Below are 106,095 nucleotides of genomic sequence, written 5' to 3' on the forward strand. Positions count from 1 at the left end.
ATTTTCCCAGGTTAAGATGTCAACCTTCTAATATATTTTGTGAAATACTGGATCCAAGCAGAGCGCTGGTCCTGAATTTGTAGGATTAAAATCCAGGTTATGACAAGTTTAAGGAGTAAATTACTTGAGTTGTGCAAATGCCTCTTCTCTGCCAATAGCAAAGCTAAGTTTTTTCCCTTTGGTGGGTGTAACAGGTTCTTTGTAGTAAGCATAGGAGGGGTAGACTGACTTTAATTAGGGTTCTACTTGTTTACTTCATTGTTACTTTAACTGGATGCCTGTATATCCCCCTGCATAGATTGAAGTTCTAGTTACTCATGTTCTTGAGTCACCCTGCTTCTGAAATCTAAATCAGCTAAGCTCTTGGCTTCTAAATTACATTGTTTCTCTACAAGTGAATCCTTATGAGGCCATGAAACAATTATAGTTTTAAAAGTGCCATAATGCTTTATGGTTTAATGAGCTCATTAATGTAGAGAATTAATTTTAGTCCTTTAAGATGGGATTTAGAAAAAAATATTTTGAGTATGAAGAGAATTATCTATTACATCAGTTTGGGAGGAAACTAAATGAAGACTTAATCTTTAGATGTGCAGAAGTTGAAAGTGACTTTCTTCAGAAAAACCATAACAGTAATCAAAATGGAAGAACACCCTTGTAGCTGTTATGTTTACTTTGCAGTCATTCAACAGTAATTTTTTTTTTAAAGCAAAATGTCTCCAAATTAAAAAAAAAAAAAAAAAAAAGGAATAATAAGGTTTTGGTGTGGAAAACATTTTGCTGGAGGCTCTTAAGCAACTCTTACAAGATGCATCTTTCACTGCCTGTGCTGTTCCAGATGGTGATGTTAACCCCGCTACCTTTTCAGCCATGGCAGGATTTTGTTAGGGAGTGAACTTCTCAGATAAGAACCTTTGCTTGAATAAAAACGTAATTTTCTGAGTCTCTAGATCAAATACATAAAAGGGAAAGGCTCTTGATTGTTACGTTGTTATTAATGACCTAAACCAGACTCTGGTTGCTTGGATCTTTATGTAGAGCTGCATGGAATACCTAAACTGAATATTTAGTACCAAAAGCAGAACTTGTCTGTTATTCAGTCTTTTTAATTAAAAAATTATAGAGGCGGTTTAATTCCAAAAGCACACTTTTGCTGGAATTTAGTTTTCCCTTCAAGGAGCATCTTGTTCTGCTACAACCTTCATAACAACAAATTACTTTCTGATCCACTCAGATTGTGTAGAGAAGATAATGTAAGCACAAATAATTAAGAAAGCCAACCGTCTGAACTAATGCTTTGGGACACCACATGGCTCTGGTTTCACAAACATATCAGATTCTGCAGTCAAGTGTAACTGTAGTTTATAAACAGCCATTCCGTGTAATGGGAGTTGCAGAAATGCAGGTGAGGGCAGAATCTGATCTAGTGTGCTTGCTTTTCTCTGGAAAAGTGAAATGAAGCAAGCACTGACTTGCACGCGTACATCAATGCCTCTTGAAATTCAAATGCTTAAAAAAAGCTCAAGGAAGTTAATTTTCTCAAATGAAGCGCTTTACAAGTGGTAGTATGAATGTGTCACAAAGCTTCAAAATCAGGCACGTCTCCATAAATCTGAAGTACAGGGCACCTAATTCTGCTTTAAACTGGCTCCCCCCGAAAATATTAGTAGTATTAGCACCTTAGTTTTGCCAAATACAGCAGTGCATCTAAGAGCACGGTGCTGACACTGTTTAGAAATGACCTGATGCTAAAGATTTGACTTGTTGTAAGTTGATACGTAGCACTGCTGCCCTCTGAAATAGCTACGTAATCACTTTGGTTTGCGTTCTGGTGTTCATAGGCGCAGACTAAGTTTCTGGAGGGGTTATACTGAAACGATGCTAATAGTTACATGTGAGAGGTCAGCAAGGGAAGCAATTTAATTTTCTGCACTGCCTTTGTTTGCAGACATTCTATGTGACAGAATCAACATTGCTAGTTGTAACTTTTTATCTGAGGAATAAGATCTCCCTGATATTTAATTATAATTGTTTTGCTGAAATTTTCTGCAGATGAAATGTTCCAAGTCCAGAAGGTGGCAGACTTGGGATCAATGCCTGTAGGTAATGCTGCTTAATGTGCCATTGCAAGATGCTATATGCATTGCTTGTTATGTTGTCTTAATAATTCTTGTTTGGCAGATTTTTATTTTTTTTTTAGGCCAAGTATCTTTCAAAGAGTGAGTTGCTGAATTTTTCCTAAACACAGTTTCATTCAGTTCTAAGAATTTTGTGAATATGGGTTAAGCTTTTTTCTTTCTATTTTTGAGTTGTCTTAATTAAGACACTCTGGTTCCTTTCTTTCAGAACAAAAGCTGAAATAGCAATGTGCATTACTAAAAGAAAACAGTTGTATCTGTGCACAAGAAAGCTGAATTTGATTGTACAAGCTGCCTTTGAAAGTGTTTGATTTTTCAGTATGAATATTCACTAATGAAATTGTTGGTACTTGTTTGTATGTAACACTCAGGATAGCTTTGATGCGTGTTAAAAATATCATCCTTGTCTCAGACCTGCCAGATGCTTCAAAGCAAAAAAAAAAATCTTTCAGAATATGTCACAAAGGTGGTTGCAACCAAAAGGTGCTAGGAATAGTTTTGCATGAATATTCACAAGAGTGTGCAGTAAGGTACTGAAGTTCTTGAGAGAAGGAAACACGCAGTTGTAAATCTCTGGCACTCAGTTTACCAGACTGACAGCATTCCAAAAACCAGGGACTTTCCTTTTAGAGAGGGAATGGAATAACAGTGTTAGAATTGAGTTAATTGAGGGAATAAGAGCACTGAAAAAATCATGGATGGAGATTGCTACTGAGGCTTGGACCAGATCAACTCTGTGTATTGTTTACTGGATTGTTACAGTCTGTGTGTCTAGAGGACCGAGCAGTCTGACTTGCACGCACGGGCCCACGTTACCAGCTACAGTTTTTGTCTGGCGCTACTTTGCCCATTTCCCTCTGTGAAAGAGCCCAGCCAAGTTTCTGGTCTGACACCAGCCTTTTGACTGTCCTGCAGTCTGGGATAGGCAGGAAAAGCCTGAGCCAGGGACAGCAAATTCACATGGTCACAGTGCTAACAGGAATGTTGGGCATGGGTTGTGGAGGGTAATATATGCATAGGCAGGGGCCCAGTAATTAGTCAGCATCTGAACAGACTTAACATGCATTTCGGCTGCAGAGTGAACTTGAACGTGGAGCTCAAGTTTAAATGACTGTATTGATCATGTGTGTCTTAAATGGTAGGATGAAGGTGGAGATGAATGTTACTTGCTGTGGTTGGTTAATAGAAACGGTTTTACATTGATAATAAATCACTAAGTACTATCAAATTTCAATCTCTCTTTTCTAGAGGAATCAAGTAATTATCCATGAAGGACTTAGTATATTGACTGTGCTTTGGAGATTAGTAAGTGAAAATGTTCAAAATTTTCAGAGGGTCTGAAAGATTTAAGTTACTGTGCCCGTAGGCAGAGAAGTAGGAAAAAAAAATCCATTTTATTAAAGATCAGTCACTGACTGCAGAGAAAAATCTATTAAATCCAAAACAAATGCAGAAGTCTAAGTTCTTGATATTTCCAGCCAAACCCAGAACTGAATTTATCTCGCTTAGGTGTGGAGGTCAGTAAGGAAAGTGATACAGATTTTTATTATCTGTGTGATAATCTCACTGTGACTTGATTCACAAATACTCAACAGCTGTCAGCTGACAATATCCTTTGGTAATAATTGTTTGTTCCTGTTGTAATGGGCTGGTTTTGAACAAAGCAAGTGTTATATTAGCCTTTGATATATTTAAGAGATTGGGGTTACTGAATTAATACTGAAATCTGTGTATGTTATAAACATGAATTGCTACACACAGGTTTATTTTCCTGGGAAAAGCATGTGCCCCAGAATAATACTGGAGTGTCAGTAGGCGACTATAATTAGCAGCTGTTTAGGTCTGTTAGGATGTTTTGACCGATATCTTGCAGTGCTGTTTTGCTGGGCTGAGAAATTGCCAGTGAAATTGGCAGGATCTGATCTGAATGATTTCAAAATTAGCAAAAACCTGTCAAAATCTCTCTAAGTCACCTTTTAGCTGAACAGAAGTACAACACAACTATTAAGAGAATGTTGTCATATTTAAAATATTTTTAGCACTGTTTCCTCTGTGTTTGCATTTGTGCTCTGTCCTATTTTACCCCCTCCTCCAAAACAACTTAAATCTTCTGGCCAACTTCAGTAACAAGAAAGATCTGCAGATAGCTGAATTAATACCAGTTGCATGAACATTAGTGGCTTGGTGGAGACAATAAATCCAAAGACTTCCTCTGCTTTAGGTAAGGATTGCCAAGTAAGTTTGGCTAGTTCCTAGGCGAGACAGGCCAAACAAAAATCTGCCGGTCTGCACACATGGAACCTGGCATAGCACTTGCTTCCTTTCACTCAAGCAGTAGTTCGAGGACATAAATAGGAGCTAAGCCTGCTGTGTGTGAAAAGGGACCCTCGGGAGGTTGCTGGATCACTGGGCTCAGTGGGAGGAGTGAGGTGGGGAAGGTAGGAAGAGAAGATGTAAGTCTGCAAGGAATCAGGATTTATTAGTTCCTCTGTATATGGCTTTGTAGAGTTGGGTCTATATGCCTGCCTTGAGTTTATAGCCAGTGATGGAAGACTTGAAATTCCTGTTTAAAAAAAGAAAGAAAGAAGGAGAAAAAAAAAAAAGTCAAAGCCAAAACTTTTCCTTGCATGTAGAAGACATATATAACTAAAGAAGTACTGTGCAAGGGAATGAGCCAAATTAGCTGAACAGAAAATTCTGTCATACGGAGGAATTAAGTGCTTTTGAAAAAAAGCAGTATTCTTTCAACTGTTGTCATGTTAGCTGATGTTAGTAATAAGCTATATCTTGGCTGTAAGTAAAACAAATTCAGAAGGATAATTAGAAAACAAACTTGTTTAACATGTGCAATTCCCCACCAGAAGTGCAGGGACCGATCGGTTTGGTTACGTAACAACAAACACAGTATTAAAACAGTTGAGGTCAGTTGTTTTCGCTGGCCCATTTCATCCATGGAAAGAAAGAATGTAGCGAGTGTACTTCATCTTTTTTTTTAAGCCTGCTAAGGGACCTTTAAAACTTTGCTTATAAAACATGGTTTATACAATTTTTTCATCCTCCCCTTCAGCTTCCCACCTCCTCAAAAAGTAAAAATCAGCTCTTCCCCTCCAAAGGCCTGCTGTACCCTACACACTCCATCTCTTGCTGTAAAAATACTGGATATCACAGGGGCAGCATGACCATGCCCACTCAGTCAGAGGGAACTAGTGTTTTCTGACGTTCTGCTCTAGGCCTGTGTGTTTTTATGGTATTATTGGAAGACTACCTTTTTTTCTTGGTTCAGGGCTCTTTTTTCTTCTGTTCCCTGAATAAATGTAGTGCCATGAATAAAATAAACACTGCTGTCAGTCTCTGCATATTTTTCAGTGTGCTTCATTATACAGGATTCTTTCAAAAGAAATATAACCCACAGTCTTGGCTGGTTCCCAGCACCATTAAAGGTCTACTGGCACATTTTTAAGAATATGAGGTTTTGCTTCTATTTTTTAGTGAAATTAATTTCACCTCCCTGCTATGTAGAATGGTTGCTGCCCTTCAGCCCAGTTGTGCTACTCTCTGGCACTTGCAGATTGTCCTTAAAAGTTTTTGGAGGTCAAAGGAGTCAGTGACTAACTTCATCAGTGATGAAGGCAGGGGAAGAAAAAAAAAAAGGACCAGTATACAATACCAAAGATGTCAATCTCTAATCCTGGAGTAAAAACAAAAGTTGCTCTGTGAATGTCTCCTTGTTACTAGAGCTGTACTTTTTTAACCTGACGAAAAGCCAAGAGAGCCACTTGCTGTGCTGTGTCAGTATGTACCTAAAGTGCCCTGAGCAAACCATCAGGTGTGAGGCACCGGCACTGCGCTGTCAGCCTGTGAAACTTTTCTGGATATTCAGTGGGAGAAGTTTTTATAGGTTGCCCTTCAAATTAGTTTCCTTCTGTTCTCCTCTCTGCTTCTCTTGATACTTTTCTCAGTAGATATGACCGTGTTTTGACTCCTAGCTGAGGAATTCAGTTCTCGTTATTGGTCCTGAGGTGCCTTTATGCTGAGTGGTCTTACCCTGGGAGGTTGCGCAGTGCTCCTTCAGCTGTGGTTGGACATGGTAAGTAGGAATTACCGTACAGCTCAGCAGCAGTTATTCTCGACCAGTTTGAGATAACTGACTGCATGACTCCTCACTGTTCTGCCCAGTTTTCCTTATGCTTAAAGTCCATGTCAGAACTTGCAGCTTATTCCTGTTGTATTAATTCCTAACTCTGACTCAGCAAAATTATTTGCCTGCTTCCCATGCTGCTCATGGCTACAGAATCAAAGTGTGCATGCCATGCTCCCACACTGTGAAAACGGACAATTTACTGGACTAAGGCAGTTAAAACTACCAGATGTTTTCCTAAAGCAAGTTCTTTATTAGCTTTTTAGGGTGGGGTGGGGTTTGGTGGTTTTTTTCCCCAACTGAAAAGTTGAGAAAAAGCTTCAGCATTTTTTACATTGAGAAATTCAAGGGGAAAAAAGCTTCCTCTCTGATGCCAGAGTTAAACTCTAATCACTGCTCAGCTCTCTTGGAATTTGGCAGCATACCAGTGCTCCTTCCCTTTGGTAGGTCATGTGGAAATACCGGAGCATTTTCTTAAAGAACCTCTCAGCTCTTTTCAGGTACATGTACAGATGTAACTTTCCTGTTTGGATTCTAATTCCTTTCACACTCTTAACTATGCTTAAGCACCGTTCGTCATAAGCCCCATTCAGATCTACAAAATTTTATGTATAAACATTAAAATACTTTAAAGTGTGTTAAAACTACATAAAAGCAGCTTTAAAAATCTGTTTTTAAGTTGGTATTCCTATTCAGTTGCAGTAGAATCACATGCTTGAATCTTGAAAATAGAACTGAAATGTGCTTAATGAAATACAGTCTTTAATAAACTTCTGATGGGTTTATGAATAGCTGAGATGAATATTGAGAGGTGAGGGTTATTTTGTTCAGTTTGACCAGTGATAATATTATTTAAGATTCTCTTTCCACTGCTTTTTACACCTAAATCACCAGTTGGTTTTAATTCATCACTGTTGTCTTGGAGATTCTTTCTGATGGGGAATTTTTAATTCTGTCAAAGCTGGATTTACCTGTTCTGTAAGAATACAGATCTTTGATTATTGAATTACAGTGTCCATGAATAGCATACTTGGATTTCTTCTCCTCTGTGCTGTTTCTTCCTTGTTTTCACTATTCAGTCATATTTTAGCCGGATATGAATTCCTCGCTGATGAATTCTGTGATCTGGTTAGGTTGATGCCATGGTGGTGTCTTGAGTGCTGATCATTGACCTGGTTCCCCACTTTCCTAGTCTTGGTATGCAGCCACACAATGAAAGGGCAGGCTGTGCTTGAGAAGCTTGCAAAAACAAAGTTACCTGAAAGCAATGTGATCTGCCTTGGATGAATGCAATGACCTTTTTACAGGATCAGAACTTTTATTTACATATTAAATGTAGACTTTTTTTCCTTCAAGTGCTACAGAGCGGGCTGAAAAGGTGCCGTATCAGGCAAGAATGTGTGTAAAGGATTCCTTTGTTAAATGTTGGCAGCAACCTCAGAAACCCTTGCCAAGTCTGTCCAGCCCACCCACCCGTCCAGGAGGACGCCAGAAAATCCCCCAGTATGGCTTGGTGTTGGCTCTGTGCCATTTACAGCAAGGGGGTCTCTGGCTGCACAGGCCATGGTGCCAAAGGGGACACCCTGGCTCTGGCCGGCGATGCCGGTGTCCCGCTGCCCGCGGAGCTGCGTGGAACGGCTGTGAAACCGCCGTCAGTGACACTGTCAACACGCTCACTGAAAACATGCCTCAAATTGTTCAAATAACACTTGGGATAGAGCAGAGAGAACACTTACTGTGCTTTTGCTACCCAGGCAACTTGCTCACTAAAGGACAGAAGGTTGTCGGCGTGTCTATACTTTGGGGCATTCTAAAAACGCTCTACTGATTTTAAATACATTTAAACTTTGCGTCCTCCCCTTTACAGCAAAAACTAAGCTATTTAGTTTGCTGAAGGCTGCACAGGAGGCATTGGCTGTGCCAAAATCCAGAATCAAGATCTCTTTATCACCTAGCCTTTTTCTTAAGTCACTCAACCATCTCTCCTTTTGTCCTTCATTTGCCTTCTGCAGTACCACCTTCTGGTTCTCCTTCAACATACGGATGTATTTTGGTTAGAACTGTAACAGATTCATCAAAAAAAATGTTCACTGGGTGCTTCAGTAATGTTTTAATAATTTTGCTCAGCATAGTTTTCTGGAAGTGCCACAGCAGTTCCTCAAAGCAAATGTTAAATGTCTCTGTAGGTAAATGTGGAAATCCTGTGTTCCTGTAACAGCTGTGGAGCCTTAAGTTAAAATGAATCCAGAGAAGGTCTCGGAAGTGGCAACCACCTACCCATGATATTTCCTGCAAGAAAAGGAGCTTTGTGAGACTTATGATTTCCCTGGAGTTATACCAGAACTGAAATAAGAGACCGTAAAAACTCATTAGTCCATCATGGCCAGGCCTATGCCAATGCAGGATTTTCCTCTTACATTTATGATTTCATATCATTAGTCTCATTTCATGTGATCCAAGCAACAGTTTACATTTTTTTCCATGCCTTGCTCATGGTTGGTTTTTTTTAAATTTCTTTTCCTGCCATTTGTTCTTCACCAAAGGGCAATGTTTTTGTTTTCTTAAGCATGTCTCCTAACTCTTCATACTGCTTGAGAATATCAGCCTCTTCCAGCACCAGGGTGTACTAGAGAAGCTATGAAAAGACTTCTATTTGCTGCATGCTGTCAATAATGTCTCCAATTAACTAAGCAGTGACTGTCAATGGTAGACAAAAACCCGACCCTTTTTGATCCAGGGTTCCTGGCGTGCTCTCTGAATCTGTCTTTTTGGCCCTAATTCTTAGGATCTATTTATACAGAGGCCAAAGAAAAGAATAAAAAATCTCTTGAAATTAAAAATCGCGTGGTACTGGGCAGAACCCTTTAAAAGAAGAAGGATTAAAGGGGCTTCAAGCGAACTGAAAGGAAGAGATTAAGCAAAACACAAAGATAACTGGAAAGGAAATCATAAGGTTCACGGAAAACAAAAGCTGTAGCAGTAAGAAAGACTCCTGGAGGCCAGAGGAAGATGCTGGAAGAAATAATACACGTGAAAGTCCTGTACTAGTAATGTGAAGAGAAAATAGTGTAGATCGGTGATGACAAGAACAAGAGTAGGTGTCTGGCTGATAAAGATGGCAGATCAGAGGATGTGACGCTGAACACCTCGAAGGTCAGCTTGGTCTGTAGTCCACAGCAGTTGGTCTGTCTCTCTCCATGTTTAAAAAAAAAAAAAAAAAAAAAGTTGCGTTTGCCAGATCACGTTGCAATTTCTCCTTATTTATGGTGACACAACAAGAGAAGAAGTGTCTCCAAAAAGTGATTTAGAGCCTGTCAAAACTAACCGTTTACTTGGAAAACTTCATTATTGAAAATTACACTTCAAAACGTTTCTAAAGCTCGCAGAATACACTGAAGATTGCCTGTATTGGGACTGCTGCGGGAACAGTGTCTTCACAGCTTGGAAGGGTAATTCCGGGCACTGTGAAGTGTTTGATCTGCCTCGAAGGATTAACTCTGAGTTACGGACACAAGTTAAAATGCCAGGATCGCTGACTTTCTCAGGGTTACCATCACCATCGATGCATTTTAAAAACCCGAAGCCAAACAGCCTTTCACACGACAGACGCTAAAGCCTTCGGAGCTGCCAAACCCGCCGGGACGCGACAACCGGCACCTCCAACCGGCTCCGGCCGAGCGAGCTGGCCCGGCGGCCGCGGCCCCGCCCGCCCCAGGAGAGACGGCGCCGGGCGCGGGCGGGGACGCCCCGGCGGGGCGGGGGCAGGCCCGGGGGCAGGTGCCGGTGTCGCCGGCAGCCCCTGCCCGGCCCGGGGGCAGGTGCCGGCCGCGGGGGCGGAGCGGGCGGGCGCGGGCCGGTGCAGGCACCGCCCGGCCGCGGCGCGCCCTCCGGGGCGGGCTCTCTCCGCCCTTTCCGCTGAGCGCAGGGGGAGGAGCGGCGGCAGCGTCCCCGCTCGGAGCCGAGCTGCCCTGCCGGGACCGGGGGAGGGGAGCCGCGCCGCGCCGAGCAGCCGAGCCGGGCCGCGCCGCCGCGGGGGCTGAGGGCGCCGCCGCCGCCGTCCCCCCCAGGCAGCGCCCCGCGGCCGGACCGGGGCGCCCCCGAGCGGCGGGGCGCTGAGCGCGGGGCGCGGCGCTGAGGCTGCCCCGCGCCGCCCTCCGCCTCCTCCTGCTCGTCCCGCGCGGGGCCGGGGCGGCGGCGGCCGCCGGGCCGGGGCACGGCACCATGCTGCCCTCGCTCGCCCCGCGCCGCTCGGCTTGACGCTGGCGGGGCAGCCATGCAGCCGGCGCTCCGCTAGGTGAGCGCGGCGCGGCTCGGGCCGGGGCTCGGCGGGCAGCGCCCTCCGCAGCGCGGCGGCACCGGCACCACCGGCACCATGAGGAACGGCGATGACCTGGAGGGCTTCGACGGGGAGGCGTCCAGCACCTCCATGATCTCGGGGGCCAGCAGTCCCTACCAGCCCACCACGGAGCCCGTCAGCCAGCGCCGCGGGCTGGGCGGCCTCCGCTGCGACCTGGACTACCTGCGGGGCACCTTCGGCAGGATCAAGCTGGCCGAGGTGGTAGGTACCGCCGGCGGGGAGCGGGGACCGCGGCCGGGGGAGCTTCCCCCGCCCCTGCCCGGCGGGCTCATTCCCCCGCGTCGGTGCGGGCAGCACTCAGGGGAAGGTCCCCCCCCTCCCTCCCTCCCTCCCCGCGGCGGCGGGGCCCGGCGGCGAGGTGCGTACCTGCGGGCGCGGCGCCTGGCGGCGGCCCAGCCGGGGCCTCCATTTCAGGCGGCCGCAGAGCCCGGCGCGGACCGGGAGCCGCCGCGGCCGGGCCGGCACCGCCGTGTCACCCGCCGCTGCCGAGTTGGAACCGTCCCTTCCGCTGGGGGCGAGGGGTCGCGTCAGCCCGGTGAGGGGGGGGGAGATCGGTCCCCGCCGCCTGCCCCTCCGCCTCCCGCCGTTCTGCCCCGCCGCCGGCCGGGTTTCGGGTGGCTCGAGGTTCGGGCGGGCTCGCTCCCCGCAGGTGGTGCGGCTTCCCCTCGCGGCGGGAAGCGGCCCGCTTCGGCCTCCATGGCGGTGGGCTTACAGGGGCGCTCGGCTCCGCCGGTTGGTTTCGGTGGGAGGTTTTATCTCACGTGCCTGCCTGTGCCCTTTGATCGCTGGGGCGTTAAAAAAACTCCACCGCTGCAGGTTTTGTGTAGGTTAAAAAGAAAAAAAGGTGACTTCTCCGTGCCTAAAGACTTCAGGGGACTCTCCGTGGAGCGGTGTGGCCGCGGCAGGAGGCACGGTCCGGCCGCGCAGGTGCCACCGGCCCCGGTGCCCGCCGGGCTCCTGCCCACCCCGAGCCGTGGCCCGGCGGAGCCGCCTGAAATTTCGAGGTGGGGGCTGCAGGCCTGGGTTGGCCCTGAAGGTTCTTGGGTGCCTGCGAAGTGTTCACTTGCGTGCTGGCCTTTCATGGGCTGAAGTTCTCTTAAGTGCACAGGGTAAAAGAAAAGAAATCCTGGAAAAAAAACCCAACCCCAAACCTGTGTTCTTCTATTCTGAAATAAAATGTAAGCTGCGTTTGTTGTACCTTGAACAGCTAAAACTGTGTGGTTTGATGGAGCACATGCAAGTCTTGGAGCACTATGGCAGCTAATAACAACACCTGAGCGTTCGTCGTTTTTTTCTGTTAGTGATGCTGATGTTTGTCTTCATCTGATCCACTTTCAAAGTCACTTTGATATTAATGTTTTTTAAATCAACAAATCTGTTTTTCAGGATATTTTGCAATAGGTGTTTTATGAAAATAGCAGTAAGCTTAAAATAAATTTTAAAGTAGTTTCCTGTAGAGTACTACAAATTGTTTTCCCTTAAAATGGGTGAGTTCTTTGAGGACTGCGATGGCAGAAACACTTTAGTATTTCATATATATAGCTTCAACACTTGAAATCACTGCTGGTTAGTACAAGACAAAGCTTGCACTTACAGGTTTCTTGTAAAATAACATTGAAAGTATCTTAACTTCAACAGTGACACAAGTTTATAGAGGACTGCAGTGATGAATCTATGATAATCCCTTGCGAACACGCAGTAAAATCCGTGATTTGGAAGTGCGATTTGTTTTCTTCTCATCTTCTCAGTGTAGAACAGAATCTGTGGTCTGCAAGCGGTAGCAAGGAGCATGTTACCCGAGCAGCCTAACAACAAGGAATAGCTGTATTTGTGTTATGTGTTCTCGGGACCAAAGCCAAAGAATCTGTCATCATTGTGCAATGTCTACCTGTCTTTGAACTGTTAAAAACTGTCCGTGTGGTAGGAGTCCTGGGGTGGTGCTGTCTAATATGCTGAAATAACCTGCCCTCAGGATTTTTGTTTCTGTTCCTACTGCTGATCCTTTCTGTAGTACACTAATAACTGTGGCAAGTCACATCAAAAAGCTTGTAATTAAAATGAGTGATTACTGATCATGAGTAAGTGAATCCTTGATTACTGAACTGTGATTGGCTTGGAACAAGTTCCAAAGTTACATGGAGTACACCTCTTAATTTTTTAAGTCTTGTAAAGAAAGCTGGGGGAAAAAACACACTGTGCTGGAGTTACAGCTAGGGGAGTTTTCTTGTCTGTTGGACAAAGACGTCACTACTTCCAGTACATCATTTGGAAGATGTATACGTGCAGATTAGTATCTTCAGGGGAACTGAGTAATGTTTTGTGCCTCTTTAATAAGAGTCATCTGAGCTATTGCACGTGGTTCCTACAGAATGTATGAATTCATTGGGTCAGAAGTTGACAAGAAATTCGTTACTATAGGATGGAAGCTTATGTACCATCTAGACACATTCAGATTCTGCACAGTTGTACTCAAAAGAAGCTCTGTCTAATTCATGGTAGCAACTGATAGAGCAGACTGCTGAATTTTGCAAACTGATGGAAAACTGAGCAGTTTGGAAAGAGGAGAGAGCACATTCCACAGTGTGCTTAATTCACTTATTTGCCAAGTAAAATTATTTTAATTATAATGTTTAGTAATATCTTTACAAAAATACTGTAGGAATGAAAATGTATCAAAGTGTACAACTCTAGCTCTTAAAAACAAGGAGGAACTCCCTTTATTGCACCCAAGAAAACCTAAAAAAAATAAAGACAAGTATTGGTTAAGATAAAAATGTCACAAAATATATTCTAGTAAGAAGAATGCTACAGGAAATATTACAATGCATGTGCTTCATTTAGCATCAGGATTTTTCTCAAAATACATTATGATTGGCAGGGAAAACTATCTGCTGAAGACAAACATAGCTGTGTTTTCTAATCTTTGGTTGACAGACTTTCTGCAGATTAGTTCATAGTGCTGTATAGGAAGCATAACTTGGGTGTTGTGACTTAAATGGCTTTTCTTTCAAATGCCCACTTCTTATTGTCAAAAGCAGAAGGAACAGGGAATGGGGGGAAGGAGCACAAGTGATTGAAAATAGGTGTTTGTAGGGCTCTCTTGTTGGAGATTTGTCTTTAGTGATTTAAAACATTGTTACAGTAGTTATTAAAAGATGGAAAGCAGTATGACATTTTAGGCATATGGAGTAATTTATGTGCTGTTAGAGGAGAGTTTTAATTCTTATTTATTAATATTTAAAGAGAATATGCCCTAAAATGTCCTTTAAAGGGGCACTGACATAATGGCTTATAATAATGTTTCATGTATAGTATTGTGCAGCTTCTTTCTGGGTCTTAGTTTGGTTTGCTTTCCCTTGACTCCCAGAAAAGGTTGATTAGCATTATGGTTTTTGTTAATTTTAAATTGGCTATGCAAACTAAGAAAGCTGTATTTTACTATTTAGGGATCTTTATTAATATTTAAGTCTAAATTGAGCAGTTATGTAGTACATACGTCTGCCTGCTAATGGTCAGTAATATTCAGTATGAAGAATAGAGAGGAAGTAATAAAAAGGACCCATGTGGAACAGCTTAGTATTGAACCGATTTTCCTCTTTTTGAAATTTTTATTGTTAGGTAGGTGAGCTTTTCGGAAGGTAGCTCATTGGCCTGTGTCTTACTGTTCTGTTGAAATAGTTGAGTGTGTGTTTATATGGATCTGTGAGGAAACATCTGCTGTAGCTGAGGCTGTAGCTGCAAGCCTCTTTAAAAGAAGCAGCTCGAAGTCAAGTGGTGAGTGTTGGACTGTATCAGGAAAGGAGTTTTCAGGGCTACTGGGGTGGCTGAGACACTTTGATGGGATGTCATCAGGCAGGTGGGAAGTGAATGGGGGGGGAGGAGGGAAGAGGTAAAGTAGTATGAAATGAAGCACTCATGTTTGGGTGTGTGCCTTTTTTTCTTTTTTTTTTTAATGAGGGTTTGAACTTGAAATGGAAGTCAGGGATAAACCAGTACACTTGTGTACTAACCCAATAAATGCTTTTCCTTTGGAGAGGTTGAAATCTGGGTGGAAATTGCCTCAGCTGACTTTCTAGCATTTAGATGGAGCAGTACCTTGCCATATGGCTGATGTGAGAGATTAGATAGCTGTCCCTGGAGACCAAAGTTCTTTAGAGTTTATTTTCATTATTCTCTGGCATGGTTTAACGTTTCTCATGCTTTTGGGGCTTTAATACTTCCCATGGAGATTATTGTACAATAATCAAACAGATATCCTTGGAAAACTTTCCTATGGACAACCTCAAAGAATTTGTTTCATTTCAGTACTTTGTTCCCATTCCCTTGAATTTCCAAAGGAGGTTCTCTCCTTTTTCTGAGTGTGCTTACTATGTGAGGAGTCAGGAGGGGCCCATCGCTGTCATCCAAAAGAGATGGTCTAGTTAGTAGGTACTACCTCTTTGCTGGAAATTGTTTCACTTTAGATGAGATTGTCTGCTCCCCCCCCCCCCTTAATTTTTCTCTTCAGCTGTTCTAAATGCATTATAATTTTACTTGCTATAATTCTGCACCTCCAAGGACATTACTGCCATTAAAATTGGGTGTAGACATATATTTCCCACTGAAATTTCCATGGCATGTCAAGACTCCCCGTTGTCTGCTTCTCAGTTTCTTTGGGAACCATAGCTCTGGGTGGGCTGGTCATCAGGCCACCAGGTGAGTTAGGAGGAAACCAGGCAGGATCCTGTCGGCAGCCTCGTTGGTTCTCACTGGGATCCTGCCAGTTTACTTGATTTAAAGTAACATATTGCCTTTAACAGTTGGGGCAATTGATGTGAAAAATTGGGCCTGGCCAGTTCCTGTGACATTGGCAGTAGTTAGAAATGGTTTAACTGGAGCAGTGAGATCACAGAGCAACCTTGCGACGGAGGTAACAAGTGTCAGAAAACCCTTATCATGTGCTAGTTTAAAAGAGGATGGTATTTGTGGTGGTTAGGGATGGCCTCTGTGTCTTGGACAGCCCTAGCCTCTTCTTTTTTTCATGTGTCTGTTCCAAATGCTACAAAATCCATCAGAGTCCTTTTAAAGAAGATAATACTTCTGCTTGGGAGGTCTCCGAGCTGTAAGTTGCTGATGAGTGTACTGGGAAGTATCACTGCATGCTTGCTCTCGTCTTGTTCTCTATAGCATATGCTGTTGCCCGTCAGTGGAGGCAAGATTTTGAGCTAAATTAAATCTGGTGGGAATAGCAGTTCATATGTTCACAATTTTCAGAATAAAAAGTTCCATCTTCATTGGTGGAGAGTAGCTGAATGTTGGAAAAACTTGTTTCGTGGCTTACTGTCATTATACGTTTCCAGATCCAGAAATTGGTTAAGGCCAGGACTACAGTGAAATTCTTTGCCATCAGAATCTATTGCAATGAAGAAAACAAAGTTCAAAAAACCTGTAATACATGCCTGCGTGGGTAATGAGATTATGGAGAATTCTCACTGTTAATTATATTTTAAAAGTAGAGTAATAACATTTATGTTCCAAGGAGTAAGCTAACTGCTAACTATTACAATCCAGTTGAAAAATATCGTGAGGTGTTCAGTAATCTCATATTTAATTATTGCTGCCTGCTTGTGCCTTCAGCTCAGCATCTCATTCTGATCGCTTCTGGAGGGGAGGATTAGATGGAGTCTCCAACCTCCCACCCCAGTCCGGTGTGTCACATTATACGGCACGTCTAACTCTTCTTCCCTGCCCCTTTCTCCCTGGGTGTCTCTGCAGTGCTCCAGGCATCACACTGCTGTGCAGCTGTACACTTCTGCTTTGTTTATGAGTTGTTAGAGCGGGGAGCTGGGTGCTTTACAGGCAGTTGTCAATCTGTAAATCATAGAAATTACCAGTTGGCTACTGAATGCATTGTGAATAAATTGAGATTTATTTCATGTTATTTATTGTAAAGTTTGATTTTATGTAAATGGAGTGTTAACTAAGCTACAGAAAATTACTCTGTACCTGATAGAGGCCAGCAGATGACATTCTCTGCATGGTAAGGTCATTCCGTGGTGGTCAGGTCATCAGTCTGGAAGTAAAGCACTCAGTGGTCTTGGTGAGAAGCACAGCACTGCTGGAGACATGTGAGCCTTCTGAGGCAGCTTCATTGTCACAGGCAGCCCTGTACCTGATGGTTTTTCCATAAATGATAGTTTCACCTTAAAGTTAGCTCTTGTTCATTTTTTTCTGCACTTTGAAGGTATAGAAACCTTCCTCATTTCTGGTGTGAACTTAATTCTAGCAAGTTTATAGCTGTTTGTTCTTGTGTTAACACTGCCACTTTCCATAACTCCTCCTTACTCCTTCGTGCACACTGAAACAGCTGTCTGCACTCAGCCAGCCTTCATCTTGCTGCACTAGGCAAGACAAAATTCTTTTGGACTCTGCTTGTAAGAGGGGCTCTCTGGTCTCAGCACTGTCTGGCAGCCCCTCCTTGCACCAGCGTCTGACTGAGGTAATGGTTTCTCCATAGACACAGCCTGCGTTGTCAGTAACCTTTCAAGTGTGTCTTACCAGTGTGTATGCTGACATGTCACCTTCCAAGCCTCTGCTGGAGACACCTTTCCTGTTACCTGCTAGGATCGCGTTGGTAATTTATAGTAATTCCATGATTAACTGTGTCTTCCATCTTTTATTCTCTTAAAATTTCCAAACAATAAGTGTGCATTTGTGTGAGAAATCATTGTGATTGTGTTGTGCTTTGATTCTCAATGGTATTTGTAGTTGCTTGTTCAGAAGAAGCTAAGTATGACAGTGGATACCGGTAATTTTTGGCATTTGGTCTTAGAAAAAGGCTGTTACAATATCGTATTAAAAGGATCCAATTGTAATAAATAAATATACTTAGAAATCCTCTTTAGGTAAACAGTGTCTCTTCAGTGTCTCTGGACCTTTTGATTTCTTTTTGGAAAGATTTCTCTTTAAAGGTTGCGGATCTGCATTGCTGTGTGGCAGTATTTTTATACTGACATTTACCATAGAGGGAAGAATGATGAGATAACTCTGTTTAGCTTTGCTTTTTATTGTTTCTGTGTGCAACTAAAGAGAAGGCTGTGGTTGGCTTCCCACATGAAGGCGAACGGGTTTTGGTCTCTTTCATGGTGTTTCTTAACTACCATCTGGCCATGGGCTGGTGTCCTACTGTCAGTAAACTCCAAATGCCCGTTACAAATTTCTCTTTAAGATGGTGGGTAGTTTTAAATTCTGCTTTCAGAAGAAATTTCTATAATCTCTACAGTAAGAAGGCTCTATTTTTTTCCTCCCATTATGAACAAGTGTAATAGTAATAAAAGCACTACACTAATTGTAGATGCTAAGTAAGATGCTAAGTAAGTTCTAATGGTATTATTTTTTGGAAAGCTACCTTTTTTTCTCATAAACTTTCTGGTAATGCCTTTTGTTGATGGATGAGCCTCCTTAGTGATTAATTACCATTCTGAGGTAAGAATACAAGGAGAAGGACTAGAAAATAAAGAGGTGGTGTTTTTCTTGTAACATAACCAGTATAGGAGGAGTTGGTTATTTCTGATGTGAGTTAACGCATCATTTTGGCAAATCAACTTGCACACTTTTTGATAGTTGTCATTCTGCGCTCAGAATTGTGTTTCAAAAATAACCTGCCTTGCTTCTAGACCTCAACAAATAATTTTGTACTGAAGTTTTATATACAAAGAGGACAACAAATTGACTTCTTAACAGTGGGTCAACTTCTGTTTACTCTGTAATGGTAGTAGTTGCTACTTCTAAATTAGAGCTGGATTAAAAAGTATATAAATTTTGATTTTTTTAGAAAAGTCACCTAATTTTCAGATGATTTGTGTAGTCAGTTGCTTCCAAAACATGGCAGTAATTGTTTAGGTTTCTCTGGGACTTCTATAATTAGCTCTTCAGAATATGGGAGAAGGAAAGCAAAAGCTGGATAACACCAATCTGATGTAGAATAGGTGTAAGAACGTACAGCCATGAGTAGAGGAAAGATGGGTCCAAAATATTGCAGGCTTTGAGCAAGGAGGTCTTAGACCTGGCATAGCACTTGCCCAAACTGAGAAGCCTGTGCAGTACGCTGCAGTATGAATCAAGTAATGCAGTCTTTACAGTGACAGGGCTCCAGCACTGTTTTATTTAGTAGATGCCCAGGATTAAATCCATACTCACACCACAGTATGTTACTAGAATGGCATAATGCCTGAGTGTGGTTTCAGGTAAGCAGAGTAGCGTTTAATGTTTTAACCTCACTGTGGGCAAATTAAACTAGGAACTGTAACTCCAGGTATCACATTTCTGACTGTTGTATTTGATTAATTGTAATTAAGACTCTGGTATTTAATGCCTTAGCTTGTGGAAGAACATGATGCATTTTTACCCAAACAAGTGTCTTCAACATTGTCTGCAGTTAAACATTTTTTAGTATGTAACTTGATATTCAGGTGTTGATGCTTGAAAAATGTCTTGTTCAGGACACTTCTTTAATTTCTCTTTAGCTTGTATGGACGTTCACAAAGTGTTCAGCTTGCAAGTGAGAACATTCATGATAGTTCCCTTCATTACATTACAGCTTAAAAGCGCAGCAGCCATGGGCCTGGTATGTGGAAATACGTCCTGTGCTTAGATCAGGAGTTGCATACAGTGATACTTCCACTGTAACTGTCACTTAAGCTAAACATTAATATTCTTAAATGCTATAAATCTGCCAGTGATACAGCACTACTCATAACAGTTCTGGCAATTGTTTGCAAAATTATTTTATGAATCAACTACAAGCATTTCCATATTACTCATTTTCTGTACTTTTGTACATTTTAAACTGAAATACTCATGCAAGAAAGCAACAAGCATGGTTGTGAATATTATGAAATACTTAAGTTCTGGAAATCTTTAATAAGCTTCGGTAACTTTTGTCTTAGGAAATTATTTTCCTGCTGGGAACCGATATTGCTACTTGTGAATAAATTAATTGGTTCTTTGATCATAACTCTTCTAAAATAAGCTAATTGTTGCATTTAATGCTTAAAACTTTTTATCTAGTGTAGATGAAACCTTTTATTAAACATTGGGATCTTTTGATTTTATATGATATTATCACTTAGTAACGTTTTGTATTTTGGAGAAAGTGCTCCTCCAGAGTTACAGGGTTGTGTCCTACGTCTTTGGGATGTACAGTATGTTTAGTTCATGGTGGCAATACAGTGAGAATTGTGACCAAGGCAAAGGCGTTGTTGCCAGAGTCTTCTGGCTTTTGTGTTGTTAACAACATTTTACAGTCCTCTGTTTGCAGTGTGCCAAGTTTGTTTGCAGTCTTTAGTCAGATCAGTTATAAAATCGTGAGTAGGTGGATTTGCAGTTATGCAATGTGAGTTTGTGGGCTTTTTTCTATTTTGGATGAGATACTACTGTATAACTCTTCTAAGACAGTCTAAACAGCAAGACAAGCTTGAAGGTTTCATGCATTCCCCAGTGCAGCTGGCAGTGCTCTTTAATGTTCTGGCCTACATCTATTTTTTTACCGTTCTGTTTTACCAGTGTGTCTAGACTCTCTTTGCCTTTTAAGGCATGGCATCTACGGGGGCCTTCAGATTGCAGTCTTGGGAACGTTGGGATTGTAAGGACATTTTGCACCGTTTCTTTTAAACAAAAACAACCCCCAAAACCTTTAATGGATTCCTTAGGACTACTTTAAGTTCTTGATTGTTTTCTCATTAAAATTCCTTTCTTGTTTTAGTATTTGTGGGATGTTTGATGTTTACTCATAATTGGGATTAAATGGGGTTTTAAAGGATGCAGACTGATTCTGATAGTCTTAAAATAGAACTTTCACTTTTTAAAATAGCCTAACAGGGTAGTTAAACAAGAGGCTGTGCAGATCAAATACTTGACAAATTTTATGAGTACACCTTCTTAAAAGCAATTAATTTATCCTACTGTTTGTTACAGATTTACAGTACTGTGTTCTAATACTGTTTTGACTAGCCAGGTTTCCAGCACAGCTTGGCCAATGAATGTGAACGGGAACACAAAGACAGGTCAAAAGTGTTGATTTTTCTTTTTTTTTTTTTTTTTTAAGAGCTGAGTGGAGAATTCTCTTAAGTGAAGCAATAGCCTTTTTTTTTTTTATTACTTTGTTTACTTTATTTGTTTACAAATGATGCAGACACAAGCTCAGTAACTTGCTGTGTTCCAGCAGAGAGTGTATGTGTGTATGTTCCATACAGAGCATGTGTCTGCAGCCTAAAGACAAAAATAGGGTAACTGTATTTATTAGTTTTGTTTAAATATCGAAGGTATAATAAGTTATGAGTTCTTACAGCTTGACTTAATAGAAATCACTAGGAAATGGACTGGAGAGGATGCTGTACCCTTGCTGGAAGACTAGGGATGGGAAGTGGGCAGTGTACCCCTGAGAGGTACCTCTCCTGGACATGCTTTCTTGAGCATCCTGCACAGTTGTTAACAAACTAATACATGCTGATACAAAACTAGTGACTTTTAGTAACACTATTAAATTAGTCCTTAAAATAAACAAGATCTACCGATGATTTTTAAGGAAGTGAAGTTGTATCTTCCCCTGCCTTCGTGACTGAAGGTGAGGATTGCTATACTTTCTTGAAATCAGATGTTAAGCTACGTTTTTCCCCACTCTTTGTTTCCTGTAGTCAGTTTTTACTCTGTGTTACTATTTTAGTAAAGCCTGCATGAGTAGGACTAGCAGTAAATGGGACTAATGGAAAAATATTTTGTTCTTCCTGCTCCTGCCATGTTCAGCCGGCAGTGGCTGAGGAAGATGCAGAGGACTCAATGTATACAAAGTTATATTTAGTGCAGCACTGAAGAAATGTATGATTTTTTTTCTGACCTATTTTTACCTAGCTTGTCTAAACACTATATATAAATGCTAGTCAAATTGTGATAAAATTGGACTTGAAACTTAGTTGAGTATTTTAAGAATTGTTCAAGCAGTTTAAGAACTGTTTAAGAATTTCCACTTCTCTGTTATGTGTGTGATTTAATAACGGTTTCTACCAGTGCTTCAGAGCACTATTCTGAAGTCTGATGTGGACATATTGCGGTGGTTAGTCTGCAAGAGTTCCCTTTGCTTTGTGGTGTGTCCCTCTCTTCTCCTCTGGCATAGGTACGGGTATGCTGAGGCTTGTTGAGGTGGACACTGAGAGAATTTTACCGTGAGTTGCAGCTGCCTCTGAGGAACCTGCCACGTCTTGCACCAGGCAGTATCATTCAAGAGACTAGCTTGTGGTGTTTGGGAATTAGAGAGAGATGGCTATAAAAAGCTATGCTTGCAGATGTCTGTCAAAACGATTATGAGACAATAAATGGGAAAATTAAACCTCAAATATCAGGATATGGTGAAAAGGGGGGAAAAAATCCCCTGCCTCCTATAATTTAGTGTTTTATGTCCACTCACTGAAGCCACTGGCACAATTCAGTGTACTATAGATACAAAATGAGACTTTCATTTAGGAGTTGTTCATTTCACTGGGTTGCGTAGGAGTTAAGTGATTAATACAGTGTATAAATGGCAAAGCTAGAAATGGGTAACTATGTTGGGATTTTGCTCGTTATTGCAGGACCTGTTGCTTATGAAAATATTTTTAATTATGATACACATGAATTGTAGTTTCTGGAGACTGGAGGCACAGGTTCCTGTGGGAAGAAATTGGTGGGAGAAACTGGTTATGTTTTGCATGTTTTGTTTGTCTTTGTTTAAAGAGTGGATCTCTGTGATCTTCAAATGAATATTCCTATAGGATATGTTTGCCACAAAACTATTGCTGGGCTTTTGTTTATAGGACAGGTGGCATGTTACGTTCCCTTTTTGTCTAGCCTGGAAGGTATGTTAGAATCTCATTTAGATTTCTTTGAGGAAATGTGCCTAAACCGAGTATCTCCTTGCAGTGTGCCTTGGCTTCCGATTCTGTTCAGTGGTTCTTTGGATTGGATAAAACCTGAAATATACCTAAATCAGAGTGATTTTTTTGTTTGTTTGCTTGTCGGTGTGTTTTTTGTTTTGTTAGGAAGATGGTCTTGGGTGTAAGAAAGAAAAACTTGCAGTCAGGTCTGCAACGTAAAGCAATGCTGGGCTAAGCAACCTTTTTACAGGTGCCAAAATAACAGTGGGCAAGATACCGGTGGAGCTGGGGGCCAAGTGTGGGGGTCATGAGGTGGGGTTCTTCCAGTCCCAGTGAGCAGCATGGCATGGGTCTGGTCACTGACAACTCCAGAACGAGCCATGTGGGAGTTGTGCAAACCAGGGCTTCACACCTGTCTGCGTGTTCAGTTATTACTTTGAATGCTAAAATGGATTTACTTTGAGGACGATATAAACGTAAAGTAAAAAAAAAATCTTAAATTATTCAGCAGTAGCAGGAAGAACTGTGTTTGCTTTTTCTTTTAAAAAATCCCAAATCATAAAATATTTCAGTACTGTAAAATACTATTTGTTTAATGATATTTGAGCTGGAATAGGTTTTGCATTTATCTAGCAGATAAGAATGTTTGTTGCATCGGCATGTCCAAGCAATAAGCAAAACACTAATGCATAATTAACAGGTAATAAGACACGACTTCATGTCTGCAGCTTTCTTTCATTTTAGACTCTGTGATTAAGTTCACTTTTAAAATTGATGCATTTCTGTTTAAGCCAGTTGAGAATCTCTTCTGTTTACCTTCAGTCCAGTTAATTATATTTTTTTAGAATAAGCGTTAGTTCTGATGTACTCCGTGTTTCAAAACAACTATCATTCTGTTGTTGAGTGCTGATTACTGTTCTTCTTAAATCTGACCCTTTCTCATAATTCACTATCAAAATGTTTCTGGCCTCCGAAATATGTTCTGTATTTAGAATTGGTCTTTTGCCTAAATTGAGAAAGGAAAGTGAGCAGTAGCTGAATCTTTCAGGGATTATAGAAAACTGCTGGAGGTGGCAAAAGTTTAGCTTATTTAATACAGATTCCACAATACTTAATGCGCTGAAGTCTTGCCACATTATATCCAAAAGTGAACTTAGAAATAATGAAAACCGAAGGAATGCAGCTACATGTAAAACCCTAGAGATGCAATGAAGATTTGAAATTTAAATATTCTCTTATTATTTCTGTTGTCACCACCAGAACCAAATCAGTTGATCTTGGAGGTCAGGTTGAGTTCCCCAGGATTTGTTCAGAGTTGTATTTAGTGCCATTAGAGCACAGTTTAGTTTATCCAGGGTGCTGAATCACTGGTGCTTCTTAAGCTTCCCTCTCTGGTAAGCATCGTTTTCCTAAATTTTCTATCTTGTAAGAAAAGTTTAATACTCTTTTGTGATTTAAGGCTCCTTGCAGTCCAATTACCAGAGTTAATAACGCATTTCTTTTAGTCTTAAGGATGCAGACTAGGAACAGGCGGGAAATCATTCATTCTTCTGCTTAGGGTAAAAGATGGCTTCCTGCTGGAGGAGCAGGACTGTGTTTAAGCCATATGATCCCAAATATTCATATCTGTGCCAGCTGTTTTAGATGTGGGAAATGCATGTGCTTTGCAAGGAATGAGACCCACTTGGTTTCATACATTAAGTTGGGACTGCTGGGCCAAGTAAATGAGAACAATAAATCTAGATTTTAATTCAAGAAAGTTTAATGTCTTCAGATACTTTAAGTGGTGTAAAAGCAATTTATTTCTTCTCTATTTTGTGCATATGTATTCTGCTGTACCATTAATTTAAACAGTCTGGATGCAAAAATGTCTTGGTAGTGTGACATTCTTACTAAAATTCTGTGGGTATTTTTCAGGCAGAAAAAATGCTGACCATTTTGTGGTTTTTTGGAAATCATGCGTAATTATGTCATTTAACCACACAATAAGGCTTTCTGTGGTAACATTTTAGATAAACAGGAAAACTCATTTTTTACTTTGTTTTCATTGCAGAACCGTCTCTTTTATTTTTAGTGCAAAGTTGTTTGATTATTTTCTTCAAAAATAAAACACAACATGTTCTGACAGGAAAAATACACCATTAGCAACCTCCTAAAAGCTCTGTTTCAGCATTGGTGCTTGTCATAGCACATTTTCTCCATTTTGGGGAAATACAGTGTTTTATGTCTGAGGTGCCCGTGTTGCCAAGAAAATGATGTAAATATAAGCCATTTACATAGCCCTAAGGCAGATGATTTCTTCATTAAGGGCCCTTCTCCAGGGGAATTTACAGGAAAGTTGAGATGAACACAATAATGGTAGGAGGCAAATGTGGCTAAATTAAAGGACATTGGATCCCAGTATAGAGGCTCTCTTTCAGGAATTAAATGGCCTTAAATTCTGGTTGCTTCACCCCTTTCCAGTGAGGAGCTGCTTCACTCTGAATGGAGCTTTTATGTGGGGTTCAGTGCTGTTTAATCGAAGTGCAGTAGCCTTACACTGTACATGAGTTATCTTAGCAGTCCTAAACAATAAAATTGGGTAACAGTTTGCCAGTTTGGTCAAGACAAAAAACACAAAAAGTCGTTATTGGGAAATCCATTTTGTACTTAATCCTCTACTTGGAGATGTTTTTTTTCTTCTGCCTTGCATTATATGGTTGTGGGAGATGAGGGATGAAGGGCGGGGGGAGATTTGTTCCATCACAGAGTTAGAGCTGTACTGCAGGCATTGGGCTGCAAGTCTGGGCAGACTCAGTCCTTTTCTTAGCTTACCCTGAAGCTTATTCTTGTTGATGTTGACAAGACTCTTGCATCTCTTCCCCCCCCCCCCCCCCCCCCCAAAAAAAAAAAAAAAAAAAGGTGGTATTGCAGGTAGCCAAGATGCCTCTGCATGGACCTGAGCATTCAGCAGGATAAGCAGATGTTTCCATCCTGATGAAGTTGCATATCAATGCAATATCCACTGTACTTACTTCAAGAACAGGGGAAGTAGAAGGGAAACCAAAAGCAACTGTTATGAAAGAGAAGGAAAGTAATAAAAGAGAGTTACACAAATCTTAGGACATTGGAGGAATTAGGGTGGAATAGAAAACCCTCTGAAGTATTCTGAAGTACTCAGTGCAGAGAAAAACAGATGAAAAGTTTTGTTTCATCCATTGGAGGAAACTTTATTGGCTCTGCCTGAGAAAGCTGTAGCTGTGTCATTTGTGGGAGACAGCAGTAATTCATGTAAAGGGACATCTTCATGTTCAACTTCTCATTTTTCCTCAAGTAAACTAACCTTGAAACTTTTGCTTGTGAAGAAACCTGTTGAAACTCATCACCATCAACTGTGAGAAGAGGTATGGCTCAAAAGTGAGGGTTGCCTCCTGTGTTGGAGAAATGGCAGTTTGCATTTCATTGGCTGATAGGATGCTGCATTTTTCACTTTTTTGGGTTCTTTGGTGTTTTTTTCACAGAATCATCTAGGTCCTTTCCAACCTAGACGATTCTGTGATTCTGTGATCATCCAGTCCAACCATTGACCTAACACTGACAGTTCCCAGCTACACCATATCCCTCAGCGCTAAGTCAACTCTACTCTTAAACACCTCCAGGAATGCGGACTCCACCACCTCCCTGGGCAGCCCATTGCAACATCTAACAACCCCTTCTGTAAACAAATGCTTCCTAATGTCTAGTCTAAATCTTCCCTGGTGCAATTAGAGGCGATTACCTCGTGTCCTTTTTGTCTTGGTTAGTCCTGTAACTGCAGTCATGGGAGGCAGACGCAGGTCTGGATAGATCCTGTCTCCTGGTTTTCCCGAGGTAACATTGGTGTCTTGTGTTACAAAGCAAGAGCAAAGCTTTAGTAGCTGTGGAATAAGGGTTTTTCTTTGCTGCAGTTTTGTGCCTCAGTCACCTGGGGCAGCGCAAGTCTCTGTGCACTCAGATGGTGTCTGGATGGAGCATGGAGGCTTGCCAGGAGGACTCTGGAGGGTCTTTGTCCTCCCTCCTCTTCCCAAAAGAGTGTGTATAGCCAGTATGGTAAGGCAAAACACCAGTTGTATCTTGGATCTGTGGTGTGGCAGAAGGAAGAGTATAGGAAGCTCTGGAGAAGTGACTTTTAAGGTCTTTGACCCTTGGTAAGCTGTGAGCTGCATGTTGATTATCAAATTCAGTAGGCAGTGATGGTGGTAGACAGAGAATGGAGATAAATGTAGGTTAGAAAGAAAATGTTTTCATTATAGTTACAGAGAGCTCTGTGAGAGAACAGGAGAAAATGGTTAGTGCTAGACCTGCACTGAAGTACCCCATAAAATAAGCTGGGTTAGCTGAGACTAAGACTGACTTTTTTGGTCTGTCTGCAGTTTGCAGTGGGACACTGTAGGGGCATGCTTATGATCGTATCACTCCACTTTGTGGCCATGCCAATCAAGTGGTGTTCTAGGTGGCAAAATTGTATTAATTCAGTATGTAATTTCTGTAGCCTGTCTTATTTATTTCATAAATTTAAAAATGCAGAGGAAATGAAGCATTTTTCTTGCAATGTTAACACGTTCTTTTTTTTAAAAATGAATTTGATGACTGGATGAACCATGGCCTTTGGAAATCTGCTTTGGCTTCTGTTGTAGCATTTACACAACACTTAAGTAGTGTAGCTGTCTGAGGAAGTTACGGGTTTGATTTTGTAATGTATATTTCACTTTCATGTGTTCAGAGTAGTTTTCTTTTTTATTAGAAACAAAATTAGATTCAACTCTGAGTGGAACAGCCAGCGAAAGCAGCACTGGTGTGTTTTTAAAGAAGATTCAGGTTACTTGTAGTTAATTGGAAGGATGCTTCTGGCAAGTTTATAAACGTGTAGGAGGACAAGATTACCCTGATGTTTCAAAGAGAAAATATTTCTTATTAAAGACTGAGATTTTTATTGTGTTTACAAAAAGGGAAGTTTCTGTGGGCGGATAGCGTTTTTCTGATGTGGTGATTAATTTGGATTTCATTTTTTGTCGTAGCATTCATTGTGAGACAAATAGTGGGCAGTTAACAGGAAGGTACCATGTGTAGCACTAGCAGGACGGATGATTTTTGAGAAGGGTGAAATATATTTTTAACGCAAGAAAAATAGTAACTTATTTAATGGGAATCTTACTTGAAGTACAAAAGTGTTACAAATAAATTGTATACATGGGAATATTCTCCTTTCCCTGTCCCTTCCACCAAGTGTTCAGGCATCCTGATCCACTTAGTGATGAGAATACTCCTGTTCATAGTTATTGTGCATGTTTCCAAAACACAGTCTCTGCTTTGTGGCCAGAATACCCATCACAAACTGAAACAATTCAGGTTTTCTCCCAGCCTTTCTGATAAACACATCAATAGACTTGGGCTGCCACAACCCAGACGACTGTACACTAATGCTGCTGCGTGTAAAACGATAGCACATCTTTACCATTTGAAATAGTTTGGGTTAAGTCAAACGCAAGTGTGCACAACTAACACTTTTTTCTTATAAGGGTGTGTCACAGGTAAATGCATTTTATAATTTCTTAAGCAATAAAATGAAGTCTTAAGGTAGAATTGCTCTGAAGTTTATTATTTCTGAGCTTGGGAGTATATACGTAACATGTGATGATTAGAGTTCATTGCTCCAAGTGCTTCTTCAGTGCATAATTTATTTCTAATGCTTCTAAAAATTTTACAAGTGTCATAATGTATCAAAAGTAGTGGCAAGAACAATGGAGACTTAACTTTTAGATGTTTCAATATAATAAAAGGTTTGCTAGCTAACATTTAGCATTAATACTTGATACTGATCCTGCTTGAAATAGCAAAGATTTTTTTTTTGAGCTTTACTTTTTAAAATTGTATTCAATGTCATCTTCAGTTATGAGACTTGTGTTCACAGAAAAGGTGGACTTCATTACATGCTAATACTGTAAAATGAAGCTGTGCTCTGGACAGTGGGTTTTTTTGTGTATGTCAGTGCTGAAATCATAGTTCGACTGATTCTGATTTTCTGAACGTGCCATTTTACTGCATATTCTCTTTTTTTTTTTTTTTCCCCAAAGTTATTCAGTGTCAAAGATAAAAATCTGAAGTGTTTAGTCACTGGGTATCCATTCAGAATTTTTGATGTGAATTGGCCCGCTCTGTTAGCTGGCAAAAATTCATATGGCATGTGCTCTCTTAGAGAGTGTGCTAAGTGAACTGAGAGAGAGTTTCTATCCAAGTATGAGTTTTCTTATTAAAACTGATTTGCTTTGTTTTAATCCATTTTTAAACTTAAATTAGCTACTGTATTCTGAAGTACGTGGCAAACGAAGCATGCAGGGTATTGTCCTTTACTTAGAATTACTGCTGGTGTTAGTGACAAAAATGATAACTTATTTCAAAATCCTTTCTCTTAATTTTGTTAGTTTTGTTGTAGGAGACAAAGGCAGATTAGTGGATGAAGCATAAAAGTGCTGGAAGAAGGGATATCTGCAAAACGTCATTGGAATTGACAAAGAAGGATTGAGCAGGAATTTATTGTATTGTGGCTTCTGTCAATCTTTTAAATTTATGTTTTGTTTGTGCAAAACCTTCAAATTATGGAGTATTTAGCTCTGAGGAGGCTATCTCCCGGAGTTCTTCATCCTCAAATTGAAGTGACTTACTATGGTCTCGCTAGAATTTTGCGGCAGAGCAAAGAAGTGAATTCTTTCTGAGAAATGTAAGTGGGTGGGTGTGGGGGGGGTTGTTGTCTTGAAAACCAAAGCAAAACGCTCTTAAGGCCTTCCCTGCTTGCCATGGAAAATTAAAAAAACCAAACCAACAAAACAAAACCATCCATGCAACTGTTTTTCTTTTACCAACTATATTTAAAGAGGAATCACTTTGAAACATAGACTTACATATGTAAGTTGTATACTCTGAGGTAGCTAATCAGTGGTATCTAATGGTATCTAAGTGGTAGCTACAATTGGTGTATGGTTTTTATGTATTTTAGTTTTGTCCACTGGGCAGATTTTTTCTGAAGTATGATGAGTTTCATTGTTTTATCCTAAAGAGTAAGTTAAACTCTAGTCTTGCAGAAGTCTGTGTTAACCCTACTAAGAGACCTTCTGAATTTAGTGTGACTAACCATTATCACAGTTCAATATGTTTGCATCACCAGTTTTTCCATCATCTATTAGCTGCTCATTTATTGTCTTAAAAAGGAATGATAAAACATATTTTTATATAAAATATAGTATATTGATAAAAACCATGAAAAAGGCAGGCTTACCACTAGAAGGGCATGTAGTGATAGGACAAGGGGTTAACGGTTTTAAACTGAAAGAGGGTAGATTCAGATTAGATACAATGAAGAAATTCTTCCCTGTGAGGGTGGTGAGACACTGGCAGAGGTTTCCCAGAGCAGCTGTGGCTGCCCCCTCCCTGGCAGGGTTCAAGGCCAGGCTGGACGGGGCTTTGGGCAACCTGGGCTGGTGGAAGGTGTCCCTGCCCAGGGCAGGGGGGTTGGAACTAGATGGTCTTTAAGGTCCCTTCCAACCCAAACCATTCTGTGATTCTATAATTTTTGGAGGCTGGTAGAGGTTCTGAATCTATTCTATTTTGACCTTGGATCTCAAGTTGGTAGTGAATTTTAAATAATAGCTTTATTGAAATGTGTTTCACAATCACACTATATTAATGCTGTGTAATTGAGCTTGAGATTGGCCCAATAGACAAATGCATTCCATCTTCAAGTTTTGGAATAGCAAATCATGAGTGAAAAATGAAATAAAATGTTTGAGGTGCTATTTGCATATTAAGCCAATGGCCTGAAGGGGTTTCGTGCCTTTCTGGGTTTTTCAGTCGTATTGCTGTTAGACTCCTTGTAATTTTGCTAAAATATACTTTGTTGAACAGGAGATATCCAGAAGGTCTTGCATTAATTTGCTTTTGTTTTTGCTCTTTAGACAGTGCCTTGCTATAAACTAAAATCACACATTCCTGAGTGTAAACTGATCATGTTCCCAATGGAAATTTCAGGAATACTTGTGGCTACTTTCAAAATGTGGAAATCTATTTATATTTTTTCCACTTGTTTTTCTTCCTAGGTTTTGGCACTGATTGCATTCATCTGCATAGAGACCATCATGGAATGCTCCCCTTGCGAAGGCCTTTATTTCTTTGAGTTTGTGAGCTGTAGTGCATTGGTGGTTACTGGAGTTCTGTTGCTTATGTTCAGTCTAAACCTTCACACAAGAATACCGCAGATCAACTGGAATCTTACTGTAAGTTCATAGAAATCCTCCCTCTGTTAAAAATAACTGCAAATCTGTTTTTAAGTTTGGGCTTTTAACTTTACTTTCTACTGTTGCTTGAGATTGTCTATGAGTGTTCTTTATGTTGGGTAATGTATACATTTTACTTACATTTATTTTGAATACTAACTGCAGAATGAGCTTTAAAATGTAGCAAGATTAAACTACATTAAATATAACTAAAATTGTCTTCTGGTAGATTCTCTTTGGAAGGAAGAAATTCCTGCTAATGCCAGCAATTACTGTTTGTGGCTAAAGTGGATAAAAATGCAGCCTGTAGTTATTTAACTTTGACAGATGCTGTATTTATGGTAGCCTGTTGTTCTTTCTTAAGCTGTTTTTTTTATATTAGGACAGTTGTGCTATGTATTTTTTTTCTTACACAGATTAATACAATCATCGGGTAGTAGTGTAAAAATTATGTGCTTTCTGTGAAAATTAGGTGTTTTGAATTGCTTACATAACTATTAAACTTTGACTGGCAATGCTTAATGGGTTCTCAAATATGAGGAGTTTTAGGAAGAGAACTGCTGGCAGTGCACATTCCTTTTGTAAAAGTCTCTATTTCCATGCTGTATTATGAGTTAAACTTTCAGATTGGGTTGCATAAACACAGGTCACAAAATCAACATGTTAAGTCACTCCAGCAAAAGATCTGCCAGCTTCAAGGGCAATATTTATATCAACTTCTTTGGACAGTACTGATACATATGTGCCTATGTTCTGTTTTGTTTTATAACAGTAATTTTGTAAGTGCTGTTGGAGACCAGTCCCAGAGGTTTTTAGACTTCTGTGTGATTTTTAAAATTAGTTTTTAATGGAATTTATAAAAGTTGCAATTTGCACATTTGCAGTAACTGTTCATAAGCCTAAATGATTTGTCTACAATGAGACTGGAATGTGGAATTAGAAGATCCTTTGTACCCTGGGAATGCATGATCTATTGAGGAACTCTTCCTATGAGTACTCGGTAGATGGATTAGATGGACTGAGAACTGTGACTGGTAGATGAGGGAGATACTGGTGGCTTGCAAAACAAAACTGGTGGAACCACTGCAGTGTTTCTGCGTTGTCTTGCCTTTGCTCCATCTGTCTCTCTCCTGCCAGCATTGTCACCACTTACCTTTGTGGCAAGCTGAAAAGCAGCGGCTGCAGAGAGGACGTTCCCGTTTCTATTGCCAGCTTGGTTGTTTAATGAGCATCACAGCAGCCTCACATCTGATAAAAACAATTGAAGACCATCCTTTTATACCATGCAGTTCTGTACATTCTACTAGGATGTACAAGAGCATGATAACAAGTGTGTATAAGTGCATCAGTGTCACACAGAATACATGGTGGTTTTGCTGGCGTGATGCGAGTGGTTTTACAATGAATACTGGATCTAGCTTATGTTCAAAGTAAGTTTGACCAGGACTTTTTGTTAAGAGACTACAGAGTGTGGTATGCACGATGTCTGTGACTGAGCTGGAGTTGTATCTCTGGAAGAGTCAGTTTAATGACTTTGTGGACCCTTGGTTTTGTGTGTCTGTTCTTTTTGTTCTGTTGTTGAGTCCTGTGGCATGCTTTTACTGCCTACCAGAACACTTGGACAGTATGTTGAACATATGTAAATACAGAAACCTAAATGTAGCTCTCTGCCTTTCCCCCCATATAATGTGGTAGATATCAGTGTGTAACTGGTAGGTCCTTTCAGCCACTCTGACACTTCTTACAGTATTTGAGTGACAAGAACTGTTGCTTTGAGTGTAACATTACTTGTCTCTGCTTAGCACTCTGTTAGAGATCTTTAGAGAAGAGAGGACTTAAAAATCCAACCAGTTGTGGTGTGGGTTTTTTGTTTGATTTTGGTTTGGTGTTTTTTTTTCTTTTTAAAAGAGTATTCTCGTTTTTAGGGCAATGGTCACACTCTGAATCTCCCACCTAAACAGCATGGAGCAACATGACATGGTCAGCATTCAACCTGAAGGGCAAATGCAATACACTGCAAAAGCTTTTGCTTTAGTTCATATTGCGAGATCAACAGAACTAGAAGTAAATTGTCATGATCTCACAAATCTCATTTTTTTAGTTATGTACTGGAGATGAAATGCTTCTTCTATCATTATACCAAAGATCTCTAACAGAAGTGAGAGCTGGAAGCTTCTGATTTCCATTAACTGATAAGCCCATACTTCTTCCTGGTATTGCTTTCTGATTTTAACAATCATTAGTCTGATAGACCATTGCTCTGAGAGGAGTGTGGGAGTATCTTTGTTATTCAGATAGCTGTAGTCTGCTGTTGCATGTACAGAGTGCAAGACTGAAGGCTGCTGACAGAACACCTATGGGGAGATCATTTTGGCAAAGTTAAGAAATCTAAGAATGTAGAGTTGTGGCTGAATGTTTTTTTTTTGGCTCATTTATTCTGGCATTTTATTCTTTACAATTTAGTTATCTATTCATAGATTATTTGCCTCTTTCAGTATTTAGTACTCGTATTTTGATGGTTATTTTGATAATTTTGCAGCCTCTGTATATGACACAGGTGTCACAGGAGTTGCTTTATGAACAAGACTTTCACACTGCTGAATGCTTTAGGAGGAAGTCATTCCTGCTTATGTGTAAATTCATTAATAAATAGGTTTTAAAGAAAAAGTATGACTTTATAACGGGTATTGCCCTTGTGAAAAGTCTCAAATTTTGCTTTTAGAAGCTGTGTGAGAAGAAGAGGCTGTTATCAGTGCTTGGAAGAATTTAATAGTCTTAAATGTAGGAAGAAGTCTTTCTTTAAACACAGCACAGACTTCCTAGGAATCATTTGAAACTGTTTTTAAAGGATCCTACATATTAGAAATACCAGGCCATCAGCTGCTATTGTCCAACATAGGATTGTTTCCTTTAGTATTTGATTAAAATTAATCTTCTTTCTAATGTGTTGTGGGTATTGTCTGATGTCCACTATTCCTGCTTGGAATGAAAATGTGGATTAATATATACTAGCATCTAAAAGATATACAAATTTACTAATATTTTTTAAATATATATTTGTAGCCATTTGGGAAAAGAGCACTGTTTTGATCCTAATTAGAGACTTGCCAATTTCACATTTTCCTGAGGTAAACATGAAAGAAGCATGGAAATGGTGAGGCCAGAAAAAAATCTTACTTGGGTGTGTTGGAAAGAGGCAAGTCTGTTACGGTAAGATGAAAGAACAGTCACTTGTCTGTGTTGTGCAGCACTATCAATATTATGCAAAAATGCAAAAGCTGGGGAATCTGTCAGTGGAAATTTCCATTTCCTTTATACTTCACAGCTCAAAGGGAGCCTGTCCTGCAAGGAGACTAGCAAGTGGTGTGGAGGAAAGAAGAGCACACCACAGCAGAGATTCCTGCTTAACTGATGAGCTTCTGCTTTGAAATATTTGTTTTAAGAGTTAACTAATAACTGAATGTTTGCTATAGTTTTGTGTTTGGCTATTTTATTTTTTTTTTAAACTCATTATTTAAATCTCATGGTATCTACAGGCAGAGCTTAAGATCTTGCAGCCAAACTGTGTGCATGACGTGGCCCTCTAGAAGCAGGGAATGGGTGGGAGAGTAACTGAAGTGTTTGCAGTAACTTTGGTGTTCCGGTGAATTTGCATGTGGTTTGCCAGGCTTTCTGACAATTACTGTCACAGCAGAGTGGATCCACTGTAATGCTGCAGTACCTGTTTTCAGGGCTGACAACTGAGCTGTCTTGGGCAGGGGGAGAAGTGATGGCAAACAGCTGAGAATACTGGAATTTGACAGTATTTCTTGGATTAGAGTTTGTATGGTGAGAGAAATACGAGTCATTACAGATGTAAATCATTGCCTAATCAGCCAGTAGAATGGACTGTTTTATGTTTCTGTGTGAGGAAAAAAATCCTGCAATAGATTATGACCATTGCTTTTTTAAAAAAATTTTTTTGAAACATCCACTGGAGCTCTGGTAGTGTATTTGGGGTGTGTGTGTGCAGTTCTGAATGCAGAGTTTTTCAGCCTAGAGCTGCCTCAGAGATGAGGCACAGAACTGAGCACAGCACAAACTTCCACCCGGTTTATAAGCCCGGACTCAGTCCCAGGGAAGCACTGCTTCAGGGAGGAAACGTAAGGAATCAGGTGTGTCTCTTAGAAGACACAGATCAGTAGTTATATTTTGTGCTGCCTGAAAACTTATTTCATCATCTTTGCAGCGTTGGGGTTTTTCAGTTGTTGCAGCGATGAAACTTTGTGTGCAAGCAACTGACACTTGAAGTTGTTGGCAGAAAATCTGAAGCAGTGCCAAAATGACAAACTGTCTTACAGGAGCCTTGGCTCTGAAGAGTGTAATTACAAAGCTGTAGTTCAAGAACCTTCACAGGGCAATCTTGATTGTTTTAATTTAATTTTTTTCCCCCCTTCTGTTTTGAAGAAACATCTTGGTTTTCTGTGGCTTGCTTAGCTGTTGAATGAGAAATTAAGTAAGTTATCCTTCACTTTTATGTTTGCTGCTGTCAAAATAGCAATAACTATTAAGGCTAAAAGTAAATATAAATTAAAAATAGAATTAATTTCCTCTGGGTTAGTGCTCTTTGTGGACAGATCTTGTTTGGTGCAGCGTGGTGTAAACAATGTATTGTTCTGTAACAAATACAAGCACAAGTTCTAAATACAAGAAGTATTACATGGTTTGGTAGTTATGGTAATGTCTGTTGCTTTGTGACAAGTAACTGCTGGTCCTGTCTGTGTGCAGGACTGGTTATTGGAAGAACGTACAGGGAAAGCAGTGAGGAGCAGCTAAGAAAGAACTGAGAGGGAAATAGGCAGGTGATCTTCGAGAAATGAAATGGGGATTGTAGAAGCATTCATTCAGGAACATGTTTTGGCATTTACAGCAGAGTTACTACATCTAACAGAGCTTGTATTCCAACTCAAAAATAGTTAGAAATAAGATTGAAGTCATATGAATCTTGGTTTTGAGGTCACTTCACAGAATTGTAGAATGATTTGGGTTGGAAAGGACCTTAAAGACCATCTAGCTCCAACCCCCTGCCCTGGGCAGGGACACCTTCCACTAGCCCCGGTTGCTCACAGCCCCGTCCAGCCTGGCCTGGAACACTGCCAGGGAGGGGGCAGCCACAGCTGCTCTGGGAAACCTCTGCCAGTGTCTCACCACCTGCACAGGGAAGAATTTCTTCTTTAGATCTCATCTGAATCTACCCTCTTTCCGTTGAAAACCGTTACCCCTTATCCTGTCCCTACACGCCCTGACCAAGAGTCCCTCCCCACCTTTCCTGCAGCCCCTTTCAGTACTGGGAGGCCGCTCTAAGGTCTCCCCAGAGCCTTCTCTTCTCCAGGCTGAACACCCCCAACTCTCTCAGCCTGTCCTCACAGGGGAGCTGCTCCAGCCCCTGAGCATCTTCGTGGCCTCCTCTGGACCCACTCGAGCAGGTCCATCTCCTTCTGTTGGTGCCCCAAGAGGTGGACACAGCACTGCAGTGGTTGGTCTCACAAGAGCAGAGCAGAGGGGGAGAATTCCCTCCTTCGCCCTGCTGCCCACACTTCTCTTGATGCAGCCCAGGACACGGTTGGCTTTCTGGGCTGTGAGCACACATTGCTGGCTCACAGTCATTTTTCCATCCGCTCATACCCCCAGGACCTTCTCCGCAGGGCTGCTCTCAATCCACTCCTCGCCCAGCCTGGGTTTGTGCTGGGGATTGCCCCGACCCATGTGCAGGACCTTGCACTTGGCCTTGTTGAACCCCATGAGGTTTGCACAGGCCCACCTCTCGCACCTGTCCAGGTCCCTCTGGATGGCACATCCCTTCCCTCCAGCATGTCAACAACACAGCTTGGTGCCGTTGGTGAACTTGCTGAGGGTGCCTCGATCCCACTGTCCATGTTGCCATCAGAGATGTGGAACAGCACTGGTCCCAACAGTGAGCCCTGAGGAATGCCACCTCTTCCATTTCTTCAAAATTGTAGCTTATTCCTGAGCTTTCGGAGTGCCAAGTAAGGTTTTTGAAAGTTATTCGTGTTAATTCAGGTTTTTTTACATACTTTGCTTGAGATACTAGAAATAAGAACTGATTTCCAGCAAGTGCTGGACACCTGGGGCTGGATCACGGTGCCTGAACAGGAGCACCTGCAGATGAATGCTAGAGACCTTGGGGGGCTGCTGTGTGTGACGTGAGACCCACGGGGACCTTCAGCCCTGTGCAGGGGCCAGGCAGCATAGCTCCATGCTGTGAGATGGACACTAAGGTCTCTGCACAGCATGAATCCAGCCTTCTGGGTCACTAACATATTTCAGAAACCATTGTCATGGACTGTTTTATTAGCGGGAAGCAATGCTTATGTGAACCTTGGGGTAGCAGAATCTAGTGTTTGAATAAAGGCTCCTGTACCTATATAATCCTAAAAAAATGTGAAGAAAAGAGATGGGAATTAATGCTCATGCAGTTAATTTGGTTCTTTCTACCCAGGACTTACTCTTGCTTGAGAAACCACATTTCCATTTTTAATTGGGGTGCAAATTACTCATAAAGTTTTTAATAATACAATTATAGAGTAAAATTTGGGAGTTTGACCAGAAGTGCTTGGTTTAGATGACTGATTGATATGTTTGTAAACTTCAAATTGATAATTTCATATAGAAACAAGGGGAGAACTTCCCAAACCTTGCAAGTGAAGTACTGGTTGAAGGAAAAATAAGGGGCATTTAAAAAAAAAAAAAAAAAAATTAAAAAGGCTAAAAACTCAATAACCACACTTCCCCTCCCTTCCCCTGCTAACTGAAAAACAAACCACCAAAACCCAAACAGAGCTAAAAGGAAATGTTACTTTGATCTCTATATTTTGTGGAAAATAACCTGGACAGCAGCAGGCCACTAACTTCTGTTACCTTTTGTGACAAAGTCAAGCTGTTGATATATGCAGACTTCTCGTACAAGTTACCTTAATTTAGCTACTTTAAACTCCACCTAATGTAAGCTCTTGGATTTCAGAAAGCAAATGACAAAAGCAACCACCAGTTTAAATGTCATATTTTTGTTTATACAAATTACAATTGCAATATGACATTGTCTCTCTTTTAAATAGTACCTGATCACTTGTGCAGTCTCTTACTTCACAGGATAAAAAGGCAGAGCATGTATTTTTATTGAATGTCTCTCAAAAGTTTGCCTGTGTGAGGTCAGGGAGATTGATGGATAAAGGCACATGGATGTTACTGATGCCTCTGAGTGTCAGAACCACCTCCTGGTAATGTACCAAACTGGAGCACTAAACAGAAGTCTGTGAAGCTGGTGTGCCTTACAGCTTTCAGGAGTTTTCAGGTCTGTTAACAGACCTCCCATCCATAGAACCAGTTCAGCTTTTCCATCCTTATTAATCCAGGAATGATACCTGCCCAGACTCTTAAAAAAACAAAAGACTGTAGGATGCTGTCCACTTTTCTATTCTAGGGTTTCCCACCTTTACAGCAGAATCAGAACAAAAGCCTCATCCTTTTTTAGTATAAAATGCTGTCTTGTCATAAACCCATCTTTATCCACAAGCTGAGATGCCTCCTCTGCCTTACTCTTCTTCGGAGGGGGACAGATAACTGGTGATGGCAGTAGCAGATATATGTCCTTGGATACTCTCATTTGGACTAATATGACCACTGGTGACTGAACAGAATGACTGGCAAAGAACTAGCAAGTGACCAGAAGTCAGTCTATCATTTTAAATCATTTTGGAGGGAGGGAGCAGCAGCAGTCTAAAGTGGATTTGATTCAGCTCATAGATTTTATTCTCTGTTATGGATGGCAGCTTTGTACAGTATTTCATGGCACAGCATACTGTCTCATGAGGTTGCTGTAATTTCAGCAGGAATTCTTCTATCTGTGTGATGTGGTTTTTACTTTGTCTATAAATATAATAGCAAGAACTTCAGCTACATCATGGCCAGATTTGAAACGGCTCATCTTTTTTCAATTAGTTTATTCTTTTTATTGTCACGATTATTCATTTTCTCTTACGTGGAAAAACGCTGCATTATTTTAGGGAGTGTCCTTTACTTCTTGAATTCCTACTGTAGTTCATTCTCTTCTGTTTTAGCTCTGACTTTATCCAAAATGGTTGTATTTTTTATTTTCTTGGTTTTCTGCTCTAAGTAGTAAATACCAAGTTTTGGGTTTAAAAACCTTCACTGATCTTTTCATCTATGATGTTATCATTGCATATCTTTGTGACAGTGCTATTCATAAGTGTCATTGTTCCTTAAGCCTCAAATAATCTGATCTGTGGATATGAAAGATTGTGTTAGTTTTAGCTTTTTAAGAAACCAGCTTTATTGTATGAATGTGAATCGATTATTAATTTCATTAAAAGGTTTTGACCTAAACAGGGTAAATGGAGAAATGAATAAATTGGAGCCTCAAGATGGCATCAGTTCTTTAGATTTGACTTGTTGGATTCTTTGCAAAAAAAAATTTGATATGCTTTGTAAGGAGTACAATAAAATAAAATGCCAGTGATGATGACAAAGTTTCTGACATACTTATATCTTTGGTTTCCTGGAAAAATAATGACAAAGTCACCACCAGTCTAATTTCAGCAGTATTTCATATTCTGCAGTGTCTCAAACTTCTTACAAGAAGCCCTCAAGTCAATTTGTGGCACGGAGATAGATGATAATGTCTGTCATGTTGTAGGTAGGTCTGTCTTGCTTACATGATTGTCCTTTGGCAAGATGATCAAGCTGACAGATTCAAAAAGTAAGATGTCAGCAGGATTAATTAATAAGCACATCTGACCCTATAAATCATAGAGCATTATGTGTTATCCACTTAGTCTTTATGGATGGTGCTAAGGGTGTACAAAATGCGTGTCTGAAAAAACATAATCTGGATTACAAGAAGTGAAAAGGTGCAATATTAAGCACATCTTTGGTTGGTTGTTCTGATGGTTAGCTCCCTTACAGTTAAAACTTACTTCATTTTGAATATGACTTTTGCATTAACTTTGCAGCTGTTAATTTTGTTATACTATTAATTTTGGTGCCCTCTTCTATGTTGAACTTCTGAAACAGCTAGTATTTTTTAATTATTTGAACACTGGAGACTTTATGTACACAGCTCAATCTTTTTAATATTCAAAGCAGTTTAGGTTCTCTGATTCATGCTGTGAGAAATTTTCTCCTCCTTTCAAATAACTTCTCTTCTCTGTACCCTGATTAATTTTTCAACATACTTTAAAAAATGTGGATACTGGAACAAGATGCAGCGTTCCAGTGTCCCTTGCAAAGGTAAGATTACCACCTTACATCTGTTGTGTCCGTATGTCCAAAAGAATGTGTAAGTGCTTCTTCTCCTTTTTTTTTTGTTTTGTTATGGCATCACATCTTGAGATGCATACCTACTGTAATTACAAAGTTCTTCAGAGTTATTTCTTCTAGGATTTTGTCTCCATTCTGTAGGTCCTTCCTGTAGGTGGCAAATGTACTCTGGTAGTAAAATACACAACTTGGTCTTGGGCTGAACTAATCCAAAAAAAAAAAAAAAAAATTATTAAAGAGCATAGCTGCCCTCTCATCAGTATTTGGTTTCAGCATTCTTGGTGACATACATATGTTTACTCTAGAGACTTGATGAAAATGTTGAATACTGTTGAGTCTGTTATCTGTTGTTATATATAGTGAGACTTCCCTTCTAGTGACAAAAGGTTTGTGCAGGTGAGAACCACAGCTCTTGTTGGCTTCCCTAGCACAGTTAGAGCTGCTGCACTCAAAGTTGGAGAGGAGGATACTCTGAGAAATTGTGAAATGGCATTTGTTTTCTAATGTCTCTATTTCTTAACTTTATCTCTGCAAAGCAAGAGGTTATATAATTAAAACTGCAATAACTATTTAATTCCAATTTGTTTGATGCCCTAAGTACCAGATAACATCTACCTCAGTAGGCTTGAACAGAGAGAAAAAGTATCTCTCTAGTTATACACTGGCAGGTAAAAAGATGGTAGGAATTTCACAATTTGCTTTTGTTTCCTTACTGTTTGGTAAAACAGTTTGGGTCTTACTGGGTTTATGAAATCAGAATGTGTGGGTGGAAATGGCAATGAGCAATGGAAGCCTCTCAGATTTCTTGGGAAAGTCCTCCTTTTAGATGAGGATCAGGCCAAAGTGCTACATCATACAGTTTATCCCAAGGTATGTTTAATTTTCATAACCAGCTGTCGTCGAGTCAGTACCCTCAAAATAGTTTCCCCTGTGAATAACACAGCACAAGAAACTTTCAGTTTTTACAGTTACTTTCTAAAGTATTCTACAATCATGGCTAGAAAAACAGATGTTTTGGGGGTGGCTGGATGACAATGGTCTTTTCAGAGTATTTGTGCTATATAGCTGGAACATAATCATGGGATTCATATCCAGGGAATATGTTTGTATCTTCAGTTTTCTAAGCCTGACTTCTTAGAGCACTTCACAAGATGCACTTTGGGGAAAAATGAAATAAAATTTTAAAAAATATTCTACTTGCAGTAAGTGGAGGAGCAGGAACAGGAAGTGAGCCTGGCTTGAATGTGAGAGGAGTCAAGTAGAACAAATTTGTCCTTGAATTCTAATTAAAGAGTGGTGATGGGGCTTTTTAAATGGTGGGAGTTGGCATGTTGAGTGGGTTTTTGTTGTTTGGTGGTTTTTTTCTTTAACTCAAAACTGTAAGTTGCACAGCAAACTTGTATACAGGTTCTTTCCATCCCTTCTGGCTTTGATAGTGTTCACCTCTCACTGAGTTCACATTCGTTCGGGATACTTGTGCTGAGCTGCCATTCCCTGGTGCCTCCACAGCTTTCTTACCCCTGACTTTACCTGGTCATTCGGTTATCATGATAGTCTGTTATTTCATACATATCTGTAGTGTAAGTATAGCGCAGTGCACATGTGTATCAAATGTTTTAAAAATTATAAAAGATGCCTCAAGTAATGTAGTGAACAGCTAGTCCCTAATGAATCTAGCACTTTGTTTCTTCTATTATTTTAAAGTCCCAACTCTTGAATTTTTTTTTTCTTAAGTCTGCTCAGATAGTCTTGTATTGGCATAATTATTCTTGTGCTAATAGCTGACATTCAGAATTGTTACTTACGTCCCAATGGTATTTTAATGACCCTGCTTTATATAAGGTATAGCAACATAATCATCTGAACATGTGAATGACATGAAGCATATGTATAACTGAATTGCATGTTGCCTGTCATTTTTCTGTGCTTGGAGCAAAGCAAGAATTTTCTCTGAACACAGGTGCCCCTGGGGTGTTGCTATGTATATGTTCTAAAATGTCTGCTTGAAACAACAAATTTATGCAATAAATATGTAAAAATCTGTGTATTCTGAGAATATGGGCAGCTGTTACTCATAGAAATAGCACAGGACATGCAGTTTTCTACAGTGAAGGCTTCAAAGAATTCTGTAGTGCATGGAGTGCTGTTGTGATGTGAAAGAGAACAAGGGGTTCCTGGAGAGCTAAAGTTTGATGTACAGGTTACTTCAGCATCAGCTGAGGTAGAACAGTTTTACTCATTGTTTATGCTGACAGTAGTTTTCTAATAAACCCAGTAGAAATTGAGGTAACGCATCCAGAATCTGCACTGGTGCTTTATGTCTACATGCTGTTTGACTTCAGTTCACAGACTAAAGCACCCACATGCTACATTTCATGTGTCTTTGCCACCTTTTGTGTAAGTGATAAGCTGCATAGAAAGTGGGAAAGTATTGCTGTATTTCTTGTTCTAACCTTCTGTTTCATCACTTCTAATAATAGCAAGCAAAGAATCATTGTTTAGTAATGCTAATAAATTTATTTTTTAGGATCTGGTCAACACTGGACTCAGCACTTTCTTCTTTTTCATTGCCTCTGTAGTACTTGCTGCTTTAAACCATAAAACTGGAGCAGAAATTGCTGCTGTGGTAAGAATATGAACTTCTTTATATATGACTCTTATCTTCTATTAAAACTAATAATGACTTTTCCTTTGTGTTCATTGAATAGAACTGTTGCCTTTGCCATCACAATTTACTTCTGATTTTACAGTTGGCTATAAGCTAACTGTGATTGAAAAAGTATGGACATCCTTTGAGTTGTTTGTCTTGAGGCAAGAAAAACAGAAAAATGACTTGCAGAGAACACTTCAATAGTTGAACTGCCTTGCTTCTTCCTCTATAGCTAGCTTAGATGATACAGCTCTGTAGTGCAAGCTTACAAAAAATATAGAGCCAAAAATTCACAAGAAAGAGGAGTTACTTACACATAATTTACTGAATTCTTCTTGCTTGCTACAGATAATTTTTGTTCTGTGGAGTGAGTATAGTAGTGCTTCAAGATTTTAAATCCAGAACAGTAAGGTCACGCTAATAAATTTTGTGCTTGAGTTGGCAACTTCTCTTTTTTCGTCTTTCAAACCTGGTATTGGAAATCACACAGCAGTTCTGCAGAAGCATGTAGGAAAAACTGCAGATTAGCTCCTTCTCCAGGCTGATGGTCCGGCCTGTTCATCTGTTCTCTTGTCATTCATTCACTGGTATGTGCACCCTGAGGAATGAACTGTTGGATGAGGAGCTGTAGTCTTCTTTACAAGAGATTCTTCCATTAAAGTTGCATTGCAGGATTTAATTGTCATGTTTTTTAGACAGAGAACTTTGTTTTCTGGGATCATTGATCTTGGTCACTTTTGCAGATTCTCTAGTCCATTGAAGAAGAAAAACATGAATTTCATGGGCCGTGATGATTTGTCAGTGCAAATAAAGTAGAAAACTAAGCTTCTGAGGAATTTGTTGTGAAACTAGTATTGTTCTTGTTTTCAAAAACTGTCTTTGACAATTCTTTCTACTTCTTATAGATATTTGGTTTCTTGGCAATGGCAGTGTATGCTGTGAACACATACTTAGCTATTAAAAAGTGGCGAATGAACAGCAGACAACAAAATAGTCGGCAGACCAGTGATTACATACGTGCTCGGACAGAATCCAGAGAAGTAGAGCATCGCCCTGAGATTCAGCGTCTGGATGCATGAAGCGACATTCAAATGGGACTGCAAAGGGAAAAGAAGTAGTGCTTAACTCCCCCATGGAATAAAGCGTTTTTATTTAGGGAAGAAAAGGAAGATCAAATGGTGGCAAAGAATGCTCAGCCCTGCATATGTGCAGAGATGCATTGAGTCAGAAGCTGTTGTCATGAAGGCAGTAAATGTTGGTCATTAAAAAACAAGATCTGTTTAAGATGTCCACATATATATACACATATATTATATAGCTTATATAATATATTATATATATATGTTTTGAAGTATGTTATTGTTTTGGATAAACTGCACAGTACGTTCCTTCCCTCTCCCAGGTGCAAGCTCTGGCACTGTTTCTTTGTCTATCGTAAACAAAGACTAGCACTATATTGGTTGATTAATACAGGAAAGAAATCCACCAAATGTAAATTTAACAAATGTAAAAAGGAAGTAAGGGGCAAATAGCAATAACTTTAGCCATCTATTGTGTCGAACAAACTCTCTGTGTCCAACCTCATGCAGCCTCAGCAGTGCAGCTCAATTCTTATCTGCAAGATCTCCTGCAGTTTCACAGTTGGTGCACTTAGCTGTAATGGACAACCATTTCACATTTTTTGTTTCATGGATATAGTGTTGAGGTAGTTACCCTGTGGGTTACTCTGAAATTGCCATATTCAGTTCACGCATGACCTTGGCCAGATCTGAACTTGTGCAAAGTTAGCATGTTTACTGAATGGTCATGATAATGCATCAAGTGCAAGTATGTGGTTTTCTGCTAATGTTGGGGTACATTCTGTTTCTCATTCCAAAATGGGAAAATAAATATGCTTGGGAGGCAGGGTGGGGGAAAGGGGGTTTGAGAAAGAAGGGGTTCTCATCCAATAGACTTGCATTCCAGTTGTAGCCTTTTTTTCTTTTTTTCAAAGGGTCAACCTTTCTGGGAAGTCTAGGGTAAGCAAGAACTAGCAAAAAATTATGATGTGCTTGTAAAGTGTTTCTGAGGTTGCAATATTGTTATTCATGTAAGATAAATATTTTCCTTTTTGGGAGGTTGGTTTCTTCTAAAATTAAAGCTGTTGGTAGTAGGTAAAACTGATTTTTTTTTTTTTTTTTTTGAATTGGGTGTTTCTGCAAATTTTATCCCCTAATATTATCCCCTAATATTTCTTTGGAAAATCAGTTTAGATAATTGGAGGATAATATGGTTGTACTGATTGGTTTAGTAATAGTTTTACCTAACCGAAGTTCTCTTATTTTAATTGTACTTTCAGTGAAGAGAAGGGTATTTTCTCTACTCAAAACTCAAATTCTGAAGTGATTGGTTAGACAGTATCATAGTGATGTTAGGAAGATGTTCCTTGATATGTTTCTGGGTTTTGTTTGGTGTTTTTATCTCTGCGATTCATTATTTGGCATATGCATGCCCATGTGTTACATGAAGAAAATGGGTCAGGGAGATCTCTAGAGCTGAATTCCTTTCTGGTGTAGGCTGATTAAATCCTTGAAATTAGCAGAGCTGTATGCCATGTATGCCTGAATTTGTCTCACATTTGACTTGAACACTTTTTATATTGTGTTCTGTAGATTTTTCTTAACAAGTAATGGCTTACCAGTTACTATAGGAGCATTTTATTGTGCATCATTGACAGATAATGACAAAGGGAACACCAGTTTAAAAAAAGATCAAATCATATAAGCAAACGTCTAGTGTCGGGTTTAGAACATAGACATTTTATTGAGGTGGGTGTCTCACCAGGATTACTGTGTGACAGTAAAGTAAATGACGGTTCCGTGTTCAGTGTGATATGAAATAACAGATTTTCCTATTGCCAGTACAGTTATTACAGCCCTGCTGTTTTTCAGCAGTCTGTCTAGTGTTGGCAAAGTTTGCAAGAAGCGTTTGTAGATATTATCAGTTATTAAAAGAACCTTTTTAAAAGTAGCACAAGAATACCTAGACTGTAAACTGGCATTAAAGCAGTTTGTATAAAAGTTGTTTAAAAAAACCCCAAGAAACCCACCCCCCCAAACCCCCCAAAAACCCACACAGCAAAAACCCAAATCCCCTGCTCAAATACAGAATATTGTCCTCCAGAAGATTCATGCTTTTAGAGTGGAACCCTCATATCAAGAAACAGAAGTTAGGTGATGCATAGCAAAGGCTTTTCATTAGGAGTTTGTTCTCTTTGCTGGTTAATTCTTGTGTGTCTGTAAGTTTATGAATTTGGTATCTTTCAAATCCTTACACATTTCCTTACCTAGAAAAAGGTAACTTCACCAAGCTTTTTCTGGAGTGAGATCATGAAAAGCTTTTGTTACCTTTTAGCTGGAATGACAAATGCAGAGTCATACAGTTATACTTCTAATACAGTGTGATACTTCGCCATGTAGTATAGTATACCCAAATAACCTTGAGTGCTTTTCCATGTGAAGTAATTTTTCTTGAGCCAAGAACAGTATGCCATTATTTATTACTTACATCATGACTTGAGCTTAGCACAGCTTTCAGGGTAGAATTCAAAGAGAATATTAATTTAATACTATCTGATATGCTTTGTAAAACAAAAACAAATGTAAATTTGTAATTTCCCTATTTTAGGGACCAAAGATGGTTTTAGTATTGTACAGTATATACTTTCTAAAAATCTAAGTTAAGCATTTATTACTCTACAGAGACATTATTTACTGTTTGGATTATATAGAAGGGAAATAAAGTAGCTGTGAGAGACAACTTAATTTGAAACATTGATTCTCCACCACCCCACCACCCCCTGACTTAATTTTACATTGAAGAGGTGGTTATATTTTAAGACTGTTACCCAAGACTGCAGTTATTGTAAAAAAAACCCACAGCCAACCTCTAAAGGAAGAAATAGGGTAGAAAGTTTAAATTTTTTTTTAAACTTACTTAGTGAAGTAACAATTGCTTCTCCCAGGCAGTTAGTCTTGCTTGCAATTGCTGATCATATAGGGATAATTTCTTTTAGTGCTTTAGAGTGCTGTTTAGCTCCATAAAGGGACTCAAAACTCACTGTAAATGAAACTAAATTAAAGCTAAACAGTTGAATCTTGTAGGAATGGAATGGTCAAAACTGTAATGGTTCTGATTAATCCTCTTTCATCAAACTAAGCCCTCAGATACACAGTCTGCATGTATTTCTGTATGTAGAAATGATGGTAAATTTTGCAACCTATGCACAGGCGTCAAAAGATTCAACAACAAGAGATGATTGGAACAGCAGTGTAATAATTGTTGTATAGTGTTGTAAGAATATATGTTTTCCTCTTAATGCTATGTATGCTCAGTTTAGTCAGCCTTAGTTCATCATATGTAATATGATACATATTGTAATGTATTATTTGTACAATATTACATATATGTAATAATGTACAAACTGCCTACAATAGGAGTTTCTAAAATCATAATTAAGAACTGATTTGATTATTTCATTGCTTCTTAGTCAATTTGATTGCTTCCTCCTCTCCACTTGTTTCTTTCATTTCATTCATGCCTCATCTATCTTAGGTTTTAGTACTTAATTTTTTGTTAAGCCTTCTTCATTGATCTGTATAGTCTCTGCTTCATTATAAGGAGGATAAGAATACTGTGTCCAACACCCTTTTGCTTCAGTATGGTACTCTTACCTTCTATGATAGCTTGTGATGTTTGGGCTGGATGTGCTGGGGGAAATTTTATTTTTTCCCCTAAGACTTTGGAAATTAGTATGTGTTTCTGTGTAAGCTTTCTGGTAGGAGCCACATGCTTAGAGGTTGAGAAGATTTAGACATTCATCTACCTCTGCCTTTTTTGAGAGACAAAGTATTGACTCTAGAGATTTGATGCTTATATTTCAGTCTGTGCTCTTCATCATGGGCTTTGTATTCAGAAGCATGGCATCAGCAGTGAGCTGTGACTTGGAAGCAGCTTCTCATCTTTTGCTTATAAGATGTCTCTTACATGTGAATTTAAATAAAATCAGTAATGTGAGGTGCTTCTCCATAGGCTTTGTCACATGTGTTTCACTGTGCTACTCATGATACGATCTGTAACTGTTTTAAGTGGTTTTAATTCAGTGTTGGCTCTAGAAAGAAGAGGGGAAACCTGGGGAAAGTTTCCAATCTTCCTTAAGATTTTTTTTTTTTTCTCCTGTATATTATTTCATACTATATGATGATTGTCCCTTCCTAACACAGAATTACTGGTTCTTAAAATGCTGTGGAACACAGCAGGAGACTTGATCTGCTACAAGCTGCATGTGGACTGTTAGGAGTGAATTAACCACTAGTTTTCCGTGAACTTTAATAAGGTCCCTAAGCAAATTTGATATTTGTCACCTTTGTGCTATTTTGGGGACGTGCAGGCACAGCAAATGCTTATATAATATGTGGTTTTATTAGTGCAACCCTTTTCCCCCCCTCCCTCTTCCTTGGTCCTTGTTCTGTATTTGTTATTTTCTTGTCTCATGACAACTTTGTAAACATTCCTACTTGTTCATTTTTGTGAGGGAGAAAAAACCCAAACCCCAAAATACATGAGAATAATGTTTTTAGGGCATAATGTAAAAAAAACCCCAGTAACCAACCCCAAACTTAATAGCAATTCAAATAATGTAGAAAGCAATGTCTTCTCTCTTACTCAGATGAGATATGAACAGCTTGGTACATGAAAATCAGAGCATAAAGAACAGGTCTTATGCTGAAGGCTCTGGAGCCAAACATCTTCAGCAGGTGCTTAGGATAAATAAAGGTAGGCACAATCTGATCCTGAATTGGAGATATAATAAAGAGTGAGAAGGAGAGAGAAACCCAAACTTGACATTTAATAGTCCATTGCTTTCAGAATGATTTGTGAACATTAATAATCCCCAACTGCAGAAGGAAGGATTACTTCTGCACTTTATAGAGAAAGAGAGAGAGACACCTTGAATCAGTAGTAAAAGTAGGTGAGGAAGTGTCTCTCTTCCTAACTGGGGCTGTGCTGGCTGTGTAACACAGTTGGAGAGATTCTACACAGACTTTGTTAATGGTGCATCTTAAAAGCTGAGGTATGTTGACAAACTGTGTGATTATCAAATAACTTCTGTTCAGCAGAAGTGTAGTAGTTGGTTCACAGAGACCTGCAGGGTGTAGATGCTTGTGTCAGAAGGGCTCTGTGTGTCTAGAAGAAAGGAGACTTCCAGGCTAATTTCTGCTCAGTCCCACTGAAATGAGTAAAGCAGTCATGTAGCATTTCTGAAAACTGGGTACTTAGTTCTTGTTGTTTATAGGATTTATAATGGATTGTTTGGAGAGCCAACAAAGCTCAAAAGGACTGTGCAGGTAGAGATGTGTATGAATTTCAATGGCAACAGAAGTAAGAATTTAAAAATGAAACTGAAAGAGGTACAAAAGTCAGCAGAATGTTTGAAAGTACTTTGTAGAAATGATGCCATATTCCTCTCTCTGTTTTTAACAGAGGGAGTTGATTAAAAATGAATTTATACAAGTAATCAGGAAATCTCTGAATGCCACTTTAGAGTTTTTCCTGGTATATTGTTTTCCCTGTTAGCCACTTGGCCACCTGGGTAGATCTGTTTGACAGTGTCAGAGTGGTGCTGTCCAGCCTGAAAGGGTTCTTTTGTTGTTCTGGTTGTATTTTTGTGTTGTCTTTTTAAATCTGTCTATAATTTAACCATTTGTATTCTAAAAATAATCTTTAAATAATCTGCTTACACTGTGATTTATGATAGCCTTTAATTTAGAGTATACAACACAATCTAATTTTCTTTTGGGATATGCAGCTTTCAAAAGTGTTCTTATATATGCCCAGAAATGAAAGTTGTCTATTTATCATGAGAATGTGATTAGATAAAGTTACCTATCCAGAATCCCAGTGCAACTCTTCCAGATGTGCTGGATGGATGAGTTAGTGAAATTGCCTTTTAATCTCTATGGGTTGATAAATATTTTTTTATAACTAGCCACAGATATTCCTTTTTAAATTATACTTGGCAAACAGAAGATATTTAATTTTATATACAATATACATAGTTACCTTGATTGACATATTTATAACATAGAGCTTTGTGTTTACTATGAAGGTTTTATCTGTATACCATGGACTTCATGGGTAAAATTTTAAAAAGCCAGTTAGGATATATGGAAGGATATGGAAACTATCTTCATTAATTCAGAATGAGGACATAGGAGCATTTTAAAAAGCAATAGCCAGATTGTATTAACAGAGTATCTGGGTTTTTTCTTATTTTTTGATTGGGGCTGGTCCCTGCAGCTATTTTAATAACATCTGGATGTGAGTAACAGAATGAAATATGACCATCTGCCTCTTCTGACTGTCATGGACTATTGTCTGGAATATGGGAAATTTCAGGGTATTGTATTTGTTTTGCTTTGGACAAATGTCTCAATAGACATATTTAATTAAAACCTTCATGTGTTTGAAAGAAAATACCCTCTCTTAACTAGGCTGATTTATCACTTTTGGTAATCTTTTAATCCCAAAAGTATTACTGTCTAAATATTTTTAGTAACGTTACATTTATCCTGATGTCTGCAGGTTAAAGTGGTTCTGGCTAACACCCTTTTATTACAATTGCTACCTTCATTTTTTTACTGTTTATACTTTAATCTTGAATGTTTACTGGTTTCTACTTGTTGGCTCTTGTGGAGGGAGAGTATATCTTAGCACTACAGTTCATCCAGCTTTAACTCATACATCACAGTTCTGGAGTAAGAATATATTTTGATTTATATATTGTGGCCAATTTATTACATTTAAAAATTATTTCTATACTTAAGACACAACATTTATGACATAATATAACGAATGACTTAGCTAATCATTATATCTGTCTAGACTTACTCTCTTCTGTGTTAGTGTCATTTTGAAACTATTTGTATATGTTGAAGTTTGTAAGGGTTCAGGAACCCACAATAAAATAGTAAAGTATGTATTTATTTCTCACTATAATGCTCGATTTTGATTTGAAAGTTGACACTTTGTATGTCTTTTCACAGAATTGTAAACAAATACCGAAAAACTGCTTCACCTAGGGTGCCTTCCATGTGTGGTATAAACACTTGTCATTCACAGAAATAGAGATGTAAATTTATTAAACCAGTAAACACTATTTTTGTAATGTGAGTCACTAATGCATCTCTGGCTTCACTGTGCTTTGTTTCCACTAATACCAGTTTTAGGGTTACTGTAGTCATTGACTTCCCTTTGTGCACTAAATAGTAAATCTGATCTCATGGCAAATCAAAGGATTGTGTCACTTTTGCTCTGCCTTCAGCTGCTACCTGAAAGATGGAGATAAAGGACATTGCTGACGTGAGCTAGAAGGTATTCCAAATTTATTTCCTTGAGACTTGTGTAAAGAGATGCTCAGTGTGGGATATCTGTATCCTTGGTGCTGATTCTGGGTCTTGTAGAAAATGTAGCAGGCACAGTCTAAACATTCTGATTCTAGCTCATAGTCTGGTTTATGGTGTCCAAGAAAGGTGCATCCAGGCCTGACTGAAAGACCTTATCCCTTGGGGATATAGGTCCTGTAGTGACAGATTTAGTTAATGGTTGGACCAGATGATCTTCAAGGTCTTTTCCAACCTAGATGATTCTGTGATTTGTAATTGCCAACAGCTCAGAAGTATTAGTTGAAATAGTGGCTGATAATTCCATCTCTGGCTGAGCAAAGGAGATGCAATTTTCCTTTTATCATACGAGCACAAGTCTGCTGTGTAATACCCTTGGTATTTTGCATTTGAAGTGAGAAAAATTGCAATGTTTTGCCAAGGAATATCTTAGAAGCATACTCTTCTGCGTGTGAATACAGAACCTGACTGTTGTCCTTACTCAGGCAAAATTCCCCATTGACTTAGGGGACTGCAGATCAGGTACCCATTTATTGCCAAATCCTGATCAAGGATTTGAAGAATATCACAAGTTAGCAAATGTTCATACAGAGACAATTTACAGCCTTGAAGTCATTTCACATAATTTTGGTAAGTGTTCTTGAAGTTCTTAAACTGCACACAAGGCCAGCTGATGACATGGACGCTTTCTGTAGCGGTACCTGCCGGCTGTGATCGCTGTCTTCTCAGTATCCACAGCTGTAACTTACATGTGTAAGTGTGGCACCTTCCAGCTCTGTATGTGAAAGTTGTGCTGTTAATGCTTGACCAATGTCAAAGGCAAGGTAACTCTACAAGAAAACGTAACCCCAACTTGTGTTAACACCAGTAATGATTTCTCAGTATGTTGTGTGCTTCTTTTCTGTTGGTGTTTATGCTAAGCAAAAAACACAAGCTGAAGAATTGTAATTGTCTTGCAATACAGAAAGCAGTCTTGTTTTTAAAATCCATACTGTTATAGCATAATTTAAATGGTGTATTTATCAGTTTTAAATGTCATTTTGCTTTCCAGTCTTTTGTATATGGGCACAATACTTTTTGTAAATTTTTTTATTTAGTTGTCTTTCTGTCTTTTTTCTTTCTGATATTTGAAGATTTGAGCTCTATGGATTTTCATGGTACTCTTCTGATCATGTCTTCATAGTGGTAAAAGTGTATTTTTGTATGTAGGGAAAATGGTAGTTTTCTAACACTTATCTTGATAATATAGTATGGAATCATTTGTGAAGGACTTCCTGTTTAATAAATGGACATATTAAAGTACAAAAACATTGTCTTCATTTGTAAAGGCTACATATAAAGTTAGTATACCAAGTGATGTGGTGGATCAATTCATAACCCGGTAAGTGCAGTTGCTAAGTGCCCTTCCTGTGCAAGACAGAGGCACAGGGCTTAAACATCAAACCAGCCAACCCAGTCTGAGGGGTTTTTGTGACTATGCCTCTGGCAAGACAAACTTCATAGATGCAGGATTTAATGAAAAACCATGTCTATCCTTGATGAGAGGTGATATGTAGCAGAAAGCACATGGAACTGCTTTATTGCTAAAGTGGTTGTGGTGGGTTTGCTCTTGTGGAAGTTTCTCCATCTGGTACACGGTAATGGGCCGAAATGCTAGAGCTTGTGGCTTGCAGCATTGTGTTCTGGACTGAGAAGGAGTTTTGGGGCTGAAATGCCGGAGTGGGTGGGTAATTCTCTGCCACCTCATGGGCTGTTGTTGCAAGGTTGCAAGTTCTACTTTGATGGAGTTGGGATCCGGGTGCTTCAGGTGTGAGGTGAAAGCACTGAGTTAAGGGTGAGAACTGCAGAAACACATGGATGGTTGAAAGTGTTGTGGAAACTTTTTGGAATATGGATGATGCTCTTAAAACACTGCTTAGGGCTAATGTGTGTGGGGGGAGGTGAACAAAGGGTGGAATGGTTGAGCTTTTACAGAAGGATTCCTCAAGGAGAGTGATGTGCTTGTACAACTTTTCTGCTACGGGATGGGCCAGTTCATTTTGCCTGTGTGGGGCTGACAGCACTGGTAGATTCTCATCTCTTGTGGTGGTACATCCATTGGACCTGCTCAGAGATCAGGCCCTAATGTAATTGATGCTGTTTAAGAAAACAAAGAATTAAAGTACTGGACTTTAATGTCATATTGCTGCTGATGTTGTTATCCATGGTGTTCATTGGTTAGGAGAAGCTTTGTCAGCTGTCGAATTAAAAAAATAGAGTTTATTCTGTCTAACTTTTAAATACTGAATTTTCCTTCAGTCTCCTGGGAAGACTATAATTGCTTTCTTATTTAATGGATAGGCTAGCAAAATGTGATAGCATCTGAAATATATAAAATAAAATCACAAAATTAATCTTGGAATAGTTGTTTTATTATTCAAGAAAATAGATTGAAAATTAACTTTTTTTTTTTTTAAATACGCTTAACACTTTTCGGGTAGCATTATTTTACCTTCTGACATAGAAGTTTTACAGAACACTCAGAGCACTGTGAATTCTTACAGTAAAGGAGGAATTTGTGTTGCAGTATGGATTTTTTCGATGCAGTCCTGTTTATTTATAAGAAAAACAAGAGATGGTGTCTTTGTCCTGACTTTTAAACCAGTACTCCATGCTGAAAGTCGTCTCAAGCATCTTGTAACAAGATTTGCATTCTCAGTGCTTATCTAAATTTCTTCTGCTTACTTGATGTATTCTCTCTCTTTCTCCATGCTGAAAAAAAGATTAGAGGATGGCCAGGTGGAGCTGCTCGTATTTTTACATATGCATGGTGATAACTATCTTGCATTTGCTCATTTGTATCCTGGTCTTTGGAATGAAGCCACTTAATTTTTTTTTTTTTTGATCTCTGACAAGGTTGGTAACATGCACTGTTAGTGTTTGGTTACAAGTACATACTCACTTAATGATACAGGCTGCTGGTCTCCTAGCAGGGGAAGATGCAGCTATAAAACTCAGGCTTAGAAATTTGCACAATGAACACTTACCAGAAGCATAATGAATGAAAACCATATGCTTGCTATGCAGAGCATTAAGTTGTCTTCTGCTTTCCGACACACCAGACTGGTGGAAGCATTCTTCTCAAATGCCACACAGGCTGAGATACACCACTTTTCACTTAGTATCTTGGAGATTACTTTGTCAGTTGGAAATGTAAGACTTAACCGAGCTTTGAACAGTATCAGGTGAAAAGCAAAATTAAGTGGAGCAATGGAGAGTGTTAAAAGTCTGGACAGTTGAGCCTCTTAGAAACTAAAAAGGCTGCTTGGAAAGGTCTTTTGAATTCCTTAACATCACCTGTCCAAAATCACCACACAGGACTGAGCAAATCATCCACAGATAAGTATAAAAGCTTTTTGAGAGGAGGAGGAGGGAGGAGGGAGAGACATCTTCAAACAGTGTGAGAGCTGTATGAAGCCATTCCCCTGTGATGCTAGCTGATCATTTTTCCTTCCTGTTAGTGGCTTTGATTCACAGTGTTTAGATCATAAGACTTCTTGCTTTGTTGCAACATAGATGTGTTCCACACTTCGTGCTGGAAACTCTCATCGCTCCCTAGGTTTCTCTGCTGCTGAGTGCTCTCTAACAGGCACGGGAATTCAAAATGGGAATCCATGCACTTGTAACGAAGGCTTATCTTAGCCTGTACAGATTTTGGAAATGGCTTCTGTTTGGAACAAAAAGAGATGATGATTGTTATCACCCCTTCAGTACACTGAAATAAGAACTTCAATTAGGACTCCATGCTGCAGGTGTAACATTGTGCTTGTGTTGTGGATCCTGAATTGCAGAGAAAGCAGTGCTCCTGCTACTTTGTTAAGGAAAAATAAGCAAACAAATGTAAAGGCCAAAAAAAACAAGTAGACTTTTCTTCTGCCCTATACCAGACTCTGAGCTTAGTGCTGGCTGGCAGGAGATAAACCAAAGATTGAGTCAGCCTGACATTCCCCGCGCGCCCCCCCCCCCAATCAGAATTGGCTTTAAAGTAATTACTTTTAATTGAATTCTCTTTTCTGAAATGATATTTATAAAAGTATATTTTATTTCAGTCATGGGAACATACTTTCAAATAAAATGCTGGAATCTTACACAAGTGCTTGACCTTGAGAGCAAACTGCTTAGAAATAAATGAAATCATCAAATACTTGAATGCTAATAATTAAATTCTGTGGACAGGCAATTCACTGCATGCCTGCTAAAGTAGTCTTGAAGCATGTAACGAGCAATTTTGTTTGCCTCTTCTGTTGATTTTAGGAGTATTCCAATGTGAAAAAATTATTAGAAAACACTCGCGGTTCTTGGCTTGTAACATGTCTGTGAAGCGTAAACCCAAAGGGGATTGTTGTTCACAATGTTACTAGCTGCCAGGTAAGAGCACTGGATCTCCAATGTCTAATAAATACACTAAAACTAATCCTTGGTTAAATTTTGACACTTACGCATTAAAGATGAAGTTTCTCCTTGTAAGCATGAGTGACTGGTCTCCAGTGCTGGCTCTGTGCTATTGTCACCTCCCCAGCACCCAGCATCCTGCCTGGTAGTTTCTTGAAACACCGTTGCTCTCACTGGTCAGAGGCGAGGTGGTAAAACCAGGTCTTAAAGTAAGTAAAGACACCCAACACTTCTATTAAAAGAGGTTTAATCCATCATGGTTTCTAAATATTAACCATGTACTAGTTTCCAGCTGTGACATGCAGTACATTTTTTAATTAAAAATTAAAAAAGAGAAATACAAAACAATTGAATATAAAAATGAGCCCAGGTCCCCTGATGTCCCAGTGTGTGCCAGTAAAATATGATAACAGAAAAGAAACATGGAATTTCATACAGGAAAAGGTCCATAGAGCTATTTCTCATAAAAGCATTTCACATTTAGAAGCAACCATTTGTTTTGCTTTTATTCTCTCAGTGGTCTGGAAACAGGAGATGTGGGAGCTGCCTGTCAGACAGCTCTGAATCTGGCCAGCACCTTCCCAAGCCCCTGCTCGCTGCTAGGTACCGTGTTTCTGCCTGTTAGCAGCCAGCTGCTAGCAGGGAATTGGAACCCAAGTGGTAATTTTGTTTCAAAGGAAATCTGCCTTTATTGTTTTATCCCTGTTTTTCATTTACTCTGTTAGTACCATCTGCTCTCATTTTAATTAATCCCTGTTAAGGCCACCTGTTCTGGTACTAGATTAATTTTTTTTAAATGTATACAGGTTTCTTTAAAATAGACCTGTTTGATGCCATATATAAGGAGCACGCCAGGCATTTTCCAAGCAGTACGCATTCATAGGTGGACACAAATATTTCAAGGTAGGTTGTGCTCCCCATGAAACTACCTTTTGCAAATTCAGAAGGCTTTTCACCCAGAATACTAGACCATGAGATAAATCATGTTCTTCCAGGGTGAAAAAAAACCAAACCAAACGCCACACACATGCCCTCCCCCAAAAAGGGTCGGGGAAAATTTAATTTCACTGCAGATGTTCTTTAGTTTGGAGGTTGGTTTTTTTGCCTTTTCACAGTGGGAAGGATGTATTGCCCTCCTGGGGTCCAGGTATCCTGAGTTTTACAGAACAGTTGTCTGTTTTGCAAACCCAGCGGACGACATCCAGCTCTAGCTCTCACGGGAGGGCCAGCGTTCGCAGCACAGCGTGAGATCAGACAGTCGTATCTTGTGCACAAATATTTCCAGGCTTCTGCAGGCAGGTACTGTTGGATGGTATGTGGCCAGCCTTCCCTACCTGTATGTGCAAACACGTACAAGGGCTCCCACACAAATGGTAGGAAGGGTGCTGGTACAAAGATGCCTCCTCTGTTCTACCTCTGCTCTGTGGTGGAACTGCAGAAGATGGGATGTGATCCCATCCAAGCAGCTTAAAAAAGTGATACTGAGTATTTGATGAACCAGCTACCCTGCAGCAACAATTATACTTTTGAGGTTTATTCTTACTGCAGATTTCCAGTTCACTTTTTCTTGTTGCAGATATAAATGTACTGAAACCAACATGTTAACTATAACCTTCAGTGCTTGAGATAGTGGAATATTCAGACTTCAGATAAAGAAATACTGTTAGTTAATCAAGAAAAATACAAATAAAGTAGAGGCATTCTGAGCCTCCCTTCTTTGGCACAGCAAGAAGTAGAAAAGCTATAAGTGTTAAAGATTTGGAATTAAGAAAGCATATTAAAAGCTCCGCTTACACATTTAAAATACTATGGTCCCGTTTACTCAGTACACTGTAGTGCTGAGTAGAGAGGGGCAGCAGAGAATTGAGATGTGTTATTTGGACACAGACCTCTCTGGCAGGTTGAACTACTGTAAAATCCATAGTTCTGAAGGAACGTCTTAATGCAATGGGAATTATCTCCTTTTCCACATCACTGCCCTGTCTGTGCTTTGGTGATTCCATAAACAGTGAGGTGGAAAGAGGATACCAAGGTTGAAATAAGGGAGATATTTCAATTGGCAGTGCATTCAGCAAAGAGGAAAGTGCTTGATCATCTTCCCTTCACGCTTGGTTGGTGTTCAGTTCTTCAGTCTGAGTCAGAATCGGAGTCCTCATCTGAAATTTAAAACAAGGAACAATACTGAAAATGAAAACTGGAAATCTCCACATCAACTTTAGCTCTTGCTGGGAGCTGCTGCTCTTTAGCAGGTGTCTGCTTCAAAGGATGTGCCACATTTAGGAAAAAACTCGTAAAATGACAGTTCTTACTAACATGATGGAGCTTTAAATTGTGTTTCAGAGGACTTGAGAAATGCCCTTAGACCACTACAACATAGGTAACAGTTCAGATGAAAGAGGTTGCAGAGACAATATTGTCAGTGTGACCACCAAGAGGAAGTCTGCTGCAGACATGCTTGCTGTACTCGAGCATTGCCCTTTGCTGTGGGTCACCCTTCTGCGCTGCCAATCAAACGTATCTGAAAGCCAGAAGCTTTAAGATGTTAAGAAATCCTGACAGGCCTACAGAGGTACGTCTTGCCCAAGCTCAAGACTTGGCTTGCAAGGAAGGGATTTCTGGCATCAGCAGTTGAGAGCCCCAGTGTGAACAAGAGTTTGGTGCTGGAGGAACAGTGCTGCAGGACAAAGCCCTTGCACGGTCAAATCATCAACACAAAGCTGCATGACTGCATATTTGTAAGTTTATATATTTGTCTCTCCAACTCCAGGGAAATTAGATCTAATCTTTAGCCTAACTTTGTGCCCTTGTCACCTGATCTTCTGAGGTCAGTTCAGTTTGTGGGGATAAACAGTTTTTAGTCTTAACAGTCTGTATCCTATGAGCTGTTCCTTTAATTCTTCCTTTCTTTGTCCCTCTTTTTGGCCTAAATCTTCAAAAACATTTAACAGTCTACTAAAATACCTAGAAAACACTGTTAGAGTTACTATATGCCTTCTAGGGTTCTGTACATGTCCTGAGTGTTTGTTTTTGAGGGTTTTTGTGGGTTTTGGTTTTGTGTGGGGTGTTTTTCAGGGTTTGGGGATTTTTTGTTTGTTTTTTAAGTGTGGAGTCTTTTTCATCTTTGTCGGTGCACTAACTAGTATCACACGGGCATGATTTGGGCTCCTGGGTACTGCAAAATAGCTACCTGTGTCCTGACTTGAAATGGGTTTGAACTCCCAACAGCAGGTCCCTCTTTTTATCTTTGTCTGAGTGGATCTCTCTGATTTGAGGTAGACTGCACCTTGTATATTAGAAAGACATTTGGTAACAATCTCATTAATTTTATGCTGTGTGGCCCTTGGATTTCAAGGCCATTTTCCCACAGATTGTCAAAGCTTGACCCCGAATAAGAGGTAATCGTGACGAGGAGCTGATGAAGAGAAAAGCACTATTGGAAATAAAAGACTGTGGACTAATGGATGTTAATTATCAAGTTATCAAAAGAAAAAAAAAAAGATAGATGTTTGCTTTTAAAGAAAGACATGTTGGCAGGAGGAAAAAAGTCTGTGCTGCACAGTAATTTCTATAATTGGATTGGGGCTTTTCAAAACTAGATGGTGCAAAACTCTGAGAAACTTTATATTCCTGACTTGCTAGTTATCTTTTTTAAATCACTTAAATTACAGTTGTATTTTAAGACTAAGCAGCTTCATAATTCAGCATAGTCATAGAAAACCAACGTAGCCAAGAACAGAAACTGTTTATTGAGCGCTCTTGCTCCCCTGTGAAGGGTGTAATGGAGAAGAAAATCTCACGTTACACGCTAGTATAACCGAAATGGGGAATTTTACCTACCTTCTGACTTGCGCCCTTCAGGGGAATCAGAACTGCCTTGCTTGAGAAAAGTAACCAGGTCATTGAAGGTTATGTAGAAATCAATGGCGTACACTATTGTGGCTACAAATCCAAACACCTAAAATGGCAAAATAATACCCTCTTTTAACAACAGGTCATGTCCATCAATGACAAACCAAGATAAGTCTAACTGACAGAAGAATGCTTAAAGAAAACTTGGGCTTATTTTTGGCTTGTGCCTTTCTACAAAGACAGGGAAGGGACATGTCTCACGACCCATCGGCATCAACTAAATTGCAGCTAATTTGGGAGCTTGAGTAGTGAACCCTGCAGCTGCTCTATCAGATGTGTCCTTAGCCCTTCCCCAGGCTACATCCCTCTCTGGCTCTGGGCACGTTCTGAGCATCACCACTGTCCCGTGCCAAGAGCTACAGAACATAACCTGCACCTCCACCATCCCAGGGCATCTGTTTGCCACCAAGAAATCACCTCAATTTCTCTGGAAATAATTTTTTACTGCTTTTCAAGGAGACATGTCTGTAGCAGTGAAATAGATTGAGATAATATGATTCTGGAGTTACCTATTTAGTGTCAAAGAAGCAGCAGTGTGGCAAGAATAGGCTGGTTTTCAGCCTGAGAAGCTAGGGTAAATGCTACGTTGCATTGCTCCATGTCTAAACAGAGTGGCAAAGATTAAAATAAGGTCTTTGTTTTGAAATTGTGTGTGACTTGGGATGGTTTGGTAAGGCTGGCTGACTAACACTACTGGGTATTGTTCTTCCCTATCTTTTAAAATTATGCAGATTTTATTTATATTGCATACATTATTGATGCTTAGAGTCAAGTTGCAGATGGTGAGGCTGTATCCCATTTCTGAACACAAAATGCTGATGGCAAAGGCTCTCTCCTGGGCAGTCTGTGTACTGGAGGGTAAAATGACACTGCTCTTGTTTCAATTCATCCAAGTAAAGTCAAGCAGTACGTGCAGGAGGTTGAAATTACTTATTTTAGACTGTCCTTAGTAGTTACAGGTTTGGTTATTTTAATTATTATTATTCCCTCAATTCAAGGATCTTGCAAGAGAATCTTGCAGGAACAGAGAAGTTTATACTCCCTGTACAGCTGGTGAAATTAAAAAGCAGAATAGATGCCTTCCCTAAGTAGTACAGTTAACATTGAGCAGCACTATTAGAATGAAAAAACTATTCATTGATTCAAAACACAGTTTTCTCAATAGCTGACCATTTCTTCCTTGCTTTAGGCAATCTCAGTTAATTGAAGAAACTTCTGCTACTTAGAACGGGGTCAAAATCGAATTGTTTCTAAAGTATGTCCATACGCACTTCACCAGAATACTTAAGTGGAAAACTCGCGTCTACTTACTCCTGCTGCTTTAGATGCTCCATCATTATATTTTGAGACAGCAGCAATTGAAATGGCAAAGTAAATAATGGCAGCAGTGACACACCGCAAGAAATCCTGTAAAATAAGCAATGTTGCATTCTCAGATTAGTCATGTAATTCCAACATTACAAACTCCTCTAAGAATTATTTCAGAAATGACCACTAAAAACCTTTGTTGTTGCATCAGTGGACTTGCCTGATGCTGGAGTGTGACTACAGCCTGGTATTTTGTAGCGGATGAATGGCTCATCTGGGAAATATTTTAAAATGAGAGATGACCAGAATCCTGGCATAAGCTTCTGCTCTTACAGATGTTGGTATAACTCCTACTTTTAACATGCTTATGTCAGGCAGACCTTTCTTCAGGCTGAGGAGGGCCACCTTTCGGTGATGTTTAACTTGGAGCGCAGCAAGGGCTCTAATAGAAGAATCATTTGAAATGCCTTAAAAATACTCATCTTCGAGCAGAACTCGTGGCAGCAAAGACTCTGTTCCTGTGGGGAACAGGTGTGCATTTACTTCTATATAGAAGTAGGCCTGTCTGTAGGAAGTCCTCATTTAGGAACTAAACCCTTTGTTTAGTGTTTAAAACTACGATTTATATTTCGTATGTACACTTGTAACTCCAACAGCTAGCCTGGAGTGACCGTACCTGCTGCTATCATTGAAATACGTGTTTCTGTGGCTGAGACTGCAGCTCTGCAGGGCAGGGGCCATGCACTATAGTACGGGCAGCAACGTGCTGGGGCCAGCAGTGTCTCTGAACTGTATATTAAATAAAGAGCTGGGATTCCCAGAGTGAGCTGGAATAATGGTATCTTGACCTCTGTTGACAGTTAGATCTGCCTTTTCAGAACAGAGGGGTAAGTAAGATTCTGTCTCAAAACACAAATCCTGTAAGAAGCCTGACTCTTCTGAAGTGAGGACAAGGTCAGTTATCTACATTCTGTGGCTGGAGTATATTACGGTGGTGGACATAACAAACATACCTGTTGGTTTTTTGTCTTAGTTCTGGAATCAGCTGCGTGCATAACATGGGAAAACAATGGAACTGAGATTACCAGCTGAGAACCACGCACTGGCATAGTCAAAGTCACTGCTATACTTTTATCCACCAGTGGCCTTGCTAATGCCATTTCTCTACTGTTGAGAGCTCTAATTCAAATCTCCCTATGATGAACTATTGCTAGACTGTACCAAAAGCGAATCCAGATCGATTAGATGAGCGTTTTTTGGAAGTATTTGTGCTAGACAGACGGTCCCTTTGGAGTGTATATTTGAAGCAACAGAGACATCCAGTGGCCAGTGTGCAGTAACTGCCTGCAAGTACCAACCTGAAAACGCCCTGACTAGCCAGTGGTTTCCTCTGTGTGCATGAGCATCTGCAGGCAAGGGCTGCAAGGCTTCTCCCCTTAACAAAAGTAGCTGTCTCTTTGTTTATCTGTCAGTATGACTCTGCATCTCAACTTACCTGAGAATTTTAAAACGTTTTAGTAAAGTACATGGATCACTATATAGCATGCCTCAGTTTCCCCATTTGTAAGGGTAGCAATATTAAAGGAGCCCCCAGGAGTGGTCAGACTTAGTTAGGCTGATGTTGCCTGCTTCTGAAGATCCAGCTCTGAGCCATTTTCTGGGAATCAGGCATAAGTTCTGTGCTTTAATAAAACCATACTTTGTGTCAGCACCAAGAAAGCTAGAGCTGTAGCATAGCACAGTTTAAAGAGTGCTTTGGGCCCTTTTGAAGGGAAGGCAAGTTTCTAGTAAGGGGGTGAAGTTGTTAACAGTCAGCCTAAACTCCCGTATAGTCCCTTTTACTCATGTTATACTGTACAATTAAATCTCTGCATTTATATTGCACATTTCACTTACCATCAAAGGCCAGTAGAGTCCTTTAAACTTCTCATTAAGTTTGGAGGCGTAGGCAAAAAAAAGAAACAGGGCCAGCAGAAACTCTAGGAGTGGTGCCATCATGAAAGAGGTAGCTAGAGATGCAATATAGCAGATAAAGATGATAAATGACAGCACCTAGAGTAAAGGGAAAACTAGTTATTCACATGGAATAGCAGAGCCTCAGGCAGCTGAGCAGCTTTGAAGCGTTACTCTCCCTGCATATTTCTGCCAGGGCTGCTGGTGATGGCATATCTTGCTTCCTACTTTTTTTTTTTTTTTTTTTTCTTGGGCCAAATGTATTTTCTTGTTTAGCATGGAATAAATCTGAAGTAATGGCATTTATTTCAATGCGTGTGAAATTGACTTTCTGGAGAGCTTAGTGGATTTGCACCTCTCTGAGTGAATAATTAGCTCTGGATTGTAAACAGTTCTGACAACATAATTCTGAAAATACTAGGGCATTGCCAAGAAAATGGAGCTTTAATCTTTCAACTGTGACAGTTCTCATTTGAAATCCAAATCATTGCTCAGATAGCCCAAAGTAACTCAGCATTTATAATCTTCTTAGAGTTGAAAGAAAAAGTCTGCTGTTGATGGATAGAAAAGAGCTGAGAATTAATTATTCTGTGATTTCTGTAAGTCTCTGGTTCTAGTTTTCCAGTGTAGACAGCTGTTTTAGAGAGTAACAGCACAAATAACTCCCATAGATTTGTTTTATCTCCATGATGTTTCCTAACTCCACAAAATAATAAAAATGGCGTTTGTTTTCCCATTCAGTTAGAATACCTTCAGAATATGGCTCAAAATAGAAAATTTCACAATGAAGAAATGGCTAAAGGAAATGCATTTTCACCTAAACTAGACACTGCTGAAGTGCTGTGCTACACTTCTGAATTTTGAGCCACTGTATTTGTGAAAGTGGGAGTTGAGGGAACTATGGAGAAACTTAAAACTTTCAAATGATATACTGGGAGTTGGTCACCTCCAAGACGTGGCTCTGACCCTACTGCTCCACTACCTCATCTAACTGCTTGCTGTTTTCTTCAAATCAGCTTAAAAAAAAAAAAGTAGCTAGCATACCAAATAAAACATTTTCTGCAAGTGTGAGTGTTATGTGCTAGTTTACACACAAGCTGCTCTATTAGGCCGCTCCTCTTGGAGACAAATCTCTGCCTTAGCAATGCTCAGAGATGCTTTTGGTCAACATAGCAGTAGGTACTGTTTGAGCATTAGATTACAAGGATTTTTTGAACTTCTAAATTTTAAAGTGGGACACTGACATTCCCGCTCCTGTAATACTGAAAATAGATGGAGTATTTTCCCCCAGGTGGCATATCAAAAGGCAGATGTGGCTTCTTGAAAAGCATGAATGTTTGGACTGTGATGATCAATGCATTCGCCTCATTACATTTCAGATCTATGGATTTCTTTGCTTGTTGCTGCCATGTTTTCCTGGCAACCACCTGAAAAAAAAAAATCATTATTATACCTGAATGATACGGCTGCTATAATTAATTGTTACTCCTATGAGAGGTCAGTGAACTCTCAAATACGTGTATCAAAAGAGCCCATTTAGGTTTAGGGGGCACCTAAGCAGTTCAATCCTGCTGAAATAATGTCTTCATTTAGTTATTTTATTAAGTTATAGGAGTATTTATTAATATTAATTTATAATATTAATTAACTAGCCTTTATTCTAAGCCTGATTTGGGGGAAAGCAGTCAGTTCTTGACCGGGATGGTCGCAGCTGGAGTATATTGTTTTGATCCATTAGGACTGGGTGGTGAAGTTCAAGAGGATGTGACATTTTTAGTAAGATACTATATTTATCATAAAGTGCCTGTGCATTGTTCTCATGTCATTGGGTAGTAGGAAACCGATCTGGTAGAATACATAGGGTTCACTTCTGCATCAAGGCCTGTTACCTGTTAATATTAACCCTATGTGTTGTTATTTATCCTATTATTACTTGCTGATTGCTTACATAGCCACTTTGTGGGTTTTTTTATACTTCTCATATAGTGGAGGGAACTCATGCACTGACTGTATCTTATCCTTAACGTGGTATTTTATTTCTGTGACTGAAAAATGGCAAGTACTGTTTGAAGGGAAATGGATATAACAGAACTTGAAAACTACTAAGAGGAGAGAGGACTTCTTCCTCCGTCCTATCACACCACCTATTCCCTTCCCACCCCCATGGAATAAAACCAGAAAGGACTGGACTTTAACTTTGTGAATCTGCTTCAGCTGCATTTGTGGAACATAAATTAGATATGGTTTCATGTTTTCTTGATTTAAAAAGAAATCACCATGTAGCTAGGACACTTTTTCTTTCTTGTTCTGGTGTTCAAAAATAATCTCTTCCTTTTTCTGGCTACAGGAAAGTGTGAATGCTGAGATGTAGAGAAAGAGAAGCATGAAGGGACAAACAGCAGCCGGGAGGAGACGTGTTCAGGATAGGTCCCACCAACCAAGCCCCTTTCAATAGCAGAACATTAGACCTGAACTAAGCTTGGTAGATCTGTCATAAAAGGATTAAAACCAGTGTTAAATAATCCATCATACTACAGCAGCGAGGGGAGGAACAGAAGTGAATTTCAGATATGTAAGTTAATGCTACACAGTAGAGATCACTTTGATCTTGATTCTGTTTGATACAGTAACTCTTGTGCTCTGTCTGCCTTTATACGGAGAAAAAGATTTTCTGTCAGAACTGTTAGGTGAAACGAAGAGTGTTTGTGTTCTCTTAAGATCACCCTTATGGTCATTTGTGTAACTTAAGTTTCCCACTGTCTTCCCCTCACCCTGATGGCGCAGGGCAGGTCCACATGGTTTGAAATGCAGTGCAGTGCCCAAGACCCTGCTGTAAAACGGCTCAGGATCCAAACAGAAACTTGTTTTGCAGCAAGAGCACGCCAAGGGGCTCCTGCTCCATCGTGCCGGTGTCCCAGCGGGATTCCTGCTGGGCTGCAAGGTAAGTTGCTGAAGAGACAAGTCTGACTATGGCAGCTTTCTAATTTGGTCTGATCCAGAGAACCTGGCATCTGGGGAAATATTAGTTGTCCATTTTAAAATCTAGTTAACAGGCCAGCTACTTGCTCAAACAAACCGCTTGGTTATTGGTAGGATCACAGCAGTCTCCTGCTGCCTGTTCCTCAGCCCTGATAACAGTAACTGCACTCCTGCCATCACCTTGAGTGGTGGGCTCGAGTCCAGCCCGTCCCAGCTCTCCACTCCCGACTCTACGTTGTGCATGGGAAGTGCACGCCGAGGCCACATTAAAAAAAACACCACTCTTGATTTACAGGAAGTCCCTTGATTTCAACAGAGTAGTGATGATGATCGTAAAAGGGAAAGAATCTGACATGAAGCGTGGTAACTGCTCTCCAGTTAAGTACCACTCCTCATTTTACCAGCATTCAGAGACTGAAAAGGCCCAAGGAAGGTTTTAGGTGAAATACACACCTATAAAACAGTGGACCAGATTTTGAGAATGAGGGTATGAAAATCAGTATTTTTAGATGCTACAGCCTTCATTGAGTCAAGGCTGGAGGGGGAGGCAGGCCGACATTAGAAAAACAAAAGGAAGGAGGTGCCTGAAGGCTCTGTCAGGTGATGGCTATGGTGCTACAGCTTGTTCTTCAGTTTTCTTCTTTTTTGTCTCCTTGATGACTACATCACAGCCCTGACATGGATTTTAGTGTCAGATCTATTCGGTAATTTGGGGACAGACCTGTGTAATACAAGAGCCCACAAAGCTCTTGGCTTTAGACAATGTTTCTCATTTCCCGTTGTTTAGAGCTTATTTCCTTGTCTGACAGGTGGAGTGCATGGACTCCCTGAGCAATACTGGATATTATCTATTACTGTCGTTTCTGAATTATGAAAGGAGGTAGATATTTTGTTATCTTGTCTGACCATTTAGTTGCAGTGCCACTAACAAGCACTTGATGTCACCTAAAAATTTGGTAATTAAAAAAATATACTCCCACAATATAAATCTGTGCCCAGAAATAATGAACACCTACCTACTTACTTTCTCAGACTTCAAGTCTTTGAGACAACATCTGGCAAACTGAAAGTTGCTCTAGAACCAACAAACTCAGAAGTAACTTTTAGAATATAGCCTGACCCCTCTAAAGACCATAGATGATCCACTGCACATCACACTTGTTCTGCACCTTTTTTCCAGAAATTGTGGGTTTAAAAGTGATTTCAGAGAAAGGTCAAGCAATGGAATCTTGTAATTTTTCTAACAGCTCTGTGCTGGTGCTAAAAAAAAAGCAAAACCAACAGCTAGAAAGGAAGTTTGTGAGGCTCAATGCAGTTTCAAGTTCATTTCTAGCATTTTTAAACTCAGAAAGTACTGTGGCTTCTGGGAGGAAAAAAATGCAGTGTTTTCTCAGTTTTGTCCATTTGTATTTACACTGGGGGTTTCTTTTTCCCTTGGGATTACATCCTTGGCATTGATAATAGCTAGGACTCTGAGTTGTTCTTGCAATGCTGTTGAAAGTTTGGTGTGATTGTTGACAGCTTCACTGTGGAGGACTATTTGGATGCACAAAGCTCTAGTGCAGTAAAGAACAGAACAGGACCCTTTCATAGTCTGGCAGTGATAAGATCATAGAAAATCAAGCCTAATTTTTCACTGAACACCTTTTTTTTGTGGGAATGGGAATGTACTTAAACTTCTTGGGTATTGTGTTTCAAAAAGTAATTTTCTCCCATGTAATTATTGAGAGAAAATTGTATTATTGCGTTGCTGGGCTTCTTAAACTGGCCAGGCATTATGAAGTTATTCTTTATCATATAATTAATTTGCAGTTTAAGGTATGAAAAGTTATTCGTTACAATGGTTAGAGAGCACTGTGCTGCTTAAGGGAGGGTGGACTGCTGAAGTGCTGAGGTCATGGCAGAGTATGAAGGCGTTTGTCTCCTCTGTGCAGGGAGAACAGTCCCTCCGGGGACGTCGGGGATGATGCAGGTGCCAGGAAGCAGCTGACATCACTGCACAGTACTACACACACCCCAGTGCCCTCTGCGCGCTGCTTTGCGCCATCAAAAGCCTGCTCCTCGTTTCCCCTCCGTGGAAAAGAACAGGTTTGCTTAAACAGTTTTAAAAGTGGCTAGCGGTGAACTCTTTTGGACAAGAGTGCATTTTGTTATTGTTTATTGGCAGAGAGAGAAATTAGACCACTTAGTGGTCTCTGCTATTCAGTTACTACTTCTCCGTCGTACTTGTCATGGAGCTGAGGTTCTTGGTTCCCCCAGAATGAGCTGCACGGGTTGCCTTCTGGCTACAGACCCAGAGAAAGGCAGAGGGGTCTTCTTCAAAGGAGGCTTTACACAGAGCAGCTGGAAGTTTCAGTTGTGAAGGTCAGTTCAGAGAAGACTGAAAAGACAGAAGACAGGAAAAGAGGAGAAAAACAGGCATAATGATTTCTACATCCTTTGTGTCTTATACAGGACAACCTTACATATTCACACTACATTTTTATTAAAAAAGCATGTAGTGCCACTATATACTGGCTATAGGAGACTAAGGAGATGCCAATTAAAATAGTCACCAGGGCAAACACAAAAGCTTGACTGAAGTAGCCAGGGTGAGCAGCAGAGTGTGTAACTGTGGATCTTGCCCAGACAAGCTCTGGTGGCAGGTATGACAGTGGCTGTTAAACGGTTCCAACACAGGACAGAGGCAACTGAAAAAAATGTATTTCTTAAGAGGGAAAAGAGCATGGATGAGATGCTGCCCTTCAAGACAGCAAGTTGATTATTTAGGAAAAATGAGTAGCTTAAGAGATGAAGAGTGTTAAAATACATGGAAGAAATAATGGTATGGGGAGAGAATAGAAAGGAAAAAAGAAAGAGAAAAATTAACCTGGGAGATAAAGAACGGTGGTTAGAAAGCGGAGGACCAAAACAGAATAAATAGGATTAGGAGAGACAGCAAAGCTTATACATGTACTTGATGTTACTGCTTCTTTGTGGCTGTGTAGCTATCCCAGGTGGAATAAAAAATTAATAAGGCCGGAAGATCAAAAGGAAAATGAGCAGGGGGGTGAGGGGAACGTCCTTCTCTGAATAAAATTTGAGATTATAATTAAGCTTCTAGCAGTAATCAGCTTCATTGCCAGCCTAACTTGTTCTAGAGGAAGCACCAGAGTTCCCAGACCTGATAGCCCACAGTTTACATGATGACATGAAAATTACACCCGAACATTGTAAATATGCATACTCGCTTTATGTGAAAATGTGTGTAAATGTTATTTTTTAAAAGTGGCTGTAGCAGTTCCCTTCAGCCTGAACAGAGCAACCGTTGCCGGCAAAGGACGGGGACACGCTGGCGTCAAGGTGGCAGGTGTCTTCATTTACAAAGTCTGAGTCAGTCCGCTATAACTCTTAGCAGCTGAAGTGATCATTTGCCAGCCATTTCTACTGGGCAAAACAAGGCTTTTTAATGAGATTACTTCCACCAAGTACACAACCAGCACGGTTGCTGGGCTGAGGGAATTGGCTGAAGCCAACTTCTGTTCCCTTTCTGCCACAGACTGAAAAGGAGAAGTATAACCATCTACCCCAGTCAAGATATGTTTGCAAGTTGCTACTTTGCTTCGGTGGCAATATATTTTTCAGTATGTGGTCGTTTGTTTTTTGAATGTTGAAAAAACTAACTTGGCATTTCCTGTAGCTGAACAGAGAACTTCTGCTCTACCTGCAGAGATGCCAGTGCTTGGGTGACTTTAAAGACAGAAATAAAGCACATTTCTCAAGACTTGCCAAGCGGCTGAATAGTGATGTGACAGAGGTGTTTGGTAACAATGAGAACCCCATTTTGTTTCTGAACAAAAGACACTAGTCAAAATCTATATCCCATGAATATTATTTACATACACTTGTGCAGAACCCAACCCCGCCCCACATGAATACTGTGTCAAAGAGGAAAAAAATCAAACATTCAAGACAAGAAATACAAAGCTAAAGATGAAACACAGATTTAAACTGTGATAGATTTCACTTGGACTCATTCTCAGTTATTTGGCTCTGCATTTCTCTAATTGTATACAGACTGGATTTATTCTGGGGTCTTTGTTGCCTTCAAGGATTTCTTCTGGCAAAGCTGAGACAACTGGAGAGAAACTACCGCTGCCTCCCCTCTGCCAGGAAACGACATCCTAAGCACGTGGGCTGGCCTGCAAGTAGCACACAGAAAGCTTCGCTGCAGCTTGGGCGGATGGGATTTTAGAGCTGCTTTCAGCCAGCCAAACCCTGAGGAAGCCCTGAGTGGCCTTACAAAGGATAAATCCCTGTTTTGTCAAGACAGAGCAGTTTTTATTACTCCAAGGAGGCATAGTCAGTACTTCTCTATGACAACAAAAGGGTGAGTCTGATCCCATGACCAAAACAGTATTCTTCAAATAGGTCATCATTCCGAGATGTTAAAAAGCCAGGCTCTCTGAAAGTCATAGTTTACTGGCTGTAAGCTTGTATAGGAAATTCCAGTATATGTTTTAGTATGTAACAAAAACACGTGCCAAAGGAGCAAAGGTAGCTGGGCTTTGCTATCTTCTAAACCTGTGTTTTTGTAAACTACAGATGCTGTATGAGTGATGGGGGGTACCTGGAATTTTTACCGCATTTTTTCATGGAGCTGATACAGCCCGTGGCCCATTGCTACCCAGCCTGAGGCCTGCGTTCCCCACCCCAGAAGTCACCTTCACCTCCTCTCGAAGCCAGCCCAGTGCCCGCAGCCTCACAAACCCACCGGGCTGGTAGGGAAGGGCCGGCCTGAGCCTGCCCACGCTGCCTCCTTCTGCCCATTCCTTCCCTTTCTCGAATGTCCTTGTTTCCCTCCCTGAGCTAGCAGAGGGGACAGCCAGAGACACCTCACACCTCTGAACAGCGCTCCATGTACCTGACTGCTAGTTTGGGCTGTCCGGGTATTGACTACCTGCTGTCAAAACTCCTGCTAAAATGACAGAGAACTTAGTGTTTAAACATCATTATTTCTAGTATAAATGATGTTGAAGGTCTAATTTCAATCAACTGACTTCCTCTTAAAATTTAACTTTTGATTGTGAAATACCCACTATCCATGGGGGTAAGTTTTTTTCCTCTTCCCTGCCAGGGGTGTACTGTTCCAGCTGTCAGGCTTTAAGCCTTTACGAGTAGAATACCAGGCAGTGTTACACCAAAAATCAAAGGCCTATAATTGTCACCAGCTCCCATCTCAGAACTTGGACCTAAAGGAAGAACTACAGTATGTTTCTGGGGGAGCAGTGTGTCCAGCGCCAGGCTAATGATTATTATTTGGTACTTTCACGGGAAGCTACTGGCTCCATAGCAGGGAGCGAGCGCGTCCCTCTCAGGTCTGGGACAAACAGCTTTGGGAGCGCTTGGGACAAAAGTTATGAGATCGCGATGCCCTCTGTAATGCCGTACATCATAAATTAATGAGAAGGTTTTTCTTGAGCATTCTCAGGACAGGATGTCTTGTAAGCCATGCCTCCCCCATGGCGCGGGGAGATCGTGCCAATCAGGGCAGCGGCGGTCACTGGATTCACGGTGCAAGTAAGTTAAAGCGCAGCCAAGGCCGTTTTTAACCGAAAAGGGGATCCTGCTGCAGGGAAACGCGCTGAGGGGCCTTGGAAGCTGAATGGGACGAGTATTTGGGGTTCCTAGTCTGCTCTGCCTGAACACAGTCACCTCCGCTTTCAGCCCCGCGCTGCCCCCCCCGTTGGCGGGGCTCCCGCCGCCTCCCCCCGGTCGTGCGCTCCCTCGGTACCGCCCCGCCGGGGTCGGGCAGACGGGCGGCACCGGCCCGGGTCTGTTCAGCTCAGAACCGGGCGGCGCCCGCTGCCCTCCGCACCGCCGCTGTCGCCGGAGGTGACCGGCACGTTACGGGGGGGCACGCCCGGAGCCCCCGGCCTCACCGGGGTGACGCGAGGGGGGGCTGCGGTCCGGCCCCGGCCGCCCTCCCCAAATCCGTGCGCCCCCCCCGCCTCCCGCGGGGACTGCCCCTGCCCTTACCGACTCGGCGAGGAGGAGCTGCCCCTTGCGGGAGCCGAGCAGCTCCCGGGGCGGCAGCAGCGAGCGCAGCGCGGGCGGCGGCGCGGCGGCCCCCGCGGGCTCGGGCTCCTCCATGGCTCTGAGCGGCTCCGGCGGCCGCGGGCTGGCGAGGAGCGGAGCGCGGGCGGCGCTCTGCGGTGCTGGCTCTTTTTGGTTTTTGGTTGGGTGGTTTGGTGTTTTTTTTTTTTTTGAAGGAGGGAAGCGGAAATCGTGACACTGCGGAAACGTGAAAAAAAGTTCCAGCATCCCCAAATCTGGGGGGTGGCGGGGCCGTACGGTCGGGGCGGGGGGTGGATGGGCTCCGCCGCCTGCCCCGGGGCTGCCCCTCAGCCCGTCCCAGCGCCCCCGCCCCGCTGCTGCGGGCGGGGATCCCGCGGGGGCACCGCGGACACGGTCCCGCCCGGCAGCCGCCGCCCCGGCCCCGGCCCCGGCCCCGCGGTGGGGCCGGGCGGCGGCGGCGGCTCCGCCTTTGCTCGAGCGCCGCGGCCCTCAGCCCCCTCCGCCGTTCCCTGCGGTACGAATCCAGCCTCGTCCCGGCTCTGCCCTGCACCGCGGGGCCGGCTGGAGGCAGGGAGGTTATTGTCAGCGCTATTCTGAACATAAACACGAACGTTCAGGGCTCGAAAAGCCTCGGCGATAGAGCCTGAGACAGACGGGGCATCACGAGAGAGCCCGCAGCCGGGACGCTCGGCTCTGGAACGAGGAACACAAGGGTGGAAAAAAACCTTCTCCTGAAGACGGTCACGGGTACATTAAATCACTGTATAATCCTATAAGCACACTTACTAAATAAAGTTAAATAATGCACTTAGGCCTATTTGTATTTTATTTTTATTGCAGAAAAAAGTAAATTATAAAATGAATTTTCATACAGGTGAAAATGTAATTAAGTTGAGAAAAACAGGACAATTTTCCATTATTTCCATTATACTGGTGAAACAGCAACACGGAAACTATATTTTGTAAAGGCAAGAAATCTGATGAACAACACTTGCAGAAATGTACATAAATGCACAGGAAACTCAAAGGTGAACACGTGAAAATACAAATTGTTTAAAAGAGACAGTAAAAGGGTCACCAACAGAGAAATTGTTTTACAAAAATGGTGATTTTATTTTGCAGGAGTAGTCCTTCTTGGTCTATCAAGGCTAATCTTCTGGGAGAGAAGAACAGCGTCGACAACGCAGAGAATAAGCAATACAAGACCAAGCACCTATAAAAACAACATTAGTTCCCCCACAGAATTTCTTATCTTTTACTGTAGTGACTCATCTACCATTACTCAAAGCAGCAGTAAACACATTTTCCTAACTTGCTTCTGGCTTTCTAAATATATGTGTGATGTGAGACAGCTGATAAATTAAATAACATCCATATTTAATCCCATCAGCTTTTCATACAGCAGCCTACACCTTGGCTTTGTTTGATGTTCGTGTGAAGCCTGGAGATGGTGTGTTCTCCTTTGAAAGCTAAGCTAATGCTGCGTTATGCCAGACAGTGCTTTTATCCTAAATGAAAACCCTTCTGTCTCTTTAAGGACTGCCTAATTAATGGTATTGGCCTGGAGAAAAGTCAACATCTGTAGAAACAAGCATAGCAGGAAAAAAACAATGCTCCTCTCCTCTGGAGCTCTGAATGGGAAACATATTCCAAATTGAAGAAAATGTAGTATTTAAAAATACACAACTTGAGGCAGGCAGCTGGAAAATGTGTTTGCCAAACGGCCACCGAGTTAACCTGCTCAGCTCTTGCCCTTGAGCCTGATCCCACATGCACGCATTTTTTTTTTTTTTTTCAAGCATGTATTAAAATGGAATTACCTGATCAGTGGCAGTAATGCTAAGGCAAGCTGTCCAGGCACAGTTCAAGGCCGAGTGCAGGCCTAGGGGCAGTTCTGTTTCTCCTGACGTTGAAGATCTCATATGTTCTGCCCAAACTTGTTTTCCAAGCTACTTGCTTAGTCTCCTTCTTCCAACTTTAATTTCTATTAACTTCACAACTGAGAATATAACATATATCCTAACATCCTAACAGTCACTTTATCAGAAAGTTTCCTTTTTGCTTAGGATGTCATTGCCAGCGAAGACGTCAGCTTTCCACCTTGTTGTCTCTTAAGCAGATTTTGAAAAACTCATGTGGCAAGTTCTGGATATCTTTTGGTTGCTTGTCACATTTTAGCTCACCTTGTGAATGTATTTGCATCTCCTGAAGTACAACTAGAGGTTTTTTTTCCCCCTCCTATCATCTATTAATGTTAATTAGTTTTCATTTAAATTAAAAATACCTGTTACTTAAACTATTAAACTGGTTTGATATTAGTACACAAAAATCTTACAATCATAGTATGAAAAAACCTTTTCAACTGCTGTAATTTCTCAGTTTGTTTCAGAAAATCAGGAGGGAGGTACCAGCGTGTCTGTTAAAAAGTTTCAACTCTTTCTAGCAAGACTGTAGGCATTTCTTCTTAAACAGTGTAACCAAACTGGGTGGTCCCAAAAGAGCTATGGATTCTCCCACCCAGCGTTTCAGGCTATGGAAGCAAATGCAGGTTACTCCAATTAGTTAAACTCTAGGAGTTTTCAGTGTTAGTATACTTCTCTGTAGTAATGCCTAAGTCTAGTAATACCTTTACATTACTAATGATGTAAGGATTTTTTTTTAGTGAGATACATTGAATGTGTATTCACTTTTGTTTGCAACTTCTGCATACGTTCTTCCATGACAGTCATTTTCATGTCTACTTTAAGAACTGAAATTCTTTAATTATTTTCCTACTTACTCCTCCAGCCAGTGTCCCATTGTTGGTCTTGATTATTACTGCAAACAGGCACACAACGAGGAGGAACAACGCTGAAATCACCGAGTTGAAAATATCCTGAAACGGCCAGTGGAAGCAAAATATTTATTTTGCAATACACGCCTGAGGAAGAATATGAATAGCTCCCAATATTGTATGAATCGTTAAAAATTGCTGGTTTACTATGAAAATGGAATTACGGTAACATCCACGTAAGATCGATAGTGACACCCAGTGGTTTGATGTTGAAAAGAGTGTTTGTGGTAACACTTCCTCATTTTAGGTTTTTTTTGGCAGTCAAATTTATGCAACTTGGCTACGGTTGACAGACTAAAGCGGCAAATAAATTTAGAAAAGAGAGGTAAGAGGCGAACTCATTAATACTGAGGCGAAAGCGTACATTTAATTTGTGCTGTGAAGGCTGACAGCCACGGTATTACAAAGTTAAGCCAATGATGCTCGTTACAGGGGGGATGTTGAGGGCCGCCAGCCGCTGTTTAGACCCGGTGCGAAAGAACACCGCCCCCTCTGCCGGGGAAAGGCGCTGCCGCGGAAACGAACCGAACTGCTGCTTAGCTTCAGACACACGGACTGAGCCGGCGGCCGCTACCCGCTCCGACCGGGCCAGCCCAGGCCGGGCCGTGCCCCGGCCCCGCCGCCCCGCCCGTACTCACAGCCAAGGGCCAGAAGAACCAGCTCATCTTCGCGTCGAGCTGCAGCAGGTAGAGCAGCAGGAGCAGCGCCGCGCTCAGCGCCTCCAGCCCGGCCAGCGCCGTGTACGCGCCCGGGGCGCGGGAGGCCGCGAAGCAGAGGAACGCGCCGAACGCCACCGCCTGAGGGACAGAGGGGACGGGGGGTGAGCGGCGCCGGCCCCTGGGGAGCGCGGCGACCCCCGCCCCGCGCCCCTCCGCGCCTACCGCGCGCGCGATCTTCACAGCGCCCCGCGGGGAGCGGGGGAAGCCGCTGTCCAGCGCCATGGCGGCGGGGCGGGACCGGGCGCGGCTGCCCGAGAGCGCACCCTCGGCCGGGGCCGGCGCTGGGGCCGGCGCTGGGGCCGGCGCTGGGGCCGGCGCTGGGGCCGGGCCCCGCCCCGGGCCCCGCCGGCGGCGGAAGTGAGCGCGCAGCGGGCGGAAGCGGGCCGGGCCGGGCCGGTGCGGCGGGTCCGGCGGGGATGGGCCATGTGGCGGCTGGGGGCGGCCTGGGCGCGGCCCGCGGCGCTGCGCGGGGCCCGGGGCCGGAGGAGCGGCGCGCCGGGAGCCGCCTGGGCGGGCGGAGCGGCCGCGGGCTCCCCGGCGGGCGGCCTGGCGCTGCGCTCCCGGCCCGGCCCGAGCGGCGCTGGCGGCTGTAAGCCCGGGGGGCCCGGGGAGGGAACCCGCTGGAGGGGGAGGCGGGAGAGCGGCGGAGGCCCTCACGGGACCCGGGGGGCGGCGCGGGGGGAAGTGGTGGCGTTGCTCAGTTCTTTCGGTTCCGCAGCGGCGGTTGCCTTGGCGTGAGCAGCCACCGAGTCTCGTAGCCCGCCGCTTCCGATTTCTTGTACGTCGCAGCCCTGACAATCTTCGTGTCCCCTCACTGACAGTGCCGGGTGCCGGACCGGCCTTTCTCCTGTGTTTTGTTTTGTTGGGGCTCTAGTAACCCTAGCGTGGCTTGCACAAGTTTTACGTAGGGAGCTCGGAGATTTAAGGCATCTAAGTTCTTGGAGGTAACCTAAAATCTGGATTCTTACCCAGCTTTATAGCTCGGCCTGCACAGTCTGTGGGCATCACACGTGACTGGCCTTTCCAAAATTTAAGTTTTTCCCTGATGGAAGCTAACTGAGGAGCAGTAAGCGTAACAAAAACTTGCTGGAAGAGTGTAGGCACTCATCATTTGCTCTTTGTAGTGTCAAGGACAGTGGAGAGCTTACGCTAAAACTATGTCAGTGTGTGCCACAACGTCTACTGTATGACCTAATGATTACCTAAAACTTTAAAGATAGTAAATTCAGCAAATATTCATATTAAGCGATAGAGAGCCTAAAAACTTCACAGAGGGACTCACGCTAAGGCTCAGTATAACTTAAGTTACAAAGATCTCCTTCTTGGTTGTAACTTCTGTTTCTTTCTATTCTAGATAAACATCTGATGAAAGAAGATGACAGAAAGACAGTTGTAAGTATTTGTGTTTTGTTCAGAAAACTCTAAAACGTGCAACTTCTTACTATACTCTAATCTGAGCATGTGTATACTGGCTGCCGTTGGACGTGGCTGTTGTACGGAGTGCTGTCCGGGCGGTGGGTCCCTCACTGGCTCTGGCTCAGTGCAGACCCACGCTTACCTGGTTCTGGAAGTTGCAGTGAAGTCGTGAGGGGCTGTGCAAGCGCACGGTGGTGTGTAGGGACACGTGTCAGTTTGGGGTCAGTGTTGCACGTGTAGCGTTGCAGTTGCCCTGTACAGCGAGGGTTTGGAGAGCCTGTCCCAGCAAGTGAGAAATCCTACGCGGTGCGTCCACCCATAGGTGAGGCGTCCAAAGTCACTGCGAGCGGGCCCAGCCTTATATACTAGAGATTGGCAGCCAGAATAACTGGCACCTTTGTTTTGAGCAGAAAATTTCTGGTTTCATTCTCCTGTTGGATTCCACCCAAAGCCTGACCAGGGCTTTGGGGTGGGGGCAACCAGGAAACCAAAGGAGTTTCTAACAAAGCCGAATACTTGGGTTCTCAGCCTTCAACAAGGCTGAGAAAGGAAAGTTGGATACGTTCTCTTGGCCTTTCATCCTCACTACTGGTTATATTCTGTCTCAGCTGCATCTTTCACTAGTGAGTTTACATATTTTGGTAATGACCACATACTAAGTTAGCAGCTTTGGCTCAAGGCCTGTTGTTCAGGCTTCAGTGTATCAATGCTTTATCACTTTTTACATCAGCATGAGTGGGTTGTTCTAACTTAGTACAATACCTACTAGCACAGTTATCAGTTATAAAATATACAGGATTCATCTACAGGTCAACTCTGGCTTGGGCCTGTGGTCCAAGCCTTAGCACTTCAGCAGCTGTGCGGGGGTACTGGATGGAAAGGCTGCCCCGTGCCTGGGGAAGAGACAGCTGGTATTTGTATGTCAGGGACTGAAAAAGCGGTGGTCGGCAGGGAGTCACAAAATCCAAGCTGACCCCCAGTGTCTTTCTATAAAATAGTCTATTTACATTATAAGGAAACAGTATACTTGATATGAAATGGGTGTATTTTTACATAAGCAGTTTACTACCATGCGATAACATGTTTTTTAAAGGTGATACTGTTTTTCATCAGATATGTATCGAGGGGAACATTGCAAGTGGAAAAACAACATGCCTGGATTATTTTGCACAAACCACCAGCATTGAGGTACTGGTTGTACATTTCTTTGTCTTTATTTACATCACTATAAGCAGTTGCTTGTGTTGACAAAACTGAGCCTTAACTTAGAAGTGTTTGTCCTTCCTTAGGCTGAGGAGAAAGGAGCAGCAGGTTGTGAGCCAAGGCACTTACTGGCGCACCTCCAGCTACTCCAACTATTTATATTGAAATTGTAGAAGAGGAATTTAGATCGTATGTGATACAGTACTGGATGCCAAAATATCAGTAAGGCCCGTGGGTTAGAGTTTGTGCCTCTGTAAAGTAACAGCAGCCCCCGTGGGTCGGGCATGTTTGGGCATGTGTGTTTGCTGTTTCATGTCACTTACATCTTAGTTGTGTCATGTAGTCAGCAAACTAAAGACAAAGAATTAATCATGTAAAGATACTGATGTCATGTAAGTGAGATCCCAGTACATGGATGGCTTTTTTTAAAAAATGAAAAATCTGTTAGAATTGTTTCTGGAGATTTTTTTAGACTGGTATGGTATTTGATTTCATATTTCTTAGAACAAGATTAGGGGAAGGGCAGACTTACTGTATTTTAAACAAAATCAAGATCAAACCTCAGTGAGCAATTACTTTGTGCACATCAGATATTGATGCTTTTCCTGGCAGACCTGGGAACACATTTGATAAGTCTTAGGATTCCTCACAGAAATGTTGGATTGCCAGATGTTTTTTGGTAATTTAACAGGAATGATCCTTATGGAATAAATAACTATTAACCCAAAGGATAGCAAACTTGTATACAGTGCAACATTTTTTTAAAAAGCTAGTTAACTTCCCAGGCTTATCAGGTTCTCTTAGGCCTGGCTCTACAGTATGGTTGGAGTTTTAGATGCTGTTTGAACCAGGTAGGTCTCTTGTGATATCACCTATTCAGAGTAGAGGCTTTTCTGATTAATTTTGTAAAAGTTTTGAATACATTTTTTTTGTTAGATCACGAGAATAAAATAAAAAGTAAGATAGTAGTCTGATCCTCTTTGCCTCTGCTGACGTGCTACTCTGAGAAATTAACTTGTGAGGGAATGAGCAGGTCGTTGAAATGCAATCAGTACTCAGCTAAGCCATTCTTTCCCTTACATGGTATGATTTTGTCTTGAAAAAGGGAAATTATATCCAGGCTTGTTAGGTAATCAATCCAGTGTTTTAATTTGGTGGTTTGAAAACACTAAAGAGATAGTGTCTAATGATATTTCTCTATTCTTCAGCAGTGTTCATTATTACCTTCTGTATTACAGGATTCAGTGCTGTTTTTTGAAGATGGATGAGTATAAATCCTGAATACTCTTGACTTACTGAATGAGTATTCATTAAAAATAGTTGCAGACTTGTAGGGTTAAATTAAGTACCTTGAATCTGAACATGTTTAACATGGAGTAATTCTTTTTAACAAGGTTTTGACAGAACCAGTGAGTAAGTGGAGGAATGTTCGTGGTCACAATATCCTGGTAAGTGGCAGAAATTGTATCTATAACTACAATTACTGTTCTTTTAGAAAGACGTGCATGAGGACTTCTTACTAATTAGCAAAACTGTTACAAAAGCGGTCATAATCTCACACAGCAAAAAATAAAGCTCCATAATGCAAAAGATCTTTTACTGTGATTAAGATGTGCATGTAATAGAAACATTGCATATAAAATGTGGTTTTGGCAAGGGCTGGGTCTTTTTGTTGGGTGTGAAAGGTAAGCCCTGAGTGTGACAGTTGATTCTAAATCTACTTATGCTTATTTCAAAAAAGGGAAGGTCACTCAGAAAGCAAGGGCTTGATATTGTTTGTCTACTGAAGATAAGGAAAATTCAGTCCTGTGAGGCGTTGAGAGCTTCTCTTGTCTTTTGGGAAGTCACAGTGTCTTGCAGCCGTTCCCTGCATGTATGTCCCTTGGTCACAGCGATGCCCAGAGACAGCAGTCAGGGCCCTGACTACATCTGCAGATATGCTTTTGCTGGCATGGTTGAAGTGGTTTCTGATGTCAGTCTTCACTGGTTGTGTGATCATCTCCATTGCAAAAACCTCCCTGCTGCCTGAGATGGGGATCTCTGCTCAAGCTCAGGTGGAATTTGCTGTCAACACAGCTATGTGGATACACCCCAAACCACACGTGCCCAAACATGTGTTTGATACCATTACTGCTACCATAGGTCCTCTGCAAAAGTAAATTCTCCCTACTAGGAGTTGCTGATGCTTTATTTTCTTATTATTAATAAAGGTATGGGGCGTGCTTGTCTGTGTTGCATATCATCACAGCAATCTTTGCACTTCGGAATACTTTCTCATTCTGATCTTGGGCAGGAAGAAAAGGAGGAGATCAGATCTGCAGACTGAAGCCACATTGCTGCCTTAAAGTTTGTGACCTCAGCAAATACACACTGAATGATGTTTTATTTTGAGTCATATCTTTTCTCTGCTTTGCAGGATAGACTGTTGCTTTTAAGTGTATGTGTGTGTGTAATCGCAGTAGTCAGAAAGAGTGGAAGATGAGAACTGCTTTGAGGATCCTTTGGGTAGAACTGTTCTCTGTTCAAGATGCCTTGTCTGAGGCCCAGAACATACTTACTGGAATCATATATGCGTTTCTGGATTCTGCATTTAGGGACTGGGTATACTGAGAGTCTGTCAGAGTAGCAGATAAGGGTTTTTTTATTTACTAAATATATTTGAACTGTTTCAAATGAGCTGTGCCTTGGTCCTGACTGTTTCAGGTGCAGAGTAACTAATTCCTGTTGACTTCAGCGAGCATTCCAAATGCCCCACTTAGTGTCTCTTAAAAGACCAGGACTGTAATTCTTCCATCTGCGTTGTGGAAAGCAAATGATCACTTAATTCTTGTCAGGCGCAGTGTCAGCTGTTTTAGTGCACTTCTTTTAGCAATTCTGTTGTAGTGCAAAAGCTTGCTAAATACCCAACTTCCCTTTTTTTTGCTGTTTGACCTAACATAAATGTCTGTCTTGCTTCCATCTCTGACCCCAGGGCTTAATGTACCAAGATGCATCAAGATGGGGGATAACATTACAGACTTACATACAGCTGACAATGTTGGAGCAGCATACCAGACCAATGGTAAGTAAACATTTTTCTTTTAATTTAAAAAAGAATTAGATGCAGTTATGAGTAATAAATATTTTTAACCTTGTATCCAGAAGTTAAGAGGCTGTTTGCATTCTTTGTTCCTGCAGTGAGTATGAATTTTTATGGTGCAAAGACACTGTTGAAACGCTCAACACGTACTCTGAGGGTGAAACATTTGCCTCCTACCTGCTCAGAACTTTTACTTCCCCAAACTAATACTGCTGATTTTGCACCACCCTTATGAGCTAGACTTGCACAAATCTCTTCATCATCGCACGTCAGTGACTTGTCTGTAATTGGTGTCTGTATAAATTTAGCTATGTCAAATCCTTAGCAAACATTAAGTAATCTTAAAGGTAGTGTCAGTATTTGTTCTACTGCTCCATGCTGTCTGGCACAGATTTAGCCATTACTTCTTGTGTTTATCCAAAATACTACCACTAAAATTTTCTATTGCTTTTATCAGATGGTCTGCATCATTTTTCTCTTGTAATGTTTTATTTTTCTATATTGATTCACACATTCCACCTTTTTATCAAGATCTGTTCACTTCTCTTTCCTGCAAACACCTTTTGTTACATTCTGTGCCAAATCTTTCATTCCCTGATCACAAGATCTGATCTTAGGTGGCACGCTTACATCTTAATGGTTGTTCTTGCATTACGTTTTCTGAGTGTGTCAGGGCAAAATTTTGAAAGTACGACATATGGTAGTGATACTGCACATATAAGCTTTTGGAAGAGGTGTTCTTCCAAGATAATAGAAATCTCAATCTGTTGCAGAAAAAGTTCATTCAGAAATTCCTGAGGCTTGTCCTGTATTTCAGTCTGAGCTTTGCTGTCATTTGCACTTGAGCCTGGCTGGAGCAATTGTTGCTTCTGTGGTCATTAACGTGCAGCATACCTGGTTGGGAAGAGCTCTGCTAGGGTTGCCTTGCTCTGCAGGGGCCAGAGAGTGTCCAGAGTCTCTCTTCTCCTAAATGAAGCACTGTTTGAGCACATGCAAGACTGGATAAGGCCAGTGCTTTGTCACTTGTAATTATTTCTTTTAAAAGTTCTGTTTTGTTGTTACAGTTTTTCTGATGTTAGGCCTGTGCTGTTGACACAGTAACACACCTGAAGGTGGCAACAATTCAGGTAGCAATAGTTCCTATTGCTCTGCAAATCCTAAATGGATTGCTGCTTTTTTGTAGCCCTAGTTAGCTTCAGCTGCTCAGTTGAATGCTTCTGCAGTTACCTTTGAAACTTGGATATGAATAACAACTATGTCAGTGTTTAATAATGCAGTGACCATAAGTAAGATTAGGAGTACTTGTTTTTTGTGGTTCCCACCCTCCCAGTAAATTTGTTTATCACAAGATCTGGAAGAACAAAAAGTGTTATGTATTTCATAATGTGAAGGACATGATGTGTAATATGAGCTTGAAAGGAAACAAGCATGCTGAAAAATGCTTGTTTGCATTTGCAGTGACTGACAAGTTTTATTTTGTAGATTTCCCCCGTAAGAATGATGGAGCGATCGATTCACAGTGCAAAATACATTTTTGTAGAAAATTTGTATCGAAGGTATGGTATATGGTTTTCTAAATTACTTTCTTGGCTTAATTAGATTAAAAAAATATATATAATTGACTGGTGATTTCCTTGGTACTTTTCATTGAAGTCTGTTGGCTCTGTCTTGGAGTGGCAGTGTGTGTTGTATGGGATGTGCTGCCCACTGGCAGAATAAAACCTGTAGGATGTGGTCCAGGCAAGAGCCTTTTCCAGAAGTGCTCTTGTGTAATTAGAACATGTTATTATTTAGAACACCATTTATTTAAGTTATCTGCTCTCCAGCTGAATACAAAGTCTTGTTTAAATCAAAGCAAACGCATACTGAGCAGGTAGAAAACCAGGAGGACATAAAGCATGCCAGTGTAGGAGGCAGAGCGCTGGACAGTGTTATCCAGCCTAGCAGCAGGAATTGGCATTCCTTGGAAGCAGGAACTTGAGTGACAAGCAGGAACTTGTGTCATCTGCTGTTGCTTAGAATCAGGATTCATAGGATCAAAACAGACTGCAAACCTTGGTAGCTTAGTGAGGAAAGAAACAACAAGAGCTGAATCGGGTCCCTGCCCCCAGGTGTGCTGAGGCTGGAGGCAGAGCAGTCAGCCCAAACCTGGGTCTTTTTTCTGGGGATATGGCCTGAAACAGAAGCAGCATTTATTACCTGGCTGATGTGTAACTCGCCCATCCCATACTAACTGAAATAACGCAGTAATCGGCACGGATTTGGGTGGGTTTGTTTTGTTTTTTGTTTAGAATGCTGACCTTCTGTTGAGAAGTGTTTGTAACAGATTGTTGTTCTGCTGGATTTCTCAGTGGTCTTAAGGGAAAAAACCAGTTTCTTGCCCCTGTCTGCAGGGAGAATGGCTGCATGCCACAAGATGGCATCCGTGCTACACGAGCTCCTAGTCTGTTACTGGAACTGCTTTGAAAGTTGAGAGAGACACAGTAAGATGGGAGGCAAACAGAAAGACGTTATTTATCCCTGTCTGTATACAATACAAATGTACTGGAATGTCTTTCTCATTTTTAATTGATTTATTTTTTTATTTATTGTTTTTTTTTTTTTTTTTTGTATTGTATTGTATTTATTTTTTTTTTTATTGTAGACAAACTGCTTTTGTCCCAAAGACTGAGAACTTTGTTGCTATGAGGCTAATTCTGTTTGTGTCAACTGTATGTATTAATTTTGTAATAACATTTTTAAGGACATCTAAGATGTTTTGTGCCTTCAGCTCTTTCTAATGGTGGATGGAAGGCATTTGCTTTGTTTTATTCCAGCAAGCTAGAAGCCAGCTGGTGCTACCAATAGCAAACCAAAATATGATATAAGGGTGTGTAAAAGGATTGTAAATCAAACAAGGAAAAATTTTGACTACATGAGAATAGCGATTTTGAGTCACATGAAAAAAAAATAAGTAAATCTGTCCTCCCTCGTATCCTGACTCCAGTGGTGGCCAAAAGTACTTGAAAAGAGAGTATCCTCTTAAGAACAGGGTAAGCATGTATGATAATTTCTGATTATATCCAGTAACTTACAGTTCAGGGACTTTCTTATTCAGCAGTGATTTTTCTGTAGTAACCCACAGGGAATTTATTTTCCATGAACCTGTCCAGGTTCCCCCCAAGCTCCTGTAAACCTTTAGTTTCCAGGAGGTCCTATGGCAAGCAGTTCTATAGCTTTGCTCCATGTTTTTTGATCACTGCCCTATCCTATGTGTCATAGTTCTTTAAACACCATCTAGGCTTGTCTCAGAAACTAATACTTCTGTGTACAGGAAAGAAAACAGGATACAAAAAACCCCAGGATGATAATGGGAGTATGGAGATAGTGATAATAGAAACAGTTCATTTCAGAGTTCTGAAAGCATGTGAAGTCTCATGCTAGGAGAAAATATGGTAATGTAGAGGCAGTACCCCTGTGACTTAGAGCCCATATTAGGGGGTAGGGAAAGTCATCTTAGGAACTGCAGGTTTGTTCATCTGCCTCAGTATTTAGCACAGCTTCAGAACAAATGACAGAAGGAGAGAATAATTCAAGCTTTGGACAAAAATGTGTCAGCCACCAACAACACAGCATGTTAGACTTATCTGGTAATTGTGTTTTGTAATGTCCTCCTCCGCCTGAACAAAGGCATTCTTACCAGTCTGAACCAAAGTTACATATTTGTGAAGGAGGTCTGGGGAGACTTCCATGAGTGGTTATTCATAAGTGCAGAAGCTGGTGTTGTAACGTGATGGGAGATCCCATTGAAGTGAGATATTGAAAGGGGATGTATCAGCCTGGAAGGGAGTTACTCAGGTTGGTTCACCCTTTGGATTGATGCTTTGGTACACAGGGTGAGAGTATGCTAATAAATTATATCATTCAACTGAACTGACAACAGAAATTTCAACTTTAAAATGAAAGATTGTGAGTCAAAAAGCAGAATCTTTATTTGTAGATAAATAAAAATTGGTCACAAAATAATGCTAGTATTGAGTAGTCCACAGAAGAGTAAATGTAACTCTTGGAACTATCGGGCAAAGGGCTTTCAGGAGAGGGGGATGGAAATACTGGTGCTTTCGTACACAGCTTTTATGAGACCTTTTTTAACATTACTTTTTACACTTCTAACTGCTCATTCATGATCTATGAACGAAAACTGAAACAGATAGGAAGCTGAGATACTGTCATGATCAAAAGAATGGAAAGCCTGTTTAAAGAGGCAAAACCAGCTTGACATACTCGTATAGAAAAGTTGTGAGAATACACTCGGCACCTATGGGCACAGTGGGTGCAAACACAAAATGTGAGTTACTGAAATTGCAGGACTATAGTAACAAAAGAATAATTAGATACAAAAATGCTGTGGATAAACTAAAGGCTAAAAATGAGAAGATGGTGTCTGAAGCATCAGGGGAACAAAGAGAAAATGGAAACTTTACACTTGATACTTTTATGTAGAAGGATAATAGTGCCCTGTGGCAGGGGAAAGGCCTTATAACTTAAAATGATTGCTTCCCATGCTGTGGGTTTTTTTATTCAGCTGCTCCATGAAAATTTTAAAAACCATTCTGTGACTAAATGGACTTTGCAAAGGAAAATTCCTTTGTATCCCCCAGAGGCTTTTTCTTTCCTTGTTACTATTTCCTAGAAGGAATCTCCTGTCTCTGTAGGGGGGTGGTCCTAATTCTTGTGTAGGTTAGTCAGCATGCAAAAATCATGGAGAGAACACAAGAGAGGTTGCCCATTGCAGAAAGTGAATTATGCCTGTCTGATGGAAGGTCTGGAAGACAAAACTGACCTGACATATCTTTAAATTTTGCTGAAAATAAAAATATTATCAAAACCACCCCTCAAGCTCAAGCTATTTAACAGGTATCTTCAGCAAAGGGATTGTTAAATAGCTGTATGGCAGGCATTTTCCCATTAAAAGTATGTAAAAATGAATTAGAAGTTTTTTATTCAAAGTAAGACTTAGACTGAATGGGATAAGCATGCTGCAAAGAGCAGAGGTTATTTTCTGCTTTCTTTTCTGTACAAGAAGGTATTGCTTAGGGTCCCAGTCTTAAAAGAGGGAGAAGAATCTCTTGTTATCTCTAGTCTACACAAGCTCTTCTCCTTTAGGAGAATAATTAGTTTAAGCAGGGGATAAAGAGCTGTGGGAACATCAGGAATACCAGCTCTTCTTTGATCCAGTGTCACTCAGTATTTGTGTTTTGGCTTTGCAGGCTTTTTCCCAGAGAGAGAACTAGAGTAAGATTTACGAGGATGGGGAAGGCTTAAATTGTGAACAATTGCTGTGAGCTTCTCTGGCATGCAGAGATATGCATGAATGTCCAAGTTCTTACTGTGATTGCACATCTGAGTTAAGCATTGAAAGACATGCTTACGTTAGGTGTAAAACTGTAGAATATAAAATGCGTGCACGTGAGTATGTGTGATATGTTACAGGGTAAGCACTAGCAATTCACTTTGTTCCATTTGAATTCATAGTTATTTATGATACAGAGCTTACTCCATTCATGGTTAACTTTTGCACTAAAAGCTTTACTTGATAGAAGTCAAATGTCAGCAAACTTTGGAAATGAAAACGCCCTTTTGTGCCTTTTACATTACCTGCCTCTTTATGGATCTTGAGCCTGATGGAGAATCCTCACAGGATTATCCAGGGGACTCCACTGACACAGGGAAGGCAAAGGCATGTTGTCTGCAGGGCAGGTCAATGCAGATTTGACCGGGATGTAGCTGTCTTCTAGGGTAAGAATAGTGGGGCTTTTTCTTATTTCTAATTCCTTATGACCTTCCTGGTTTTCCCATGTATCTTGGAGAAAAGTAGCACAATCAGTATTTGGCTTATGTATATGCCTGCTACCCAGAAACGTATATGATTGAAGAATAGCAGTGAATTGTGTTATCCCATTTCTTGGGTGCTTTGAGCGGCAAGATATTCAGCTGGATGGCAGATAAAGAAAAGAGGTGGTATGAATACGAGTTTTGCTTGCTTGCATACTTAAGTGGATATATCTTTCTGGATTATCTTTACTCCATTTTGCCAGTGGTCAAAGCACGTTGCCAGGGGAATGGCTTAGAAATCTGGAATCTTTCTTCAGCGCTATTTAAAATGTTACAACTGGTCTCAATCATTCAGCTGGAGAGGACAGGAGCCTCTCAACCCCATGTCTTTTTTATTTTTCTATTGCAGAGGCATTTAGGAAAGCATGCGTAATATGTGTTATTCTCACCAGTTTTGAAGATGGAATAATGTAAAACTAGTAATATTTGACTATTTAGGAATATGGTAATGAGTGAAAATTCTGATACTAGTAAAAGCATAGTATGTGATTCTTAACATGTCCTTTTTCATGAGTTGTTTGATATCCTATTATTCTTACTGACATAACTTTGGGACAGTTGTTGCCAATATTGTCTGTGTTCTCTGACTACAGAGTTTAGATTAAGCATGTTGAATATTTCAGTACTCTTTCCATAAATATTTCTTACAGTGGGACTAAATTTTATTTACACTGTGTTGTTGTTTTTCACTGCTCTTTACTATGACTTTTGTAATGAATTGCTGCTTCGTAAATCAAGCCTTTCTGGTGACATGCACTGCAATACTTCAGATATATTTGAAGTTATCCTGATATTAAGAACTTGAACAATAAATACCATTGACACTAATTTGTTGTATAAATGTTGATGTGGTCAAGTTTTTTCTTAGTCACCAAGTAACTATTTTTTAACTGTAGTGGGAAAAATAATTAATGTAACTGTTAATGTAGCTGTTAATAATAAAAACTTTGTGTTAGTATTGTATAAACAATGCTTTATGAGGCCTTCATTTTGGGTGGGTGTAATATTGGTGGTCTTTTCATTTCACATGTGCTAGAGTAAATTGGGAGTAATTCTAGTCAGGTGAAAAAAAAAAAGTTTAGAACTGATCTGTGCATGTTGTTCAGTGAGTGAGTGATGACTTTTATGTTTTATTCAGTGGAAAAATGCCAGAGGTGGATTATGTTGTCCTAACTGAATGGTTTGACTGGATCCTAAACAACACTGATGTTTCAGTTGATTTGATAGGTAAAATTTTGATGGGATCTGGAGGGGGGTGTTTGTGGGTGGGTTTCCTTACTGGAGGAAAAAAAAAAAAAAATCTTGTTTCTTGGGTCATAAATAATCACATTATTCAGTATAATAGTGGTTGCAATGTGTATCATCAGACAGCATGAATTTGTGGATTATTCATGGACTGGTTAATGGTAACGCCAAAGGGGAGGTTCGGTGGCGGTACTCAGGTCAGGATTCTTTCCTTCTGTAGTCTGTGAAGTAAATTTCTTCTTTGCTTTTAAAGCTTGAACATAACTATTGTAATTTTTGTTGTGACAGTTTATCTGCAGACTTCTCCTGAAGTTTGTTATGAGAGGTTAAAGAGAAGATGCAGAGAAGAGGAGAAGATCATTCCTCTGGTAAGGAGTTCCTTCAATATATGTGGTTACAATGAGTTTTGAAAACATAATGATTCCAATCTAAATACTAAAATCATATTCTGAGTGTATTGCCAAAATGTGGTGCAGCTGTTTCCACTGCAGACTAAAACTTCACTATTTAATTTTGATTTGTTTTAAAAAAATGATCTCTCATGCCCACTGACTTGTCTAAGTGTTAGTTCTAGTAATCAGGTGCACTATAGGTGACTGTTTAGGTGAAGTATTAATCAACTGCTAATGTTCTCGAAGATGTAAAAAGGCAATTGCTTCTGTATCATTAAACGGCATAAAAGCACCCAGTTGAAGCACAAATACCCGTGTGTGCAGGTGCTGAATATTTATGTGGGCACTTTCTGTTGTCTGCTATTGCCAAGATGTGTATGCATGAAAAGTGTCTGCTTGTCTCTGAAAAGAAGCAACTTCTTGAAAATTGTTAGTGTGGGAATCTGCTTAAAAATAAGCTGTAGTAATTGAATGATCACTTTCTGTGTCACAGTTTATAGAATGGCCCTTCAATTAAACACGTTTTCGCCTAAAGAAAGCCTAACCATAAATAAATGTAGTTGCAGAAGACGTACCATGTACTACAAGGTATCTTTAGTGTTGGGTAGTTCAGTAGAAGCAATTGTCAGTTGAAGACATATGCAAAAAGCTAAATTTTGGGCCATGTGAAATTTTGCCTTGGAGAATAAATTCTTACCATAATGAAGAGACATTGTGTTCCGTTGCAGCTCTACTGAGGGGTGGGGGGGAGCAATTATGAATGAAAAATGTTGTGGTCTCCATGAAAAAAACCTAATAGTTGATGACAGGCAGGAGTGCTTTTAGAGGAAGTGGAGTCAGAGTTAGGAGAAAATGAGCTGGGAATTTTAGGAAAATGTATTGACACAAAAAGTGCCTTCAATACATTTTCTTTGCAGTCTTGCCCTTTTTGTCCTTATTTCTCTGTTAACATTTTTCCCTGTAAAATCTTGAGCCACATTATACCTATGGGAGAGAAACATGGCTCTTGATCTTAAAAGGAGCTGAAAGCCCTGTGCTCCTGTAAGCTGTGTCTTTGAGGTTCTTCATGGAGTAAAACCTTATACTGGGAATTAGTTTTTCTCAGAAACCTTCTGATGCTTTTCATTTTTGTTAGTGGAAATATCTGATGCTGGCTTTTATATGTAGCTTTTAACTACTTACCAAATGTATAAAAATTGCAATGTGTATTCCATCCCTGGGCATAGGTGTTATTTGAATGCCTCTTTCCTAGGAATATTTAGAAGCTATTCACCAGCTCTACGAAGATTGGCTCATTAAACATACACTGTCTGAAGTTTCCTGCCCAGTGCTTGTGAGTATCATTTTAGTCATAACCAATTAAGCATATGGAGGATTGTACTTTTCAGGTATTAAGGGTGTTATTTAGTGGCAAAAGTAAATAAATCTGCTTTTATAATAACCTTTGGAGAAGGAAAACTCCAGAAAAAATGTTTACAGCTATCCACTGTGTATAGCATAAAAGTGTGGTCTTCCATCTCTTCGGTGGAATTTGAGGGTCTGTTCACTGTGATTGTTTGCAGGATCTGACATGCAGCTTTTCAATGAATGCCAAATTCTGAACAGAAAGCTAATGGGACAGATCTGTATGAGTATATCAATTTGGCTTCAGTGGTAGTCCTGTTCTATTTTGCTCAGAAGCAACCACGTTTTATGGTGTCAGTTATTTCTAATGTTCATGTTCTTCTTTTCAAGGTTATTGGAGCTGACCATGACATGCAGAAAATGATAGAAAAGTATGAAGAAAACCGGGACCAAATACTAAACCCATACAATATGCAACACCATTTATAGAAGTCTGCGGTTATTGTATTGTAAAAAACATGTTTATGCAGTCTGATTTGGGGGCGATTTTGAGTATTTTTAGTATTTCTAAATATAATGGTTTTGCTTTTGAATTATGCTTTGTAGAATGTTGTGGACTTACTGCTGTGAAATGTTGAGATACAAGTCATAAACAGAACATAAGCCAATTCCCTTTCATGTTTTTAGGTTCTCCGTCAGCTTTACTGTGTCAGTTCTATTCAGCTAAAATAGGACTATTTCTCCCATTTCCCACTTCACTGCTGCTTCCTATAAGAAAGTTCCTTTTTTTTTTCCCCAAAGACAACCCTATTTTTGTAATTTGAAAGAAATAGTTCCACACAACAGGCGGAATGTCCTTTTTTATTATTAGAGGAAGCAAATGAAGTGCATCAAGTCAAAGTAGCTTTGTTAAATAGGTCTTTTCAAGTTGAAATGGGGAGTCATACTCTAATCCTACCTACACTAGCGCAGTTTCATTGGATTCAGCAAGTCTCTTCTGCTTTACATGAAATCACAATATAGCTGTTCTGAAGGTAACTATGCACTAGTAAAGTCCCACTGAATTCAGTGGCAAAAAAAGAATAATAGTGCTCATAAGTGATTGTAGAAGGGCTCTGAGTCTTTTTTTTAAGCTAGGTTTTTAAAATGGCTTATTTCTCTGTGGTGTTCATGAGATCACTGGCCCTGCTATGGCTGAGTTAAGGACTAGTAAAAATACAGGGTGCACAGAACTGTATTTGTTGTTCCTTTCAAATGGTTATTAAAAACCCTAGAATTAATTGATTTCTTAAGTATTCTGGATTCTTCAATTGTAGGGGTTTTATAAAGAAAAATACAGATGGTCTTTGGGTTTTCATCTTGATTAGTTTATTGTGACTTACAGGTACTTAGTAGAGAAAATAGTGGGTGTTTCGTTCTTGCACTTGTTAGCTAAAGTGTTGAGTTGCCCTTAATTTCTGCTTTATGCTCTGAGTGTTCTCTTCAAGATAATCTTTTTAGTGCAGCAGTTCTGACTGTTTTCACATTACTTTTTCTGTTTAATTTGAGGGGAATGATTCCTGAAGTACAGTATATATTTTTTTTCCTGTACTATTTTTGCTTGGTTTAATTGGAGCACGCAAAGTTAACAGTGCTTTAAAATACATTTATATTAATGTAGTTGAGCATCTGCCATAGCTTTGTAGTGAATGCTCCTAAAAATGGTTAACATCCAAGACTTCAGTTAGTATTTGATCACTTATTACAGACATTTGTCTGTAATTTGTTGGAGGATATAAATGTCCACTTACCTGGCTTTTCCACGTTCCACATGATTTTGAACAGTATTTGATAGTATTACTTTTTGGAGATCACTTCACTGCTTTTATTTGTAGTTTTGAGGTAGCTGGTTTTGTGGTGTGCCTAAAAATCATTGCATTGAAATGCCAGCACCGTTTTCCAAGTCAGGAAATGCAGTTCATTTCTTGTAATTTCCATCTAGTGGAATTTTTTTTTGTGTTTTCCAAATCAGTAGAACTTAATAATGGTCAGTGCACTGAGAGAGCATTTCCTAGTGAAGTACTGAATTCCTATACTAAAGCTTGTGAACCCAGTATTGCCATTCTACTGTTCTGTTGTAAATCTTCAGAATTCTAGCTTAAAAATAAGATTTTTGAGTGTTAAGTAATTATGTTACTTATTGAAGCTTTTTTGTAGGGGGATAGTAGTTATTCTTAAAACTTTCTGTTAAACTTTAAAATTTTTTTTCTCCTGTAAGAGACCAAAAGAACATTTTCTTTGGAAATAGTTCTAGAAACTTGAAGTTGAGTCATCTTCATTTTGTTCTTAATTCTAATTTTATTATGGGTTGTAGAAGCCAAGGATGTGTATTTTGCACACGGTCCAGAATATATCACTTAATTATTCTGTACAGAGAATCATAACAGTGCTAAGAATCTCACTGTGACCTTTCAGCTTTTGAAAGAAATTTATGCTTTTTTGTCAGATTTCCCACCCTTTAATATATCAAAACGGTAGTTTGGATGGAAGTTACTGATATTCATAACTAATGGAATGTAAAGGAATAATTTATATAACTTATTTATTAAAAATTACAGATGCGGTAGCTATAGAGAGCATGTTTATTTTATGTTTTGGTATCTTTTAAATTTCATGTATAGATTTTAATGTACAGGAGGGTTGGGGTATTTAATGAATACTGGGAACAAAACCAAACAGGTTGCATGTAATGTGTCAGAAATGTAAAATGTTTACAGTTTGCTATAGATGTGTAGGTAAAAATATGGCAGTAATCATAAATAGCTGTTTATAAGCCTGGAATTTATTTGCTTTTGTTTCTTGAAATCTCTCAATTGATGAGAGGAGGGAAAAAAGGGCGGTCAGCATTAGTCTGATACGTATTTTCTTTTATGACTGTCTAAGAAGCCGTAATTGAGTAGCAAGTTCCAGAATACCATAGGCAGTACTCTTGTTTCTTAGGCAGACTGAACTTCAGTACCAGTGGAATGGATAATAAAAACAAGTTGCTACTTCTCTTGGCTTTTAAGATGTGGTCTGTAAGTTGGATGTAGCCTATACTTGTAGACTGAACCATACAAAGCTGGTTTTGCATACGTTTTGGCTGTTCTGGAGTATATTGTAGGAATACAAGAGATGAGTAAAAATGGTGGGTATTAATTACTTTTGTCACAATGAGTTCCACGTCTAAACTGCAGTATGTGTGAAAAGTGATTGCCTTCTGTATTGCCTTTTCTTTATTACATACTTAATCTGAATAGATGATTTCTTATCCACGCAAGTCCTGGTCAAGGTGTCTTGGTAAATCTGGGAGCATCGTATAAATTGATCTGACGTAAGATAGACATTCAATAGTTGCATTGTCTTAGCCTGGCCTTTTGTGTACTTTTCTTCTAGCATGGGAAGCATGTTTAGTAGATCTCCCCTGTTTGATTAAACATTTCAGAATTGACTGTCCAAAACAGTAAGTCTTAAGAAACCTTGAAAATTGTTTTCACCAGTTTAATTAGCACACAAAACTACTGCCAACACCGGAAATAATCCATCATCTCTCTTCAGTGCACTTCCTCCTGCAGAGCCTGTAGGAAGTGCTGGGTATTCTGCCACCAGTTGCTATTAGAAGATTCATACACAAAGCTCTCGTCTCTCTCCTGAATAATGGTTCTTCTAGCATGTTACTGTCCTTGAAGATTCCAGTCCTTCCTGTAGTGTATGGAGGTTTAACTAAACTTTCTGGATTTCTAAAGCAGGATAAAGTCAGGTGAGAATTACAGTGGGTTGTTTTGTTTTTTTTTTTTTCCCAGCATTGGAGGGTGCTGACAAAGTTGTGAGCTTTTTTTTGAAAATTAAGATTAGTTTCAGAACAAAAACTAGCAGTCAATTAATTCCTACATAAGAGAAATGTATTATTCTGTCTAGTCCAGATCAATTTTTTAATTGATCATTTATCATTTTTTTTTAAGAGGCTGGCATGTGATCATTATTTGTATTGTATCAGGATCAGAGCACCAATTTTTTAAGTGTTGTGTAAACATAGGTTCGATAAGGAGAGTGACAGAATGGAGGAGCTCTGTTTGTTACCTGTCGAATACATACTACTTGCCTGTTTTTATGCCAGAAAGCTTTGATTTGAACCCTGTGCTCCACCCTAGAGCCCTCTGGCTGCTGATAGTAATACATTCCTCCCTCGCATACACCACAAAAAGTATTGAGCTGTTAGAACTTCCACTGCGAGTATGCTGCTCTGCAGATGACACTATATTCCATCCCAATCCTAATTTCAGTTTTTTACTGTAATGCTGTGGAAAGGAGCCTTGTGGGGTTTAATCAGCTTCTCACTTAGAGAGCTGTGCCAATTAACTTCCAATGGGCGGGACCTTTAGCTGTGGTGGTGAGTTACTGGTGGTTATTCCCCAGTGTTTAGGTACAAGTAAGGTAAAAAATGATAAAGCAGTGTTGCAGAAATTGTTTTTGTGTGGTGAGAGAGTTCTGAATGATAATCTTCATCAGTGCTTTGCAAGGCCTTGCCAGACCCTCTCAGGTGTGCTTTCTTTGTGTCTCAGGGAATTGTTTTTAAGATCGTCATCTATAATTCTGAAGCATATTGTAATTTTGTTTATTCATTTATGTTTGCATGCTTTCTAGTTGTGTGGTTTTTGGGGTTTTTTTGTCTTCACACTGAAATTTGGGTTTTATTCTTGGCTTTAAAAACAAGGTTTGTTCTAAAACCAAGCTATGTCTGTTGAGCGCCTTAACTCCAGACAGGGCAAGGGTGTATGTGTGATACGAATGTTAAGGGGGGAAAACGACTATTGTAAGAGACCCAGTGGGGAGAGGTGGTGTGAGTGAGTATCACCCAGCCACCAGGTCTGCTGCCTCAGCCTGTGTCTACAGTGATCAAAAGAGAATTTCTCTAAGCCAAGGCTTGGGAGAGCTGAGCCATTTGGAGTGGTTGTGTGTTGCATATAAATTTGGGAACAGAATTGGCCTCATGTCTCTCTGATGGAAAGACATCCAATCAGTCACTAAATCCCCATTCAATTCACAGACAATCAGGACCAGCTGTAGCACAATTAAAGTTGACAGCTCACCAGAGGATAAGCATAGATTTTACAAACACAAACCACCTTCCTTTTAGAAAGGGGCCCAGGCAGCCCTCTTGCTGGCTAGCAGTGCTTGCTTGAGTGGTTGCTCTAATTTAAGTTAATTAGTCAAGGAGAGGGGCAGTGGTTATTACCAACAAGGACATGAGGGCACTGGCAGATGGGGTCAGAAATCCTACAGTCCCTTTTGTCTGTCTCTCTTCTCAGGTCTGACTGTACTTACAACTAGGATTTTAAACTGAATTCCACCTTACTTACGTGGAAGCAGTTGCACAAAGGACTGCTGCCTAAGGCCTATTAAATATGACTTCTCTTATTTCAGCTGGTTTTCAAATCCCATCTCTTCACAAGCATCTTTAACTGTAAAGTAGTTGTCTTGAATCCCTGCAAATTTGCAAATACAAAAGTAGTTTCTAGTACAAGACCTCAAAACCCTACCATTTGTACAGGAAGAGAAGTATTCTTGCAGCAGTAACAAACTCAGATGAAAATACCTAGAAGACTTAAAGTGCACAGAAGCTCTCCCTGCAAAGGCAGACACAACACTTTACCAGTCCTGGCCAATCTGCCATAAAGAGGAGGTTCTTCCTTAATGCAGGTACTCCAAACAATAACAAAAAGGAGATTCTCAGAACATGACATTTTGTATTTAATAAATTTTGTGCAATTCAGCTGTTTGGTGGGCATTGTTCATCGTTATGATCTCCACCAGTGTTCCTGTGACTTGGTGGAGCTGTGGACGGTGGTGCACTGTTAGCACATTGGGGCTATGCTTCCTTTCTTTGGAAAGACCCTCTGTGTATTTTGCTTCACCCATGTGAGCTTGTTCTTAAGCTCCTTGACAGGGAAGATGCTACTTCAAAACTCTGCTCAAATGGGTGAAGATCTATGTCTCCTGTATGCCAGGTACCATAAAGATGGAAGCAACTGTGCACAGGCCCATCACGGGAAGTTAGTAAAGATTTAAGAGTGTTTCTCACAGTAAATGTTAACAGAAGTTGTTTAATGAAGGCCAGCTGTATGGCATTAATGGAGTTAGATGCCCCAAATGGTGTCTTTCAAGTGCTAGTCTTTAGTTTCTTTTTGTATTGTTTTTTCATGTGTAAGCTGCTGCTCTTAAATACTTTTCCTTGCATGGCTACAGTTAAGATAAAAAGGGGATGTTAGGTATATGAATCCTGTAGTACTGGCAGTAATCTAAATACTTAGGAGACATCATCATTAGTGATGAGAAGGGGTTTTGACAGTTTTATATTAGCGGTCCCAAATAACTGACACGAGATTTAAAACACATAACTTTAATAACCCCCACAGGGGGAAAATATAGCTTATAAATGGTTAGGCAGGACAGGTAAGTACTTGAAAGAAGAGCAAGGAGGTTGTGGGGGGTTGACCCAGGCAGCAGCTAAGCACCTGCACAGTTCCTCTTCCCCCCCCCAGCAGGATAGGGGAGAACAGGAAGAGCAAAATCAAGACAGTTTTGGGGTTGAGATAGAGGTTTAGTAACTGAAGAAAAGAGGGAGAAAAAAGCCAAGTGATGCAATGGCCACTTTGGTAGACAAAAACCTCTACATCCTGCTACACGTTTTATTGCTGAGCATGATGTTACATGGTAGGGTACAGCCCTTTGGTCAGTTCAGCTGTCCCAGCTGTGTTCTCTCACAGTTACTCACTGGAGGGTGGTACATATAGTTAAAAAAAAGAAAGCTGTGACATTGTGCAGGCACTCCTCAGCAACAGCCAGAACACTGGTGTACTGCCAACAATTTTAGCCACAAATTCCAAACACACCACCCCCCCAGGGGCTATTAAGAAAGTTACCTCGCTCCTAGTCAGACTCACTACAGAAGTATTAATTTGTGCATGCATGTTCATGATATGTTTGTCCCAACCCCACCTAAAGCTGAAGGCAGTCATGTCACTTGCTGTTAGCTTGGTCAAAGTCTTATTCCTCCTGCACTGCTGGAATCAGGTGATGACAGGACTTTAGTTGTTCAAGAAGCAGATCTTCACATTTTAGCTCCTGAGGTTTTTCTAGTGTAATCCATGTGCTCCTGTTTGAATTTTGGGGAGATGAAAGTCAATAATAAGCAATTTACACTAGATTTATTTCAGCTAATATTTTAACTGTACATGAAATAACAAAACATTCTTAGCATTGAAGTGCTACTGGAAGAGCTACTTGAAGCAGTATTAAACTGTCTTTCGAGGTAACAAGTACATGAAGAAGCACTGAAGATTGTGCTGAAATAAAGCACCAGTGACTGTGTGCTTTTCTAAATTTAATTAAATGTTGTGTATGACAGGTTCTCAATGCTGGGACTCCAGCTTACTGCTGACCTGATCTAAAAATACTGCTCCCTTTCCTTCTCAGCACAGTGCTTTCCACACAGCACTCTGTCCTACATGATATCTCTTATCCAGGCTCTAATGCTCCTCAGGACCCTTCTCTGATCTGATTTTTTTCCTACCTGTAAGGAGGCAGAGAATGGCAGTTTCTTCCCTCCATTTTAGTAGTGAGATGAAGAGGCCTACAGAAAAGTCCAGTGAACCTGAGCTGGTGCAGGGTTAAGTGGCAGGAACAGGGGCAAGGGAAATGGCAGCAGTAGCTGGGTCTCCCTCTTCTTGCAGCAGTGTATGATTACAATGCTCAGTGCTTCTCTTGAAATTTGTGGCGATAGCCATAAAAAATTTTGTTAACAAGTGGAGACAGGTATAAAACCTGTAATACAGGTTATCTATAAAACCCAAGGTGTTCACAGCGCTGTTTTCTTCTTTAAACCTAAAGGAATGTTATCAAACTTCCAAAACTTATTTTCAGCTGTAAACAGGAGCAAGATTAGTTCAGAGCACAGCTTCATAGGAATGTAATGAGTTAACAGAAGTACACTCCAGTATAGCATTTGTAAGCCTATAAAGTTGAGTCTTCCAGTTTAGAAACATTTACCTGTTTTTATCATTGTACAGCATGCTATACTAGAAGAGTAAGCCAGGAATAGGTATATAAAGCAAAAAAAACCCAACAACTCAACTGAAGAAACCTGTCTGGCATTAAGTACAGCCATAAGGAGGAACCTGACTAATTAATTAAATGGATTTAAATTTATGGAAGTTGCCTATGCTTTAGAAAGGTGACCATTCAGGTTTCAGTGCCAAAGGTTCCAGATGAGAAGGGGCCATTAAGAATTTGCTCAACTACATGCCATTTTTACTGTCCGAAAGCAGTGGGCTTTTTGGTTTTGGCTTTTTTTTTTTTTAAAACTGTTTTGTCAAAGCTAATCATCTCCTTGAAAAGATGATCAAGGCCACAAGTGAGAGGAAGAAATTCAGGCATATTATAAATAAAGCACTGGTAGAATCAAGTGTGATGGCATATCATTCCTTCGTCAGTTTTGTCAATAATGACATAAGGCTCCTGAATTTCATTTACTTTTGGATTATAGTTCTCCAGATTTACTTCACTGGATTCGGGAAAGTCATGTTCAGGCTGCAAGAAGTTCCTCCTGCCCTGTGCGCTGGTCCTTCTTATGCGTGAAGACCGAACATCAATACTTTGTGGTGGGATGTAGGTGAGGTTAGGAGGCTCTCTGACGTGTCTGAAGCACTCAGAAGCTGTATGTACATCAAGAGTACCCATTAACAGTCTCTTGCTGTCAGAACCAGCCGTGGGATCCTCCGTGTTCCCAGTAGTACAGCACAGATCTGAAGATGGCTCAGTATGTACAGCTGCTCTGTTCTGCATCTGAGCGTTAGTCAGATATGTGTGTTTTATTTTGGAATGATTAAATTCTCTGACATGCCTGTCACTTGTACTTGCATATGATACTGACTCAGATTGGCCAGTTTCCTCTACAGGATACATAAGGTCTTCCTGAATGTCCTTGATTTGGAGTTTTGTGAAGGTTAAAGACAGCTCACAAACTTCCTCTTCCCTAGGGCCACTGCAGTTTTGGACAGATGCAATGTCCTTGTATGGCAGAGACTTCAGCTCATTGGGTTCATCTGCAGGGTCTGGGTCTGTGCAATTTATGGCATCGTTAATTTCTGCTTCAATTGATTCTGTGGGGACTTCTTGAGCTTTGTACTCCAAAGTGTCTTTGCCATCACAAGAGCCGTCAGCAAATATTGCGAAGGCTGGCGGACCACTTGCTCCTGGTGAGAGTGGCACAGGCCTCATCTCATTTGCAGTTGACTCTGCAGCGACTGCCAAAACACATTCTTCACTTAAACTGGCTCTTGGCTTTTTTTCAAAAGCTTTTGGAGAAAGATTCTCACTGAAAATAGGTGTTTGTCTTATGACAATGTCACTATATTTGATCAAGAAGTCCTCACTGTCTGAGCATTTGCCCGGAAAATGTACGGTGTTAATGACTTGCCTTTGGTGTTCCTGAAGCCTGTTAGTGGATTGAGTAACTGCTAACTGAGGCATGTCATCTTTGATCTTCAGATTCCCAGCAGCTTCAAAGGATACATCACTGTTAGTTGAAGACTTCTGTTGAGTAGCAAGGCACAAAGATGTCTCACTGTTTCCCTTATTTTCTAGATCTTCAGTGTCTTCTCTCTGGGGTGTCTGATCCTCTTTGTCTTTATCTCCATGATGCCAGTGTATTTGTGTTCTTTTCTGTAGAGTCTTCTCCAAATTGCCATGTTTTTCTTCATTTGTCATTTCGAGGATGGTTTCACACTCCATTCTTGCCAGGAATATTTCAAATGCAGTCTGCTTTGTTTCCTCATTGTTTCTCTTTTTGACAAGTGAAAACTCTGTTGCTGTTGTTGCAATGTAACCTATTTTCTCCAGTACTGTTTTTACAATGTCATCTGGGAGCACAGATTGAATATAGTAGACAAAATTACCGGTGAATGTCTGAAACAGAATGCAACATTGAAAAAAAAAGATGAACGCTGGGGGGTGGGGCAGAGGGAAGCAGGAAAGACTTCCTAAAAATCAGAAGTACTTCAGAAATTACTTAAGTTTTTAAAAAGCCCTATGTTCCTAAAAGTCTGAATTTTGAATCAAAGTGCATGAGGCTTTTCTACTGGCATTATTTTGTCAGCCTCTCAAGCATTAGTTTTGCATATTAATTTCTGTGAAGTTATGCCAGTTTAAGCCTGCTGAGATACTGGCTAACAACATCAATACTCAAAAAGGAGAAGAGTAAGAAAAACACTTTAGTCACAGTATAAAAACTCAGCAATAAGTATTATGTGATCTACTGAAGAACAGAAGTATTTTTAAAACAAAGATTCATAGAATAAATCACTGAGGTCTAATATTTTCCTAAAGAAACAGACATGATGCACTCACCATTAACTGTATTTCTTAACTGGTGACAAGACTGTAACATTTTCTTTTTCAATGGTTCAGACTCCTGTTGTAACTCTACTACCCCTGAATTAAGTTGCCTTTTCTCTGAAAGCACCTTTGTGAAGGGAAACTATTCTGGCAGAAATACTGCCCAAACACGCTCTCTTTGCACAAGCTGTCTGTGAAACATGACTTGAATAAATGCTGCTGCTTTGGACCAATTAAAAAAAACGTTCAACATTTGCTTGGTTTTGGAGCTACCCCAGGCATAAGGCCTATTTTGTAAACTGCAAGTGGTTTTTGTTTTTTGTCTGAAACGCTATGAGAGACTATACTGACCTAATCATTACCAATTCCAGGCAAGTCAGAACAGAATGGAGGTAGAAATGCAAAGGCCAGACTCCCAGAATCAGGGTGCCTTATTTTTAGGCTGCCCAGCTTGAGACTGCTTTACCTACTTCCTAAGGCCGAAACCTAAGCATTGGTCCCACAAGCACAAGCTTGGGGGAGAAGAAAACTGATCCCCAAAAAAGCCATTAACCTAAAGGGCCATAGCATAATGTAGCACTGAGCCTCAGTCCATTCTCAGATAAAGTTGTCAACAGTGCCTTTCACTCCCCAGCTTCTGTTCCTTCCAGAGGGGAAGTAGCAGGCACTGCAGGGGACAATGACATCAGAGCAGGTGAGAGGCAGGAAATATGTGAAGCAGTATTCTGCATATATTTTTTTTATCAAACCTGCATGTAAACAAGATACTGGTTGTTCTCCAACTTGTGCCTTGCTGTAGAATTATTTCAGGCCTTCCGCAAGCTGTCTAGCACTTTGGATTACTCACAGTGGTCTTCAAAATTTGATTTTAATGACGCTTAGGATTCTTGTCTTATGAAAAGCTGAGCCCACTAACTGTAGACCTGAATATCTTACGCTTTGTCCTGTTTTAGGGAGATGAATGAGGAGAATAGGAAACTACAGCTGTTTGAGAATCTGCAGACAAGACTTAAGGGCAGGAAGAAGGAAAGAAATGGCTTTTCCTCACTAGCACCTGTTGCTGTAGGAAGGGAAATAAGTTTGCATTTTGGGTGTTCAGGGATGTTGTTTAAATACATTTTGCATGTATTCAAGATTGCTGTCTCTTCTGGGCAATGACACGTTCAGTGTGCTAGGGATGAGGGGGTAACCTTGACCACCTTGCTGCAAAAAGCAGCATTTCCTCTTTTGAAGGGGGGTTTCCTACCCACTTCACCAGCTGCAGCCACTAGAGCTAGGACTAGAGGTAAAATCATCAGACCAGAGAGACACTGCCCACCTGGCCTTTGGCATCAAACTGTTAGTAAAAGTGATAACTAATGCTAAAATCCATCCCCTCTTTATAGGCAAATTAAGGTTAAAACTCGGAGCAATGAGAGTCTAAGCCTCTCATTGTACCTTTTTATTTCTCTACCGTCTCACAATAACCAAGGGTCTCTACTTCCAAATCCCTGAGCTGCTCAGCGCTCCTGGGAAGGCCTCTGAGGGCCCGTCCTTGGCGAGGGCGAGGCCGGCAAAGGCCAACGAACACCTGCAACCGCTCCCGGGCACCCCATACCTATTCAAAATCGGCTCCTAAACGCTGCCTGTAACTCCCCGGGCCGCGGGCGCCGCTGCCGGACCTCCCACGTCACAGGCCCGGGAGAGAGGCCTCGAAACCCCGCAGCCTCCAGGCCCCGAGGCCGGGGCTGGCTGCGCCCCCCGCCCGGGCGCCGCAGGGCTTCCCTACCTTCAGCGACCTGATCTCTTTCCGCCACGGGGAGAGGAGCAGGTTGACGCAGAGCAGCTCCAGCACCTCCAGCGCCTTGAGCAGGTCGCGGAGGACGCTGCCGCCCCGCTCGCCCCGGGCCCGCTGGCACCGCTCCGCCACGCCGCACACGTCCAGGGCGCCGCGCCGCCGCGGGCCCAGCAGCCGTCGCGCCCTCGCCTTCAGGGAGGCCTCATCGCACACCGCCAGCTTTCCCTCCGCCCCCCGGGCCGCGTAGTAAGCCAGGTAGTCCCGCAACACCTCCTCCTCGGCCGCCGCCGGCTCCTTCATGGCGGCGCCAGCCCGGCCGGGCCGCCCGCCCGCAGGCGCTGCCCCCGCCCGGCCACGGCGCCGCTCGGTCCGCCATTGGCCACTCCGCCGGCGCGCCGGGCGGTCAGTGGTGCCCCGCCGTGTCAGTCAGGGCAGGGGGCGGGCGCCCCGGCGAACTGAAAGCGAAAGGCGGGAGGGCGGAGGGGGCGGTGCCCTGCGCTGGGTCGCGCGCAGGGCGGCCGTCGCCTCAGCACGGGCGCGAGGGCGGCGGCGCTGAGGTAGCGTCCGTCCCTGAGGTAGCGTCTGTCTCTCCGTCCCTCGTTTCCCGCTCTAGCTGTGCGGTGTCAGCGACCTCCCCGAGCCCCCTTCTCCCCCTTGCTCCCCCCCTGCTCTCCGAGCTGGCCGTGAGCCCTGGGAGGGAGGTGCCTGCTGTGGGCACGGGCTTGGGAGGGCGAGGCCCAGAGCTTGAGGAGGGCTGGTGTGAGGGTGAAAGGTGCCCCAGTGGTAATTGTGCTGAGGGTGAAACACGATGGTCTGTAGCGTACTGTGTTCCTTGTGCCTGCTTTGTTACTCGTGTTATTGTATGTTGGCTCTGGATTCCTGGACTAGGCTGGGTAGCAGTCTGCCGAAAGTGACTGGTGTCTTGTGCTATGGTGGCTGGAAAGTTTCCTGGAATGGGCTTGAAACGGAGGCCAGGTCCAGCAGCTAGAAAACAAACCTGGCTTTGATCTAGGTGATTTTGCTAATCTTGATTTTTGGAATCCGAGTTTTAGAGTCACTTCCTATGGCTGTTGTGATGTTGCACACCTGTGTGATTTCATAAATTAGTGCCAGCATCAGCCTCCCATGGCCTTAATTTTTGTTGTAGACCAGCTGGGCTTGTGTCTTCAGCGGTGTCTCTACTGACTTGACTTGTTGCAAGTGTGAATTTGACTTGATGGGTTTTTAATGGCTCATCTTATTAAAGATTGTCTTCATTACATGACAGATTTTAAAATGAATATCCATCTCACTGTTGACCTCTGGGAATGTATGGCTTCTCAGGATTGAGAGAAATCTTAGGCTTACTTGACTGCAGCCTTATATCTTTCTTTGGGGAAAGTGGCTGTGTGGTGCTGCAAATAAACTGGTTTTCCTTCTGACTTTCCAGGCAAGAGGGCTTTCCAAAAACATATGCTTTTGATCGTCATTCCAAGTGAAATGTCATTAGGAAATACTTTTGTAGAATTTGTGTATGGATAATTGCTATATAAAATTGCTGATCTAGCCAAGAGGGAAGGGGGGACAAATCCCCATACTACCACCACATGTTAAAATGAGGCCATCTGGCCATCTGCTGCAATGTCTGAGTTTCCTCCCCTACCATATGTGCATGCATACACAGACAAGCTTGGATGTGCTCTTAGTAGGGTCCCTGAAGGCAGCTCGGCTCTCTTCTCGCCATATGCAAAACTTTATTGACCCAAAGGAGAGGGTTAGATTTCATGTTTCTGCACACCCACTTCCATGGGGGTTGGGATTGTATTCTTTAAACTTTGCGGTTCTTGTTAACTTATAGAATAGCTGCATTTTGTTAAAGCCTGATGCATTTTAGACGAATGATACAGGGAGTCTTGCTTTGTTGCTGGTTCTTTTGAGTGTTTCACTTTTCAGTAAAGCATATTTGCATAATATAGTAAATACCAAGTTGTCTCATCTGTCTAGCTATCACTGCATTGTTGTTCTCTGAATTAGTTTCCTAGTACAGCCTCCAAGGATGGGATTCATTTTCTGTGTTTTGCTAATACTTTAAAAGTCTGTTTTCTAAAAGGGAAGCTTAATCACATCCCTGGTGTGTGTGTGTGAACCCATCCCATCACTGCCAACAGGGCAGTGACCCTGGTGCCCAGAAGTCCAATTGCAGTTCTCAGAGCTATGAGGTCTCCCATCTTGCTCCTCCTTCTTCAATGAGACTTTGAAATGTTTTTCAAAGAAGTTTTGCTATTTTCTGGGTTTATTAATTTTATTTATTACTGATTTCAATCTCTTGCAGAAATAAAAAATGCTGCTAGAAGCAAAGCTGTTGCAAAATAGTCTTAATTTTTACAGGGTTCTTTCCATGCTTGTCATTTGAACTGAAATTTTAAAAAAGTCTCTCCATTGTGAGTGTATTGGGATTACTTGGAGTGTAACAGAAGACAGAATCTATTGGAAAGATTTTTATTTTTTTTTAAAAGACTACAGCAAGCCAAAAGCCTGATCATTAGTCCTAGGAGAGAAGAGGAATACAGTAGAAAAGAATAGCCACTTCCAGCTGTTCATGTGAACTGTTGCTATTTCCCTGAAGTTCAAAAGGCACAATGCTGATACCCGGTGAATTGCATCAGGCTATATAACTGACTATTTTTCATTGCAGTTGGGCTGATTTAGGCAAAGGAGGGTTATTGAAACAATATTGATAGGAGAACAAATGAGAGAGTCAAGGCACTGGACCCAAAACATGAATGGACCACCATTGATGCTTCTAGGTTCCTTAAAGATTTAACTTTGGGCCTCTATGGGACAGGGAAGCTATTTTGCTTGTTAGTTTTTCTTGCTTTAATGGAAGTGAGAATATATACGCATATGGACCTGTCTGAAATCCAAGCTGTGGATTTATCGTATACTTATCAGTTCAGTAGCCAGCGTTCAAGCATACATTACTGTGAGAAGAGGAAAAGGGAAACGAATATGAACTTTGCTAGCTGAGAAGTTGTTTACTGTTAAAGATGCTGTTGAGGATTCAGAAAACATGGATTCAGTTTCTGATCTATCTGCAATTCCCACTTCACATGTAGCACATCATTTCAGTGGAGCTAGAGCTGAAGGTGCTTGGGTATAATTGTGGTGATGAGTATTTTCACTGAAAGCTTTTTGCTGTGACAACAGTATAGCGTTAGAAGTCCTGTAGTTCTCAGTGGGTCACTAATGTGGTCTGGGCTAAGAGAATCCTCTTTTCCCAGAGGGTATTGGCAGAACATTCAGATTTGGAGAGCTGCTAATATTAAGTGACAAAAGTACAACTGCCAATTCCCAGGCCATAAAGCAGCATCAGACACTGTGAGGCAGTGATAAAAGAGAGGATGTGGAAAGCTCCACTAGAAAGAGAGGGCTGAAACTTGGCCTTTCCATTCCTGGTAGCATGTGGAATATTTCTTTCTCTACAAAGTATAAAATATTAATTCTCCATTTCCCCTCAATTCTAATATCTCATACGACAATGGAGAACAGCTTTCTAATTCTGTCATGCAAACCCAAGAAAAATAATAACCAGGCCTTTTAACTTTCTTGTTCGTTTTCTCTAGGTGATCAGGTTTGTCAGCCTCCTTGACTTCTGGAGCCTCAGCCTGGACTCAGTTTCCTAACAGAGCGGCGGTGAGAGCTATTTTGAATGTTTCGGGAGTAAGAGTGCTGTTTATATTCCCAGGCTGCTGCTGTTTGTTTTTCTTTTTTCCTAGTAGTATGACATTACTGGCTCATAGTTAGCTCGTATTTGTCTAGTTCTCAGACATTCTCCTGCAGTCTGTGTTGTGTATTTGTAAATTTGCACCTACATTTCTCAAGTGCAGGAATTGTATTTGGGTTCACTGAATTGCATTGTGTTCTTTCAAGGCTGTCTCTCCATCTCTTCAAATT

At 40.9% G+C, this 106,095-nt stretch overlaps 5 protein-coding genes across 11 annotated transcripts; 2 read left to right on the top strand and 3 right to left on the bottom strand.

The window, feature by feature from the left end:
- Positions 1–10,476: 10,476 nt before the first annotated feature.
- CMTM4 (CKLF like MARVEL transmembrane domain containing 4) lies at positions 10,477–52,528 on the top strand. 2 transcript variants are annotated; one of them, XM_074913591.1, is made up of 5 exons: positions 10,477–10,834; positions 30,627–30,803; positions 42,667–42,765; positions 43,695–43,862; positions 43,946–52,528. In XM_074913591.1, the coding sequence occupies exons 1-5, from the start codon at positions 10,649–10,651 to the stop codon at positions 44,030–44,032; spliced, it is 717 nt and encodes a 238-aa protein (XP_074769692.1). In that variant the 5' UTR covers positions 10,477–10,648; the 3' UTR covers positions 44,033–52,528. The 2 variants fall into 2 exon arrangements, with proteins under 2 accessions (XP_074769692.1, XP_074769693.1); XM_074913592.1 differs by having other exon boundaries at positions 43,695–52,528.
- Positions 52,529–55,912: 3,384 nt separating this feature from the next.
- Positions 55,913–72,045, bottom strand: CMTM3 (CKLF like MARVEL transmembrane domain containing 3). Of its 2 annotated transcripts, XM_074913277.1 has the most exons (5): positions 71,829–72,045; positions 62,775–62,930; positions 60,882–60,977; positions 59,499–59,616; positions 55,913–57,817 (listed from the first exon to the last, which is right to left on the bottom strand). In XM_074913277.1, exons 1-5 carry the CDS (start codon positions 71,940–71,942, stop codon positions 57,789–57,791), a joined length of 513 nt encoding a protein of 170 aa, XP_074769378.1. In that variant the 5' UTR covers positions 71,943–72,045; the 3' UTR covers positions 55,913–57,788. The 2 variants fall into 2 exon arrangements, 1 of the variants encoding a protein (XP_074769378.1); XR_012634192.1 differs by lacking the exons at positions 55,913–57,817; positions 59,499–59,616; positions 60,882–60,977; positions 62,775–62,930 and adding an exon at positions 67,965–68,190 and having other exon boundaries at positions 71,829–71,968.
- Positions 72,046–72,684: 639 nt separating this feature from the next.
- Positions 72,685–75,703, bottom strand: CKLF (chemokine like factor). Its single transcript, XM_074913617.1, has 4 exons — positions 75,582–75,703; positions 75,339–75,497; positions 74,647–74,742; positions 72,685–73,080 (listed from the first exon to the last, which is right to left on the bottom strand). Exons 1-4 carry the CDS (start codon positions 75,639–75,641, stop codon positions 72,979–72,981), a joined length of 417 nt encoding a protein of 138 aa, XP_074769718.1. The 5' UTR covers positions 75,642–75,703; the 3' UTR covers positions 72,685–72,978.
- TK2 (thymidine kinase 2) lies at positions 74,765–96,527 on the top strand. 3 transcript variants are annotated; one of them, XM_074913616.1, is made up of 10 exons: positions 74,765–75,386; positions 76,774–76,811; positions 77,949–78,023; positions 79,433–79,486; positions 81,010–81,099; positions 82,600–82,673; positions 88,130–88,218; positions 88,525–88,604; positions 89,881–89,961; positions 90,363–96,527. In XM_074913616.1, exons 2-10 carry the CDS (start codon positions 76,785–76,787, stop codon positions 90,459–90,461), a joined length of 669 nt encoding a protein of 222 aa, XP_074769717.1. In that variant the 5' UTR covers positions 74,765–75,386; positions 76,774–76,784; the 3' UTR covers positions 90,462–96,527. The 3 variants fall into 3 exon arrangements, with proteins under 3 accessions (XP_074769717.1, XP_074769716.1, XP_074769715.1); XM_074913615.1 differs by having other exon boundaries at positions 75,386–75,520; XM_074913614.1 differs by lacking the exon at positions 74,765–75,386 and adding an exon at positions 75,825–76,008.
- Positions 96,528–96,667: 140 nt separating this feature from the next.
- On the bottom strand, positions 96,668–102,473 carry LOC141963888 (uncharacterized). 3 transcript variants are annotated; one of them, XR_012634230.1, is made up of 3 exons: positions 102,154–102,473; positions 98,040–99,956; positions 96,668–97,146 (listed from the first exon to the last, which is right to left on the bottom strand). XR_012634230.1 is itself a non-coding variant. In XM_074913613.1 (3 exons), the coding sequence occupies exons 1-3, from the start codon at positions 102,460–102,462 to the stop codon at positions 97,102–97,104; spliced, it is 1,788 nt and encodes a 595-aa protein (XP_074769714.1). In that variant the 5' UTR covers positions 102,463–102,473; the 3' UTR covers positions 96,668–97,101. The 3 variants fall into 3 exon arrangements, 1 of the variants encoding a protein (XP_074769714.1); XR_012634229.1 differs by having other exon boundaries at positions 97,564–99,956; XM_074913613.1 differs by having other exon boundaries at positions 98,523–99,956.
- Positions 102,474–106,095: the final 3,622 nt, after the last annotated feature.

This window comes from Athene noctua, chromosome 9 (assembly GCF_965140245.1).
Source record: "Athene noctua chromosome 9, bAthNoc1.hap1.1, whole genome shotgun sequence".
Taxonomy (NCBI): Eukaryota; Metazoa; Chordata; class Aves; order Strigiformes; family Strigidae; genus Athene; species Athene noctua.

Coding starts and splice junctions, on each gene's coding strand:
- LOC141963888 (XM_074913613.1), bottom strand. CDS start 102,462: ATGAAGGAGCCGGCGGCGGCCGAGGAGGAGGTGTTGCGGGACTACCTG. Junction 99,957..102,153: donor AAGAGATCAGGTCGCTGAAG/GTAGGGAAGCCC, acceptor ATTCTGTTTCAG/ACATTCACCGGTAATTTTGT. Junction 97,147..98,522: donor TGGAGAACTATAATCCAAAA/GTAAATGAAATT, acceptor AAATTCAAACAG/GAGCACATGGATTACACTAG.
- CMTM3 (XM_074913277.1), bottom strand. CDS start 71,942: ATGGAGGAGCCCGAGCCCGCGGGGGCCGCCGCGCCGCCGCCCGCGCTG. Junction 59,617..60,881: donor GAGCATCTAAAGCAGCAGGA/GTAAGTAGACGC, acceptor TTGCCATTTTAG/GTGTTTGGATTTGTAGCCAC. Junction 57,818..59,498: donor TGAAGGGCGCAAGTCAGAAG/GTAGGTAAAATT, acceptor TTTAAATTTCAG/ATGAGGACTCCGATTCTGAC.
- CMTM4 (XM_074913591.1), top strand. CDS start 10,649: ATGAGGAACGGCGATGACCTGGAGGGCTTCGACGGGGAGGCGTCCAGC. Junction 30,804..42,666: donor AGATCAACTGGAATCTTACT/GTAAGTTCATAG, acceptor TTTATTTTTTAG/GATCTGGTCAACACTGGACT. Junction 43,863..43,945: donor CTGAGATTCAGCGTCTGGAT/GCATGAAGCGAC, acceptor GTTTTTATTTAG/GGAAGAAAAGGAAGATCAAA.
- CKLF (XM_074913617.1), bottom strand. CDS start 75,641: ATGGCGCTGGACAGCGGCTTCCCCCGCTCCCCGCGGGGCGCTGTGAAG. Junction 74,743..75,338: donor GGTTCTTCTGGCCCTTGGCT/GTGAGTACGGGC, acceptor TGGCCGTTTCAG/GATATTTTCAACTCGGTGAT. Junction 73,081..74,646: donor ATGGGACACTGGCTGGAGGA/GTAAGTAGGAAA, acceptor TTGTTTTTATAG/GTGCTTGGTCTTGTATTGCT.
- TK2 (XM_074913614.1), top strand. CDS start 75,843: ATGTGGCGGCTGGGGGCGGCCTGGGCGCGGCCCGCGGCGCTGCGCGGG. Junction 78,024..79,432: donor CACAAACCACCAGCATTGAG/GTACTGGTTGTA, acceptor CTTTTTAACAAG/GTTTTGACAGAACCAGTGAG. Junction 89,962..90,362: donor AAGTTTCCTGCCCAGTGCTT/GTGAGTATCATT, acceptor CTTCTTTTCAAG/GTTATTGGAGCTGACCATGA.